The sequence below is a fragment of the Calliopsis andreniformis genome, chromosome 10 (genome assembly GCF_051401765.1).
Source record: "Calliopsis andreniformis isolate RMS-2024a chromosome 10, iyCalAndr_principal, whole genome shotgun sequence".
In the NCBI taxonomy this organism is placed as follows: Eukaryota; Metazoa; Arthropoda; class Insecta; order Hymenoptera; family Andrenidae; genus Calliopsis; species Calliopsis andreniformis.
The window spans coordinates 4,442,961-4,559,312 of record NC_135071.1 but is presented as its reverse complement, the minus strand read 5'-3'; the positions used below and the strand labels follow the sequence as shown (position 1 = coordinate 4,559,312).

Here is a 116,352-nt window from a genome sequence, read left to right as displayed (position 1 = left end):
CGCTGAACCTGTGCCTTAACAGTCGTTGGGAAAAATACAGTCTACTCAACTCCCGGCACGACACAGTCTAAAATGCCGTTGTTGTCAACTTGATGCGAGGTGTTATTAAAAACCTTTCCGATAACCATCCGACTACCGTTTTCAGACTGTGTTCCCCTTAACACAGAGAGCGATCCTCCATCCTCTATATTAACATTATTTCCGATTTCTGTACAATTACTATTAAATTTAGCTTTATCTTTATCAATAAATTTTCCACATGTGAGAAAAATTGCAGCCACCATTTGTTCATTTCTGTCTTCTGTAGATTTGTCTTTGTCCGTATCCTCTTTCTCTTTGGAGTCCGCAGCAGGCAAATGGTTGGCGCCCACGACAACCCCCTGCACACTCCTTGGAGAAAAAGCGTCAGTATGTCTGAGTTGTTGTGTCTGAGTAAGAGAAGTCTGACTGTCCTTGATAGAAACTGGAGGGTTGCGCGATAGTGCATCCGCGTTAAGATTAACTATCCCGGGTTTATAGATTATATTATAGTCATACTCGTTTGATTTGATTCTCCATCTAATTATACGAGAAATAGGGTCTTTCACGTTATGTAACCAGACTAACGGTCTATGATCTGTTATTAAGGTAAACTTTTGACCATACCAATATGGCTGGAAGTGCTCAACCGCATAAACTACTGCGAGTAACTCTTTTTCGATAGTAGAATACTTAATTTCAGCATCGTTAAGTGTCCTCGACGCATATGCCATAGGAAGGTCCTTTCCAATTTGACCTTAACTTAACACGGCTCCGAGGGCAAAATTAGAGGCGTCAGTTCTAACAAGGAAGGGCTGTTTAAAATTTGGAAATTGTAAAATGGTTTTGAACAAATAATATCATGTAAGTGTTTAAAAGCTGAGTAAGCATCATCATTCCAAACGAAAGGAATATTAGCTTTTAATAATCGTGTTAAAGGTTTGGCAATCTTTGCCATTTCAGGGATGAAGCGCCTATAATAGCCGACTAACCCTAAAAATTGTTTGACGTTTTTCCTAGTTTTCGGAATGGGGAATAATTTTACAGCTTCAACTTTGGCGGGATCAGGTTTAACTCCTTCGGCTGAGATAATGTGACCTAGGTAAGAGATTTCTCGTCGAAGAAATTGACACTTTTCAGGCTGTAACATTAACCCTGCATCTTTCAATCTAGGTAAAAGATTTTTTAGTTTCCGTGTATGTTCTTCCAAGGAATGACAATATCGTCCATGTAAACAAACAATTCAACCCCCTGTAAGCCTGAGAGAACTAAATCCATACACCTTTGGAAAGTTGCTGGGGCATTTATAAGACCGAAGGGCATTTTATTAAATTCAAAATGCCCATTAGGTGTAGAAAAAGCAGTCTTTGCCTTTGAATTTGAATGCACTGAAATTTGATGGAAACCAGAGACAAGATCAAGAGTAGTAAAATACTTTGCTGCACCAAGTTGATCGAGGATATCTATTATGTTAGGAAGCGGGTAAGCATCACTTATCGTCTTATCATTAAGTTTCTTATAGTCAATAACCATGCGCCATCTAGGTTTACCCATAGAATCCGACTTTTTAGGAACCACCCAAACTGGGGAATTATAAGGAGAGGTAGATGGTCTGATAACATTATTCTTCAACAATGATTCCACCTACTTTGTGATTTCCTCCTTGTGAATTAGGGGAAATCGATATTGTTTTGTGTTTATCGGAGCCTCATCTATGGTTATTATTGAGTGTTGTATTATATTTGTTGAACTTAATTGATCCGTTGGCAAATAAAACTGATAAGGAAACTCTTTCAAAATTTTCAGTATACTGGCTTGTTCGACGTCGTTAAGAATTTTCAAATCTAATGTTTTAATCAATTTGACAAATCTATTAGCACCAGCCCTAGATTGTTCTATGCCGGGATTTCCTGTTCGAGCTGAACGCGGTGCAGGAGGAAGCTCAGAAAAATCTTCCAACTCGACCAGAGGTACATTTAGGTTAACGTAATTGGGGGTAGTATTGATTGCGAATATTTTAGCAAACCCATTCTTTTGTGTCACTAACGCTTCCCCTACATAAATGGCTGTTTCTGCAGTGAACTGTCTTACATAACCATCTTTCTTCGCAATGTTTTTTATTGGGATAGTGATAAGAGTTTTTGTTCTAGGAGCCAATTTAAACGAAGTGGGTGAACAGAGGAGTACCCTTGTATTGCCAAACTGAAGACTATTTAATATTTTATCGTTAAAGGTTAAAATTGCTTGTTGCTTCTCTAAGAATGGAATTCCTAAAATTCCCATTTCTGAGATTGGAAAGTTCTCATTTTCTAACTGGAAGCGAACGTCGATATCTCGAATAGAGATAATTACTTTACCACAAGTATTAACATTTCCTGAATTAATACCAGTAAGTTGATATGTAACCTTAGGATTTACTTTCAAAGTAGAAATAACACTCTTTCGTTTGATTAGGTTTAACTGTGAACCAGTGTCAATAAGGAAGCTAGCGGTCCCTCTACAAAATGAACTGTGTTCTAAATCAAGAACTGGTAATTGACCTATACTTTTTACATTGAAATGGAACCTGTTTTGTTGAGTTGAGGGCGTGCAATCAAAGGTTCGCCCCGTGTTACATCCTTCCGCGGAGCTATCTGGGAGTTTAAATATTGAGGTTTTGTGATAGTGTTTGAAATTAATTGTGCTTGTGAAGGAAAATTAATATTCTGTTTTTTAAAACAACGCGATTCGTCATGGCCGGTTTTCCTACAGAATTTGCATCTGATCCAATTATAGTTCAATTTATTCAAATTCCCTCTCATTATTTTGGGGACAGTTATTACGAAAGTGTCCTTTTTGATTACACTTAAAGCATTGAATTTCTTCGGCGTTAGTTGTAAAAACTTTACCATCTCGAATTATAGGCCGAGTAGATAAAACTTGATTTGATTGTTCATCACCTAGTTCTCATCCTAGTTCGCACACAATTTTCGCGATTTCCTCAAAATCTTCCGCTCGTTCTTTAAGAAAATGTAGTCTCAAAGATTGGTCTCGTGAACCCTGTTTAAAATTAGTTACAGCTTCCTGATTTAATAAAGCTATTACACCTTTCCATTGTTCCAGATTAAATTTATCTTTGGCTGCTTGTATTCCTCGATTTAAAATTTCGCGAACCCGAGCTACATAAAAGGCCAACGTTTCCTGGATACCCTGTCGCAGTCCTCTCAATTCACCATGAATTTGATTAATATCGAATGCGGAATCATAGACCTCCTTGAGCAGATTTATGAGTCCATCAACAGTTTCCGGTTCTTCCCGATTTGATATCAACATGTCTGCTTGTCCTATTATCTTATTTCGAATTATGGTAAGAAGAATGACGCGATAAGAAGATTGAACTTGTAAATTAATTTTTTGACATATTTTAATAAATTTGAAAAGTGACGAGGAATTTCTATCAAATTGCGGAATGATATTCGATACTATACGTATAGGAAAATACGAAGATTCTGCAGTTTCTCTTGACGCCGGTTTATCAACCGCATCAGAACGAAGTAACTCTCCAGTTAAACTGACTACATCAACTCCACTTGAATTACTTGTTCGGGGTGATGAAACATTAAGCGAATTCAATTGTAACATGTTATTCGGAGTCTGTTCCTTTAGCTTATCTACTAATATATCCTTGACTTCAAAATTTTGAATTTGCGATAATAACGACTTACGACTACGCTTCGCTCGCTTATGCTTCATAGATCTGCGCAACATTTTGATATTTTCACGACTAACTGTAACTATGTTTCAAGACAAATAAAATATAATAAGAACAAATTCACTTTGTTAAAACTAAGAACAGTAACTCCGAACTATTAACTATTTATAATATTTAATTCGCCGAATCAGATGAGATGGAATTCTTGAAATCCAACACGCTCACTCTTTCATCCAACTCCTGGCTCCACGAAGATTGCTGAATCCAGAATCCACGAAGTCCATATAATACGATGTTTCGAGAGATGTTTCCAATCGTCCAATAGTCTTCACGAGCCGGCAAATTCGAAGACTGAGATTTCCTTTTCAGCCTTGCGTATCCCACCGCTGTCACCAATATTTGTTGCGTGGCCTTCAGGGATTTTTATTTGAACCCGGGGAGGATTCGTGCCCGTGGAGCGCTAAAGCACTCTGCTCGTAAAGAAATGAAACAATTTTAAACTCAAACTAAACTGTTATATTTGAACCAAGAGAAAACACGTCTTATCCGTTCAAAGGACTGGGGCGAAGAGAGCGTACCAAAATGGTTTCTTGCTAAATCTAATACATGTTTGTTAATTTTTGGTATCTTAGTAACAAGGAACCAATTACATAATTATGTCATAATTAAGTCATAATTAATAAACTCCAATTCGTTAAAACTATCGTCAGCATTTATCGATTTCTAGCTTTCGAGTCTTTTACATCTTGGCGCTGGATATAATTCCTTAGAGAAGGGGAAAAAGGTGATATTTGAATGTTTAAATAAGTGTTTCTAAGGAGATTTTGATTTATTCTTTACTCTGAAATATTCTGTAGACTAATGTTTATAACTGGTTTCAAGCATATGAACTTATTCCAACATCACCTTTGACGCCTTCTCTATTACATTCAATTTAAACGTCGCGCCTTGAAGTTAGTGTCACACGTTGTCACACAACACATAACACGAAACTACTAAAGAATATTATTCTATAAAGCGGAGATATCACAAGCTGAAATTCCTTACTCCACCGCAGACGACGCTGCAATCGAAAATCTTCGCATCTTACATCTCTGGCTCTACGGGCGTTATTCATGATGAAGCTCATGCATGTGGAAGTGTATCGTCCCTAAAGTGATGCTACGTTGTCCATCCAAGGCTTATGTCTTTCTTAACGATAATTTATTCAATAAAAAATAAACTTATTCTAATCCTAACGTTCATACAATGTTGATATCTATTTTAATTTGGTTAAATATTAATAAAATCATAAGAGAATACGAGGTTATATTATATGTGATTATATAAATGTGAGATTATATTGACCGTGATTATCATCTAATATATAATTATCAATCAATTATCTGAATAACGCAAGGGTTTATATAACTACGCTTATGTGATTATGCATTTATATTATTCGCGGTAAAGGATCCTCTCTAGAGGCGCAGTATGAGTGTTGTGTGTGTGTCTGCAATAGATCCTGTCTTGTATGCCCTGATCGCTGCCAAAGTTATAGGTGGCTATAACCTCGGAGCGGTCTCAAGTTTTCATGAAACATGTAATCTTTGCTTATTTGCCGAAGCATCTGTAAGCCCTTCGTTATCTTTTCTACATCAGTCGCTACCCTAGAAAAGAGACTCTTCGGGAGCGGTCTTAGAAATGTGTCCGATTAGGAATGGCTTCTAGCGCTTGTTGTTAGGTGATTCCCCTGCTTCGGGGTAGCACGAACTCTATATTAAAGGAGCATCAATTACTATTTGTTAGAACGGTCGCTACCTCTAAAGGAGCGGTCTCGTTCTCACTGGACGAGTATATCAGCTACCTCCAGGATCTTCGTCTATTCGAAACCTGATGCCAGGGAAAAGTGTCTCTTGCTCCATTCGCAGCTTCTTATATACCCGTCAGTCGGAGTTCGCGCATGCATAATGTCTTATTTCTAATTGCGGTCTTATTCTAATCGTAATGAAAATGTACGACGTATGTTATGTTTATATTAAAGTATAAATAAAACCTGTTAGAATCGCTGAATGCAGGGATCTAGCAGGGTCCGGATTAGGTTATTGAGAGAAGGTGAAGTCGAAGATGGTGTACGCAGTCAATTTTTCTTCACCTGTCCTTAAAAGGACAGACCTTTTATTTTAAAAATTGAGCTTGTGGAGTGAGAAGAGGGGGAGTCCGGGCTGGATTCCTGGTCGCTCCTGTGGTCCAAACGGGTCACCTCCGGGTCCTGGTCAGGCACGCTTGCGTCCAGAACAGGCAGAGATCAGCAAAGCCGAAGCAGTTAGTTTTCGACTATATCGAGCAGAACTGTGAACTCCCGACTCCAAGTCTTGACGACGAGCCTATGTGGAGGGGAGATCAGTACCTTGCCGTAACGCTAAGGTAGTGCAGTGGACTGTATTGCCAATGATTCTTTACACCGAAGAAATCGTCGGTCGGCGAGTGTACAGAGAGGAGGGATCCTCCTTTTCTCTGTTTAACCTACCTTCCAAGAAAGCTTGCCTCGTACAAACCTCGGCTTTCCGCTGAGATTCGCGAGCTTGAGGCACACTATAACTAGCCGTTGCTAGCCTTGGTGGCTGATAATGACCAGAGGTTCTACCACTCACCGTTCACCACAACGTGATCATCTTTTCGCCACAGGTGGGCTGCTGCTAAACGGGTGGCAGATCGCGGATAACGCAGAGGTGCCGCACTTATGTTAACCGTCGCTGTTGTATTGCCAATTATCAGGGCTCAACCACGCAGTGATCTATTTGCTCCTTTGACGAATAGCAAACTCAGGGAATCAGAGTGACCACCGATTCCAAGAGTACAGTTAATCGCCTACAGTAATTCGTCACTGCACACTCGATGCTCTATCGCACGTATCCCACGTGATAATCGCTTAGAGTAATTGCGTGAATTGCAGTGGACAGACACTCAGTTTAGAAGGCGTCGCGAATTCAAGAATCTGGTGCTCGAATTGCTTAAATTCTTTTGACTATTCTGTGATCGCTGAAACCCTTGCTACCTATCGAGCGATCGGTGCAAGATTGAGTCCTTCTCACGAGCTTGAGACGCTCCGTGAAAGCGCGGACCACCCGAAAATCCGCTAGATGGCGCTCCCTTATCATTGTCTGTCTGTGTCTAGTGTTCCGATTTTTCTCTCTCTCTCTTGCAGGCTTCGATATCTCCACTCGACATCGGGACTGATATTCGAACAGATGATCGCAATCGCTCACCTATTCGAACGTCAACTGTATTAGCTGAAAAACGAGTCATAATTCGAATGTACTGTATCTGTTCTTGACGCAACTGAATCTCGTACGGAAGGCGACCTTCGGTCGGTCACGTAGACTAACAGACGACGGTTTTCGCGGACAAGACAAAGGCTCGAATTATCACCGCTTTTCAAACAGAACTAGTTATAGGATATTGATATGTTTGGCTCAATATTACTTCTTTCATGAAAAACGTAAAACAATGTTACAATTGTTTAAGATACCAGCATACACAAAAATGCTGTAAAACTAACGTGAAGAGATTCTTTAGATGCTCTGACGTATTTCACGACAGGTATGAACAACCTTCTACTGTATGAACTGCGGAGAGAACCGCAGTTTTTTGGATAGATCTTACTTAAAATACCAATTAGAATTACTAACTAGCAAGGTAATGTCTTATAGGATCTTATCATTTAATGATGTGAGACAGATAGCGAGAAGAGAGCTGAAACTGAAACACGGACAATCCAATAATGTAGGCAGGTTTTATGACAAAGAATTCTTAATTATTAATGAAATAAGTAAAAAGTCAAAATTGCAAATTGAAAAGACTCACCCCTCCTTGACCTTCATAATAAATGACAAAGTCAAAGATCATGGTATGACAATCAAAATGAAAGTCATAATATGCAAACATCCAACAGCTTTCAACCAACTGAACTAAAAAATGACATGGGACATCATAAAGGAAAATCTCGAATAAATACACAGGAATACAAGAAACAATCAAATAGAACCTATCCATCAGAAAACTGCCGACCAAACGTGACTAGATCTCGTCCACGAAGCGACATTCAGAAGGAAAAATATAATAAAGCACAATAAAAAAGATTTCTCTGAACAGGAATTGCTGGAAGAATTAAAAGGAGAAAGCTTGTATAGGAAACCAACTGTACCGGAAAACAGTATTAAAAAAATTCAGAAGGAAGTTGGAGCGGTAAAACGTCAATTCATTACACTTCAAGATCAATTAGCAGAACTTTCAGAATAAGAAAAGAATTCAGCTTCAGGAGAAGATGGAATCGATTATATAGCTATTTCTAAAATGACACTTTATTTGAGAAATATGCTGGTACTCCCAAGAATACTAGTTGATGAGACCGGTTCCAACGCATTAGAAAATCAACAGAATTATACCCCTGGGGAAAAAAGGCACAAATGCACTGAGACCTATAGCTCTCTAATCGTGTATTGAAGAACAACAGAGAATGGTACATTATGCAACTAGTGCGCGAAGCGGGTTATTTTCAATGAGTGTGAAATTTGGCACCCAAGTCAAACGATTGCCGTATCAAGGTGCCGTGCTGGGGATGAAAGGCAAAAGAAAAATAGTATACCAGTCTCGTAAAACACTATGATAGCATAAACAGACGGGTCAAAGCCAGAGGGTACAAGCTCGAACGGAATTAGTATCGTATTAAAAATATCAGATACAGAAATTAAATACCTAAAAGTCATAGCAGATGGAAAGTTGACTATATTCTCTACAGAAGCAGTACCTCTAACACTGACGGTGGGTGGGTGGGTGGGTGGGGGCTATAGGGAAAATTAAAAATACCAGTTTTTGCCCCATTTCCCCTATTTAACACAATACGAAAATTCTGAAAAAATTCTATAACATGCATGATATGGTGATACATGTTGGAGAATGTTTTTAGATTTTTCTGTTGCGAATGCTGTTGCTCCTCTCCCGTTCGTTGGTGAGAGGTAGCGTGCTTTACCTCCGATGGCCGTCAGGTGGGAAGGAGATAGGATGATTGGGTCCTTGGCCAGGTTAAAGAGTTGGAACTCACCGTGTACTTGACTACTTTTTATTCAACACTAATTAGCTCTGGTACTGTCGCGTGTGGTTCGCTGGACAGGCTATACCAAAGTGCACCGCGTTCCTCAATCGTTTCCACGATCCGCGTTCCTTTTGGAGGCAAAACGGGGGTGGCCGAAGCCGTCACGTTTTGCCAATTCTTATGAATTCGCTTAGCTTGGCGCGGAGGTATTAAGACTCCGCGGTTTCTGCTGCTAAGCGCACGTGTCTTCACACGAGCTACAACATCTCTTCCCCCTTGGAAAACGGACGTTACGCGTACGAGTCGTAACGGGAGTACCAGAGCCTTATCTACATATGTTTTCCGCGTGTACAGTATTGGGTTACAATCGTTTCTTAATCTTTAGTCGCGCGACGCTGGTTGTGAAACATCTGCGAAAGGTGGGGTTACATATATCATTTCTCTATGTTTCACTTTCATCATTACGTATATGATGACGCTCGCGCTTACTAATACTACGATGGTTAAATTGCTGGGATACATTATGTGTAGTAAAGTTGTCTTATCGGAAGTGTTTAATTCTTCCGATTCGTTTTCTAATTTGCTTTGTAGGTGTGTGATGTCTCCTGTGTTTTGGAATATGTTGTGTAATTGTATTTGCGTGTAAGGCTCTTTGTTAGTTTTATATGAATTTGTTTGATTAGGTAGTGTTAGATTGTATATTGTTGCAGTGTCTAAGTTAAGGTGTGCGTTATATGTTGTTTTTTGGGTCTGTAGTGTTATTTCCTGAGTGTGTAGTTTACATTTACTTAGTATTGTTATTGTTCCTGACCGTTCGATTATTGTTCTAGTTGTTCTTTGATTACATTCTAGTTCTATTTTCTTCGGTTCATGCGTTACGTATATCCATTTTTCGGTGCGTGATGTTTTTATCCATATAGAATGGTTAGTCGCAAAATATTCTATTCTACAGTTTTTGGGCATTTCAATGGATGGTTCTAGCCATAGTTTGTATTCGCAGTCCATGTTGTCTGTAATTTTGTATACTGGGAAAGGGTTGCAAAGGTATTGGGACTCTATGTTTTTACAATCTCTTAAATCTTTCGTATTCGCTATTATATACTTATTTATGTTAGTGTTTACGATTATAAGTGGTGACTTGGTTACTAACGTCGTGTAGGTGTTGCCTTTTACGTGTGTGGGAATCGATTTTACTTCCATTATTTTAAAGGCTTGATTTGTAATGAGTGGAATGCTGATTATTGCGATGATTTTTGATCCTTCTACATACGCAGTTATCGTTGATACTTTTTCTAAAGCTAATATATTTTTTGTTTTTATTATTATCGGGAATGTCAGTCCGTCGGGTAAGTGCGGAGTCGCGTTTTGTAGGAGATTAACTAGTTGTTTTGCGGTCATAAACTTTGGGGCAAGATGTCCTCTTTTTAAGTTTGTGTGAAATTCAGTAACGTCATTAGTATCGTCTATTATGTCAGACATTAATGTGTTAAGTGTCGAAAAATGGTCAATTAATTCGGTTCTGAGTTTAACATGGTTTAGTGTCGACTGGAGGTGTTTTTGAAGGTAAGTGAATTGACTGGTTAATATGTTTTCATTACTTTGTAGTGTTTCTTCTAGATTGTGTAAGTGAGTAAGTGTAGTGTTTCTGATTTGTATTTGTTCTTTCATTGCGTTTCTAAGTGTGTGTTGTCCTTGGTTTAAGTTTGCTAAATGAAAGTTAATTTTTTCCGCGTCGTCGGCGTCCATTGTTCCAAAAAGGGTTTTCGCTAAGGTCTCTATGCCGTTTATTAATTCTCTGGTTTTGTCCTTTTCTTGCGATATTTCTACTACTTGTTTTATGTTGTTACTAACTTTTGTCATTCGTCTTTTTATAATACCTCAATGATTGTTGCACGTTGTTCTTACCTCTAGGATGTCTGTGTGGTATGTACAGATGCTATTTATTTGTTGGATATATCGTTCGATCTGTTCGTACCTGTTTTCTAACAGTTCGGTTCCCACTTGTATGACCACTTTCCATGTGTCGGTAACCATGTTTAGATCTCCTATGTGGTCATAGTAGATTCCCGGGGTACCTGTCTGTTTTTCGATTTTTATCGGTAGATCTTCACCAGTGGGCGCTGCTTCATTAAGTCCCCATGGTTGGAGGATCCTAAAATAATTTTTGCTGCGTTTGCAAAATGTACTCTATAAAAGGAGCTGTTCCTTCGCGGAGCGCTCATTCGTTAAGGTTTTGTTGAGATTGTTTGTAAAAAAAATAATAATAATAAAAAAAAATGTTTTGTGAAACAATGGAGTGTTGCTATGTTTGCGGGGTAAGTTATTAACTGTTCGCTTTTTTTTGTGTTGTATTTATTTTTATTTTTATATTATAGTGTCCTAGGGAAGATTTCTCAAATGGGGATCGCAACCGGTGGGCCTTATTGTGGCTCCGCGTGCGCCGGCGGATTGGCCGTGAGACGGTCGATAGCCTATGGCAGGAAGACCTGCCACCTGCGTGGGTGGTCCCCGACTTTCTTGGCCTTCGGCGGTTGTTTAGCGAAGGGCCATATGATGTAAGTATCGTGTTATTTTTGTTTTGTGTTTGTTTTATTTGTTTTTTTCTTGTTTATTCTTGATTGTTTTCTAACGTGTTGTGTGTTTCTTTTTTGTTTTAGGAGGAGGACAAATGGGAGTAGCCGCCCTCGACACATCCGACTATACATATTTTTTCTATATTTTTCCTCCTCCCCTTTTATTAAATAATGTGTAATTTCCCCGAGTTTTTTTTTTAAATAAAACCAATTTTTGTATATTTACTCTATATATTTAATTCCCTTCATTTACCTTCTCCTTATTTCCTTCCTTAGGTATAAGCTACTTATAAGTGTATATATTTTCTCTTCTTATTTTGTCATTAGATTTTTATTCATTTTATTATTATTTTTTTTTTATTTGTATATTTGTATTATATTTATTATTTCTATTTATTATATTTTTTTATATTAGACTTTGTATAATTTTTCTTTTGTTTTTTCTTTTCGTTTTTGATAATTTTATTTAATATTTTATTCGTTATCTTTATTCTATTTATAGATTCTAACTTGTAGTTAATTTTGTTATTATATATTTTTTACTTATATCCTATGATTTAATTTCTTATTTATTAATTTAAGTTTATTTTTTCGTATAGTATTCAGGTTTATTGATTTTATTTTATTATTTATTTTTTGTTCTATCATTAGTTATTTAGATTTTTGTTTGTTTGTTACTTTTCTTTTTAATTACTCATAGTATTTATATTTATGTAATTAGATTTATTAAAATACTTTTATTATGTTAATTAGTTTTATCTCTACTACATTATTTTACTCTCTCTTTCTTTTCCTTTATTCAAAATAATGCTTCATTCTGTTAGCATGTGTGTTAACTGTCTTTTTTCCTTTCTCTATTTCGTAGTTTATCTTTGACAATTTTTTTGTTACCGTGTACGGTCCTATCCACTGACTATCTAATTTCCTTGATCTTCCTCTCCTAACTGTTTCATCGTAGATTAATACTTTGTCTCCTACTTTGAATTCTATTTCTTTCGTTTTTTTATTGTATTGCTTTTTGCTTTTTTCTTTCGCTATTTGTAATTTATTTTTCGCTACCTGATTCGTCGCTCTTAACCTTTCACGAATTTCCTGAACGTAATCGTCATAATTGTATGTTGCGTTCAGTGTGTTTTTTAATGCTGTTGGTAGGTCTGCTTAATGTCCGTATACTAATTCGTGTGGAGTGTACCCTGTGGCTGTATGTGGTGTTGTATTGTACGTAAACATTGCAAATGGTATCCATTCGTCCCAATCTGTCTGGTCATTGTCTATGTAGTGTCGTAAGTATTCTGCTAATATTCTGTGCGATCTTTCTAATGTTCCGTTTGATTGTGGGTGATATGCTGTCGTTTGTATTTTTTTTATTTTTAATAACTTGCATATATTTTTAAATAAGTCACTAACAAAATTTGTTCCCTGATCCGTCAGTATTTTTTTGCGGTATTCCATGTTCGCAAATTATTTTGGTTACTAAAGCTTTTGCTACTGTTTTTGCTTCTTGGTTTGGTAAAGGGATGGCTTTACTAAATTCTGTTAGGCTGTCTTGGGATGTTAGTATATACTTGTTTCCCTGACTTGTTTCTGGTAATGGCTCTACTATGTCTAATGCTACTTTTTCGAAAGGTTTAGTTGGTGTATCTGATATTTTCATAGGTGCCCTATGTTTTTTTCCTATTTTATTCTTTTGACAGAAACTGCATTTTTTAATAAAATTTTCTATATCTTTATCCATTCCTTTTCATTTATAATTTTGTTGTATTCTTTGCTTTGTTCTTTGTCGTCCTTGATGTCCTCCCAAGGGTGCTATATGGTATTCGTATAAGATTTGTTGTTTCTCTTTTTCCGTCTCTACGACTATGGGTTTCTTTGCTTTGCTGGTAGTGTCTTCTTCCGCCTTGCAGCTGGGCGTCTTCACGCTCTTTATGTTTCTGCTGAGCGCATCCGCGTTCGTGCTAGTTTTCCCTGCTTTATGTATGATTTCATAGTCGTATTCTGCTAGTTGTATTTTCCAGCGTATTAATCTTGATCCAGGATCTGTTACTTTAAATAGCCACGTTAACGCCTTGTGATCCGTAACTACTTTAAAATGTGTTCCATACAAATATGGTCTAAAATGCTTTACGGCCCACACTATAGCTAATAATTCCTTTTCTGTGGGGCTGTAGTTTTTCTCTGCTTTGTTTAGGACCCTACTGGCATATGCTATAGGTTTATCCTTTTCTATTTCTCCTTGCGACAATATCGCGCCTATTGCTACGTCTGACGCGTCCGTTGTTACCACGAATTCTTTTGTGAAGTCCGGGTAAATTAAAACGGGGGTTGTCGTAAGTGCTTCCTTTAATTGTTTGAAAGCATATTGCTGTTCACTGGTCCAGTTATACTCTACCTTATTGTTAGTTAGAGCTGACAGTGGTTTAGCAATCTTTGAGTAGTGTGGTATAAACCTGCGGTAATATCCTGCTAATCCTAAAAATGATTGCAATTATTTCAGGTTTCTAGGTACAGGATATTCCTTTACAGCAGCTATTTTTTGTGAATCGGGTTTAATTTGCTTTGATGTAATTATGTGCCCTAAAAATATGACTTCTTTGCGCAAGAATGTGCATTTTTCCGGTTGGAGTTTTAGATTATAGGTTCTCAATCTTTGGAATTTTTTCCTCAAGCGTTGGTTATGTTCTTTTAGGCTGGCACCGTGTATGACTACGTCGTCGAGATACACAAAACAATCTACCCCTAATAGACCAATGAAAACTGCATTCATAATTCGCTGGAAGGTTGCGGGTGCATTTTGTAATCTAAAAGGCATGCGCCTCAATTGAAAATGTCCTCGCGGCGTGGAAAACGCTGTTTTCTCCTTGTCTTCCCCATCCATTTCTATTTGGTGGTAACCTGATGCCAGGTCAAGCGTGGTGAAGTATTGAGCTTTCCCTAATTGGTCTAATATCTCCGTGATATTTGGCAGTGGAAAAGAATCTCCTATCGTAGCTTCGTTTAGTTTCCTAAAATCTATTACTACCCTGTATCGGATGTTCCCTGATGCGTCTGCTTTTTTGGGGACTACCAGTAGTGGAGCATTCCATGGGCTTGTGCTTCGCTCTATTATACCTTCTCTTAACATTTCCTCTACTTGTTTATCTACTTCTCGTTTATGTGTTTCTGGTAATCTGTACGGCTTAATGTTGCACGGCAGGGTGTCTGTTTTTAACGGTATTTTATGTGTAATTGCTTTTGATGATGTTAATTTATCTCCGGGTAAATGAAAAATATCAAAATATTCTTTGCATATTTCTTCTATCGAGTTTCTCTCTTCTGAGTTTAAATGATCAAATTGCATCTGTGCGATGGTTCTGTTCACACGCTGTGTCAGGGGTTCTTTCACGGTCGCGGTTCGGATGCGCGTTTCGTTTTCGATGCAAGCGTCGACTTCCTGCGTCTCGGATAGCGTTACCCGTGGTAACCTTATCGTTCTCGGTTTTTCCGTTAGGTTTACTATTTTTGCTATAATTTTACCGTTTCTAGGTTTTACCAGACATTTTGCTAAAATAACTTCTTTTTCTAATTCTTGTTTTTCTATTATTCCTTCATCTATTTCGTTTGTCATTATTGCTACAATTGTTTGCGCTCTTGGTGGTAAGGTAACTTCGTTTCCCTTTGAAATAGTTTTCCAAAGTTCCCCGTTTATTATCACCTCGCCTTTATTATAATCTAGTGTTATTTTGTTTCGTTTCAAAAACTCTACTCCTATAATTCCATCGACTCCTATTAATAGGTTATCTTCTATAACGTATAGCGTATGTTTAATTAGTTCATCTCTAGCATGAAATGTTGCTTCTATATGGCCTATTGTTTTTATTTCGCTTCCCGAAAATTCTACTAATTGTATTTCAGTTTTCTCTATTTTACTATGCGGTTTTAATGCCCCTTGTGTTATAAGAGAAGCTTCTGCGCCGTTATCAATCATCATTGTTGCTGAATTTTTATATACTTCATCTATTTCTACTTTGATCTTATCTGAGGTGTATTTTGTAGGTGTTAGAGAATGTAGTTCTACTACTATGATTCGTGGGTCACGTTTTTGTGATTCGTCTCTTTTCCTAGCGACAGGTAGGGAGTATTCGTCAGATCTTCGTTGATTCGATCGCGCTGCCCTGCCTGCGTTTGAACTAGTCTAGCATTACTATATGTATTAATGTTAGTGCTAGTGCTAGGATTGTTCGAATTATTACTAGTCCCTATCGGTGTAATGTTTCATCTGTTATCGTAGGGTACTCTAGTATGTTCTGTTCGATTCTGTCCCTTCCAACATTCCTGTGTCGTGTGTCCTGCGCGTTTGCATGTGTAGCAGTACTTTCGACTAGTGTATGTGTTTGTGCGCGGCGGCGGCGGCGGGCGCCGGCCGACCGAACCGGGATGGTATTTATCATCTCTTTCGCACTGTATCGCTTGCAATATCGCGGCTTCTAGATTTCGTGGTCCTTTAGCTCTTACTAGAATTCGCAATTCCCTACGCAACCCTGCTTCGAAGACTACTTGCGCTACTTTATTCATGGCTTTAGCTACGCCCCTGACGACCGCTTGTCCGTCCTCTTCTTCGTCACCATTTCGGGAATTAGTTCGGTCAATAGTGTTACAATTCTATCTCCGTACGGTTGTACTGATTCCCCTATTTCCTGTTTTTGTTGTAATATGTTGAGTAAAACTGATGGTCCCGCTCGACCAGGTCTATATAGTGACGTAAGACAATCTTCGAGATCGTGGAAATTTTGAATGCCACGATGTGCTATTTCTTCTGATACACGACCGCGTGGTTTATTAGACATTATTCCTTGCAATAGGTGTTTTTCTGCCTGATATGTTTGCGGAATTATCTGCTTTGCAAATCGTACGCTACGAAGAAATCCATTTAAGTCGCTTTGGTCTGTACCGTCAAAGGTGAATATTTGTCCTAGTGCATTTGTAACGGCTTGACTAACGTTACCCCCTGGGTCAGTTATTTCGTCTTGTGCAGTGTGCGTCGGTGGGTAGTATGTCCCTGAACGTCTGTTTTCGCAGTAATTCGTATTGCCATTGAATCTTACTGAACTTCTACGATTTCTTTCTACGCTCCTTCTTAAGCTTTCTATTTCCTGATTTACGGAATTTGGACTAACTTGTAAGTTTTCGAATTCTGACGTTCTTGGGGTTCTAGTCGTCTATCTCGCGGTGTTAACTGCGCTGGTTGCGCGCTCATTCTAGTGAGCATTTCCTCTAGGGTTGCTACCCTATCGCGTAATGCAGGGTTTTCATTCGACTGTTCGTTTTCCTCTGCCATATCGGCCCAAGACACGTATTCTTGTCTTTCATTTGCTTGTGTTGCGTTATCGCTAGGACTTTGGTCAGTATTAGATTCGTTAATTGTACTATGTTCGGTTGTTTGGGGATGAGGCATGAGGTTTTCGTCTATGTCGAATGTCTAGTTGTCCCTTCTCGATTCGAGATTGGGACGAAACTCGAACGGTGTACCTGCAAGCGCGGAACGCGTGCGCTCTCTAATGTCGGTGACCGCTTCGCGCGCTACTGTATACGTATCTATCCTATCAAATGGCGTCATACGTCTTGGTTGCGGAGTTTGTACGCTATTGTCTCTATCGTCGTTATTCCTCTCGCCAAGATTTCGCTCGATTGTAGGATCTAATGAAGCCGCTCGCCGCATGTGGATATGACTCCCGGTGTGGGGTTATGGATTCAAAAGAGAAGATGAAAAAAAATATTTCTGGCACTTACAGTACGCAGATTAAGCTAATCATCGTTGGTGTTTGTACGCTCGGGACGTTTCGCTGCCTCTGCTCGGGCGACTTCGTCGCTGAAATCGTCGCTCGGTGTCCTCTGCCGGCAGGTGATAGGCGCGAAGAGGGTCTTCCTTCCTCGTTATTTCATGTCGGATAGGTCCGGCCTTCTTTTTCCCGGCTGGCTGCAGTTGCCTTCTGGATCTCCGTCGAATGAGAAGTCAATTGCTCGTCTCTAGTAGATCTCCACGTTGTTGGCTGGATCCCACTGCTGCCACCAATTTTGTTGCTCCTCTCCCGTTCGTTGGTGAGAGCTAGCGTGCTCTACCTCCGATCGCCGTCAGGTGGGAAGGAGATAGGGTGATTGGGTCCTTGGCCTGGTTAAAGAGTTGGAACTCACCGTGTACTTGACTACTTTTTATTCAACACTAATTAGCTCTGGTACTGTCGCGTGTGGTTCGCTGGACAGGCTATACCAAAGTGCACCATGTTCCTCAATCGTTTCCACGATCCGCGTTCCTTTTGGAGACAAAACGGGGGTGGCCGAAGCCGTCACGTTTTGCCGATTCTTGTGAATTCGCTTAGCTCGGCGTGGAGGTATTAAGACTCCGCGATTTCTGATGCTAAGCGCACGTGTCTTCACACGAACTACAACAATGCTAAGAATAAAAAATGAAAAACTGAAAAAAAATACTGAAAAATGCAGATTTTGTAGTGAAGTTTAAAAATCATCACCTTTTTATCTTTACAGTAACAACATAATGGTACGACTATTCTTCTCAATTTTTTTCAGATTTTTCGGCAGGGTGCGCCGTAGTTACAAAAATCAAAAACCGAATTTTTCGGGGTATTTCGGGCAAAATCGTGAAAAATGCATTTGATTTTTACATCATCTTTACACGGTAAGTATATTATGTGATTTTTAACATTTTACATTGTAAAGAATAATGGATAAGTATGAGAATTTTTTAAATGGCTCAATTAAACATACATCTGGGTGCCTTATATTCAGGAACAACAACCACTTTTTCAATGGTCGTCGTAGCGCAGTGAGTAAAGTGTCTGACTGGGGAACCACTGCATACGTTTTTAATACGTGTTCATGCCCCACAGATTTCTGATTTTTTTAAAAATTTTATTTACTCGTGGGAAATCTTCCAAAGACACCTCACTACCTTCGAGAGGTGATCGGGGTAGGGTGGAATTTTTACCCACTAAAACCCCCATGTTACTGAAAAGGGCTAAGCCTGTGGTCATCAACTTCTTAATAGCCCACCAATAGTTTGGGCCTTTTCAGTGGCGATGTTACCACTGCGATCCTTTAGAAAACGGGCCTTCATTTGTGTCCCCTAGCAAGAGGATCATCCTGTATTTTTTGTGAACAGGCGGGAGGTGATCATGTGCGGTACACCGTAAAGGTCTTTACAGGTACACAGATTAAAATATCAATCAAAGTATAAAATATCAAACAGCATCCGTAATAGTTTTTAAGCTCATTTCACGATAGAATATTTTAAAAGTGTTTGTAAGACATTTTTAAATGAGTATTATTTGCTATCATGTAGTTAATGATGAAAAAAAAATCAGAACTCTGTCGGACGTGAACACGTATTAAAAACGTATGCAGTGGTTCCCCAGTCAGACACTTTACTCACTGCGCCACGACGACCATTGAAAAAGTGGCTGTTGTTCCTGAATACGAGGCACCCAGATGTATGATTAATTGAGCCATTTAAAAAATTCTCATACTTATCCATTATTCTTTACAATGTAAAATGTTAAAAATCACATAATATACTTACCGTGTAAAGATGATGTAAAAATCAAATGCATTTTTCACGGTTTTGCCCGAAATACCCCGAAAAATTCTGTTTTTGATTTTTGTAACTACGGCGCACCCTGCCGAAAAATTTGAAAAAATTGAGAAGAATAGTCGTACCATTATGTTGTTACTGTAAAGATAAAAAGGTGATGATTTTTAAACTTCACTGCAAAATCTGCATTTTTCAGTATTTTTTTTCAGTTTTTCATTTTTAATTCTTAGCATTAGCAACAGAAAAATCTAAAAACATTCTCCAACATGTATCACCATATCATGCATGTTATAGAATTTTTTCAGAATTTTCGTATTGTGTTAAATAGGGGAAATGGGGCAATAACTGGTATTTATAATTTTCCCTATAGCTACCCCCCCCCCCCCCCCCCCCCCCCACCTATTGACGTAGGCGGTTGTAAGATTTGCACAGAATTTTTTTCTTTTGATACTCTATCAAATGCCACATTCCTGACAAAAATCAGTTCAAGGGCACTTTTGACCCCCTTATTCTGCTAGACCGTTTAATCTGTGGGGTTTGGTATCTACAGTCAAACTGCAGTGCCGACTTACAAATGCGAAGGTGTTTGGTGTGTATTCTGCTTATGAATAACGATTAGTTAAAGTACTAATTCTTGAAGTAGTTTTAACTGAGAATGGGACTGTAGTGTCTAGAAGCGTATGTGATTTGTCTCTGGCAGGGGTTGAAAAAGGCAATTGTTAACTGTTGATAGAGGAATTGAACTTCGTGAGGTTTTGTACTATGGCACAATTCGACTTTATTTTTCGTAAAGCTTCCATTGACTGAAAAGTCGGGGTTTATGTGGCGTGCGGTTAAGGAGTTAAAATCGCAACCTTAGACTTTATCTTAACAATGCTTTGTTATTGCTCATGTTAGGTACACGTTTACTCAATTGCGAAATCATGTAGCTCAATAAATTCGTACCGAGTTAACGAATTCCATGAGTTTCGGCATAACATGACCCCCCCCCCCCCCCCCCCCCCCCAGTTTTGCCACCCAGAAAGGTCGGTGATCGCCGAAACAACCGAGGATCGCAGCGCACTTAAGCGTAGCCCGACTTGCGATAGACATTGTGACAGTACCAGAGCTAACTAGTGTTTGAATAAAAAGTAGTAATTGGCTATGCAATAGCCAAAGCATTTATAGACGTTTTGTTATCGTAATCTATCGGTTAGTACCTCGAAGGAACGGTCTCAATATCCTGCAGGACACAGAAAGGCTCACAGTGCTTGTATAGATAGATTGAATAGATAGATAGGTGGAGATGACATGCTGCAGGTAGATTTAGAAGATTGTGGAGATGATCGAAAGTACCCAAAAATTTTCGAAGGAGAGCGTAGGCAATTTTTGGGGCGAATATCTCGGGGCTCTCTGGACGGGTAATCGTCGGCGCAGCAGGTTGCCTAGTTCAGTGTCCAAATAGACCGAACTGGCGTTGTCCCGTGAGCTGCGACGGATATCTTTAGAGAAATGAAAAGTAAGTTGTTGTTGGTATACAAAATCCAGGTTACAACTACGTAGAAGTACGGTACAAAGTTGTACTTGTATCAAAACAGACGGATACAGGTATTTGAAATTAATAAAATACAATGTAGGCAATCATTAATACGAATTGACTTAACAAAATTGAATAGAAATATTTTTAATAGCTATGTATATTGTCTTTTCCATTGAAAAATTTGTCTTTTACTTACTTTTAATCTCTAGCCATTAAACTGAATCTGGAAAGAGGCAGTGATGTAGCTACAGGGGCGTACATTAATAACACCAAGCGCGAGGACGTCTTCGGGATTTCTGGTCTGTCGGTGTCGAGCGGTACGTAAGTTTAGAGCCTCATAAGGGAAATTTATGATGTTGTGAAAAAATATCAATTTTGTTATAATGCGTTATATCGTACAGGAGTATCAGAGATGAATTCCTTTTGTTCTCCCGAATAAAATGATACTAAACGCTATGTAAATCGATTTATTTTTAACGTAGGTAGCTTAAAATTTTTCAAATTTTTTGCCCATATAGTTTCCTTAAATGGCTTGTGTCAGAGCTTGCGAGTTGCTGAACTTGTATTTGTCATTTTTTCGACAACGACGCCAAGCTAAATGCGAGCGATTAAAAGCCTGAGTATCGACACTATACAGTAATGTTGCGGACGAGAGCCGCTCTCGGGTCTGGTCGCGGCTCTCGTCCGCGACTGGTAGTCGATTCGGCTTCCTTTGCTCTCGGTCGCCGAGATAATTGGTACACGACCGGAGAAGCAAAAAAAAGGGTCTCGCTCGAGCTCGATGCCCGAAATCAATGACGTCAGAAAAGACAAGGATAGCATTAGGGATTTAATAGGAAAAATTGAAGTTCCTTATTTGCAAACAGATTTTCACGCAAGTAACACCAATCGATTCCTTGTGCTCTCCCGATAAAAATGATATCAAATACGACATGATTCCTATTATTTATAATAAAGATATTTAAATAATAAACGTTGGAACCCTGCAACGGTTACGGAGAATCGTCAAAGTTACTTTTCTATCAGTTCTTTACGAGCTAAAAATGACATAAACAGAATTTATGTATATTATATTTAATCGATGTCGAAAAGAAGATATTAAAAATAAAAAAATAAAAATTTCTAAACATTTAAAACGGAACTTATATACATACTTTTTGTATTACGCTTTCATTTTCTTAATAATTTCAGTCATTAAATAATTAAACACAAAAATATGAGGGAATACATAATAGGGAGTTAGCCCTACGACGAGAGCCGCGTTCGTCGAATCGACTACCACTCGCGAGCGAGAGTCGCGCTCGGGTCTAGTCGTGCCTTAGAATCGACTACCATTCACGGACGAGAGCAGTACTCGGGACTGGTCGTGCTTAAAATCGACTACCACTCACGGACGAGAGTCGCGCCCGGGTCTGTTTACGAGCATGACCTTTCGTTCTACAAACCAAGTTTTATGTATCTTTGTTAAAAATAATCGGAATCATGTCGTGTTTGACATCATTTTAATCGGGAGAGCACAAGGAATCGATTGGTGTTACTTGCGTGAAAATCCGTTTGCGAATAAGAAACTTCAATTTTTCCTATTTAAATCCCTAATGCTATCGTTGTTTTTTATGACGTCCTTGTTCTCGGGCGTCGAGCTCGAACGCGATGGTTCCAAGAATTGGTTTCTCGGCGGCACGTATCAAACGAGGTAGTGGGGATAAACCACGGCTCTCGTCCGTGTAGACGAAACGGCTCTCGTCCGCAACATTATTGTATATGTAGTCCATCTGTGGAACGCTTTCATTATCGAACTTTTGTTAATAAAAACCTTAGTAACATAATAATGAGACATTTGATTAAAATGAAACCAAACACGGTGTAATTTGGAATGTATTCAGTAAGTAAACGATTAGTTATATTATGTACTTGTTAAATAAATATATTAACCCCTTTTACAGTGGTGGGTCATGTAACATTTATACAATAAATATCGGTGCAACTACGCTGGAATTTGTTAAATAGCGGCAAATTAATTATAAATTTTTTCAAAATATTTAACCATTAGCGTACTCAAACTTAACCAACTTGTGAATTGGTATAACAACGAAATGTTTAAAGGCTGTTTTAGTACTTGGTGCAAACTTTGCGTTTTTAATGTTTTTGGAGGGGATTTCTCAAATTTTTGTAAAGATATCTATACAGGGTGCCCCAGCGAACACTGTACAGTGCGTTATTTCCTAAAGTATTAGAGATAAAAAAAATTGTTTATACAGAATTGCATGGTTCGATAGGGCCAATGTATTAACGAAGGCGAATTATTTATAACATTATTATTACATGAGATATGATGATCAAGTTTGGTTTTTTAAGTGGAACTATATATTTTTTTCCAGATTATTTTTACAGATCAGCCTAATTTATGTACTTTTTTAAATTAATTTTCGAGATATTGTGCTTACAATTTTAATGATTTTTGTCGGAAGAGGACCTTTCTGACCAGCAGATACTGCTGACGGTCTATTGTTCCCTACCGATGGCATGTGTTAGGCATTACCTCTTGAAACCGATACTAAAGTTCTCTTTCCACGAAAACCACTAAATGTAGGCGTAATATCTCGAAAATTAATTTAAAAAAGTATATAAATTAGATGTCGCTCGATTCGTCTTGAAACATACTATCAACTGACCTGTAAAAAAATTTACAGAGTGTCCCAAACCAAGTGTGGGAGCCGGAAATGGGAGATTCCTGGGGTGATTCTAAACAACATTTTCCTTTGCAAAAATGTCCTCCGAAGCTTTGTTAACGAGTTATTAACGAAAAAACCCCGACCAATCAGAGAGTGCGAATAGCGAGCGCTCGGCCGACCAGCGACAGGGCACAAGCTACGCGGGGCGTCTGCTACTCACCGTGCTCGAGGCTAGTACAAGAAACTCAAGATCTCTACGTTATTGTCTAATTTCTTCTAAACCATTGGGTGAAAAATTATGAAAAAAATCAGGGACACGCTGGCTATCGTGACACATATTGTGGAATTTTCTCAGATCTTTAAATTATTAGCCAACTCGTAAAAAATAAAAAAAAGGCAAAAAAAGAATGTTAGTGTTAATTTCTCCTAAACTATTGGATAAAAAATTGTGAAAAAGATCAGGGACACCTTAGCTACTGGGACAAATGTTGTGGAATTTTCTCAGATTTTTAAATTAATTAAGAAAGTTGTAGAACATAAGAAACGAGAGAGAAGAAGGTTGTCATTGAATTTTGATCGATGAAACTTACCCATTTCGGAGAAGAATTCACCTGTTGCTTGAACTCTGGTCCCTCGGGGTCAGTAGCCGAGCTCGTTGGGGGATGCTTCGAAGCTCAGGTAATCTTGTACACAAATTTACTTCCCGTTTACAGAATCCACGGTCATCAACACTTATCACTTCAGGATTGAAATCTCCACGGCAAGTAATGATTTTGGAACGAGATCGTTCCTACGTTTGAAATTCATGTGGCCCTGAAAAGGGCCGATTGCTTTTTATAATAAGTGTTCGAACTGGCCTCCTTGTACTTCCTGCAGAGCACCGAGGCGACGAATTAAACTTTCGTGTACCCGCACCAGCATAGTCGGTATTATCGATGCCACCGCCGCATGCAATTTTGATATAAGGTCTTCCTTTGATGTGACAGGATGACGGTACAGAGCGTTCTTTAGGTAGCCCCATAGAAAATAGTCCAACGGATTGATATCCGGTGACCGTGGGGGCCATGCGACAGGTCCGGCGCGTCCAATCCACCTGTCCTGAAAGGTTTCACTAAGATGGCCCGGGACTGTTGCATGATAGTGGGGTGTCGCTCCATCTTGTTGAAAATACATATTCCTCCGGACTTCTAGTGGAATATCCTCCAAGAGACCCGAAAGAACGTGTTGTAGGAACGCCAAATACGTGCCCCCATGGAGCCTATCAGGTAGAAGATAAGGTCCGATGATCCTGTCACTACAAATCCCGGCCTATACATTAATGGACCACCGGACCTGTGTGTTGCTTACGCTAGTCGCGTGTGGATTCACGTCGTTCCACACGTGGCTATTGTGGGCATTGAAGCACTCTTCTTTGGTGAAGAGTGCTTTGTCTGTCCCCAATATGCGTGTGTGGACCGACGGATCCCGGCGAATTGGCCCCAACAGCCACGTAGAATAGTCCATCCGTTGGACAAAATCTGTGGGGCGTAAATTGTGCACCCGTACATATTTGTACGTATTCGTACGTATTTGTGTCGTATAAAGTTGCCGCAAATGCCGGCCCATATGTCGATTGACCAGCGAACTTTTGCTGCCCGTGACCGAAGTGCTGAAGGATTTTCGGCGTTCCACACATGCATATTGTGGGCATTAAAGCATACTTCTCTAGTGGAAAGGGCTTCATCCGTCCACAATATGTACTTACAGAACGACGGATTCTTTCCCACTTCTCCCATCAACCACCTTGAATACTCAATCCGCCGATCATAACTTGCCGGGAGCAAATGTTGCACCCGTACATACTTGTTCCTCGCCGATCTGGGGCGACCCATTTCGCTGCCGCGCGGCATCGCGGACCCGGTGGTATAAAATCGGGATTTTTAATGGAACTAGTTCCATTAAAAATAAATTCAGTGATTGTGTCACTTGATCAGTGTTGGTGGTCGTGTAGTGAAGTGAATACATCTTCGATACAGCAATAACTCGGATACACTTGACGTCGCGACCCTTCATTTCGGGTGGTGGCGTATGCCTGCGATTAGCTGTGCACAGGGCGCTGACCTACCATACAACCATTTCGTCCGCAGATGTTCCGGCTCGGCACAGTGACCTAGTGGTACAAGGTTCTAAAAGGGAAGGAAAGGAATTACCGGAGGAAAGGAGTTTTATTCAATTTGTCGGTAATCAGTATTTTTTAAATTTAACGCAGGCTATGACTTCTTGTCGACGATATTTCTCCAACGGAGCGAGATATCGAAAAATGCCATTCTTCCTTTTCGACTCCTTTACCCATAACAAGTAAAAAAGCAAGAGAAACATTTTTCGATATCTCGCACCGTTTTCGAGAAAATCGACTCCGAAGTTCGTGATTTCTCACCACTGGTTTCTGACTCGCGTGTTCGCATACGGACGAGGGCGCATAGCGCGTAGCCTACGCTACTGCGGACGCTCCACCGGCATACTCGCGCTCTGATTGGTCAGGATTTTCTGTTAATATCTCGTTAACGAAGCCTCGAAGAACATTTTCGCTAAGGAAAAAGTTGTTTCAAATCACCCCCCGAATCACCCCTTTTAAGGAACTCCAAAATTTTTGGGACACCCTGTATATATCCTTGTTACGTCCTAACTAGACGGCGGTCGTCTCGAGCGGCAGAGATCAACCTTTGATTAAACTACCTTGTTTGAACTTTCTTTTACATGTAGTCGAAGGAGAGAGTGGAAACTGAACTGGTAGACCTTGGTTAGGTTTAACAATTATATATAAATTTAACAAGTACCAATTTACATACCACCTCCTTTATTTTGTGTACAATGTCAGTGATGTCACCTCGTTTGTGTAGCCGGTCGCTGGTTATTTCACGCACTTCTCTACTTCGTACTTCGCGGAGTTTCAACTCTGTACGCGATGTTCCGTTACTACGCGATACGCCCTCGCTGTTACAATGTTACAACTCTCGCGTCGGGGTGATGGTCAGAGATTCGCTATGATCCGGGACTGACTGACTAATTAACGGAAAGAATAACTACTTGACTGATTGACTCAACTCCTCTTTATAATATTCTTTTTGGGTCATTACTCGTAATACCCAAAAGGAAAACGCTTACGCGTTGTTTTGTTGAATCAGCTCGGCGGTGTCGGTTATAATCGCTTGCGTGACAATGTTATGATTTCTCGCTTATTGGCAGCGAAAAAGGGGACCAGGTGAAGGCCGGATATAACATCCTAAAGGACCTACAGGATGCTCCAGGATATGAGTAAGACTCGAAAAGGGGTGATTCCTGGGGTAATTCTAAGCAACTTTATCCTTAGCGAAAATTTCCTCCTGGCCTTCGTTAACGAGTTATTAACGAAAAACATCGACCAATTAGAAGGCGCTTATAGCGGACAGATGACCGTCCGGTGACAGGGTACAAGCTACGCGTAGCATTCACTACTTACTGTGCTCGAGTCTTGTACAAGAAATTCAAGATCTCTACGTTATTGCCCAATTTCTCTTAAACTATTTGAAAATTATGAAAAGAATCAGGAACACGTTAGCTATCGCGACACATATTATGGAAATTTTTAAGATTTTTAAAGTGATTACCCAAGTTGTAAAAAATAAAAAAGGAAGAAAAAGAATTTAAAAATACCGATTTAGTAAAGTAATGCCATAGTAAAAAAAAAAAAAAAGAAACAATATTTTTGCCAACTGAGTAAAGTAATGCCATAGTAAAAAAAATGAAAAGCGATGCACAGTCGAGCGTGGTATCTCAGCTAGTCTCTCCATTTGTCGTGCACTCGTTTGAGGGATTTTCGCCGTGTATTGAAGAACACGTTCCTCATTCGCATTACAACGCGTGGTTCTTGATCTTCCAGTCTTCGAACGGTCACACGAAAGTGGGTTGTTCCGCCGGAAATTCCCATGACCCGTGTTAACACTTTTCGCGTTGTGGGTTGTCGGTTTACAAATCCTTCATTGTACAACCGCACTGCTTCACAGATGTTACCTTTGCATTTACCAAATGTAAGCATCATATCATAATACTCTTCGTTGGAGAACATTGTTTATTAACGTTCGAGTTTGTAATTCAACGTAAGTTCCAAACACTAAGAAGATTAAATTCTGCAGCAATGTATTTCTTTTGTATACTCTAATATTTAACATACCAGCCTCGAAGTTCCATATTACAGATAATCCGTTTTTAGAGCATGAACTATTTCATAAATTGAGTTCTTTTCAGGGCTACTTACAACGAGAACAATTCTGTTCCTAAAATGAATAAAAAAAACAGTTCTTTTCAGGGCTACCACATACTTGAAACGAGAAAAACTCTATTATCAACACATAAAAAATATACATCAAATAGTGCTCTGAGAATTAGATATCTCCCGTTTCATTGAAGTCGGCGCGTGCTGATCCGATACGTTGCCTTGTTGCTAAGCGGTGTTCACCGTTTCCAACGCGCAGCCCGCCGTTCCGCGCATTATACTGGTTTTTACTCTTTTTAACTATATTCTACCAATCCGACCCTTCCCAAACTCACACATACAATAGGTATATATTATGTATTATTTTCTTTTGCTGTAGGTGTCACTACAGGGGTTGTCTGTAAAAAACGTCCCCAAAAATTAAATTATCTTTTTCTTCTACCTTGAATAATCGACCTAAAGTTTTGAGAAACATATATGATGTGAAGTTAATGCGTACCTATTTTTTCAAATTTGAATCATTCAAATATCTTGAATAGTTTTCGAGAAAAAACATGAAATAGTTTAGGGTTGTTACCCCCATATCTCTCTTAAAAAAACGGTTGGCGGTCTGAAATTTCACACAATGGTTTTCTAGATAAAGATCAACATTTAGTAAAAAAAAGAACCAAATTCGCTGCTGGGGCCGATTCCCTATGCTTATCCGGTCAGACCCTTTACGATGGTGCTAAGTTTCTTAGTTCATAGAATCTAAGGAGGGTACGAGCGAAGTGAAGATTCACTTGTCCTACGACATGCAGTCATCTCTTCTCGAAGAGCGCCTGGAAAATATCAGCTTGTTTCATTTGAAAAAGCATCCAACACGGATGCCTTTTAAGAGTTCAGATGTCTTCGTTCTGAACAATAACCTATTTTTCCTTAATCTGGACATTACTCCGGTGCGCCAGCGGCTAATACACGGGGTGACCAGATTCTTATGTTACCCTTGTCCACTACCGAGGGACAATAGGCACGTGTACAGTCGGCGGCGAGATACAACAATTTCAGTAAAACAGCAAGATATCGTTTCTATCGTTATCAGCTATTAGTTTCTGAAAGTGTGTTTTGATGTTTGCTAGCTTCAGGACCAACGCACGCACGCACGCACGCACGCACGCACGCACGCACACGTAAGTACTGCTTAAATTTTATCATTTGAATCAGGGTCTAATCTTATGCAGGCTAACCTTAATTTATTAGCGTGTGCAATTTCTGATTTTGTCGCATTAAGTGCTGTTTCAACAGTTACATTACTGAATTTGCATATAATTTTGTATGGATCAAGCCAAATACTATTAAATTTAGATAATTTCGGTTCTTTCAATAAATAAACATATTCGTCTACTTCACAATTCCGTGGATTAATATTTTTGTCATAATACAATTTACTACTTGTTTTTGCTTTGTTTCTATTTTTGGCAGCGACGGCTTGAGTGGTAATGATTTTAATAAACAAACCATCTAAGTATTTTATAAAAGTTTGTGGTATTTGTTCTTTTGCAAATTCAGTTGGAATAGCAGTCTTATTGCCGAATATCAGTTCATGTGGTGTGACACCAGTGGACCCATTTATTGATGTATTATAAGAAAAGATACAAAACCTAATCCAATTATCCTAATCTCAATTTTTGCAATAATGCTTTAAATAATCTATAAAAAGAGCCCTGTCCAAAAAACCCAAAGATTCCTAGTGGAAAGAAGTAGATATGATCCTTTGAATTTTAAATATTTTTCAAAAGTTTTTCATTATTCTACTAGTAAAGTTACTATCCGAATCAGAATATATTATCTTTGGACAACAAAATGTGTTAATAAATAGTTCCGCAAGGGTCTTTGCAACGGATATGGTCTCTGTAGTTGGTAAGGGTATAGCATCTGAATATTTTGTGAATTTATTTTGAAGTGTCAATAAATACGAGTATTTATTCCCTTTCTCTGTTATAGATAAAGGTCCCACTATGTTCATCTGTACCTTTTCAAAAGCTTTTTTAGGAGTATCTGTAATACGCATTAGTTACCTAATCTCCATTGAAAGCTTTTTATACCTCATTTTGTACCAGACAACTTGGATAAATGCGTACAAATTTTGCAATTTCAATACTCATTCTAGGCCAATAAAAATCTTGCCTACGTTGATGATATAACGTAACTATTTCTTGGTGACCTCATACCATGGAATCATGATTTTGTTTAATAATCTTATATCTCTCAGTTATTGGTGAAGTGATTACTTGACTCGTACAAATAGTAATTAAATACTTAGAATCAAAGACTTTTCTAAATATGGATTCTCTTTTATTTATTATTTATTTATTTGCTGCAAACCTTTTATGGTTTATATAACATAGAATGTAATAACACTGATATTGTACATTTACTTATGTTTTAATGTTGTAGTTCTTTAAAATACTATAAATAATTTTTAGCGCTGGAATATTTGGTTCGCTTAGAAATACATTTACGTTGTATGGTAGGTCCTGTTTTAATTAGTGTAGGGATTGTAGCATTGTTACGCGTTTGGGTTCGTATTCTGTACATTGTCATATAATGTGGTTTAAGTTTTGGAACTCTGATCCGCGATGACAAAAACTGTTTGGTATAATATTAACTCTTGCAAGAGACGCGTTTAAATTGTAGTGATCCGACCGGCTTCTATTGGTGAATACAACAAAGTCCCTAGACAATTTTTGTCCATAAAACCATGGCTTTGTTGTATTTTTATACTAATATCTAAAATAATTTGTACCTTTGAGTAATTCTTGATCTTTTGTTAATACGTTCGTTTCTGTTACTGCCTGATATTTGAGGTAGTAAGTTAAGTCTGAGGGTAATATTTTGAAGTTAACTGTATGTGCTGCACTTGTAGCTTCTTTAGCTAGTAAAACAACTTTTTCATTTCCATTTATACCAATGTGGGAGGGAATCCAAATAAATTTAATAAGCGAGTTGTTGTTGTTATTTTTTATGAAGTTGTTATATTGCGTTTTGATTTCTACAATTAATTGTTTGGTGTGTGAGTTAAGAGAAGGTTTCTGAAATGCTTCAACTACGCTTAATAAGTCAGTGAGAATGTAAAAGTTAATATTAATGAGGGAATTTATTAAATCTAGTGCTTAGTTTATCGCATAGCATTCTGCTGTAAAAATTCATGTGTGTTTAGGTAGCTAAATTTTTTCATTGTTTCTAATTGCGGGCAGTAGTATGCTGCGCTTACTGAATCTGCATCTCTAATTTTACTGCCGTCGATGTGAATTCTAACTGTGTTGGAAGGTGCCTGTGAAATAAAGTGATTTAGGATCATATTAGGGTTAGTTGAATTGCGGAGTATTTTACCTAAACTGAAGTTACACTCTGGTATACATATCAATGACTTATAATTGCAAGTATACAATGGATATTTCTCGCTTGAGCTAACTATGTCTATGATTTCGGTGCTAAAGATGAGACTTTGAAAAGATAGAGGTTTATTTGGTCTATTTCTAGCCACGAGCGTTTCAAGGTCTGTATTGCTGTTGAAGATCATTTGATTTAATGGCAGATCCCTCAACGAAGAGCATTTTAGTAAGTATTTTTTTAGCGAAAAAATACTTCTATCTCGGGAACTGGTTGTTTTGCTTTCACACATTAGTATACTGGTGGGTGTGCTTATTCTATATCCTAGTGCGATTCTAATTTTAGTTGTAGATTTTTAATTTCGGGTAATATATGTAGCAGTTGTATTCTATTGCAGACCTAATGAGATTGTTAAATGTTAGCAGTAATGTGTCGACTGCTGCTCCCCATGAGATTTCCGAGAGGAATTTCATGATGTTTAGTAGGACAAGACATTTTTTCTTAATGGAATTAACGTGGGAGTTATAGCGCATGTCATAGTCAAATCTAATGCCTAAGAACTTGACGGATTTATTCGACGTAATAGTAAGGTTTTCAATGTTGATTTCAATTTTACCTGATAAAATATATCTGTTGTTGAAATGAAGAAACACTGTTTTTTGAGGGGACAAGTTAAGGCCTATTTGTTCCAAATTATTTTTCACTGTTATGATCGATTTTTCAAATAACTATTTACTTTCGGTAATACAGGAAGAATTGCAGTAGATAGCTACGTTGTCGGCAAATTGAGAAATTTTGACTTTTTCGTTAATATTTTCCATAATTTTTGCTACATATAGTTTGTAGAGTACTGGCCCTAATACTCCTCCTTGAGGAAAGCCCCTCCACACTGTTCTTAGTATCTTTTCACCAGACCCTGTTACGGTGGATATAGATCTTTCGGATGCTAGATGTTTGATGAATTTTAGTATACTTAGAAAGCAGTCTGCTTCTACTAATTTTTGCAGAAGCAGATTGCATTGAATATTGTCGAAGGCGGATTGAACATCTAAAATGCCTCGAGAGTATCTTTATAAATTCACTGCAATTTCAATGCTGCTGGACGTGGTGGCCAGATTACACTGTCCAACACAATTTTTGTCTTTCAATATCCATTGGGTGATCTTTGTAGAGTATCCTGTCCTAAATACGAATCTGAAACGGAATTGGTCCATCACCCTCAGTTTTCGAAAAACACGAATTTTTGTAAAAACATGCGATTTCGGGCAAAAACATGGTATTACGGGAAAACTAAAATCATTAGAAAGATGCGACTTGGCTTAAATGATAAAGGAAAGATTGCTGAATATGACAGTATCGATTATCATAATATTTCATGTTTTTCTATAAGTGCAAATAGCCGTGAAAGTTTGAATACGAGGCAAATTACGTAGTTACTACGCAATATTTTTATATTTTTACGAAAAGTTTCGTCAGCTAACAAAAATATTGTATAGGCATCGCATTCTGTAGACTTTTCTGAAGAAGAAACCACCCAGTAGAAATATTAAAGTGGTTGTGAATTCGGGCAATTCGAGAAAATATGCTTCGACAACGTGTGCTCGGCCTTTTGCCGCCATGCAGCCCGGCCCTCGCTTGTCTCGACTCGACAGTGCCGTAGCTACGCCTAATTGATGCCGATAGTAAGTACCAAATACAACAATGTTTTCGTTGCATTTCTTCGCAGATTCGTGGTTATTAAACATGAAATCATTAAGAACTATGCACGATCGCTCTTAATTTCAAACAATTTCATTGTTCAGTATTCAATGCTTGTGTATGAAAGACTTGTTTTATAACATAACGTTATAATTGAATAAACAGGAGTCCCTATGAAGCAAATATGGATTATTTAAAAAAAAAATTGAAGGTAAGTATAACTAACTAAGGTTTAATGTAATTAAAGGAATAGAACCGTTCTCACACGGGCTTTCTCGAAGTTTAAACATCATTTGACGTTTTCCCTAACACTCGATACAATCAGTGGAGAAATGAACATATTTTAAGATGCTGGACCTCGCTCTTTTGTTTCTTTTGAGCAGAACTTAGTCTCCTTTGAAAAATTCTCGCGATCGGTTCTGTTCAGTTTGAAAGGTTTTATACTCTGTGTAAGAGTGTGTGACTATTTAAACGATATAAACTATATAACTATATATATAATTTAAACTATATAAATTCATTTAAACTTTAGTGTTAAATGTTAAGCATATAACATATTATAAGAACATACTTGTGTTAAGTGTGTATATAAACAGTAATATAGTATTTGTGTAGTGTTATTATACATAATGTCGCGTAATTGTGTAAATAAGCCTGATTCATTTTGTTACGAGATGGGCTTGACACCGGATTTGTCTGCTTTGTCTATAAAAAACATTTGCGTGTTGTGCTAATCCTTTGAATACTGGCTTTTTAGATACATTTCGTTAAATATATCTAACAGATAGAGTTTCATACTGTTTGGTAGAATTTTTAGTAAAAGGTAGTCGATACCGTCCACTCCCAATGCAGATTAATCGTTATTATTAATTAGGGAATAGTTAAATTCTATGAAGTTAAATGGGATATCAGAGTTCATTGTAAGAACACTCTGGGAACCATTCTGGGTTCGTAGCAGCCCATGGTGGCGCAATTTTATTTAAACATTCGTGAATTTTTTATAGTCTTTGATCGGTATTAGCCAGGATTCTATGCAGATAAATATATTAACATTTTGTAAAGTTTCTTGCAGTTCTTCCTTATGCTGGACAATACTCCTTGCGTTTCAGTACATGATGTGAAAAGATGATAGGTTGAGTATTCTGTTGGTGTGATGACCCATGTGTGGTGGTTGTGTAAGTAGTTAGATTAAATTAGGAGTTGGCGTAATCTTTTAATTTTTTGATGATTTTCGTTAGGCGGTTCTTGATGCTACGGTGTGCTAGGTTGGGGTAAATGTTCCTCAGCATGTTACTGATAGCTTTTGTGTCGTCTATGTATTTTTTGGTTATTAGAAGGTGATTTCCAACGGTATCACGCAAGAAGTTATTCAGTGGGTTGTAGTCCCTAATAAAAGTATTCTGGTGTTGAGAGGGAATTGCTTTTACTGGGGCAGTTTTTGTCTCGATATCAGTTTCAGCCTGTCTTCCTATCTATCTTCCTTTTTTCAGCTTCTTTCTTTCTTTTGTGTATTTGCTTTGGATTGGGCGTCCAAAATCCATTTTACTGCCGAAATCGTCTGAAGAAGAGTTAATATTGTTTTGCGTTTTTGTTGTGAATGTGTTGGATTCAGTGATTGAAATGAGTCTTTTATCATTTTTGTTGGGAGTAACTGTTTCAATGTGTTCGACTGTGTCATTTAGGACTGTACTTTCCTCGAGATGATCATTGATTAGCTTATTGTTAAGTGGTTCTTTAGAGATTGCCGTTTGCGTGGCAGTTTTATTGTTTGGACATTGTCTAGCTAGATGGTTGTCAATAGGTAACATTATCGTGTTCAATATGCATGTTGTCCAGTATTTTATTCACATCATTGGAATCTTTGTAGATGTGTTGTCGAAAGCTCAAGATGTGAGAGTACCCTGATTCGTTCATTCCTGCTCTTATGAACGTTAAGTGTGAGATACATTTTATGTGCAGGTTAGTTAGTTTGCCCTCAATTATATCGTGCGAAATTATAGTGTTATAGCTCGTGTTAGGCACACGTGCGCTCAGTCGCAAAATTGCGGAGCTGAATATCTTTGCGCCGATTTCGCGAATTCCAGGAGAGTCGGCAAAACGTGAGCCCCCCCCCCCCCCCCCCCCCCCCCCCACCTCTTTTTGCCCTCAAGAAAGAGCACCGATCGTCGAAACGATCGAGGAGTCCGTCTAGTAATATATACCGCGACAGTACCAAAGCTAACTAGCGTTTGAATAAAAGTAGTAAAGTTCACGGCGAGTTACAACTCCTTAACCTGGCCAACGACCCAAAATTTCTATCTCCTTCTCATCTGACGGCGATCAGAGGTAAAGCTAGCTCTCACGAACAGACGAGAGAGTGACAACAATAGAATACACGTTAGATCTAGAGACGCGGTAGCGTCTCGACGTCTAGTACATGAAGTATCACCCTGTATATCTATATATGTTGACTATCGCTGCCGTGTATCTTTATTCGAGAATCGGCTATTCCAACCTGACCTGAAACTTATTTCATTAATATCTCATTACACGGGCAATATTTTCTAAATTTAAAAGCATTTTTCTTATGTAAACCGCATCTGAGCTTTTCAATAAGACCAAATTCAATAAAATCGGTCAACCTATGACAGAGATATCGTAATATCATGTCATGGATCAGTCGAAAAATGCATGATTTTTCTTCTGATTCTTATTCGTCAGGCAAATTTTCGTCAACATAATACGTATACGTGTTACACGCACACATTCAGCTATAAGGAACTAACACATGTTTCGTTCGTGGATTCTAGGGATCATTCGGCAGGGCTCGGTGGCCGTTATTGGAAGGAGAACCTGTCAAGTGTCGAATGACACTTTAGACACAACGGCAAGGAGATTATCTGTAGTAGGGATGAGCGATTCCCTTCAAAATGATCGATAATTAAGAATCGATGCCTATAACGCATCGATACTTAAGAATCGGTTATTTTCATAAAGAATCGAAGAATCTATAAAAAAAATTACCAAGAATGTGATCGATAAAAAGGTTAAAAATAGAATCAATTAAATGTGATAAAGAATTTTTATTAAATTATTATATTAAAAAATATAATATATATTCTTTATAGTTACAATGGTAGTTGACTTAATTGAAAACATGCATCCTAGTTCCATTTTCCATTTGTAGATGCTGAAAATTAAAAAATTATAATTAGACAATTCATAAATGTACAAAATGTACGTTTAAACCATTAAAACATGAACACACGCTAACCATTAGACAAAAACTATTAACATGCTTATTTTCATGGAAACAGCAAGAAGTTATTCGCATTATAGTTGTCTGTATTAGATTTCAAACGTTTTAAATATAAAAGCAATTATTGGGTTTTGTTATAAAAACTGTGTTACCTTAGCAATATATATTTCAAGTATAATGCAACAATAAATCAAACAGCAAGCAAAGCAACGTAAGATCAATACTTAAACTGTTAATAAGAATATTGTTAACAAAAATGAAAGAATAAAATACAAAAGTTCAATCACAGAATTAAAGATAAAATTATTTAAATAAACAAATCGAAGTTAGAGCAAACACCAGTCTTCTCGAGGAAGTGAACTCAAGAACAATAATATGTTTAAGTAACTTCGATTGTCACGTTTGATTAAGCCTGCTTTCGAAAACAGGCGTTCTGAAGGAACGCTCGTAGCTATTATTGATAATTATTTCATGGCTATTTTACTAAAAAGTGGGAAAGATTTTTCAACATTTCTCCAGTATGTAAAAATATCTTCATGCCTCGAAATCCTGTTTAATTGTAAATATTGGTTTAATTCAATGTCTCTTATTATGGTACAGTCTGCACTTGTTGATCCTTGATCAGTATTTAATAAATCATGGAAATCCCAAATGCTACCGGTTTTATTGATGTCAGGCAGATTTGCAGGTACGTCTGTTGATTTAATGGTTTTAAGCATACCATTAATACGTTGCAAGGCTGTATAAACAGTTAATGGATCATTAAAATGAATTTTTTTAAATCGAGGATCTAAAATTGTTCCTACCGAAAGTATGGATGAGTGTTCAAAAGGTTTAAATCTATCGGATATTGTGCTTTTCAGTTTTGTGTAAAATTTTTTTCCTATATCTGTTTGCGGATTCACGCTATTGATTTTTTGCTCCGTGCAATGTACTATTAGCATGATGATGCTACACGTAGGATATTGATCTCCGCTTATTTTAGTAATAATCCTTCGTATGGGCTCCATTATTGGAAATATATCCTTCATAACTTTAATTTCTTTTCTGTTTAGAACATCAATAGGATTCTCACACTCGGACATAACCGTATAAATATACTCTTCCAGCTCTAAATATCTTTCGAGCATATCAACTTTTGTGGTCCATCGAGTAGGGTCGTCTTTGATAAGATTAAGTACAGTTCCTTCAGTTTTCCCCGCTAGTAACTGTACTTCTTTTAGTTTGTCCGATGCTCGAATACTTCGTTTTGTGATTATTGCTATGGATTTTACTTTATCTATAATGTTTGTTACTTCTGTAAACTTATGTAATGTGTCAGGAAGAAGGTGAGCAACAACATGTGCAATATAGACCAGGTGTGAATCTTTCCCAACTAATTCGATGTAGACCTTTTTAATACCTGCCTCGCCATCTGATATTATTGCCGTTATTTTGTCCTTGCTTAAATTAAATTCTTTCAATATTTCTTGCAAGTATTTTTTGAGATCATCAGCGGTATGACGCTCGTGAAGTGGAATACATCCTAAACAGCCACTTTTCATTTTTGAAAAATTCTTTAAGTAATGAATTGTTACTCCTAGGTAGCTCTGAGTTGAGCAATCAGTCCAGTTGTCACATGTTAGGCAATAAAAATCTACATTTTGGATATCTTTAATAAAGTTTTGTTTCATAATATTATATCGAGATTCGTGTTTTTTCGTTATCGTCTTTTTCGTAGGAGGCTTATAAAGGGGTGCCAGAACTTTAAGTAGCATTAAAAATCCTTCACGCTCTACCGTAGAAATGGGAAGTAAATCCTTGCATATAATAAATAAAATTATATTTGTAATTTTATCTGACATAGAACCTCTTTCTTTGAAAGAATTTATATGTGTGAATGCTTTTTGTATTCCATAAGTATCGATTGTACCAGTGCACTGTTTTTTGGACTTGATACTGGTATGCTACTCTCAGCTTCTTGTACTGGTCTTTTTGCTAATCTTTCATTTCTTTTGGTATTGCTGTTAGTGACACTTTTTGGAGACATTTGAAAAAATAAAAGATGTTAAATTTTCAAATGTTTTAACATATTCGTTGTGTTCCCGCATGCTTTGTATTCTTATTTATAATACATGCATCTCAATAAATTTTTATTTTTTATTTTCTCTATATGATTCCATATTTTGATAATCCAATTGTTTTGCGAAGTAAGTAACTGTGGATACCCAGAATTCAAAACGTTATGCTCACCTAATAAAATATATTGCAATGAAACACTTGTAAGGGCTGAACGTTACTTTGGGGAAACATAAATAATTGGTTTTTTTATATATATTCTAATAATACTGAATGAGCGGAATTCAAAAATGCAAGTTTTAAGTTTAGGAATCTAGTGACTAAAAAGTTATGAGTATTTAAAGGTGAGCGTTTTTAAGTTATTTCGCTAGTTATTTCGACTTCTACACGCAGCTCAACCAATGAGCGGAGCCGCTGGCTACGTTACGATTTCCTTTTTTTTATTTCCTTTCTAGTCCAGATCTAATCCAGATCTCCTTTTTCACCCTCATCCATTCAATTCACGCACTTTCATTAATCTTGAATTTTATTTTGCACACAAAAAACCCAATTATTTATGTTTCACCAAAGTAAAGTTTAACCAGAAAAACTTATAAAAGCTATAGTTGGTTTATACTCTGTACTTACTTTCTTAGTATATACACAATTTCAGACACTTTCTAATCTAACACGCACGATGCACACTGATGTCCACGATGCACGTGTTCTCTCTAGTTTTTTCTCTCCTCAACAACGCTCTTTTTTTCTCGATTCTCGTTTAGAAAATAATCGAACTGTTAAGAATCGGTCCTGAGAATAATCGACAAAGTAATTGATTCGTCAGAAAAAGAATCGAGTAGAATCACCCATCCCTAATCTGTAATAGACGGTTATAGAACGGAGAAGCATCTTCATTCGCACAAGTTTCTGAAAATTTGTGCCATGCTTGTGCGAAATATGTTGTAACAAATTGCAGCCAGAATTCTCATTTCATTGTTTTAACTGTTTTCAGTTTGTAATTAACTAGTTGATAAATTTGTTTTCTGTAATGGAACAGAAATTTCAAATATTAGTATAATAAATATTCGAAGAAAAATTACGATAGAAATGTATGGTTGTTACAACAAATATAATTATACAAGCACTACTATCAGTATAAATTGTGTGGTACACCTTGCACTGCCCAAGATGTTAAAAAAAATCATTTGAATTTTAAGACATAATAAAACATAATTTCACAGGATGGATAAATCTGACAGATCCTTGAAATAATTGTGGTATTTCAAATTCAAACAAAATGAAGAAAGTCAATATAACTGCTTCCAAACAAATTCTTATTGTAAAATTACTTTTGTTGGATTACAATAGTAGTGGAACAACGAAAGTGGAAAATTTGTACATCAAAGCAATACAAAGCAATAAATCTACTAAAAGAGATCACTGTTATAAACTTAAGGCAGCGATTTTCCACCATGGTAAAAGTATTGCCGATGGTCATTACACGAGTATGGTAAGGGGTAAGGGCACAACATGGGTATCCGTTGATGATTTACGAGTAGAACAGCAAGCTTGGCCATGAAATGCTAAACATGCATACATATTTTACTTCGAAAGGTGTTAATTGTTGTTGTTATTACTAAACTGCGGATGTTTGTACACGATAAATATGTCAAAAGCATTTTGTATATTTTACTGTATAAAGTATAATATTAAAAATTATCTGAGGTCATTCCCTATGCAAATTATCTTTGTAAAAAGAATTGAGATACTAACAAAAAACTTCAAAAAAGTAAACAAATTACGCCGAGTACATGAAAAGGTCGGTACTGTGTCACAAAAAGGTGTGAAATCGAAATGAGCTGCAAGTACATAAAGGTGCTTTCCAGCAATGTGCAAAGGCGACACGATGTAACGTAATGTAAGATTCGGTGGTTTCTAACTACGCTTAAGATGACACAACTATGCACAGCTAAAATGCTGTGTTCAACTTGGCGTGCCCAGGCAAGGTTAAGGTGTCGATGAATAAGAATTATATAGAAATTGCAAATTAATGAAAGTGTACGCCCAATGTGTTAAAACTTTATTTATGTTGATGAGTTAGTTGCACGTCTCTGAAAGGCAAGGTATTGATGTCAATAAATGACCTTAGAAATATTTTAAAATGCGACATAATGAAAATCTACTGATATTGTCAGAGTTCTAAATTCACAAATTATCTGAAAATCTGCGAGAGAAGGTATAGTATTGATGATCTGAGAATACCTTGCCATTCAATTTCATATAAAAACTTTTTTTGTATCTTTAATAGGTTACCAAATAATCGACTGTCCAGGATTTCGTGGGACATACTGTATATTCTTTGATTGAAGCTCTATCGATTCTGTCCATGACGATTGCCTGTTCTTTGGTTGGGAAAGTAAAGTTCTGTGTAACCGCTGCATATGCCGGTGATCCGTTTACTGTAGTTGGACTTAAAATGCTTGGTAATACTTTTAGTTAAGTGCTCCTGTACTCAGAAGCGGTCATATATAATATAATAAATAATCCGAAGACGGTGATAGTGATCCCGCAGACGACTTGAGTGCTACTGAGGTCGTTGAATTATCTGCAAGTAATAATAACGAATCGCCTATGCAACGGCATAAAGATCTCCCAAGATGCGATGACGTAGTGATGAGAAGACGCTATGATTTCTCTATAAAGTTTCGAGATATCGAGAGTTCCATCAGAACTTTCGATGGCGGCGACGCGTATCCCATCGAACGCTGGATAACAGACTTCGAAGATACGGCAGTACTTTTCGAATGGAATGAAATGCAAAAGTTAATATTCGCCAAACGATCTTTGGCAGGATTACCAAAGATGTATATTCAGAGTGATGGTGTTGTACAAAATTGGAAAATGTTGAAGACTATGCTGAAGGACGAATTCTTCACTAAAGTTGATAGTGCCCTATTACATCAAATGCTATCTGAAAGAAAAATGGAGAGGAACGAAAAATTGCAGGAATACTATCTCGTAATGAAGGAATTGGCAGCCAGAGGAACGATCGAGGACGAGGCATTGATACGACACGTGATTCAGGGAATCCCAGACGACGAAAGAAATAAAGCAATCCTCTACGAAACGAAGAGGTTACGCGATTTCAAAGAGCGCCTACGAGCTTACGAGGATATATGGGAAGCAAATCAAGGACAAGCTTTTAAGAATAACCGGGGAAAACCGACTGCAGGGAAAGGAACACCACCGACGAATGAAGTATCAAGAAAACCGGATTATCGAACTAAGCTTACACGATGTTATGATTGAGGTGAAACTGGGCACGCATCTAAAGACTGTAAGTCACGAGTATTAGGACCTAAGTGCTTTAAATATAATCGGTTTGGTCACACATCTACTGAGTGCAGCGCGAGTACCGGAGGTAAGCAACAAAACAATAGCAAATCCGAAGCAACCGTGAATAGTATTTCTGTCTCACTTGATCAAGGCATGTGTAAAGATGTTAGGATTTCAGATTTAAAGATTCGTACTTTCCTTGATACAGGTAGTCGTGTAAAAGATTTACCGCGAGTTAAAGTCGCCTGCATTGAACAACAACAGAATTTCGTTAATTGGTTTCGGTCAGGTCCAAATTTATCCCCTCGGGTATTTCCAAACGATAATTAATGTAGACTGTGAAGCATTTCCGGCGACAGCATATGTAGTTCCGAATGCCCCTACGATATCGAATATGATCATAGGACGACACGTTTTATTACAGGCTAACGTCACAATCACGCAAGGTGACGTGACGGTAGCAAAAAGTAAACAACCTGTCTTTTTAGTTGATATTAATGTATGCGATATCAGGTGTTTTCTTCGGTAGGATGGTTGTCGACGAACCGACCGATGTTCGTATCAACGCGTTATTTCGCGAAATTAATTTTGAAATAACTAGTTAACTCTATCACGAACGTTTGATAGAGGGGTCGAAAGAATAAGTCGCGAAACCTCTCGGTTGTACTTCCTCGAAGTCTCGAATCGTTTCTTACTCTTTCCGCGATGCTAAGTTCCCACGAATCGGTTGGGACTTTTTCGGAGATGTCTTAAATGACTCGTTAGTCTTTCTCCTGATCGGTTCGAAGCGTTTCTGTTTCTTCTTCGAATCGTTTCACTTGTTAGTTCGTATCGTTTCGTTCTTCGTTCGAATCGTTTCACTTGTTCGTTCGAATCGTTTCTGTTTCTTGTCTCCGGAGTTCGATTCCTCCTCAGCTCTTCTTCCCCCGATTCGCGCGTTCGGGGGTGTCAAAGTTTTTGGGCGTTGACGAAAGCTCGCAATCGATTTGTCTATCGACCTGAGGAAGGAGGATCCCCAGTCGCTCCGATAGGGGTGGAACGGCTCCTCCTGGTCACTCCGCGGCGGTGGTGGTGGAGGAACCTCTCCCTCAGGTCGAAGGTTCGCGAAGACTGGGGAGGAAGAACGAACCCCGGAATAACGCGGCTCGAACGGGCCCACGCGAGTGTTTTCCAGATGTTCTTATGGCTGTATTGTCCCGCGATTCGGCGTCAACCTTCCGATAATTCGAACGGACGATGAGTTGGCGTAACGGTACCGACTGCGGGGCAATACAGTCTTCGATGTTTATAACTCCGGAGGAACACGCTGCTCGACGAAAGCACGAAATTGTTTTATGAATTGCCAGATGTGGAACTTTCGGACGAACGACTCAATAGACAATTGTCTAAATGAATCTAGGATTCTCACATCTGGCAACAATAACAACGATTGCCTCGTCGAACGGAACAATGGTTTTCCGAAAGATTTTCCTGCGTCGAGCTGCCTTGAGCTCAAAGCAGGACGGCCTGATAACTTCGCCGTATCCGCCCTGCAAGTCGCTCGACAAAAGGACAAATTGTCCGGATGGGCGCCAGGCACTTTCGTGCCAATTACGACTCTTGCAGTGCAGGTACGGCGGCAATCCTTGGCTAGCTCGGCGGAAGAGGAAGGGTCGTGGTCCGGATACGCAGAGAAATCGAGCCTTCATTGCAAGGCAGAGACGAAACGCTTATTATCTTCCACAGATGTTTATTAGATTGTCGGCACCGTGCAGACGGCACGGTTACGGAAGATTACAGTTGGTTGGTACGGAAACAAACACGTGTCCTAACAATTTCAGCACACGCGGACTCGCCCGTTACAAAGTTGTGTCGACCGTAATGACACCGGAATAAGCGATACAATTCGACAAATCACACAATACCGCGATATCAGCGACGCCTTGGAGGAAACCCGAATCGCTCCTAGCACTAACGGCACTCCGTGTCTGGTAATTAGAGACCAAGGTAATTTAAGCAGCTTACCCTAATTCTTCGCAATCCAGTTCGTTCGTTGTTTCGGCAACGAGTGAGGACACTCGGCACGCGCGCATGCGACCCCCCCGATTCGCGACACGTCCCTCCCCCGCGCAAGCGCTACAACCCCTCTGCGTACTCACTCTGATTCAGGCGCGTATGCGAGGAGAGAGGCCCCGCTCCTCTCCGGCGACAATTCGTATTTGCTCGGCATCGTGGAGACTTCCCCAGGACTTCCTATGGCTCCTGCCGCCAGGACAACGATCTCCGGGCTCGCTTCCACCCTCGCCTTCCGCTTGAGCCTTTGTAGAAGGGCAGCACCGCGGGACCATCCCTCAGCTGGTTGGTAGATTTTCCTCAGGCTCTCTGGTCCACCGCGGAGGCGGCAAGTCCCTCAACTCCGAGGGTGTAGGGCCCTTGTACCATCCGGTGTAGATACGGCGCCTGAATCCGGAAACTGCACGGTCAGGGGACGGGGACGGCCTCAGGGTCCCTCAGGTCTCTTCTACGGCCCTGATACGTCGTGCGCGCTCGGCACGGAGGCACCCGAAATTAGCGACGATTCTCAATTCACGATATTTTCCCCCAGGAGACGTCTTTCGGCATGTGTTTCGCAAGGGGCCCGTACGGTCCTTCTTTTCATTAACTTTTCGTAATTCCATAAATGGAGACGGCGCCATGCGCAACGTCACAGCGATCAGTCTCCTTTAAATATAAGCGAACGAGTGAGCGAGGGTGTAAGAAGTGACGTCGAGAATTTAATTGCAAATTATAATCCGAAGAAAACTAAAACGACCAATGTTGAAATGAATATCGTGTTAGAAACAGAAGAACCGATTTATCAGCGCCCGCGAAGGTTGCCGTCGGTGGAGCGTGATATTGTTGAGAGACAAGTACGCGAGTGGCTGGAAGACAATATAGTAGAGGCTTGCTCATCTGAATACGCTAGCCCAGTGGTCGTTGTAGGCAAGAAAGATGGGTCCGCGCGTGTGTGTGTTGACTGTCGGAAATTGAATCGAGTAATGGTTAAAGGTAGGTACCCCGTCCCTTTAATAGAGGACCAGCTGGATAAGTTGCAAGATGCTAAAATATTTAGTACAATGGATTTAAAAAACGGATTCTTCCAGGTAAACGTTGCGAGTGATTCTCGTAAATATACGTCCTTCGTAACTCGTTGTGGAGAGTACCAATTTTTGAGGGTGCCATTCGGTCTATGTAATTCGTCGTCTGTCTTCCAGAGATTCGTGAATTGTATCTTTTCGGATGAAATTAAAGAAGGGATTCTAATTCCTTATTTAGATGATTTGATTATCGCGGCACCAGATGTTGAGGAAAATATAAAACGACTGAAAAGAACTTTACAAACAGCGATCGAGTACGGGCTTGGAATTAATGTTAAGAAGTGTCAATTTTTGCAAACACGTGTTACATTTTTGGGATACGTTATTGAAAATGGTAACTTATATCCGTCTCCTGATAAATCAAAAGCAATCTCGCTTTATTGGGAACCGAAATCATTAAAAGATATTCAAAGTTTCTTGTGCCTTATAGGCTATTTTCGTAACGCGGAACGCGTTCAATCTGCTAAAAGACATGCTTGCAAACAAACCTGTTTTAAAGATTTATCATCTTTCTCACGCGACCGAACTACACATAGACGCTAGCCAATATGGCTACGGGGCCGTCTTACTGCAGAGATCGCCCGAAGATCAAAAATTACATCCGATTTATTACCTAAGCCGTAAAATGAGCGAGGTAGAGCGCAAATATCCGAGTTATGAATTGGAAGCTCTTGTAATTGTGACCGCGTTGAGAAAATTTCGGGTGTATCTGTTAGGAATTGAATTTAATATAATAACTGATTGTGCAGCCTATCAACGAACTGTGGATAAAAAAGAACTGTCGCTGAGAATAGCACGATGGGTTTTGATGCTTGAAGACTATAAGTATACGATCGAGCATAGAGCAGGTAACAAAATGAAGCACGTCGATGCACTTAGTCGATACTCCTTTATGCTCATTATGACGGACGATATTATACTTAGGATTAGAAAAGCGCAACGTGAAAATAATGAACTCGCACCTATATTCAAAATACTGGAAAGTCAAGCATATGAAAATTATTTTGTAAAATCAGACCTACTGTATAAGTCGCGAAATGGTTTAGATCTTTTAGTTGTGCCGGAATCAATGCATAACGAAATCATAAAGATGATTCACCAAAAGGGTCATTTTGCTGCTATAGCCTCGGAGGAACAAATCAAACAAGAATACTTTATACCGGATTTGAAAGCGAAGGTAGAACGGTGTATCACGAATTGTGTTCCCTGTATTTTGGCCAGCAAAAAGAATGGTAAGCGAGAGGATTTTCTCCATTCTATCACGAAGGGAGACACACCTTTTCAGACGTATCATATTGACCATGTAGGTCCATTACCTTCCATGAATAAAAATCATAATCATATTTTAGCCGTTATTGATAGCTTTAGTAAGTTTGTCTGGCTATACGCCACGAAATCCACTACGTCTAAAGAAGTAATTAGTAAGTTAGAATTACAAAAGATTTATTTTGGCAATCTCATCCAGATTATAAGTGACAAAGGATCTGCATTTACGTCTCATGAATTTAAAAAATATTGCGAAGCCGAAGGCGTGAAACATATTTCTGTAACTACCGAGTTACCTAGCGCAAACGGTCAGATTCAGATACTAAATCGAACATTTTTGTCAAGTTTGAGCAAACTGACTGTAGATGAACGTGGTAAGTAGTACAAACATGTCGGTCGCTTAAGGCTAATAATAAATTCGTCCTATCATCCCAGTATAGGGACAACTCCCTTCGAATTGCTCGTCGGTACAAAATTGCGTAGCGGAACTGACTTTCGACTTAAGGAATTGTTGGAAGAAGAATTACGTGAACAATTTCAAAACGAACGAACCGAATTGTGTCAAATTGCGAGAAATCAGATTTTGGAGGTACAAAATGAGAATCGTCGTACATATAATTTACGCCGAAAAGAACCGACCAAGTATCATTTGGGCGACTTAATGGCTACTAAACGCACCCAGCAGCGTCCAGGGTTAAAATTAAAATCAAAGTTCTTTGGTCCATATAAAATAACTAACGTTAAACCAAACGACACTTATGACGTAGAACGTGTAGGAGTGCACGAGGGGCCTTTGACTACTTTAACCTGTGTCGAATATCTTAAACCAGGCTTCGAAATTAACTGCTCTTTTCGGCCGATTTTCGAAGGCGACGCCTCCTTTCTCCCTCGCATGTCACTTCTCTCCGCGGCGGCCCTAGTGCTCGGAAGGCCTCAAACGCGTGCCACAAGAATCGCGCGTCAAGGGATACCACTGACAAAACAAAAACGCATCAACAATAGTACCTCATGGGTGATGTGGAAATCTATTGATATAAGTGTCGTCGCCCAAATGCGCCACGCACGATTTTTGTGGCACGCGCCTGAGCCCTTTCGAGCACTAGGGCCGCCGCGGAGAGAAGTGACGTGCGATGGAGAAAGGAGGCGTCGCCTTCGAAAATCGGCCGAAAAGAGCAGTTAATTCCGAAGCCTGTCTTAAACCATGGGAATAGGAATAGTTATTTTGCTTAAAAAGCACGGCACTGAACAGTTCCCTGTCGCGAGCGAAAAACAAGCGACACGCGGTACGCGTCACGCGGCACGTTGCACGCGGTCGGGGCAGTTCGTCGCAGTTATTTGTGAAGCACGTTCTTGATTGTTCTTCTTCTTTTAATTTTCCTACATTATTTACCTTCGAAACACAATGTTTTTTTTTTATCTAAGGAATCTATTAAATGCTTCAATGACGTTATTGATGACTTAATAGTATTTATGTGTGACTTAATAGTATATAATTTTCTTGTGAAACAGTTTTAATTACTAAATGAAAACAAGGTATTTTCTTGTTTTAAAAATTACTGCTTCACCAATATTAAATTTGTGTCGTTTCAGCTGTTCAATGAAACATTTACTTCTACTTATTAAATTTTTACTAATTTAGGATGTGAATGTGTAATCTACTGAAATAAAATGAGATTATCCCTACGCATGAAAATATGATCTTTATTGTACAATATTATTGGAAAAATAGAAAAAATAAGAAGTTGAATGAAGTATTTTGGTACTACGTCAGTTGACAGTATTTGTCTTTCAGTCTGTCTATTATAATTTCCTATTTTCATTGAGGTCATTCTTTTTAAGGATCGCACTCGTTCGCGCTGTCTGATTCCAAAATAACCAGGTTCACCAACCTGTAACTTGATCTGAGACCTAGGTTCCGCTGCGTTTTCCTGAAGCGGGGCTTTTATCTGCTTATCGTATATCGACAGGCTAAACAAAGGACGGACACCTCTACACTTGGACTGCATTGAGGTATAATCTGAAGCTTGATCATGTTACAGGCTTACCGTATATTAGCAGATCATCCAATCGATACTAATCACAAGTGCAAACCATTCGCTGCGATCCTATAACGTTTTCACATCCAGCACCATTTTCCATCAAAGGAAAAGGTACCTTCACCTCAGAGTTTATTCTCAGAGAGTGGAGAGGCGTCTTGTCTTCGTCAGCAGTAAAATATTCAATATTATTACTGTATATGTTCATGTCCTCACAATACCATTGCTTCCGCTTTTTCATATATACAGAAAACGGATGCTACCTCTTTCTCATTGCTAATGCTACTATCCTTATCCATTACAGAATCTGTAACTGCCGATTTGTTGGTGCCAATAAATACCCTTTTCAGACGCTTCGAACAAGGATTTGTCAAATTAGTATTATTATTTGTCAATGTTTTTGTACCTGAACTCATTGTGTAAACCAATTCACCTGAATTCCGAGACAAAGCATTAGCATGTACATTTATTTTCCCAGATTAAACATTATATCATCATCATATTCATTTAAACGGATCCTTCATCTCATAAGTTTAGAAGTAGGATCATTTACATTATGCAGCCATACTAATGGTCTATGGTCGGTTATTAATGTAAACTTATGACCGTATAAATATTGTTGCGTGGATCGATGATGAAAACACATTTATCCAATACTTTTAACACTCGTATATTATGGATAAAAAAATAATACAGTAATAATAAGTATAATTATCTTTATGCATGGCCGTACGCTATTACCACGCAAGAAGAGAACAGAATAAAATAATTAACAACCTATGAAAAGAAAACTCTCCACATGCTGCCATATACAAGTTGGCCATAACACTCTTGCCAACAAATATGTAGGAATAGAATTGTTTGTATCTATTTATCAGGACGATTGAAAAATATACAAATAGGAACAAGCACGCGACAGAAAAGTACGGGAAATATGCGTATGCGATTAGCAAAAACCGGGTCAAGCGCCGCCGTTAAGCCGAAATCCGTCTCGTTATCCGTGAACTAAAAGCCGTTGACGTAACCGTAACGTCGTGATCTTTCGTATCGTTTTCTGTGCTCGTCCGTTGACTCGCGTAACTCTGACCCCGCGCACCGCGGGTGCGACCTTTTGTTTTCCGCCGATCGAATGTTCTCGCATACTCTCGGTGTCCTTTTCAAATTCGGTGCGTAACCGCTTGTTACGCGTCAATGATCATATCTACCGTCGCGGCGTATATAAAAACAACACATACATCTAGCGTACACACACATACACACAAACACACACTCGCACTCGCGTCAGCGCTCACATCCTACAAATATGACCGAAAATGTTTTACTGTGGACAAGCCAAGTCAAGTGTGCCGAAATATTTCGCGCCTCCGAGTTGATCTAAAATGTCTGTTATCAGTAATAGTTTTATCATTCAATTTTCGGTAATCAATTACCATTCACCAGCGTGATTTACCGCTAGCATCAGACAGGTGATTTATATAAGGAAATAGATGACTGTATTGTATTCTTTTCTAATAGAGCTTTTACCTGATTGTTTATTTTCGTTTTGTGCATAGGTGGGAAATGATATTGTTTTGCATTTATTGGTATTTCATCTACCGTTGTAATAATATGCTGCTTTACATTAGTGAACCCTAATTTATCAGATAGAAGGTAAAATTAATATAGGAACTCATTAATAACTTCTAAAAGACTGGTCTTTTCAGATTCTTTAAAGTTATCTAAATTGACAATTTTACATAATTGTGTGGAGTCTGTAGGCATTAAGTTTAGTGAGTGCTTTTTTAGAGTTCTTAAGACATACTGATCTAAGAAAAGAAAGATTTTCCTGAAAATCTTCTAATTCAACTGGGGAAATAGTAAGTTTAATATCATTGTTCAGGATTGGTCACGCACCGAGCGGCCAATCGAGTTGCGCGAACTCAAGTCGCGTAAAATAAATCTATACTGCGTTCACTGAGAGAACGCAGTCGTTTCACGCAGATGGCTTCCATTGCCCCGACTGACTTTTCCACTGAGATTGGTGAAGGATTCAAGAGCCTAAAAGGACACGCCTTGCTTCTTTCTACTCTGTATACCTAGTGTCCAAATGAAACAAACGTTTCTATCTATTAAGAAACAATATTTATTGAGATATCAATGTATAAGAATCCACAGCTTATTTGATTATAAAGAAACAGCAACGGTAGAACTGTTTCCTGGATTTCCTACAAAATGTTCGATGCGACCAGGTAGTTTATGACACGGGAAATCTAGGGTCGTTTATGGTATTGCAACGCAGTAAGAATTCTGACTAGTACCAGTACGTTTTCGGTCGACAGAGACGATATTCAAGAAGATTTTTATTTGCTAACAGAGCCGCATTAATACTTTCGGAGAAAACTAAAATCTAAAAGAATATCGTTTGCTTGCTCAAAATTTCTTTCACACCGTTTATGCGCTAACACTTGAAGAAGTGACTTTCTTTAGAAATGGTAGGACCTCCAAGGGCCCAACAAGGGGTTCATGGGTAGGGATGTGCTCGGGAGTGACAGAGCCAATAACTAATGAGCGTAGGCGTGAACTGCGCAAAGGGTACGAAAACTCGTCAACCGACAACTGCGTTCTCCCAGTGAACGAAGTATAGACAACACAGCGGCGTTAATCCCGCGGGAGGTACCGGTCGGGACATCTATGGACGTGTTACCTAATTAGTTGCGCGCCCATCCTTGTCTTGCCGGGAATGATGCTTTTTCACCGCAAAGTGCGACTCCTCGTTCTAACGAGTATATTCACGTGACCGCGGTCTCTTGCCACCGGTAGGAAAGATTGAGACCGATTCCCGAAAATCGGCTCTTTCTTCTAGGAAGATTCCTCGATCTAAGAGGATTCCCGCGTGTGCTCGCGTACAAGTTTCTTCTATCATTCCCTGAGCTTAGGTCGAATTTAAACATGGTATACGCCGCCAAAAGAAACGTAGAAATAAAAGTACTTCTATAAACTGTGCGATAGTGATCGTTAGCCGTAGTTAATGGAAACAGTGAATTTGGAATCAAAACTTATTGTACAGTTAGGTTAATGTCGCGTCGCGAATTGATGTAAATCTTTACGGTTGTAAGCCGTGTTCACGATTCGGAGATTACTCGCCTAATTAAATTTGAGTAATTAGTTAGACGACTGTAGATGTTTAGATGACTGTGAGACTACGACTATGAGACTCTTCGACAACCCTTGGATGCCCTTTTGACGACGACTCTTCGATAACGATTTTGAGACTACGACTTTGATTTTTTAGACATGACTCTGTTTGCTTCCGGAGTCCGATTCCTCCTCCGGTTTCATCCCCTCCGAGATACGTGTGTAGGGGTGTCAACTCGGTTTCGGGCATTGACCAGTCAAATCGATTGGCCATCGATCTGGGCAGCAGCATCCCCCTCAGTCACCTTGGAAGAGCGGACAGCACCCCCACTTCCTTGGTCCCGCGACGGTGGTGACGGAAGGCCCCGTGGCCCGCTGACGGTGGTGGAGGAAGCCTGTTTCCTCCTCGATCGAAGGCCATGGTTTAGGAGGAATAACGGGACTCCGGATTAGCAAGGCGAGTCCGCACGAGTGTCTCGCAGATGTTTTATGACTTGTTTTCCGCCGCTCGACGAACGCTCGAAATTGTTTTATACTAGTCGCCAGATGCGGGACCCTTAGCTATTGAAATCTAAAGACAGAATTTCGAGTGGACTCTGACTTTCGCATCTGGCAACAATAAAACAAACGATTGCTTCGTCGAGCGGAGAAAGGACCGTTACGATTGTCCCTATTCCTGTTCCTCGACGGAACAGTTAACACGTTCGTCGCCCGAAACGTTCGTCGGACGGTTGAGTTTCTTGCCGGGCCCAACTGAAAATCTTATAAACTTCAGCAAGAACAGCGTCACCCATATTTGGGTGACGGGGCCCCCACGGAAGCAGACCCGTCACCCAAATATGGGTGACGTGACGACAAAAGTGTTAAAATTTCTCGCGATCCCTTGAACGCACTCGAGCATCGTACAATCGTGAACTATCATCAACATTATTATTTATTGTAAATACTTTTACAAAATCATTTTCTTGCATTGCCAATACCTCACCTATATAAACTCCAGGATCCACTCCTAGTTTTCTAATGTAACCCATTTCTTTTTCCTTATTTTTTTCAGAGATAAAAGAGTGTAAAAGTGTAGAGTGCGAAAAGAAGATTCTTCATTTCCTAATTCGAAGGTATTTGGCAAATGAATGATCACTTCACCAAAAGTCCTTATTATTCCCTTACCAATGCCAGTAAGATTATAAACTCTATCTCGATTTATTATCACATCAGAAATTATTTGATTCTGCTTAATTAAATTAAGCTAAAATCCTATATCTATTAAGAAGCTAGCAGATATTTTAATGAAATAATTATGTTGTTATGAAATAACAGGGTGCGTTGTTACCTCCTTTACATCAAATTGGTAATAGACTCAGTGGATTGAGCACGTACTACAGCAGATTGACTCTACACTGCGCCCTTTTGCAAAGTCATTTTATAGTTTAAATTTTGATTATCAATTTTTTTCTGTATATATCTTTGTTTATCATTTTTTCCTTTGTTTTTTTCAACATTGAGTCTCAATATGACTCGATCTTTTACAGTAATTACAATTTACTCTATTGTGACTATTATTTCCGCTATTTCCAAACTGAAAAGTTTTACAAAATGCACATTTGTGACTTAGTTGACCATGTTCGTAATATTTCTGTGAACTTGTATTTGTTGTGTAAATATTCCTATCTGGAATAAACTGATTTTCTTGGTAATTTTGAGGTAACTTATTTCGTTCATTGCTTCTCCAATTTCAATGTTTGATTAATTGCAACTTCTAAACTATCATACTTTTACTTTAATAAAATTAGACTTACAATTCTATCTTGTAACTCTCTTATAAATCCTATTATTGCTGCTAGATTCAGCAAAAGTGTTTCACCCAATAATTGTTCAGAATTAAATTTTTCAATTGCAGCCTCTAATCCCAAATTTAAAATCTCATAAACCCTTTCTCTATAAATACTAACTTGTCTACCTTCCTTTTGATAAATATGTTTCAATTCATCATGTGCATAGTTTAAATCATAATATCGCACGAATGCTGACTTGAGTTTCCTAATTAATTTATCTAAAGTTTCAAGTTCTTGGCAATTTTTAATTAACTGATCTGCGTGTCCTTCAATTTTATTTCTAATCAATGCTAATAAATTTAATCGTTCTGAGGGTTTAACTCGTGAATTGGCCAATCTACTTTGTTTTATAAATTGAAATAAAGTAATAACGTTACCATCAAATCGGTGTAACTAAATCATTAGCTAATTTTAATGGTAAGTAAGAAATTTCTTTATTAATAGATGAGTTTGTAGGGAGTATATTCGTATTATTATCATTTTTATATTTCAAATTTACTATATTATTTAATCTTCCTTCGGACGAGACAGATAATAGATCCATGTTGGAACAATCTATTGAAGCTTCTACATCTACTTCTAATCTAAGTTTTCCTACAACTATATCTTCTACTTCAAAATCACCACTACCATTCAAACTGAGCTTACGCTGTTTCCTCAGTTTCCTTAGTTGACTTATTTTATGTGACATTTTACCTTCTTTTTCTATGTTTTCAGATACTTTCCTTAAAATTCTGAGATTCACCAATCGCCAGATGCCGCTTTCGAGCTCTTGTCTTCGATCTTTTTCCTTGCGTCCTTTTAGAACCTCTTCTTTTCGAACTCTTCCTCCTCCACTCCTCTTCATTATCATTCGTCTTCGAACTCCTCTTATGTCTTTCCCTGGTCTTCTACTTCTCAAGAACTTCCACCAAAAGTACGTTTCTTAGACAGCTCCAGACGTTGAATTTCTTTCCAGTTTCCTTTTCAGTACTCAGATGTTGAGTAGTACTCGTGATTTTAGGGATTAATTTAAGCACGACCACTAAAATCACTCGTCTCCGGTATTCACTCCTTGCTTCCAGGAAAACCTTGCGAACACCGGGAAAAGAGAGACAGTACTGGATCTTCAACTAAACGAATTATGAGCCGTCAAGTCCAAATTCTCAAAGGATCTTCTTCAAATATCTTATCGCTGTCATCAAATTGGTTGCATGCTATTTAGGGATTTTTGGGAATGGGCAATGTTCACGCCCGTGAAGTGCTGTAGCACTCTGCTCGCAGAAATAATTTAGACAATTTACGACTCAAACTTAAATGATTATATTTTGTAAAGCAAGTAGTGCGAAAATGCGTCTGATCAGACTGATTGACTAGATCCAAGTGTTTCAAAATAATGGCTTCTTCAAATCAAAACAATTACATCCTCTTGATTTTTACAAAGAACTTGGTTACTAAAAACTATTTAGAATATTATTTAATAATTAAAAAATCCCTATTCGTTATCACTGACGTCATCGGTTATCGATTTTTTATCTTACGAGTACATTACATCTTGGCAATGAGTCTATTTTCTTAGAGACAGGGTAAGAAGATGAAGTTTCTATGTTTAATAAAATGTTTTTTAAGCAAATATTGATTTATTAATTCATTATCTGAAACATACTATTTGAAAATCTTTTAAACTGAATTCAAATCTATAAATTGATACTAACTTCACTTTTATCTCGTTTCTCTATTACATTCATGATTTAGTTTAAATTTCACGTTGTTACGCAGCAATTTGCATTAATAATTGTACAGTGTTTTGCAGTGATGTGTTAACTCACAAATAGCTAGTTTTGAGAAATCAAGCATTTTTGTCTTTTCTAGTATAATTACAAGTATAATACAATTCATTTGCTACGATTCTCGTTCGTATGAATTATATTTTATAGACTGAAGATAGCTATAGAGATCGAAATATCGAAGTTCAATATAGAACGAAATTCACAGTTCCATTAATAGGAAATAATATTGTTAAGATGTATTTTGTCATTGTATTATTATGTAAATATAGCTTTAACGTAATGTTTATACGTTGATACATAACGTTTTAGAACACTCGATGTGGGTGGTGGAATAAGAGAAAGCTAGTTTTCGAGTGACAGAAAACACTTCTTTAGTGAAATTCTTGTGTTCATGGATCTTAACGAATTGACAATTTTGACTGATGAGTCACGTACTATCCTTGAAAACTTTATCTCCCACGACGCTCGATCATAGCTAGTTTACTCTTCAAGAGGGCTATACATTACCTTAAAAGTTACTCGCTCGACTCGGGCTCCTTCGCACGTTCTCTTTTTCCGCGTGGGAGTTTTCGTTGCATAAATGTTATGGCAGATGTCTTCTATCTCCAGCGACTCGGGATGGTATGCACAGTAGGGAGGATCATCACTGACAGGGGATGAGCTTTTTCGTGATTGGGCCCTTGGATCCAGAGAAGTGGATTTTTTGAGACAGATGATTTAGTATTAGAGGTTTCCTCGACTTACGAAAAACCTTGGAGAATTAGACAGATTTTCTCTCACTTACGTTTTTGTATGTCTTGCTGATTTAAGAATAGAATTCTAAGTTTTAACTTAAACTTCAATTCTTTATTTTGAATATTTTGCACTACTGACACAAGTAGAGTGGTTTAGCGCTCCACGGGCACCAATCCATTGTCTGATAAATTCGAGAAATTGAATATTCGCAAAACATTAAAATAATTATATACTGTGAGATTGTTTTTAGTTTAATACTTAAACCTTCAGATGGGGCTTGATGGCCTAGTAATGTGGAGTTTAAGTCCTATCTTCACGAAGAACCTCAAGCTACCATCATTGTACTCATTGCCGACTTGCATTGTAACCTCGATTCACGCTCGTTATTTAAATGTTTAAAGTTAAATATCAGGACTCTCGGTAGAGACTCGTGGCAAGTACATTCTCACCACGAGTGGTGGGGATGAAATGGCGAGACTTTGCATCGTTGACTTGAGGAATGGCTGTTCTCATAAAAAATGGAGTTTCTCGCTTTTGAGGAATTATTGTTACGTTTAGTTTTGAAATATTTATACCATTAGATTTATATTTATTTTTGTTTAAAAAGTGGTCATTCGAAGCATTGTCTCCTCCGCGAAAGCCTGTTAGCATACGTGACTGACCGAAGGTCGCCTTCTCTAGGAGATTTAACTGCGCCAACAGTAGACACTGTACATTCGAATTATGATTCGTTTCACAGCTAATACAGTTGACGTTCGAACAAGTCAGCGATTTCGATCAGCTGTTTGAATCTCAGGCTTGATGTTGAGTGGGGATATCGGAGCCTGAAAGAGAGAAAGAATGAACTCGTAAGACTAGAAGCAAACAGACAATGATAATAAGCGAGCGCCGCGTAGCGGATTTTCGGGTAGTCCTCGCTTTCGCGGAGCATCTCGAGCTAGTCAGTCACATTGTTAGTCTTGTACCGATCGCTCGATAGGTAGCAAGGGTTTCAGCGATCATAGAAGAGTCGAACGAGTTTAAGCAATTTGGGCAACAGATTCTTGAACTCGAGACACCTTCTAAGCTGAATGTCTGTCCACTGCGACTCGTGCAATTGCTCCAATCGGTTATCACGTGGGATACGTGCGGTAGAGCATCAAGTGTCCAGTGACGAACTATTGTAGGCGATTAACTGTACTCTTGGAATCAGTGGTTACTCTGATTCCCTGAGTTTGCTATTCGTCAGAGGAGCAACCATAGATCACTGCTTGGTTGAGTCCTGATAATCGGCAGTAAAACAGAGAGGATTAACGTAAGTGAAGCACGTCTGCGTTATCCGCGATCTGCCACCACATTTAGCAGCAGCCCACGTATGACAAATAGATGCACACATTGTGGTGAACGGTGAGTGGTAGAGCCTCTGGCCATTATCAGCCACCAAGGCTAGCAGCAGCTAGTTATAGTGTGTCTCAAGCTCGCGAATCTCAGCGGAAAGCCGAGATTCGTATGAGGCAAACCTTTCTGGAAGGTAGGTTAAACAGAGAAAAGGAGGATCCCTCCTCTCTGTGCACTCACCGACTGACAATTTCTTCAGTGTGAAGAATTATGCAACTTCGGGTATATGTAGAGCATGTGTAGGTATATATCACGCAATTTTTTTTGCTGCCCAAATTCACTCTAAGGGGTTGGAACTACCCTTCGAAAATTTGGCTATTTTTCGATTTTATTTTATAACTCGTGAACTACGCGAGATAGGAAAAAGTTTTTTAGACAAAAATTATTTCTTTCGATTATATCTACTAAATGGTAAAAGACGGATCAATTGTTTAAACGATTAGAAAAAAGTTATAAACAAAAATATTAATAACTTTCAATAAAATTAAAAATCAATAAAATAATTATGAAGAAGCATAATCCATGTCTTTTTCATACGTATATAACCTGTGTAGCATTGATGAATTCTTCCTCGACAAATTCTGGACACCCTTGTATAATTGTACAAAAGCCGCGCAAATTCTGGATACCATTGTATCTTATTAAACTGGATTATTGTATTATAGATGCGTGAAGTGCAGTATGCTTCTAAAATATATTAGAAAATGCTACATTACGCAGTAGAAAAACAAACTAGGCAGGAATAAAGGTAAAGAAAGATTCTGTTATATTTAGCTTATTGTTATTAAAACTTTTTATATTTAATATAATTAAACGTTCCTCTTATTTTCGCACTAAACAGATGAAATGATGGTATTGAATAAACGTTTTGAGGTAAGTATAGTTTAATTGCTTTGAAAACACTTATAAATACAATATGAACTCTTAAGTGCCGTACACGTGGGTAGGTTTCACTCTCGCATTCTATTCTTGAAAATATAATTGATTGTAGCAGTTCGGATAGATTCTATAATTCGAATAGATGCACGCAAAAAATTACAATATTAAACTACACATAAGAATTGCAGTAATATGGCAATTATTTCAATATTGAACTTTTATATTAATCAGATTCGGTGTGAATGAATTATTCTTCATGATGATGAAATTCTTCGAAGAAGTGTTTAAAGCATAGAAAATGGTTACACCACGCACATCGTATGATGGTACGATTACCGCATATGGAACAACGAGGTGGATATTTTAAATCTTGTTTCTATCTATGTCTTATGTACTATTTTTTTATACATGTTAGAGGAACTTGGCTGGCCCCGCAGCTTACATCTGATACATGACGTTGTTAGATGTTTTTGCGATAGTCGAGAAACAGAGTTTATCAATACTGCACAGGTTATATACGTATGAAAAAAACATGGATTATGGTTCTTCATAATTATTTGTACCACCGATTAAGTTCTTACGTGAAAAACTAATTTTATTGAAAGTTATTAATATTTTTGTTTATAACTTTTTTCTAATCGTTTAAACAATTGATCCGTCTTTTACCATTTAGTAGATATAATCGAAAGAAATAATTTTTGTCTAAAAAACTTTATCTCGCGTAGTTCACGAGTTATAAAATAAAATCGAAAAATAGCCAAATTTTCGAAGGGTAGTTTCAACCCCTTAGAGTGAATTTGGGCAGCAAAAAAAATTGCGTGATATATACCTACACATGCTCTACATATACCCGAAGTTGCATAATTTTTTGAATTTCCGGGTTCGGGATGTTTCCTTGTGAGTACACTTTCTTTGACACACCTGATCTGTACAACCTCAACCGGACACCGTTAGATCCCTGTATTCAGCGATTCTAACAATTTGTTTATATCATAGGTTATAGTAGAGAGTACATAAGTTGTAATAGAGATCGTTACTCAAATTAATAATCACATTAGAAGTTTCTGTAAAATATCCGGTACTTCAAAACGGAGGTAATCTTGTGATGTTGTATGTGAATTTTACATTTGGTATGTAAAAACAGGTAAGTGCAATAACAGACTTTTGTGACGTTGCGTATAACGCCGTACTCGGGTTTAGTGAATTTAGTGAAATTAGGAACAAGAAGGACCGTACGGCTCCCTTGCGAAACACGTGCCGAGAGACGCCTCCTGGAGGAAAATACCGTGACTTCGAATTGCTGCTAATTTTGGGTGACTCCGTGTTGAGCGTGCACAACTTTTCAGAGCCATAGAAGGAACCTGAGAGACCCCGAGGCCGTCTCCGTCCTGTCGTACAGTTTCCGGATTCAGGCGTAGTATCTGCGCCGGATCATACAGTGGCCCTTCACCCTCGGAAATGATGGACTCGCTGCCTCCGCGGGGGACCAGAGGATCCAAAAGAAATCTGCCGAATACGAGTCTAGAGATGGTCCCGCTGTGCTGCCCTTCTACAGAGGTTCAAGAGAAAGGCGAAGATGGAGGCGAGCCCGAAGGTCGTTACCCAGGCGGCAAGAACCATAGGAAGTTCTGGGGAAATCTCCACGATGCTGAAGAAACGCAGATCGTCATCGTAGAGGTGCGGTCTGTTTGGAGAGCCCCTCTCCTCGCATTCGTGTCTGGACCATAGTGACTACGCCGTGGAACTGTCGTGCTTGCGCGGGTAGGGACGTGCCGCGAATCAGGGGGTTCGCATGCACGTGTGCCGAGCGGCGTCACTCGTTGCCGACACGCTAACGAACTGGCAGCAAAGTAATCAGCATTCGCATTAGCGTAAGCTGCACGGATTACTTTGGTCTCAGTTATTGGGCACGGAGTGCCGTAGTGCTAGATACGGTTCGGGTTTCCTCCAGAGCAGTCTCGAGTGTCGTGTTGTGTAATTCGTTTCGATTGTTCTTGCGTAATTCCGCTGTCTTTACGGCCGACACAAACTTCGTAACAGGCGAGTCCATGCGTGGCGATTGTCGTAAGCGCGTGTCCGTTTTTGTTGCCGAAAATCTACACGATCTTCCGTTGCCGTGCTGTACTCACGGCGAATAATTATTATCGAATGAACACCAGTGGAAAACACACGTCGTGTCATTATTGCCTTGCCGGAAAGGCTAGATTCCTCCACGCCTCCGGCCCACGACTTTTCCTCTATCTCTGCAAGGGTCATGTATTTTTGGAATTTTCTCGTAATTGGCATTAAAGTGCCTGGTGCCGATCTGGACGACTGTCATCTTTATCGAGCGACTTGCAGGGCGAATACGTCGAGGTTTATCAGGCACACCTACGTCGAGCTCACGACAGCACGACTCGGAGAAAATCCTGATACTTTATAAAATGGTACAACTAAATTCTCATGTCGCAATCGTAGTATCAAAGCTAATGGCTTGTTTTTCAATTAAAATTATTTCCGTTGGTCGACTATTAGATAAGATTAATAATCAAGAGCAAGGGAGGAAGATAATAGAAAATGTTAAAGTAACATTGGATAATAGGAATGATGTTAGTTGACTTGAGAAGTGGCTATATTCTCATAAAAAAAGGAGTTTACGTTTTTGAGGAATTATTATTGCACTCAGTTTTGTAATTTTTATACTACTCAATTTTTTATTTACTTTTTTATATCATAAGCTATAGTTATAGTTATATAGTTGTAATTATTTTTATACCATGGTTGTTCCAATATTTTAACAGAAACAGAAATTATTAATTGTAAAATTTGTATACAAAGTATTCATTCGAAGAAACAAAATACAAGAAAAAATTATTCCCTATAATACTTTTAGATCTTTACATGTGTTAATCAATACAAATAAATGATTTCATGATTCTGTGAATACGCTTTCTATGAAATTAATTGACATATTTTGCGCAAGATCATTAATCAGATCAATAATCAAATAGAAGCTTCTTGTGTTTATAAGCATAACTAATAACTGTATAAGTTATTTTTTTATAAGTTATAGCTATAAACAAATAAAGTGATAATCAACATTTACAATATCATTCAAAGCTTCTTAGTGAAATAGAAATAGTACAACAACCGCCATACACTCCCACGTATACAGGGTGTCCCAAATAAGGTGGCGGAGCCGAAAAGGGGAGATCCCTGGGGTGATTCTAAACAACCTTTTCCTTTATAAAAATGATCTCTGAAGTTCTGTTAACGAGTTATTAACGAAAAACATCGACCAATCAGAAAGCGCGAATAGCGAGCGCTCGGCCGTTCAGTGACAGGGCACAAGCTGCGCGTAGTGTTTCCTACTCGCTGTGCTTGAATCTTGTACAAGAAACTCAAGATCTCTATGTTATTGCCCAATTTCTCTTAAACTATTAGATGAAAAATTATGAAAAAAATCAGGGACACGTCAGCTATTCCGATACATATCATGGAATTTTTTCAAATTTTTAAATTAATTATCCAAGTTGTAAAAATTAAAAAACGAGGAAAAAGAATATAAAAATACCGATTTACTAAAGTAATGATATAGTAAGATAATAAAAAACAATGTTTCCGTAGTTCCTACAGATTGTACATTATTTTACTGGGTATCAAAACATTGAAAATTGTACAAAAATACTTATTCCATAAGGAATGACCGAAAGTTGCACGTATTAGTTGATGCAATCGGTAAAAAGTACGGACACGTCAGTTTTCATTTTTTTAATTATGGCGCACCGAATAATAATTAATAATAATTATTATTATTGGTAAAACTTACCCATTCGGAGAAGAATTCACTTGCTACTTGTACACTTGTTCCACCGGGTCACTGCACCGATCCCGGTCGTTGAAGGATGATGCCCGGTAACGTACAGCACAAGGTCTGCTGATCGCAGATATACTACACCGCACGGAGCCACCTTGCATTTATGACACTTCGCGGACACTAACACTGATCACTTCACCAAACAAGCGCTTGACCTCTTAACGACCGACAACCGCAGAACACACCGAATTAAATACTAGAATTTTAATCTAGAACGAGATCGTTCCTACGTTTAAAAAATATGTGGCCCTGAAAAGGGCCGATTGATTATTAGAGCAAGTGCTCGAATTGGCCTCCTTCGGCCTCTTGTAGGGCGCGGAGGCGACGCACCATATTATTATGAACGTCTCCCACAGTTAGCCTATTGGCTAAGGTTCTAAAGAACTTTGCCGTTCGCGCCGGCTAGTTAGGATATCGTTCGCGGTACATCCGCTCCGCGGCCTCCGCATTGCCTTGGCACTCCGCAGCGAAAAAATAGAAGAAATTATATCCTTCAGCTGCGGAAAGCATGTTAGATACTGACGATTTTTTCCGAAGTTTTTTTCCTCGTGCCCTCGCATCCCTCCAACGCGACTTCTCAGGGGTGTAGCTTTGTTGGAATACTCGAATTTGATTTGTTAGTTGACACCAACGAGGTTGGATCTTCCTCGGTTACTTTTTTTTAGTGGAGGTGGTAGTCTTCTCTTTGGGTCGAAAAAGTCACAAGCAAATTCATGGGGAAAAGCAAAGGCATATCGGATTAGAGTAGGAGACGGCAACGAGTGTCTCGCATATGTGGCCGTTTATGATCACAGGTACTGGCTTGCAAGTTCAGCGAAGCCGAATGTCGCGAAGGTTGTGTCGTGCTTACCGTTCAAGTTCTTTCAATGCATTCGGACGGATGAAATATGGAACTGCTCGTCGTAAAAGTAGTAATTGTGGAAAGTTTCTGGACGTTAAACATTTGGTCAACGGATGTCTGCCGGAGACTAACTCGTCACAGCGCCGAGGGATAAGTACATCAATTGTATTCTAATCCCTTTAACTGTTTCAATGCCTGCATCCTGCGAACGGGCCTTGCTTTTTATAACGTTGCACATGTAGTGACCGTACATTTATTCTTGTATTGTTACTAAATAAACCCTCCAATTTGTTAGTGACCGCGAAGTGTTATAAATGCAAGGTGGCTCCGTGCGGTGTAGTATATCTGCGATCAGCAGACCTTGTGCTGTACGTTACCGGGCATCATCCTTCAACGACCGGGATCGGTGCAGTGACCCGGTGGAACAAGTGTACAAGTAGCAAGTGAATTATTCTCCGAATGGGTAAGTTTTACCGATAATAATTATTATTATTAATTATTATTCGGTGCGCCATAATTAAAAAAATGAAAACTTACGTGTCCGTACTTTTTACCGATTGCATCAATTAATACGTGCAACTTTCGGTCATTCCTTATGGAATAAGTATTTTTGTACAATTTTCAATGTTTTGATACCCAGTAAAATAATGTACAATCTGTAGGAACTACGGAAACATTGTTTTTTATTATCTTTCTATAGCATTACTTTAGTAAATCGGTATTTTTATATTCTTCTTCCTCGTTTTTTAATTTTTACAACTTGGATAATTAATTTAAAAATTTGAAAAAATTCCATAATATGTGTCGGAATAGCTGACGTGTCCCTGATTTTTTTCATAATTTTTCATCTAATAGTTTAAGAGATTGGGCAATAACATAGAGATCGTGAGTTTCTTGTACTAAATTCGAGCACAGCGAGTAGGAAACGCTACGCGTAGCTTGTGCCCTGTCACTGAACGGCCGAGCGCTCGGTATTTGCATTCTCTGATTAGTCGGTGTTTTTCATTAATAACTCGTTAACAAAGCTTCAGAGAGCATTTTTGCAAAGGAAAAGGTTGTTTAGAATCACCCCAGGGATCTCCCCTTTTCGGTTCCGCCACCTTATGTGGGACACCCTGTATATTGTTACGGACGGTTTGTGTACCGCGTGCGTCACGAGCTCACGATCATCGCTGAGACATAGTCGCAGTTACACGAAGTTTTGTTGTTGTTGTTTAAAGTCGTCCGATACAAGAGCCAGCCTGGATTTCCGTCCAGAACATAATCTCTTCCTGCTTACATTTATCTTTCTTTCCTCCATACGTATCTCATCTTATCTTATCTTAAACAAAAAAAACTCCTCCCATTCTTCCAGTCTTTCATACTCGTTTTCCTTCACACATACTATACTATTAACTTTAGAGAGAGAAAGATTCTGACCTTCGCTTTTGCGAATCCTCGCTTTGCATATCCTCTCTCACTCCATTCCTCTTTCGTACACTCTACCTTAATCTCTTACTTTTTCTGTCCTTCCTTCATTCATTCTCTTTCATTCTTTCTCTACTCCCCTCTAATTCCCTCATCCATCTTTCCTGCTCTCATCCTCTGCTAATATTTCCACTACTTTCTCTTGTACCCCTTTTCCACCAAATTCCTCTTCTCTGCACTCCGTGATTACATGTTCCCATGTCTCCTTTCTATACCCACACCTCCCACATAAGCTCCTTTCCTCTTCTCTCTCCCAGTTCCCTCCTTTTCTCATTCCGTTTCCTAACCTGAATCTTGCTACCCTTTGCCAAAATTTGTCCTTGACCCCTGTTTCCAAATATCTTGACAACGCCTTTGTCCTCACCATCTTATACCACTTGTTATACCTACTCTTACTTATGCTTTTCTCCTCCTCACTCTCTCTATTTCTTTCTCTCTTTCCTCTGTTTTTTCCCGTACGCGACCTCCCTTAAATTCTCTTCTGTCTCTCCCATTTCGATATCCCTTCTTTCTGTCCCTCCCTTTCTTCTATTTTCTTCAAACATTCTCTTGCCCATTTGTTTCCACCTCCTTCTCTTAGTTTTTCTTCAAACTTAGACACCGTTTTTGTACACGTTATCCTTAGTTTCCCTCTCTTTACTTCATCTCTAACCATACATCCTGGTGTCTCATTTTAAACCTAATACCCACTTGATGAATCTTTCCTAGCATCTCTCCACTTCTCCTCTCTCTTTCCATCCCCATATCTCTGCTCCGTGCCGAAGTGACGCCCACACCACCATATCAAAAAACCAAATCCTCCTTTCAAAGCTGCGTTTAAAGTATCTTTTCCCTATTCCCCATATTTCCTTCATTGCAATCTTTGCTTTTTTCACTCTTTCTTTCTCATGTGCTTCGAACCCTCCCTTCCTCTCACATATAAATCCTAAATATTTAAATCTTTCTACTTCGTCTATTTCTTTATTTCCCCACTTCCATATCCTTTTCTCATTCTTTCTCCTTCCAAATTTCATTATCTCTGTTTTCTCCACACTCAATTCCAACTTCTTTTCTTCCAAATACCTCCTCGACTCCTCCATCATTAATCTCAGACTCCCTTTCTCCTCCGCCAGCAACACTATATCATCTGCATACTGGAGAATATAAATTCTCTCGCTTCCTATTGCTACATCTCCCTTATGCATGCTCTTCAATCTGTCCTCGATGTCTGCTGTATATAAAGTAAATAATTTTACACTGAGCGGACATCCTTGCCTCACACCCCTCCCTGCTCAAAAAGTCCCTTCCTCCCATCTTTCTCTCCTCTAATTCTGCTTTCTGTTTCCACATATGTATACCTCCTTTATTTTCTCTATAATCCCTCTACTTACTCCTCTTTCTTCCATACTCTCCCATAGCTTAATCCTATTTACCGAATCGAACGCCGCCTTGATATCTACAAAGCATGCAAACAGCTTTCCTTTACTTTTACATACCTCCCTGTTGACTAAATAATTTAAAACAAAAATTTTCATTTACCCCTATCCCTTACCTAAACCTCGTCTGGTTCTCAGGTATTATTCTTCTTTCATCAATTTCTTTTTTTAACCTGCCCTCCAATACTTCTGCGTAAACCTTATACGCCGTATCCATTAGAGTCACTCCTCTAAAGTCTTCCACCCTTTTTCCATCTTCCTTCTTCAATATTGGTACTACTTCCTCCATACTCCATCCTTCCGGCCAATACTCTCCTCTCCATACCTCATTACATTATTACAGAATATACCTCATACCTCATTACAGAATTTCCTTAATTCTGTTTTTACCCCTCTTCCCCTATATTTCCACACCTCATTCTCTATCCCATCTTTTCCTACTGCTTTTCTATCTTTTAACTTCTTCACGACCTTTACCATCTCTTCCGCGCTTATTTTTTCTATGAATGCTTCTCTTATCCCCCTGACTCCTTCACACACCCTCTCTCTTATGCCATCCATGTAATCTTCTTTCTTGTATTTCTTTCTCTTTTTTTACCGAGCCATCCCTCTAAATTTGCAAGGCTTCCTGATCTTTCTCCTTTTACTTTCTCGGCGTTCTTCAACTTATCTACTCTCTTTCTATCTTCTACCTTTTTTAACTTCCCGGCGATTCCTTTTCTACCATCTTCCGCCTTTTTACTTTCCATTATTCTCACCCGATGTCGCTACCTAGACACATTACAACACCTATATGATCTAGTTCTTGGTTTGTTCGGTGTTTACTTCTTTACAGCTGTCAGAAGACTCTCTTTAATCAATCTTTTTTGACGTCTTCTTCAACCGTCTTCGTGTTCTTGGGTGCGAGCACAGCAGACAATATCTATAAACCTGGTACTCGCAGAAATATTATAAGTTACAGTTATAAGTTGTAGTTATGGTTATGGTTATGGTCATGGTGTCGTAATCATGGCCATGATATTATGGTGTCATGGTCATGATCATGGTCATGATCATGGTGTCATGTTAATGGTCATGAACATGGTGTCGTGGTCATGGTCATGGTGTTATCTGGATAGTCATGGTCATGGTTATAGTCATGGCCATGGTGTCATCGGCATAGTCATGGTCATGGTTATGGTCATCGCCGATTGCTTGTCGATCAGTCAAGTGAACAGTATCTCGGCTCCCCATCGCGATTCGTCCGCCTAGTACACTGCATCTATGGTTTCGAAGTTCCTCCCGTTCGGCAGGTGTTTTGCTATGTATACACAACCACGAACAGCACCGACAGTAATAGCTTTTGATCTTTACATTTAGTGTAGTTTTTAGATCCCTTAGAGTTAGTGTATATATCTTAGAATAAGTTTACGTAGTTCCAAAGACACTTCAAGTGACACACTCGCACGCGCACAGTCTAGCAGCAGGACCGAGAGCTGATGGCACCGCTTATTCCCCGGCAAGAGATACATTCCAGCAAAAGGATCTGAACATAGACTAGACTTTGGATTAGACATGGAGCAGATGTACATCACTGGCCTATTAAGGAGGATAAAGAAGAAATTTATAAAAATGCTGAACATATTAAGGTAATTCAATAGGAAATTCGTCGTCCAAACGATGAAGTCAAGAGAGCCGTTGATGAACCTACTAGAGGCGGAGAAGAAAGGGACAAGAGAGGTATACAAATTAATTAAGAAGGATATGTGCACCTAGACTCTATCCAGGAGGAAAACAAAAGAATTGGAAAGGAAAATAATGGGAGAAAGGGAACAGGGAACTAACAATGAAGCGAAGTATAACACAGGAAAAGATCCTGTTGAGTAAAATAGGATCGACAGAAAAGGAGAGGCTCATACAGGAGAAGGAAGCAAAAGGATTAGAACGATGAAGGAGTTTTAGGATAGATTTAAAGACATCCTGAATAAGGCAGCTAAGGTCAGGAAAGTCGACGAAGATATAGAAGAAGGGAAAGAGAACAAAAGAAGAAGGAGGAAAAGGAGAGGTCACGGAAAAAAAATGAAATCAGAAACGCCAAAGGTATCAAGGGAAACAGGGAAAACAAGAAGAAGGAACACACAAAGGAGAAGTCAGGAGCAAAAGAAGTCACTAGACAAAAGGAGGGAAAGCACCATTAAAAGGAATGGAATCGTTTATCCATGAAATCCTGGATGAAAAGGATCCAGGAATAATATCGTCAACAACAATATTAACACCAACATTACCGGCAACCACAACTACACCAACAATGGCGGCAACATCAACGCTAAAAGCAAGACCAGATACAAGTACGACGGAAAAGAAAAATACGGAAACAAGAACACTAATACAAGCACCAAAGAAAAAATCAAGAGAAGGTTTGAGGAATTATTTGGCTCGCCCTAAGAAGGAGAAGGACAGATAACGAATAGAGAGAGCAAATAAGAATGCACCAATGTAACCTTTCTTGAAGAAGACATGTGAAGGAAAAATAAATTATAAATCCTAATAGCAGTCATTGTATGTATATAAATAAGGCACAGCAATATATGATTAATGGAAACCACGTTTCCTGATAAATTTACCTTACAAATCCTTGCCCCTAAAAAAGAAAGAAATAAGACTTGAAGACACTAGGTTGATTGAATCAATGGGGTAACGTTGTAATACAGTACGTTGTAATACTTGAGTATAATACTTGATAATACACTAATACACTATTTTTCATTTCTTTCCTTTAGATAAAGATAGCGTATTATTCAAACAATATTAATATTAAGAATGACTAACATCTCTTCTTAAAAATCCTTTAGAAGATGGCAGACAATTACGAGGATGACCAGTGGCTAATTTCCTCGTTGGATGACCAACGTGGATGCTCATGCAGGTTAACGAAAACAAATTACTGGACAACGAGGGAAGTCTATGTAGTGAAGCGGACCCTAGAGCGATATACTCAGCATCAGAAGATGAATTAAACGATGATGATATTGATATGATCATCGAAGATAGCTCATTTTCATCTATAGATACGAGGAATGGAGTTGAGGAAAACAAACAAGAAAAGGAAACGGAAAAATAAACCAATGAGAATGGAAGGTGAAGATCAAACAGGTGAAAACCCTTCAAAACCACGGAATGGGAAAAATAAACAAATTCTATAGAAATTATTAGGAAAAAGCAAAGAACCCTCTACTGCTAAACAGGCAGACATTAGGGATTTATTAATAAAGAAAATTCAAAATAACGGGAACCTAGACAGGATTAAAGGAATAAAGGGTAAAGAAAGGGAGGGGATAAGGGAAGAAAAGGAAGGGACAGGAATCAAGGAAGGGACAGATAAAAAGATAAAAGAAGAGATAATAACGTACAACAAACAGAGCAATGAGGAACAAAATGAACAACAAGAACCGAGATCAGGAAACAAGAGACAAGGCAATGCGAAGTTCAAGGAGAACGAAGATAAGAAGAAAATAGGGAAATTCAGCAATGGAGAGAAGAAGGGAAAAGATGGTACTAGCTCAGACTAATAAAAGGATTTTGAATGGAGATGAAAAGGATCGGGAAGAGAAGACACGGAACGTGCATATAGGACTGGAAAGCAAAACTGACAAGAAGGACAACAGAGTCACTAAATCTTGTACAATCTCAGTAGAATATCCCGCGATCAAGCTAACGAGGAAAGAGATGGATCAATTACATATTCAAGTCATTAGAACCGGACTAAAGAATGAAGGAATCCTAGTAGATATAAAGGGAGAAAAGAGCAGAGATTTATTCAAACTGCTATTAGAGAAAGGCGGGAAGGAGCTGGGGAGAAGGTTAAAGATGGAAGACCCTGAAGCATTATACAGAAGAATGAGAATCTTAGCATCCGTAGGGCTCAGCTCGATAAAATGAGAGATACTGCCAAGGCTGTTAATGCACGACACCAAGTCACTGAGGGTGAATGACTGGCAGCTGGTTAAGGAAGGAGCTCCCATGAGCAGGGGTAAGGACCCCTGCTTTGAAGTGGAAATGAGGACTTTCAGATCTCTCCAACACAGGGAAATGAGATTGCCTACAGGAGGAGGAATTTCATATGTAACGTTTACATCACTGAAATAAGATCTGGACAGTAACCAGTTTCCCCAGCTCTTTCTCTCCTTGCCTCCCTTTTCCTTTCTCTCTTTTTTATTGTTCGTCTCTTCCCCCTAGATAAGGCACAATGAAAATGTACTTAAAATGTAATTAACTAAAGAAAAAAGAAGGAAGAAAATTTCTGCTATTGTTTTATTTGCGACATTGATGTCCGATCATCTTCCCATACCTAGTTTAAAACTAAAACTCATGTTATCGAATTATTAATGAAAATCTTATTACAAGTCACCGTCAAGAATATCTTTAACAATAATACTAATCAACTTACACCATAGTGAAGCTGCAACAGCAGCTTTTACAAGAGTGGTGGCAAGGGATAACCTTGATGTGGCCCTTATTCAGGAACTGTGGGTGGTTCATGGAGGGATTAAAAGTCTAGGCCTAGTGGGGAGTTTTCGCTTGTGCCGCCGTAGAGAGCGGACGGGCGTTACGTGAGCTCCCGATTTTTTGGTGTTTTTCAGCGGTTCTTTTGGGTTTACCCATAAGTATTTGTTATAGGCGTGTGCGTCTTTTCAAGACGCGTCTTTGGAGATATCAGGCGATAAAATTGGTGGATTATTGCGAGAGTTATTCGCAAAAAACAGTTTGTGAAGTTAAGCGCCACGTGGCAACACTTAAACTATTGGAATAAAAATTATGAAAAAACTCAGGGACACGTTAGCTATCACAACATATATTATGAAATTTTTTCAGATCTTTAAATTAATTATCCAAGTTGTAAAAATAAAAAATGAGAGAAAAGAATTGAAACATGCCGATTTAGTATTGTTGCAAAGCCGGATTATGATCATATTAATTCAGTACATAAATATTATTAATACCATTGTTCAAAATTTTTTTCACAGTTTTTAACTTGACACGCCATACTAAAAAAATAAAAAGCAATGTTTTCGTACTGCCTACGCATCGTACATTATTTTACTGTGTATCAAAACATTGAAAATTGTACAAAAATACTTATTTCATAAGGAATGAACGAAAATTGGGCGTATTAGTTGCTGTAATCGGTAAAAACTACAGAAACACCACTTACTATTTTTTAAGTATGATGGACCAAAGCGAAAAATGTTTAAATAAATTGAGGTTGATAATATGAGGTTAATAATATCCCTCATTCGAAAATAAAAGTAAAACTTACCCATTCGGAGAGAAATTCAACTGCTGTTTGAACACTTGCTCCATTGAGTCACTATGCCGATACCAGTCGCTGGGGGATGATGCCCGGTAACGCACCTCGATAATGAAGCCACCTTGTATTTATGACACTTCGCGGTCGCTAACACTGATCACTTCACCAAACGAAAACTTGTCCTTTTAACGACCGACAATCGCGGAATGCACCGAATTAAAAGCTCCACGGTCGTGGTTTATTTTGAAACGCTCTGCGGCGCGACTTCCGCAATGCCGTGACATTCCGTAAATAAAAATAAGATATTACACAGTTCGGCGGTGGAATTATGATCGAAACTGACGATTTTTTCCAAAGTCTCTTTCGTCGTGCCCTCGCATTCCTCCACCATGACTTCTCAGGGTGTAACTTCGTTGAAATACTCGAATTTGATTTGTTACTTGACACCAACGAGGTTGGGTCTTCCGCAGTTACTCTTTTTAGTAGAGGTGGTAGTCTCTCCTTCAGATCGAAAAAATTGCAAACAAATTCATGGGGGAAAGCAAAGGCACGTCGGATTAGAGTAGGAGACCGTGATGAGTGTCTCGCAGAATTGGCCGTTTATGATCACACGTATTGCCCTACAAGTTCGAAAGAGCCATCTGTACCCGAGACTGAAGGCCGCAAGGGTTGCATCGCGCTTACGGTTGATACCGCTTATAGTTTATAAGTTTATAACTTATATACTATAAGAGTATAAGTTTGAAGATAACAGAACTGTAACTTATCGAAATTAAACCTACGGTATAAATACACGATAAAGTTCCCAGTGAAAACTGCGTTTTGAGATTCCTACAAAGAATAAATAGTTAAATTAGTTAGAACAGAGCTGTGAATTCTAACGCAAGCAATTCTAGTTAATTTAGCATACATTATAATTCATAGAAAAAATAAATGTAAATGACTAGATTTAACAGAAATTAGAGCTCAATATTATAATACTCAGAATTAAAGGAACTTGTAAAGTAATGGTTGAAAAAAGAGAGGAAAACCTGAAGTCGTATGAATTCAGTTATGTATTTTAGAAATAGGCTGTGTCATGATTTTGGTGTGAATCAAATGACTGCATTCTTGTCCCAACCTCGATTTCAGTGATATAATGCGTAGTACCTTGTTAAACTCGATGTTGGACGTCGAATTCGCAATATTTCATCAAACGCGGTGATATTTCGCAAAATAACTCCATTCTTGTCCAAACATCGATTTCAGTTATACAATGCGTAGTATCTGGTTAAAGTCGACGTTCGACGTCAAATTCGCCATATTTCATCAAACGCGCTGATATTTCGCCAAATCAGTCGATTCTTGTCATAACATTGATTTCAGCTATATAATGCGTAGCATCTCGTTAATGTCGACGACCGGCGTGAAATTCGCACGTGAAACTGTGCATTATACCACTGATATCGATGTTTGTCCTAGCTTTGAGTCATATTAATGATATATCACGGCGTTTGACAAAATAGGGCGAATTTCATGACAACCATCGACTTTAACGTCCAACTACGCACTATATCACTGAAATCGATGTTTGTGCAAGTTTCCAGTCATATTAGTGAAATATCACTGTGTTTGATGAAATATGGCAAGTTTCACGTCAAGCGTAGACTTTAACGTTAATCTAGGCATTATACAACTAAAATCGGTCTTTCAACATGTACCGTGTTGTGTGACAACGTGTGACACTAACTTCAAGGCGCGAAGTTCAAATTGAATGTAATAGAGAAGGCGTCAAAAGTGAAGTTGGAATAAGTTTATATGCTTGAAACCAGTTATAAACATTACTCTACAGAATATTTCACAGTAAAGAATAAATCAATATCTCCTTAGAAACACTTATTTAAACATTCAAATCTCACCTTTTTCCCCTTCTCTAAGGAATTATCTCCAGCGCCAAGATGTAAAAGACTCGAAAGCTAGAAATCGATAAATGCTGACGATAGTTTTAACGAATTGGAGTTTATTAATTATAATATAATTATGTAATTGGTTCCTTGTTACTAAGATACCAAAAATTAACAAACCATTTTGGTACGCTCTCTTCGTCCCAGTCCTGTGAACTGATAAGACGTGTTTTCCCTTGGTTCAAATACAACAGTTTAGTTTGAGTTTAAATTTGTTTCATTTCTTTACGAGCAGAGTGCTTTAGCGCTCCACGGGCACGAATCCTTCCCGGGTCCAAATAAAAATCCCTGAAGGCTACGCAACAACCGAGTCTTACTGGTGAAATATCACCGCGTTGGATGTAATATGGCGAATTTCACGTCAAACGTAGACTTTAACGTCAAAACACGCACTATATCTCTCAAATCGATGTTGGGGAAAGTTTCGAGACTTATATGTGAAATATCGCCTCATTTGATGTAATATTGCTAATTGCATGTCAAACGTCGACTTTAGTGTTAAACTTCGCTTTACATACCTGAAATCGACGTTTGGCCTAGACTCGAGGCATATTAGCGAAATATCACGGAGCTCGATGAAATATTGCGAATTTCACGACAAACGTCGACTTTAACGTTAAACTGCGCATCATATACCTGAAATCGATGTTTGGCCTAGTTTCGAGGCATTTTAGTGAAATATCACGCAGCTCGATGATAGATTGCGAATTTCACGTCAAACGTCAACTTTAACGTTAAACTACGCATTACATATCTGAAACCGACGTTTGGTCTAGTGTCTAGGCATATTAGCGAAATATCACGAGTTCGATGAAATACTGCGAATTTCACGATAAACGTCGCCGTTAACTTGAACCTAAGCATTACATCACTGAAATCGATGTTTGGACTAGTATCGAGTCATATTGGTGAAATATCACCGCGTTTGATGAAATATTACGATTTTCGCGACAAACGGCGACTTTAATGCCAAACTACGCACTATAGCACTGATATCGGTGTTTGGTCTAGTTCTGATTCATGTTAGTGAAAAACCCCGATGGTCGATGAAATATTGCGAATTTTACGTTAAACGTCGGCTTTAATGTTAAACTGTGCATTATATCACTTGCTGTTCCAGACAACGCCCTTCCGCGTAACATAATTGCGTCAGCAGAGAACGCTGTAGAACGGCACGCGTTCCGGTAAGCACATTCCGCTAATCCACATCGACATATCAAATTTGTTGCTAACAGAACCATATATGGTAATGTGCGACCTTTCGGAAAACGTTGGTGGAGTTGGAAATCGAGGTGGTCGAGGAAAACCACGGCGGTGAACTGTTCGAAGCGATCACTGTAACCTCCCGAACTGTTCAGTACCTGTGCGCAATAAACGGTGTTTTGTTGAAACCATCCGATGTATTTCAATCCTTTAACCGCTCGCGAACCCTAAGGCTATATCCTGTCCCTTGTCCTGCGAAGTCACCACGCGGGGCGCAACAATTTTTGTGGCGGCGGAGGTCGTTGTCCAGGATCTCCCAAGGACCGCTACGTCGGAGGACCATGGCGTCGAGGACCGACGCTAGGAAGGCATCACGTCGAATAGGTGACACCAGGCAAACGGGGCAACCGTCGTTACTGAGGTAGCATTAGACGAATGTAGGACGAAATCCGTGGAGACGCTCGCCGTCATCTAGTCGACGAACCGAGAGCCAGGTAATTCCGACTCGAGAGCGAACGGGTGAACTAGCAGAAGACAATAAAAAAACTGAACACCAAACCATCTGTGAGGTCATCGGATCCGAGGATCGCAGCGGCAAGGACTGAAGGACCTAGGAGGCAAATGGACGCTGCTATCAGAGAAATGAACGTACGAGAGGACAACGCATCCCGCGACGCGCTATCGCGATAAGCGAAGAGGCAACGACCTTGCTGAGATCTACATCCTACTCCCCGTCATTACAGCTGATTCACGTACGAGAGGAAGTCCGACCGAGCCGACGAAATGTGCGTGCGAGCAGCTCTGGGAGTAAACAAGCTAACGATTGTAATGATTGTAATTGTCTGACCGTATAGATACACGACACTGCGTAAACCAGAACCTTCAATCGTTGCGACGGCCTATGTATGTCTATAGAGGACGAACGCGTGCATAGGTACATACTTCCAAATCTAAAGAGTCTATCTAGATCACTAGAATCATTTTTTGAGAAAAAAGGAGCCGGTGTCGTCTATAGAAGGACCGAGGCCGTCTCGACACCGATTACAAGCGCCAGCGCTCGATTCGAGTTTCGACACCGCTTCCGACAATAGTGTAACTGGTAGACCCGAAGTCGCGTTTATAACGCCCACCCTAGAGTATCCTGCCCACGTAGCAGATTTTAGTCTAATTGACACAGAGGAAACAGAATCACAAAACATGTCTACGCCAGGTACTAGCAACACCGGAAGAGAAACGGGAGTATTGCCTTTGGCAACCGCGTTAGGGCTAGTCGATAAGTTCGAAGGGAAGTCTGCGACGAACTCTCCGAATTGTTGAACACGTAAGAAAGCGCCGCAAATTTAATTTCGCGACACGAGCAATAAATCTTCTCGAGTACAGTTATTGGAACCAAATTGAAAGGTAGGCCGCGAGAGAAATAGAGTACAAATCCGTACTAGTGCCTTATTCATGGAAATTCGTACCAGAGGTGCGGCAGAAGCAGTTTCATGCATGCCGTCAGAGAGATCGAGAAAGTGTTAGAGCATTTGCCTCGAGAGTCGAAGAGTTAGTAGCCGAGGTATCGCAATTCTCTATCGAGCCAGAAAACAGTAGTGAAGTAAACGCCGTCTTAGTAAATTCGGTACGTCGACGGGTATTAGATGTTTTTAGTCTTGGGCTGAGTACGAGATTAGGGACGATAATAAGGTCTCGGAAATATGACTCCCTTAACGCAACTATCGCCGCGGCCATAGAAGAAGAAAGAGCCATAGGTTTCAATGCCCCAAAAGGGTTCAAGAGGTTCGATAATCATTTTTCCGGTAGCTACGCCAGCACCGGTGAGAGAATAAATACGCTACGTTGCGAAAGGTACAATAGAACAGGACAGCATGCCGCGCCAGAGCTTCCCCACACCCCATACACAAGTCAAAAGAGAATCACAGTGAGCTTCCATTTGCCATTATTGCAGAAAGACAGGGCACGTAATTAGGGAATGCAGAGCGAGGAAACGCGCCAATGATCGCAGCCTCTCGAGAGGTTCTCGAAAATTCTCGGGCAGTAGGCGCGAACCCGCAACCCGAGTCGACACAGTCAGGAGCCGAGAAACAACTAGCATAGGTCAGGAAACCAAGCGCGCGTACGGTGACCGTGAGATAGGCAACGAACGAAGGACGAGCAGCGAGCCGACGGTAGGGTCATACCGCGTAAGCACTGATACTTCTGTGAGGAACATTTTAGAGATTAAAGCGCCAGAGATAGTAAACGGAAAGGCGAACATGGTGGACATAGCAGCCGATATCACACTGATGAAGATAAGAAAAGTACTGAGCGAGGTGCGCGCGGAAAACGAAACGGTAGCCCTGCGGGGTATAGTTGACATGGAAACCAAAACACTGCGCCTAATACAATTAAACGTACAGATCGGAGATAAAATTATAACGCACCCTTGTCGACTAGTACGGGACGATTTCCCCATCGAGACAGATGGAATTTTAGGACATGACTTCATGACCAAACATAAAGCTTGTATCAAAGTAAACCAATGCTTAGAATTACACGGAACCGAAGTTCCCCTCCGAAGCAACGATAATGCAGTATTAAAACCGTGATCAGAAACAGTTATCTTAGCGAAAACCCGAGACATAGGAGAAGGAGTTGTTTCCAAACGTCTCATTAAACCAGGAGTATTCATAGGAAACGTGCTAACAATAGGCAGGGGCGGCAGGTGCCTAATACCCGTCTTAAACACCACCCCAGAAGAAACCCCAGTAGACATACCTACGGCAGAACTAGAAAAAGAGATTACAAACAACGTAGAATCAACAGTCGACACTGACACGCAGACGCATAACAATTTACACAATGTGCGATTTCTGCAAGGCAGGGAGAGAATGCAAACTTTATGCGTTAATATTAGTGTAGACCACCTAAATGCAGAAGAAAAACCCGGCTTGTTAGAATTATGCGAAAGGTACAACGATATCTTCCACCTAGAAGGAGATAGACTAAGACTCACAACCATAGCAGAACACTCTATTCCTTCAGTTCAGGGAACGAAACCAATCAATGTAAAACCGTATAGACTACCGCAAACCCCAAAAGGAAGAAGTGAACAAGCAAGTAAAAGAAATGATCGATCAAGGAATAGTCAGACCTAGCACTAGCCAGTGGAACGCTCCGTGACTAATAGTTCCTAAAAAGGCAGACGCGTCAGGAAAAGTTAAATTTCGAGTAGTAGTAGATTTCCGCAAACTAAACGAAGTAACAGAATGTAACTCACACCCACTACCAAACATAACAGACGTACTTGACCAGCTAGGCGGCGCCAAATACTTTTCGACCCTGGATTTAAAATCCGGTTTCCACCAAATTCCCATGAAAGAACAGGATCGCGGAAAAACAGCGTTCTCGACACCCCACGGACACTTTGAATTTAATCGGATGCTATTCGGACTCAAGAACGCGCCTGCAACGTTCCAAAGACTAATGAACACGGTATTATCAGGACTACAAGTACTAAAATGTTTTGTATACCTAGGCGATATAGTAGTTCGAACGTCTAGCCTTAATATTCGACCGCATTCGCGAAAGTGAACTAAAATTACAACCAGACAAATGCGAATTCTAACGAAAGGATACAGTATATTTGGGACATTTAATAAGGGAAGACGGAATAAAGCCAGACCCTTCGAAACTAGACGTCGTCAAAAATTTCCCTACCCCCAAAAAAGTCGAAGACGTATAATCATTTCTAGGCCTAGCAGGATATTATAGGAGATTCATAGAGCATTTTGCAAAGATTGCAGAACCTCTCACCCAATTACTCAAGAAAGATCAAGAATTTAGATGGAAGGCACAGGAACAAGAAGCTTTTGACATTTTAAAAGAAAAACTAATTACAGCACCCCTACTACAGTATCCAGATTTCTCGAAACCATTTGTTCTGACAAGCGACCCTTCAGGGAAAGCAGTAGGCGCGATCTTACCTCAAGGAAACCCTGGTCAAGATCTACCAATAGCATACGCGAGTAGAGTCTTAAACAAAGCGGGAATAAATTATAGTACCATTGAAAAGGAATTACTAGCTATAGTATGGGCAACACAACACTTCCGACCGTATTTATATGGTACCAAGTTTACTATAATAACCGATCACAAGCCATTCACTCGGCTCTTTAGCGTGAAGGGGCCAGGCTCGAGGCTAATGAGATGGAGATTGAAATTAGCCGAATACGATTATATCATAGAATATAAAAGCGGTAAGACGAATAGGACCGCAGAGCCGCTCAGCAGAATGTTCGCGATAAAAACGGGACGGGGCAGACTCAGGAAAGAAACGACAGACAATCGTGACGAAAGTGAAACCATAGACGACGCCGATAACACAATCGACAAGGACGGGCCCTTACAAAAAGACGACATAGAAACTGAAAATCTAATATATACAGAGGAAGAAAAGAAACGTATCCAATATGAATACCACGACACTCCCTTCGGCGGACATTTAGGAGTCAAACGAACATTAGAACTCATTAAACTAAAACATCTTTGGCCCGGAATGAAGAAGGACATAGAAAACTGTATCTCGAAATGCGAAAAATGCCAGAAGAACAAAGTAACCCATATCATAAAAACCCCTATAGTTATCACCGATACCTCCACGGAACCATTTGAGAAATGCGCCCTGGACATAGTAGGCCCACTGCCTGAGATAAACAGACGAAACTAATACATACTAACCTTCCAGGACCTACTAACCAAATTCATTAAAGCAACATTCAAACAAGGCGACCTAGTACTACTACGCGACGAGACGCTAAGACGTGGACAATCAAAGAAACTAACCCCTTCGTAGATAGGACTATACAAAATACAAAAACCACACGGCAATAGTAACTATACAATCTCAAAAGGGCGACGATCACTAAAAGTACACGCGAACCGTTTAAAGCACTTTATAGAATGGGGAAAAGATAGGAGAGACATACACACAAAACAATTTCAAATGAAGAAAAATGAAAACTGTTTATTGAGACGGCCAGGGGATATCCCAAGGAACGGGCTCTAGTCCAAACAACCGCCGGAGATCCCAGGCGTCACTGTTTCCCAACCACTCCTCTTCTTCCTCACGATACCGCCGCCGACAGGCCCGAATCTGGTGTATGGATACACGATATTGAAGGGACATGTAACCCTCCATCGGTGAATACAAGTTCTCCTAAGGAAAGAAAACCTTTAACTATCACACACAATAATACAACACACTAAACACTCAGAAACAACAGTACAATACGTACATAATATTCCGTGACCTTTTTGCGAGAACACTCGATTAACTCAAACAGATTAAGCCTACGGAGCATACGAGCTGCCATTTTAACTAAAATAGGGATTCAGACACCACTCTCAACCGTCCAGAGACCGAAGAAACGCCCAGAACGAAATCGAGACCAGTATACCCCCAACATCTTGCTCTGCCTAAGATTACATAGACAAAGTAGCTTTCGTATGGAGAAACTAATCAAATAATAGCATAGCATACCTCAAACGCAACATGAAACTCTGCAAAGAAAGCTACGAACGAAACAAACACATAGTATGTATTTTTCAGATTAATCGTTCTATGTATACAAATACAATCAAATCGAGGGTCAGCCATCGGAAAAAACTTTACGATACAGGAATTCTAACACCGCTCAGGCATATATTTTGAAACATTAGACGACTTAGAAACCTATCAGGACTCATGGAAACTTGTACCACGCCTAAACATTACCCATACCTACCGACGCGAAGAAACACTTCAAGAAGCGCTTTACGACGTCATAGAATAATGTAAAACCCCAAACACGCTCAACTGCCAAAATTTTTGTAAAACCTTTACTAACAATATCCAGACTAAATTAGACGAAACCGCCAAACTACTCACACATATCCAGCACATCATAGACACATACGCTAAGCGCCGCCGCGGACTATTCGACGGAATCGGTTACATAGGCGAATCCCTTTTCGGCTTCATGGATTTGAAAGACAGAAAAAAGATCCACAACCAATTACAAGCACTAAAAACCCAAAGTAACACATTAAAAACTTCGATCAAAGAACAAATACAAATTATAAAAACTAACACAGACCTACTGAACGAAACGAGACATAACGTACACCAAAACGAAATGACATTACTAAACGCAACAAGACAAATCCAATACCTAGTACAACAATACGCCAATTCCCAATTTTCGAGAGACAATAGACGAAAAACTCATGATAATCACAAACGTTGCCGAAACACTACTACAAGACACACACAATTTATTAGGTTTTATCTTAGACATACAAAAACGCATCCTAAACCTGCAAATATTAACGCCATCAGACATTGTCGCATACCTCACGTCAGCAATACCACAAGGACTGAACTTCCCGATCGCTATTAACTTGAATAACATGCACCTCCTTTACAAATTTATAACACTCTCAGCATTCGCGAACATAAAAACCATCCACATAGTATTAGAAATACCACTATTAAACACAAAGAAATTTAAACTAAGCAAAGTACACTACGTACCAAGCAAAATAAACGAATCACTGTACGCCTTCATCGAACCACGAAATACATACGTAACTCTCGACACCTCAGTACAAGAATGCATACGACTCGACGAAAACGACCTAAACGCATGTAAGATAATAAACGACTTATACATCTGCGCATCCATCCACACCATATTTAAAGCGATACCATACAGACCCTGCGAAATTCAATTATATACACAACGAACAAAACATCCCAAAAATTGTAACGCACACGTCACAACACTAAATTACACAATGATAATAGAATTACAACACCCGGGAACATGGATCTACGTTGCACCGAAACCAACCCAATTAGCGATAACCTGTAACGACGAAAGTACAAAAATATATAGCATTAAAGATTCTGGTATAATAACAATAAAAAATAAATGTACGATCACAGCCGCAGAATTCAGAATAGAAATAGGCAAACAATACGGTACCGAGCAGATACGAGACTACTTACCTAATTACAATTTGACTATAGCTCACATAAAACCACCACAAAACATTTTCGACCCCCAAGATGTCACTCCCAAACTCAAAAAAATAGTCAAACATCCGGAAGAATTAAACAAACTAGACCAGAAACTAACCGAACTAGAGAAAAACCTAGAGAAAACCACCATTACGGCTTAATCACATCTTCAGCAACCGGAATGGTAATAATCGGACTATGCATTTTTACACTCTACACAAACATAACCTGCCGAAAAATAAAAAGAAACACATAATGTAATTCCGATACTGCAAACAGCGAAAAAACCGAACAAAATACGGAACAAAAGTTTAGAACATTTAGTAGGGAACAAACACCCTCGACCAATTCTATGGAATACCCCATATATTATTGTAACTATAATCAACTATATACAGTATGTCTCACGAAATCCTGGACAGTCGATTATTTGGTAACTTATTAAAGATAGGAAAAAAGTTTTTATATGAAATTGAATGGCAAGAGGGGACTGATTTATTGGCCGTAACAATTTTTTTTTATCATTATTGTTTACAGAGATATGAAAGTTAAGTTTGGTTTTTTTAATGGGATTATCTATTTTTTGTTTCATCAATAGATAGTATGTTTCAAGACGAATTCAGCAAACATTAAAGTATGTACCATTTTTCAAATAGTTTCTAAGATATTACCACCTGACCAGCGACAGGGCACAAGCTACGCAGAGCGTCTGCTACTCACCGTGCTCGAGGCTTATACAAGAAACTCAAGATCTTTACGTTATTGTCCAATTTCTTCTAAACTATTGGGTGAAAAAGTATGAAAAAAAATCAGAGACACGCTGGCTATCGCGACATATATTGTGGAATTTTCTCAGGTTTTTAAATTATTAGCCAACTCATAAAAAATAAAAAAAAGCAAAAAAGGAATGTTAGTGTTAATTTTTCCTAAACAATTGGATAAAAAATTGTGAGAAAAATCAGGGACACCTTAGCTACCGGGACAAATGTTGTGGAATTTTCTCAGATTTCTAAATTAATTAACAAAGTTGTAGAACATAAGAAATGAGAGAGAAGAAGGTTGTCATTGAATTTTGATCGATGAAACTTACGAAGAATTCACCTGCTGCTTGAACTCTGGTCCCTCGGGGTCAATAGCCAAGCATGTTGGGGGATGCTTCGAAGCGCAGGTAATCTTGTACACAAATTCACTTCGCGTTTACAGAATCCACAGTCAGCAACACTTATCACTTCAGGATTAAAATCTCCACGGCAAGTAACGATTTTGACGGATTGATATCTGGTGACCGTGGGGGCTATATGACAGGTCCGGTGCGTCCAATCCACCTTTCCTGAAAGGTTTCACTAAGATGGACCCGGACTGTTGAGTGATAGTGGGGTGGCGCTCCATCTTGTTGAAAATACATATTCTTCCGGTCCTCTAGTGGAATATCCTCCAAGAGACCCGATAGAACGTGTTGTAGGAACGCCAAATACGCGCCCCCATCGAGCCTATCAGGTAAAAGATAAGGCCCGATGATCCTACCACCACAAATCTCGGCCCATGCATTAATGGACCACCGGACCTGTGTGTTGCTTACGCTAGTCGCGTGTAGATTCACGTCGTTCCACACGTGGCTATTGTGGGCATTGAAGCACTCTTCTTCGGTGAAGAGTGCTTCGTCGGTCCACAATATGCGTGTGTGGAACGACGGATTCCGGCGAATTGGCCCCAACAGCCACGTAGAATAGTCCATTCGTTGGACAAAATCTGTGGGGCGTAAATTGTGCACCCGTACGTATTTGTACGGGTGCAACTTCTGATCTTTTAACATCCAGTGTACCGTCGATCTGCTCACACTGAAACAAAGTAAAAGGTCACCTTCAATTAGCACCATGAAATGTTATTTCTTTATTTATTTATTCTAATTGTTAATTTCTTAATTATACTTACTCAAATTGTGGGCTGAGATCACGTATACTGACGGTGGCATCTTCTTCAATGGCCTCTACGATTTCCTCCGTACAGCGCGATCGCGTCCTTCTGGTATGCTCTCGGGTTGCCGGAGGCAAAGCACTGCCGGTATGATAAAATCGATTCGCCATACGGAGGAAAAAGTCTGCACTTCGAGGCTATGTCACGCAAGCGGTTGGGACCTTTCGCCTTTAATTACTTCGATCTCTACATCGTGCGACCCGAGTCTTGCTTTTTATCACACTGAACATGTAGTGACCTTCTGATGTTCGTGTAAGCAGTCAGACAACTTTTTTCGTTGTTACATTTATTCTCATACTTTTACCAGATAAACCCTCCAAGTTTGTATACAACAGATGTTATGTATACAGCAGATACCTCGGAAAACTTATGGGTTTTGCTCTCCGGGGGGGGGGGGGGGGGGGGGGGGGGGGATGTTGTACCAGACAACGCCCATCCGCGTAACATAATTGCGTCACCCGAGAACGATCTAGAAAGGAACGCGTTCCGCTAAGCACGTTCCGCTAATCCAGCATCGACATCTCAACGTTGTTGCTAACAGAACCATATATGGTAACGTGTGACCTCAACAAAAACGCCGAACAGAAATCGAGAGAGTTGTCAATCGAGGAGTTCGAGGAAAACCACTACCCAGAACTGCTCGAAGCAAGCACTGTAACCTCCCGAACTGTTCAGTACGTCTGCACAATAAACGGAGCTTTGCTGAAACTGATATTTGCTGAAATTCTAATCCTTTAAACGCTCGCGAACCCTAAGGCAATGTCCCGTCCCATGTCCTGCGAAGTCACCAGACGAGGCACAACAACAATCGTAATAATCGTAATAATCGTAATAATCGTAATACTAATCATAATAGTATTAATAATCATAATAATAGTCTGAATAATCGTAATAATCGTAAATAATAATCATAATAATCATGATAATCATAATAATAATCGTAACAACCGTAACAATCATACTAATCCTAATAATCATAATAATATTCATAATAAACACAATAGTAATTATAATAGTCATAATAACCACAATAATAATCATAACAATCATAATAACAATAGTAATAATCATAGCAACCATAATAATCGTAATAATCACAATAATAATCATAATAATAATGACAATTATCAAATTAATCATAATAACAATAGTAATCATAGTAATCGTAATAATCATAATAATCATAACAATACTCGTAATAAGAACTATAATAATCATAATAATAATCATAATAATCAAAATAATCATTATACTCATAAGAATAATCATAGTAGTTACAATAACCATAATAACCATAATAATCATAATAATAATCATAGTAATCGTAATAATAATCATATCCATAAGCATAATAATCATAATAATCACAGTAATAATTAGAATAACCATAATAATCATATCCATAAGCATAATAATCATAATAATCACAGTAATAATTAGAATAACCATAATAATCATGGAAATAAACATAATAATCATGGAAATAATCATAATAATCATTCTAATAGGCATAATGGTCATAATAATCATAATAACAATAATAATTTTAATGGTGATCATAATAATCATAATAATCATACTAACCATAATAATCATAATAATCATAGTAATCGTACTAACCATAATAATCATAATAATCAGAATAACCATAATAAACATAATAAGCATAACCATCATATAATAATCACAATAACCATAACAATTATAATAATAATCAGAATAACCATAATAATAATCACGATAATCATAATAAACCTGATAATCATAATAACCACAATAATAACCATTATAACCATAATAAACGTAATAATAATAGTAATCGTAATAATGACCATAATAATCATAGAAATAACATTAACCATAACAATCATAATAATAATGATAATAATCATAATGACCATGATAATAATCACAATGATAATCGCAATAATCATAATAATCCTAAGAGTCATAATAACAATCATATCAATAATCATAATGACCATAGTTATCATAATAATCATAATAATCATAATAGCCATAATAAACGTAATAATACTAATAATAATCATAACAATAATAATAATAATGATAATAATCATAATAACCGTGATAATAACCGCAATTATAATTGCAATAATCATAATAATCATAATAATCGTAATAATAAACAGAATAATCATGGAAATAATCATAATAATCATTATAATAGCCATAATAACCATAATAATCTTAATGATGATCATAATAATCATAATAATCATACTAACAACCATAATAATCATAATAATCATAATAATATCCAAAATAATCATTACAATTGTAATAATCATAATAACCATAACAATCATAATAATAATAATAGTCATAACAATCATAATAATAATGATAATAATAATAATAACCGTGATAATAATCACAATAATAATCGCAATAATATTATTAATCATAACCATCTTAATAATAATCATGGTAATCATATTATTATAGGTACCGATACAGCGGATGGCAGAATTATGATTGTATTTATTTTTCGGACAACCTAGGCTTCCATTTGCGACGTTGCTCAACCAGATCGGACGACTAGGTCCGCAGAAGTCGACGTCAGATGCATAAAACTCAGCGTGAAATAGCAGCTCCTTGACCGTATCAGAGGTTCAGATTCAACGGAAAGTGAGGACGTTGATTGGCTATCGCGAGTGATAGACGTTACTGTGAAAGGTTCCTTATTTATCAAGGTGAAATGATGTAGAAACAGTTATATGTGGCACAAACTTGTGAGCGATATTACTGATATATATTTTCGCGATAACTAAGATACTTAAAAGAATTTTTTGAAGTGTTATTTGTACCAGTGCAAGCTAGGTTAGTCTCTGACGATAAAAGTTGGACCACAGCCGACTCTAGTACCAGCCGTGCTGAACAACGTGGCCACACCGTTCGTGTGACAATCGGGTGTCTTAATTTCAAATGTAGAGTTTTGTACTTAATTATGATACTTCATAATTAACGTCATTTTGTTGTATACAGTTATACTAATATACAGTACTTTTATTAATTATGTATAAGCAATACATAAATATTATAACTGTAGTAAGGAGAAGTAAAACGGAAGTATACTAATCTTTAAAAATGCGATATATATTTTGTGGACTCTTGAAAGTGTTTGGTGTTGTGATGCATTATATTTGAAATATTTACAGAGATTTGAAGAAAATATAAGTGTGAAACAAGATAAAACTATCTTTGAATCAAATTGAAGGATTTAAAAATTGATAAAGGTATGTATAAGTTAATAGAGAGACGTGGAATAGACAAAATTATTGGTACGGAGCCAAATAGGTTAAGTGAACAGGTGAAACAGGCTAAAGAGGTTAGCATAATTAGATATTGAAAGGAACAATTATGCAGTTAATTATAAAATCATGTTAGAGGATAGTATTGTAATTGTGGAAGATTTCCTCACCACCCTAGGGGTATTTACCATGGCGCGTTACCCTTTTTTTATTATAATGGGTGGTTCGCCAATAGTCATATCATCCCACTTTCTAAAATAAAACTAATTTTAAATAAAACATAACAAAAACATAATTTTTGTATTCATCAAAATATAAAGTATTACATTTTGAAATAATAATACCAGATAATCTTCAAGAATATTAATAAGAAAACATAACAAAACGTAATCTTGAAATACTACCAGTAAAACCTTAAATCTTGTGAAATAGTACATACTAAGCAAATAAATAAAACTCTATTAATGTATTAAAACATTAATATTGAAAAGAATAAGTTGAATATATATACATCAAAATTGACGTTTGAAGAAAAGTGAAATTAAAAGAACATCGTTGAAAATCTAGTTCCTATTAAAAGTTTTTAATTTACGATTTTTAGAAGAGATGTCTGCACGCGTTTCCAACTGACTATTATTTACAGTTTTTACATGATCGTTTAATAAAATACTTGAAAAAATTGATAATAATTTAAACAAAATACTGTGGTAAGTTTGTCCACAAACGCATGTATCTGAAAATGCTAATTAATGTATATCTGCTTGAATACTAATATATGTTAATTTACATAAAATATATTTATGATTTTCAGATTGTATGAATTGAGATACTAAATTACCATCATTTATTATGGCCTCCATTAGTGCATACATATGAATAAATGTGCTTATCACTTCTTCAGTGGGAAGAGAAAGGCCCCCTCTTTGTAAGTGATCAAAATATATATCGCCTATAGTTTTACCTTTATTCTCCACAATTAATAATCGACATATATTGCAATTTAATTTTTTAGCAGCAGATTGGGGTGCATACTCGGATATGTAAATTTTAATGGAATCATCAACAACACAATCGGACAAATATGCAGAATCAAAGATTCCCAAAAAACCAATTACATCAATGGAAAGATCATGAAGATCGTTACTGTTATCATTCGAAATTTATTTTTGATTTCAGTAAAAGAAAACGAACTTGCCGATTTTGTAAATATATGTTTCAATCTAATATTTTCTTCTGGATGAATTGCTTCAGTATATGATATATGATAATTACAAGCAGATATAAGTCTATAATTTCCAAACCGTTTCTCTAATTTTTCGGTTGTAAATTTTCCAGCTAGAAGTTATGATATATCAAAATTTTGAAAACAGTACTCTATAAGTTGTAAAAGAACTGTAGTACTTTGTTGCAGAGCTTTGAAAGTATCTAATATTAAGTGGCCATTTGTCTCTAAGTTTTGCCAAGAATTTAACCATATTAGAAATTTCTTTAAAAATTCACATGTAAAATCATTGACATTCAAAATCGGTTTACAAAATTCGTTTCTTTTCCTGTTGCCTTTCACACTACTTGTATTATTCACGATGTTCCACCAATTGCGAAATATTTCTAAAAACTGAGCGGTACCGGTATAATTGAAATCCTTCATAGCTGCTATTGTAGATTGATGGAATACGTTATCAACGAGAAAAACCTTTCGTCGGTCAAAATTATTTGGATATAGTGAGTTATAGTTTAATTTATAAGCTTTCTTAGCAATTAAATATTTTTCGAAATCGTAAACCGTACGTAAATCATTAAACTTCGCTAATCTTAGTTCGTTTATATAAATGTCGGGAAAAACGAAAGTTTTATCTACATTTTTAAATTTAACCAATTATTTCTTATATTTTTCATTATATGATCAAAGTCGTAAGAATGATAAATGATTTTATTAGACTGTGAAGGATTAGGAAAACTTACACCCTTATTGGATAATTTAAAAATACTTCTTAATAGATTGTATGCAGTCGATGATTGACTACATAACGAGAAGGCCATAATAATGGTGCACGAGCTATGTCTATCATTTTTATTTTTTATTTGCCTTATTTGATCTGCTACTTTTTCAATATTTTTGGTGTAAGCGAATTCAATCGATTCTGCAATAATATATGGCTTATTGAGTTCTTCTAGAGACTTCTCAAGATGTTTTTCAATAAGACATATATCAGTGTTAGAATCTGCATCATGTAATACTTTATATCTGTTTAATAAATTCTCAAGCTGAGACCACCTAGACAATTTCTTGTCAATAGGTAGTACCCACTTTAAATCATTAAATGACACTTCATTATCTTTTTGAAAGACTTGTAATTTCATGTCGTCAGTAATCACAATCTGTGCAGTTAGTACCAAAAATTCAGAATCATCATTACATACAAGCATGCAAAAATAAATTTTTGAATTTCTTATTTTAATAGTCCAACAGTTTGAAATTACAAGCTTTTCTTTATAATTATTTATTAAATCCGAGAAATTACTAATTAAATCTGAATTAGTAAATTCTTGGAGTAAATATTCATTCCTTTGAAATATTTCTTGTTCACGCTCTACAGGATCTTTTCTTGGTGGTAGCATACATTTTATTAAGTAAGAAGGTAAATTGGGGAAAATGGATGGTACTGCATCCGCTATAAGCCTTAGACATCTCAACAAAACATTCTCCAGTACACCATTGGGCGATAGAATACCCTGGTACCTTTGGATATCAGTTTCTGCAAAATGCAGTCTACAGACGGCAGAATATTTTGTTGGTGTCCAATTTTGATTTCAAACGAACAACAAATTGAAAATTAGTTTGTAATTTATACGATAGAACCTAATAGATAATAAGAAATAAACTTACATCAAAGGCTAATAAGGAAATAATTAGTAAAGTTAGATAAGGTATATAAAATAATATTTATTTCAATCAATAAAATAAATCATTAATCTTATAATAAAATTAAATTAATCATTAATCATTAAACGCCTTCTGTGTACTAGCAAGATTTCCACCCATTTTGGTAAAGATCAAAGTAAGAAAAGAACTTTATGAAATAAAAAAAAAGGATAATGCTAGAAATAGTAAAATTAAAAATTTAGCCAGACTAACAAGGAACGATAATAAATTAAGATGTCACAAACCTCGTTATAACGAAGAAGCATACACAGATGAATAAGTCAATATGAAATTAATAGAAAGTTACGTATCTAGCCTTACACAAGGGACAGGAAAATATGAACAAGACCTAGAAAAAGAAATCAAATTAACTAAGGAGAATACAATCAAAGAATGGCAAAATATATGGGAGGAATCTAACACAGGAATCTGAACTAAAAGGCTGATTAGAGATATTGAGAAATGGGTCACAAGAAAGCACGGGAATGTAAATTTTTATACCACACAAATACTTACAGGTCATGGTTGCTTCAACCAATATAGGAAAAAGAAATAGGTGAAAACCAAACGGATCTCTGCTGGTACAGCTGTCAAACACAAGATGATGCGCAACCCACTCTCCTTTACTGTAAGAAATGGAAAGATCAAAGGTAAAAATTAGCGCAGAATCTAGAAATTAATATACAATGCGAGCCTAATGAGACAATTGATGCAATTATCCCAGACTAAAATAAAAGGAACGCTTTCCAATGTTTCTGTCCAGAAGTACTGAATAAAAAACAGGCCGATGAAAGAGTAATACAAAAGACTGAAAGAGAAAACACTACAATATGATAATCTATTGTACTCTAGGAATAAGCTACATACCCATCCTTGGATAACAAGTTACAAGTAAAACCCATTAGGAAGATAAATATAATATAATTTAACAAAATCGTGGACACCAAAAACTAATGTAAATATTCTGTGTATATAATTATGTAAATAAAAAATGCCACCATAACCTACCCTCCCCCACTTCCTCGCCCTACTCCTTTAAGTATTAAGTTAATTCGTATATTAGTTATAAGTACACAAACGTCCTTAGCTCTTAAGCATGCAATATAGTAGTGCAATTTTGCATGCGGCCTAAATTTTGGTCACTTCACTTACCTACTAATAAGCGCAAGGCTCCAATCGGATTATACTAAAATCAAAAACACTCTCCGAATTACACTAAATGTAATGACAACGCAATGTTTTTACGAGCCATATGGCCCTAAAACTAATATTATATAACGAAATGTATGTTTTTACTCATTTTATAACATTATACTTTTATATATTCTGGCTATAATAAAATGTTTTTAAAAAAAAAAAAAAAAAAAAGAATTAAAGTGTCGAGATGCTGAACCGCTGCGAAATATTTTAGCGCGAGCTCTAGACTCGTTCAGGTGCATTTTTTTTTAAACATTTATTTTGAATTCTTGACTATGTAACAATGATCAATATTTATTTATAAGTGTTCTGAAAATATTCAAACAATATCTTACCTCATATGGACGGAAGAATTATTTTGGAGCAGGTATGTTTTGTCATTCTGGCTTCTATATCATCGGTTCATTTGAATGCTTGTGAAAACATTCAAATGAATGCTTGAGAAAACGCACTCATTATTATTGAGGGCCCAGCATATGTTAGACGTGAATTTGTTGATTGCATGGGTGGTTGAGTGCTTGTTTTTGAATCCAAATTGAGTATCCGGAATTATATTGTTTCCTTCTGCGAAGGAAGAGAAAGCTCTATGGATTACTTTTTCGAAAAATTTGCTGATATTTGGTAGAAGGGAGATCGGTCTGTAATTTTGAGGGCTTGTACCTTCTTTTCCTTTCTTTTCTTTTTGATTGATATTGTTTTAGCTGTTTACCAGGATGAGGGGAAGTATGAGTTGTTCAGAGGATTATTAAATAGTATTGTGTATAGGTGAATAATTTTTCCTGTCATATTCGTAATGACTGTGTTAGGGATACCATCAAAATCTGAGGACTTTTTGTTATTGGTGGTTTTGAGTATCGAAGATAGAATAAGTGGGTTTATGAAATAATTAGTGAATTCTTCTGATTGGGGATTGAATGACGGGTCGGAGAATTAAGTAAGGGTAACACGGGTAGCTTTGTCATTATCTATTTTGTTTTTGATTAATTCTGTTTTTTGAGTGATTATTTTGGTTAATTATATTGAGCCTAGATTTGTGTTTTGGTTGTGAGTAAGTTCATAGTGGGTTCCTCGGGTGTTGAGTTTATCTATGGGATCTTTTATAACTAGTAGGTTCTTGTCGTTATTGTGTTGATCGAGGTTTCTTGGATCTAGGTTGGCTTTATTCAGGAGGGGGATGTTGTTTTTATTTATTAGTAAGGTATCTATAGGGATTATACCTTTCCCTCTGAAGACTCTATTTGTTTGTTGGAGGCCATTATTGTTAGTGCGGATGGATTTAATCTTTTCTTCCGAGTAATTATTGTATAACTTTTTATATTCCTCTGAGATTGATGTTTTGGTTTTATTTAGGAGTTCAGTGTAGTAGGTCATGGTTGGTGTGTTATTTATGCCGTTGATAGATTTCAGTTTATAAATTTGTGTGATTAGAAAATTTTTATGTTTTCGTAGTTCAGTGAGTTTTTTACTGGTCAATTAGTCTGTTGAGTTGAAGGCTTTAATGGTAGGTACCGTACCCCGCTCGCGCAGAAAGAAGAGGGGCGCGTCGGGCGGCGGGGCGGCGGTTAAGTGCCGCCCCAGCCACAGGTGGGGCTGGTCCCCCCTGACCTGCCCGCGCGTCCCTCGGCCGGGCGGTACCGTTATCCGCCCGGCAACAACAGGCGGTCCCCGCGCTAAGTCTTGGCTGCGAGCTCGGTCACTAAGCCCGCCAGCCATGCGCGGGGCCGCCAGGGCCTGAGGTCACCGGGTTGGGGACCCGGCCCAGAAAGGGCGTCAAAAGGCCCAGAAGGGGCGTCGTCGAGAGTGTGGCCCTCTCGGCGGCGCCAATCCCGAACAGGGAACAATATGTGGTCGCGGGTGCTGGGCGCGTAGCGCGAGGCGTCCGCGGCCACGTGGGGAGGTGACACTCCCCACCGAAGAAGGCACTCCGCCGCGCTGGTAGCGGCGGAGGTAGCACGGGGGGCTCCGGTAGTGTTCGAAAGAGTTCCCGGAGTCCCCCTCATGCGCTGAAGATGGCCACCGTGGAGTTTTAGTGGGTGCAAGCCCTACACTACCCCGGGATTCCCCAACCCGGGGTGTGCGTTAGGCATTTCTCCACGTTAAAAAAAAAAAAAAAAAAAAAAAAAAAAAAAAAAGTGGTTGAGTGCCTATTGGAGTTTGTTTAGTCCTTCATTTATTTCGTTGTTAGATAGATTTCTGTTGTGGGGTAAGTCGAAGTCCTTGATTATTTTTGTAGCTGTTGTTTTAAATTTATGCCAATTTACTAAGCTTGTGTAGTTATCAATTATGACTGAAATTTTTAGGGCGTTGTGGTCACTGTTGAAGGGTAAGGTTTTTAGTTCTTGGTCAGGTTGTGGAGTTGAATTCTGTTGTCTATGAGGCAGAGATCTATGTAAGAGTTGCTTTTAGGGTAAGAAGGGAAGTGTGAGTTGAAGAGCGAGGTTTTGAATTTGGTGTCGTTGGTATCTAGCCAATTATTTAGAACTACACCACGCGGGTTATTGTTACTATTTTTCCAGTTAGAATGACGAGCATTTAGATCCCCTGCTACTATATAATAAATATTGGGTGAGTCTAAATCCAGTTCTGAAAATAGCGCGTGGGTTTCAGGTATAAATTCGTTTTTATGATTACCGGCTACGTAGGCAGTTATTATGTATAGTTTGTCAGTTTGGTTAATTTTGATTTCAATTATTATTGATCCAGAATTTGGTTACTTGATGATTTTTTGGGGTATATTCTTTTGTGACTGATAGTATTTTTAACTAGGATTGCTGTTCCTCCTCCTTGTTTTGAGTTGGGCCTATCCGTTCTGTGTATGGTGTAGTCGGCGTATATCGGGTTGTGTTTAGTGTTTAATTTGGTTTCTCCCAATAATACGAGGTCGAGCTCCTGTCCCTGCAGCAATTGTAGGAGACTGTTACGCTTTTGGTTGGTGATAAGGGAGTTTATGTTTAAGGATATAATTGAAAGTTTCCTCTTTTTATTGTGTGAGTTTGTTGTTGATTTATTTAGAAGAGTTGGTTTATCTTCTAAGCGTTGGATTCTATTATTTTGGCCAATGTGCAGATTTGGTTATTGATATCATTTAGAATTATATGAATATTTTGGATTGATAGGGTTGGGTCCAGATGTGGAGTGGGCGTATGAATGATGGTTGTGTTATGGTTGGCTATTGGGTGTATGTGGTGAGATGTGTTCTTTGTGTTCTGTGTATTATTTGAGTTGTTATGTGTGATTTGGCTATATGAAATATTAGGGTTAACTTGCTATGCTATTTTATTAATTTTTTAGTCTCTATTTAGTTTTTGGTACAGTTGCGTTTTTCTGTTTTCTTTTTGTTTGCTTAGATGGATGGGGCATCCTCTGTAGGACGCTGGATGGCCACTATTTCCACAAAGGACCCAGTGAAGCTTATCTTTGTTTTCGATTAGTTGTACAGTGTTGGAGCTGTCGATAAGGCATTGTTCGGGCTCGTGTTTTTCTGTGCATTTTACGCATCTATAAGGTAGGTTGCAGTTGTTGAACGAGTGGCCAAAGGCCTGACAGTTCCAGCATTGAACAGTCTTGTTAGTTTTTAGTTTCTCTCAGCGGATTGTTTGGTGTACTATTTTGCTAATGCGGTTAAGATTATTTGCGTTGCTGTTAGGTGATAGATGTACAACAAACATTGGTAGTGTGGTATTTGTCGCTGTTGACTTTTTTGTGAGAAATCAATTTACTTTTGTGAATTCTAGGTTTTCGGTGTTGGTGTTGATTAGTTCTTTCAGAAGGTGATCCTCGTCGAAATTCCCTACTAAATTTTTAATTAAGTAGAGCTGGGGTTTTTCGTATTTGGGAGTGTAGGTGAAGAAGTTTATATTTTTTTGTTTTAGGAGATTAATGATTAGCTTAAAGTCAGCAGGATTGTCAATGTAAAGTATATGTTGGTCTTTAGTGTTTGTTTTTGAGTGGAAGTCACCATTTAGCTTGTATGGCAGGGTTTTGAGGATTGTGTCAATAGTGACCTGAGCATTTTGGCCTACAATTATTATGGGGGGAGGTCTGCTACCGCTTGACGCTATAGGTCCTTGCTTGGATGGTTGGTGGCCTGGCGCTGGTCTAATGGCGTTGCTTTCGTCGTTTATGGTGGGGGGTGTGTTCGGCTGCGTTGGTCGATGACCTGGCTGCTCCGCGGCTACCAGCCTGTCGTCGGTTTGCCTTCTTTTCTTCTTCGGTTGGGCGAGGGTGAACGGTGCTTATAGGTGATCCGTTGTTGGGTTTTCCCCGGCGTGGGTAATGCGTTCCGTTAGGATATCGGTGTCTTCTTTTTCCTGGGTGTGCGTTCCTGTTCTTGGTTCCAGTTTTTTTGTTAATTGGTTTTGCAGGCTGTTTATTATTTTAGTTTGATGTTTGTTTCGTTGGACAAGTTTCTCGTTCTGTGTTTTTAGTCCTTTGATGGTGTCTTTGAGAGACTGTAGCATGGCGTAGACGCCATTGGTAGGCTCCGCATCCATTGAAGTAGAAGTGAGCGAATCCCTGGATGAAATGTTAGATTTGGACATTGCAGTTGTTTCTTCTTTTTTCTGTATTTTTGTTTGGATGGTGGGAGTTAATGAGTTTTTTCTTTTGGCCGTCGTTGGCAGTTTGTTCATTAATTTGTCCATTTCTTTTTGGTTCAGCTTGCCTGATTTTTCCTCTTTAATAATCTTTTTAATTATCTCGTTTGGGATTGATACCGATGGTTCCTCCTTCCTTAGCTGGTGGGTTGAGTCGTTCATCTTGTTCGGCGCGGTTCGGTTTGTTGCGGGGTGAGACCCGCATGGTATTGACAGGGAGATGATTTTTTGACTTGTTTGCTAGACTGTTTTGCTTTAGTGAGTATTTAATAGTCTGGCCTTGTTAGTATTCAGATGATTAGTAATCACACACTATGATCCTGCTTGGTAGTTCGTAATGATTCGTTATTCGGTCGGAGCACTGCACCATTTAACACTTTCGGCGGGTCGTGTGAACTTCGATAAATATACCTGAGGGTCCGATGTTGCCTGGACGGTGGCTAGTAAGCGACTGACACTTTACTTCTATGCCACTGACGCTGTTGGTCCGATGGCCACTTTTATAGAATGTAACGCGCTTGCATTGTTCAATTAACTGATTTTAGTGAACTTTTTTAATTTTTACTCCGTTCTATTGTATATCAATTCATTGAAAATCCTATAAAACGTTTATTTGAAAAATCTTATACGAAAATTCTGCATAGAAATAAATCTGACAGACAGAAAACTACGAAAAAACCGGCTTTTAATATTTCTCGACATGCCGCATCAAAACTAAAAATCTGAAAAAAATTCACAATATTGTTATCAATAATACCTATTTACTGTAAAAATACGGCTGTGGTTTCGGATCTGCTTCAATACGAAATCGCATTTTTTTTATAATTCTTGGGTTTTTTATTTTTCACAGGTAGAATTTTTAATCTAAATATCTCAAATAATTCTAGAATATGTGTATCAGCAACTAGCATGTCACTGACTTTTTTTAGAATTTTTGATAAAATACAATTGGCGTAATTGGCTAAAAACGTGAATTTCGATTTTTCCCCATTACTACCCCCCCCCCCCCCCCCCCCCCCCCCCCCCCGGATGAGATACAGGGTTGAAACTTGGCATAAATCGTTTTTTTGCATAGCCTATCGAATAGCTCATCGCAAGTCGCATTTGGTTTGGGGGCACTTTTGACCTCCTTATTCGGCAATATCATTTATATTTATACTCTTATCCTAAGTTACCTAAGCTAGATTTCTTGTGTATACAGGGAGTGAAAACGATGTTCCCTTATATCTATTCTGAAATCAGATTGCTCTAATATACTTATGTAACAGCACCTAATTATTTAATAATTATATATTTTACGTGTAAGTCCAACGTTTACCGTCAGAGACCAACCTAGCTTGCACTAGTACAAATAACACTTCAAAAAATTCTTTTAAGTATTTTAATTATCGCGAAAATATATATCAGTAATATCGCTCACAAGTTTGTGCCACATATAACTGTTTCTATATCATTTCACCTTGATAAATAAGGAACGTTTCACAGTAACGTCTATCACTCGCGACAGCCAATCTACGTCCCCACCTTCCGTTGAATCTGAACCTCTGATACGGTCGAAGAGCTGCTATTTCATTCTGAGTTCTATGCTTCAGAAGTTGATTTCTGCGGACCTAGTCGTCCGATCTGGTTTGTAGTGTTTTCTACTTCTGTCTTTTGTATTAGTCTTTCATGGGTCTGTTTTTTATTAAGTTCTTCTGGACCGAAACTTTGGAAGGCGTTCCATTTATTTTGGTTCTTATTTAATTTCACGGTTTACTATTGTTTATGTTGTAGTTAATTTAGTTGCATTGCTTCTGAACTCTTTTAATCTCTTTAGATTACATTGGCTAGTAAGGACTCCTATTGTACTAAAATTGTTGTAATGCAATATATCACGTTTATTGTTTCACAATCTCTCTATGTTTAATTAAGCGTAAATTAGTATTTACATTTTAATTGAGTTAATATTTATTTCCTCTTTCAGCTTTGGGTACGTTTCTGTTAAATTATATTATGATTATCTTCCTGAGGTTTTTACTTTTATTTTGTTATCCACAGATGGTATGTATCATATTCTTAGAGTACTGAATTGATTTTACTGCTTTATTTGTTACTTTGTTTATATGTGCTCTAAAGTTACCCCTTTTGTCGGGTTTTATCCCTAGACAGTTAAGGTTTTTTTCTAGTTTTAGGACTTTGCTTTCTAAAGTGACTTCAGAATTGCTAGAAAATCTTTTGCTATTTAACGACATCATCTGTGTTTTGTTAATCGCTAGTTCTAAACCTGAATCATCTAACCAATGCTTTATTGTATTAGTAGCATAGATTATGTTATCTTTAAGTCAGTTGTCAGTTCTTTCTTTTACCAGTAGGGTCAGGTCATCGCTAAAACCAATGTGTATGCAGTTCTGTGTAAGTTGTAAATTTAAAACTTCGTCGCAAATTAAATTCCAGATGATTGGCCCTGAAACGGAGCCTTGAGGAACTCTAATTTCTACTCTTTTTTCTAGACTGAAATCTTTTCCATGGTAAATAATATTTCTATTTTCAGAATATGAATCTATTACGTTTCTCTGCGTTCTTTTATAATCTTTCTGATCTTTTCCCATCTAAGGGTATTGAAAGCATTTTGAATGCCTAGTGTAATTATAACTGCATGTTTGTTTTTTATTTTACTTTATTATCTCTATCGATGTATTCTTGTTTTTATTTTCGTAGGTACTTGGTTCGTTATCTAGGTTGGATCCTGCTACGTTGGAGTGTTCAGTCTATTGGATTCAGCTTAAAGTCTCCTACTATATTATAGTTATTCTAATACTGAAGTTTCTACATTCTTATTTATCATCTATCATTGAATAATTAATTTAATATTTTATGTAATATTTAATATTTATTTAAACGCTGTACACCGTATTACTTAACACAAATAAGGTTTATCTTATACTATAAATTTATAATTCTAAGTTTCATGCTTATTCTGTCGTTTCCTAGGTTATTCTATCCTCATATCTACCATTTTGTATCTATTTCTTTATTTATGTTTTGGACAGTGAGCGCAGTTTAGTTTTATACATAAGTTTCTTGTGAAAGTTTGTGTTTTGTTTAAATTTAATTTATCTTCTTTTTCAGAATAAGTACAACCATAACTAGTTTCTCAAGATTCTGCGATTATAGCTGTCTTACATATCTTAATTGTTCTTAATTCTTTAGTCTAAGTTGTATCTTAGACAGTTCTTGACGTATTACTTTGTTAACTTATCTAGTCTCTTTGTCACTTTGTATCAGGTGTGTCGGTAGAGGCTGGCGCCAAGTACATACGTACCACGAGTTGTGGGGATAACTGGCGAGAGCTCGCCGAGACTATCTATACACGAAGGTCTGGAGAGCAGATGTTGGAACTTTTGAGGTTTTTAAAAGCATGTTAGAAGATGTTTTCGTCATGGAAGTTAATTTATTATAATTCTATGAACCTTCATCTACATATTGATGCAAATATTAATGAAATTAGTGTATGCATTATCGAAAAAATAGCATATTAAGTGGCTGGTGTGCCCCAAAATGGGTGGTAATATCCTAGAAATATGTCTGTAAGAACTATATCACTAGTTCTGTTAGAGCGAGAAAGATAGACTTATGTAAATTTGCGGGAACGAGAAAGATGCCAAATGCGATTCTCCTAATCCTAAATCAATTTAAAAGTGTGTCGACATTGTTCGATTGAAGTGATTGGTAACTTATAAGGAGTTTTAGGAGAAATTCGCGCCAGGTATGAATAAATAATGTGAATAATATCGTGAAACTTCTTAGTAATAAATGTATTTTTATTGGATAAATAAAAATGTTTATGAACTAGCGGTGTTATTTTTAGTAATCGTGTGCTGATTGCCGGTTTTTTGAAATTGCTGCGATTATTATTATAAATCGTGTAAATTTTATGATTATATGATTTTCGTTTTACAGTTTGTTGAGATAGAGGTTATGTTTTATTATCTCTATGACTGTGTACTTTAAATGAAAGTAATAAAAGAGTTTATATATTTTGAGTTTAATTTATTAATTAAGTTTATTTTATGGTTTCAGTTATTTAGGCATAAGCATTATTTCTGCGGTTATCGATTTTTATATTTATAGATAGTTGAAGTAGAAATTTTTGTAAATCAAGCACCAATTAATAAACAAATTAGAACCATTTTGTGCTTAAAAGTATGTAAGTGATATACAGTTACTAATTATTACAATTCTTTTAATGAAATAGAAATATCGTATGCACAGTCCGAATTGGAATAACAGTCTCAACTATCACGGTTACATTAGCCATAATAAGTACAAAGGACACGAAACGAAAATCATAAGTACACATATTTTAGTAGAAAATATAGTATCGTAAAAGGGACGAAACTAAAAACACAAAAAGTATCGCATCAATAAATATATTAATTGTAGAAAGTAATTATTACCTTTGCAGCTACAATTACAATAACAGCCACAACTGTCAGGGTTGCAACAGCCGCAACTACCAGGATTACAACAGCCGTAAATAGATATAGAAAATGAAAATCGTAAGTAAACATGTATATTGTTAATTACCGTATACAGTAATAAGTTACAGTTATAGTTATAAGCATAAGAAGCTTCTAATTTGATATTCATTTTACTGTTATATGACTATAATTTACATATCACATGTTTATTCATGACATCTCTTTTCAGGATTTATTTCTGTCTTTTGTGATTTTGATTCTAATGGTTGCGGCTGTGGTTGTTAATCCTCCTTTTTCTCTCAAGATCACAACACGGCAGAAGATATGGGATTGCTTTCTTAATTATTGTTTCATTAACAGTTGCAGAACTATTCAACGGCGTTTATCCTTCCGCACCCAACAATTTGTGCTTGTTACATGCAGGGTAGTTTTGTATAATTGTAAAATATCAATCCATTCCGTTTTAAGAAAGTTCATAAAAGAGTTATGCATTGCAAAGTCTTCCCAAGACTCATATCATCCGCTGTAATACATCCATAACTATCTTCTATACATTCTTATGTTACACATTCATAATCGTCTTTGTGTCTTTTATCGTATAATACAAGTTATAGATACAAAACGCAACGAAAAAAAAAAAAAAGAAATATGTAATAATCATCAAAGTTTATGAACTTGGATAAAAGATTCTCAACAGCTACAACAAGTAGACGCTAATAAAGATAATCGTATTTAACCATATAAGTTAGAACTATATGAGTTACAGTTAGAACAAAAAAAATAAAGAAAATAAATAATCAAATCGTAAGATTCTCGTGCTTATTTCAACTATAACTTATAACTTGCAACGATGTAAGCGGTGGTTATAAAAAAAGAAACTAATGATCGGTGTTTTCTACGCAAACCACCCTATTAAAATTCTTTTAACTAACGATATAGAAATACCGCCAACGCAATAACCACGGTCATACAATAGCTGCCACAACTCCTCAAAATGACGATAATGATATTCATACAGACACTCGGACTCGCACACGTTACAGCGTGATCCTTTAGCTAGGAGACTCAGAGCCTGTGCTGCCAGACTGAGGACGCAAATCTTGAGAATTACCCCTTCCACTATATATACTAACGCACGGGCCGCGTATCCGTGAGCTCGGCGCTTCGGACAGTTTGGGGCAGCTTCGGGAGGTCGAGAGAGAAGGTGGACCGTGATGCGCAGTCTCTCATTCTTTGAAATGTTTAAATCCCAATCGCTAGCAAGCGGCAAGCGGCAAGCGGCACGCACATTGCGCGAGCTTTCCGATTGCCTGGATATTTTCAGTTTCCAACTTAGAAAAGTATTCTAATGAAAAAAAAAATTCGAAAATTTTTTTCTATAAAAAAACTTATTTGAAGACCCCCTGATTACGTTTTAATTAATAAAAAAAGAGCTTTTTTTAAAAACCGCATATGTTTATTAACCCGATTGCATTCAAACGACTGAATGAATTTCAATGAAACTTTATATCTAAATTTTATATTCACATCTCAAGATCTTATTAGATTTAGAGCAAAATCGATGCATGGATTATGATACTTACCTCTTATAATTATATTTATATTACACATACATATTTTACTATTAGGTGGGAAGATAAAGATTTTCATTTGTAAAGTTAACGTAACGCGATTTAGTCTGGAAAACACTGCTTGTTTAGAGCTAGGTTGGTTAGAGCTAGGACCGGGAAAAGAAATACTTTGAGTTGGATTAGAGCTAGGGCCACGAAAGAATTCGAATTCGGTCGCGCGAGAATGTTTCCATTAAGACCTTTTGGAACCGAACCGGAAATATATAAATAAATAAATATATATATATATAGGCTCTAGTAACTACTGTCAAAAGTTACGGGGACGTAACACAACTCAAAGTATCTCTTTTCCCGGTCCTAGCTCTAACCAACTCCAAATATCTCTTTTATCGGTCCTAGCTCTGACCAACTCCAAATATCTTTTTTCCCGGTCCTAGCTCTAAGCAGCTCGAAAGATCTCTTTTCCTGGCCCTAGCTCTAACCAACCCGAAACATCTCTTTTCCCGGTCCTAGCTCTAACCAACTCCAAATATCTCTTTTCCCGGTCCTAGCCCTAACCAGCTCGAAACATCCTTTTTCCTGGCCCTAGCTCTAACCAACTCGAAACATATCTTTCACTGGCCCTAGCTCTAACCCAATTCAAACTCCCTTTTTGCTACCTACCCTCGGCCTGCCACCATAATTTTCAAGCATATAAAAATTTTTATCTCGAAAACGAGACGAGAGCGACAATAATTTCATTTAGAAAAATTACTCCACGTCTGAAGATACATGATATAAAAAAGATTCAAAGAAATCGGTGAGGAGGCTCTTATTTTAAGTAATTACCAATATAAATATTTTACATTGAAGGTTGTGACAACGTGTACGTTACTGGTCAAGAGTGGACTCTTACTCTAATACATTTGACGAATTTTCAGTATCAGAGTATTTATTTTGTGATAATCTTGAATTTTGAAGTGCAATTAATTCTGAACTAGAAAGGGTTAATTCGATAAGAGCAGTGTTTTCCAGACTAAATCGCATTACGTTAACTTTACAAATGAAAATCTTTATCTTCCCACCTAATAGTAAAAAATGTATGTGTAATATAAATATAATTATAAGAGGTAAGTATCATAATCCATGCATCGATTTTGCTCTAAATCTAATATCTTGAGATGTTAATATAAAATTTAGATATAAAGTATCATTGAAATTCATTCAGTCGTTTGAATGCAATTGGGTTAATAAACATATGCGGTTTTTTAAAAAAAGCTCTTTTTTTTATTAGTTAAAACGTAATCAGGGGGTCTTAAAATGAGTTTTTCTGCAGAAAAAATTTTCGAAATTTTTTTTCATTAGAATACTTTTCTAAGTTGGAAACTGAAAATATCCAGGCAATCGGAAAGCTCGCGCAAGGTGCGTGCCGCTTGCCGCTTGCTAGCGATTGGGATTTAAACATTTGAAAGAATGAGAGAGTGCGCATCACGATCCACCTTCTCTCTCGACCTCTCGAAGCTGCCCGAAGTTGTCCGAAGCTGTTCGAAGCTGCCCGAAGTTGTCCGAAGCTGTTCGAAGCTGCCCGAAGTGCCGAGCTCACGGATACGCGGCCCGTGCGTTAGTATGCGTAGTGGAGTGGGTAATTCTCAAGATTTGCGTCCTCAGTCTGGCAGCACAGCTCAAAGCAGTGTTGCCATGAAAACATCGCAGCCGGACTTCATTGTGACGCAAGAGGTTCACCATGATTCTTACGAACTTTCCTGTTGCGGTGTTTTCGTGGCGACACAGCTTTTAAATCTTCTAACGAGTGGTTAGAAATAAGCCATAAGCTCTCTATAAGTACAGGTGTAGTTACGTAGCAGGTGCAGTTTGAGTTGTCTGTATGAAGTTTGTCTACGTAAGATGAGGCTATCGGACAGGACCGAGCTTTCATTTATTCTTGTAGGATACCTATGTATTGTAAGGTTTTGTTTAATAATTGTTGAATGAACAAGTTATATGAATATATATGCTTAATAATTATTACTTACTTTTACTGTTTGTCCCTTTTCTTGTATCGCCATTCTCTTTTCAGGTTTATAACGTTGTAAAGGGCGCGGGATTGCTCCCGTAATACCTGGAGTTTCACCCAGCGACGGTTTCCTTCCCTAATGCTCCATCCCGCTAGTCGTCCGAGGGGTCGTTCTGTAATTGATGAATTTATTAATAAAATACTTTTTATGTTTTTTTTTTATGTTCTTATATTTTCAGTTAAAAGATATTTGCTTACTATTTCCTTGTTGCGGCGTCACGTGTAGTAGTTGTGACCCCGACCCGGATGGTTGGGGTTCTTCCGGTTGGAGCTGTTGCTGGGATTGCGCCTGAAGTTCTGGTTGTGCCTCGGATCGTGGTTGTGCCTGTAGTCGTTGTTGTTATTAGATTTGCGGTAGTTGTTGCGACTGTGGTTGTGATTGTGATTGGGAGGATAGCTGTGGTTCTTGCCGCCGATCTTGCTGTAATTGCTAGTGTTGTGTTTCTGGTTGTTGGGGTATTTCTATTTGATTAGGAAAATTGTAATAAGTTTCTAAATGTTAGTTAGTATTTAATGTTTTTTTATATTTGTTCTTAATAATAATAATAATAAAACTTACCATTATCGGTAAATTCGTTAACAACGAGCAAAAGCATTTCTTCCTGAAGGAATTAAAAGGGATTGAATTAGAATAATAGAATGTTTGTGTTTATTAATTTTTATTTAAAAATAGAAATTTTATGTGGACTAAAAAAGGGAATTTGAGGAAGATCGAGAACAGTTACAATAGTTTGTTTTGATTTCAGAACACGAAAATTAGAAATTTCGGATTTGGAATTCGGAATTCGGTATTCGGAATTGGTAATTCCGAATTCAGAATTCAGAATTGTAAAAAGACGTTTGAAATCGGTGCGTCTTATATGTTTATGCCTTTGCCTGCGTGATGTTTGATAGCGATCGTATTAAGATGTGTATTTAGTAATGCGTATTCATATGTTACGTAGTATATCATCCCGTATATGTATTATTATTTAATGATATGGTACGGTGCTACGATAAATAATTTTATCCTGTACCGTTACTGCATATAATAAAGGACATAATTATGTATTGTTGTATCGCATTATTTCATTGTGTAATACGTAAAATAATCACCTTTATAATTTTTGTGAATTTGAACTATTTGTAGTACTACTATTATCCTGGTACTATTACTATTCTTGATCTTTTATAAAAAAAATGTAGAAATAGTTTATAACTACTTACATTCTTGTCGACATCCATTTCTTGGTATGTTTAGTCTGAAAATTAAAGAATAAAAAATTAATATAACGCTGATAAGATAATATTATGCTATATAAACGAAACAAGTATGTTTAATTATTTGATTAAAATTTTGTTTGAAAAGGATTATATTATAAAAACAATGACACGTTTCTTTTTTCTTCGAGCGTATTGCGTTTATATTGACTGACTGACTGCCTGAGTGGCGCGATTCTTTTTTGTTAAAGCTGAAAGATTTTGGTTGGGAGGGGAAAGAGAATTCTCTGCACGTCTCACACACCATCAGTATCCTATGGTAGATCTGTTGCTTGTATATCGTTCGTGTATATGGAGGTTTACGGCGTGTGGGGGTTCTCTTTTCCCTCTTGGTCAAAAATCTTTAGAATATCTCTATCTATATTTAATGTATTCAATGGGTGGAGCGTTACTATTGCCATCTTTTGTAAAATTTGTTTGAATGTCCCTTCGATATTGCAATGTCGATTGATCGATTCGATGAAGCAACGTTTCACGTTTTAGGGTTTACTATTGTCAATCTATGAATGGGTCGATGGTTAATGTTTTATACAGTTTTTTAATGTTTTATTACGGATAAATGATTTTGTATTATTATATGAAAGCGTTGCTTTTAGCGTGCTTTTGTCATATCAATCGTTAAACGTCGATAAATGTCGATAAATACTATTCTGTGACGGATTTAATTTTTGTTACAGATAGTTTTATTGATGAACAGGTTGAGGGCGCATTATGTACTAAATATCGATTACACATAGGTGACACATACATACAGTATGTCCCACGAAATCCTGGACAGTTGATTATTTGGTAATCTATTAAAGATACGAAAAAAGTTTTTATATGAAATTGAATGGCAAGAGGGAGCTGATTTATTGGCCGTAACAATTTTTTTTATGATTATTATTTACAGAGATATGAAAGTTAAGTTTGCTTTTTTAAATGGGATTATATATTTTTTGTTTGATGAGTAAATAGTACGTTCCAAGACGAATTCAGCAAACATTAATGTATACGCCCTTTTTTCAAATAGTTTTTAAGATATTACGAAAAAAAGTTTACTGATTTTCGGTACAAGAAAATCTGCGAGACCAGGAAGCACAGTAGGAAGTCTTGACTTTCGACCACACTTAAAATGCTACGGATTAAACCGTACCGTGCCTCTTGAAACTGATACGAAGAGACTGTGGTAGGAACGACAGTCCTAAATTCTACACAATAGCTTTGAATTAAAATTCAAATTTTAATATTAAATTCTGATAGTACATAATATCTTGCCATCATAAGTATTTTCCATTCAAATGCATTGCCAATTTGTTAATTACTTCGAAGTACGAGCAACGCTTTAGCTTTATCCATTAGCTTTATTTCTTTACTAAAACATGGGCGATATTTTTCTGCATGCCGTAAAGGTAAAGGGTTGTGAAAAAAACTATTGTGTAGAATTTAGGCCTGCCGTTCCTACCCCAGTCTCTTCGTATCGGTTTCAAGAGGCACGGGTTAACCCGTAGCATTGTAAGTGTGGTCGAGAATCGAGACCTCCTACTGTGCTTCCTGGTCTCGCAGATTTTCTTGTACCGAAAATCAGTAAACTTTTTTTCGTAACATCTTAAAAACTATTTGAAAAAAGGGCGTATACATTAATGTTTGCTGAATTCGTCTTGGAACGTACTATTTACTCATCAAACAAAAAATATATAATCCCATTTAAAAAAGCAAACTTAACTTTCATATCTCTGTAAATAATAATCATAAAAAAAAATTGTTACGGCCAATAAATCAGCCCCCTCTTGCCATTCAATTTCATATAAAAACTTTTTTCGTATCTTTAATAGATTACCAAATAATCAACTGTCCAGGATTTCGTGGGACATACTGTATACATATACACGCACACGAACACACGCACACAGTGGAAACGACGTGATCTTCACATTTCTTTTGTTTCTTATATATAGGGATTATACGTATTATTGGATATATTGCGTTGCGACGAAGAGGTGGTTTTTTATTACATTTGTACTGATTTAAGGCAAGTAAATTCATAGTAATGTTTGTCATTACTTTGTATTTATGTGTAAGTATGCTTCGTTAATTCGTAGAAGTGATAAGACGAAATGTATTCTTAATGTTTACAATTTATACTGTGTGTCTCTATCGCATGTTCAGGGGTGTACGCAACCTCGTACGTAGCACAAAGATGCATGAGTAAAAGTGTCTAAAAGAAATCCGGTAAAGCTCTAAAAAAAAAAATATCGATAAGACGTTCCTGAGATGTTTGATCATCACAAATCAGTATGTTTTTAGGACGTCTTAAAAAGCATTTTCATAAAACGCTTAAGTTAGATTATGCCTACGAGATGTTTTTCGTTAATGCCTTTTATTCCGTTCTCTTTTGCTTTTATTTTGAAATGCATGTGCCTTTTTATATTATTTAAAAATATTTCTTTAGTTTTAGGACTTGACTTTTTTTTCATTCTTAGAAATGTTATTAAGGAGAAAAAGTGAAACGATTGAGTTTGGTAAACCTTTTGTTTTTTTTTTTATACTTACTACGTAATTTTATAATATACATATATAGTATAGGCTATTTATTACAAATCTTTCTTTTTATTTCAGGATTTCTTGAGTTATTTAAAATAAGTAGAGTACACTCGTTTAGTTGCTTTGCGGCAATAATAATAATTATTATTATTATTCCTATCATTATTATGATTATTATGGTCATTCTTATGTTTATTATGATACTATGAGTATTATTATGATTATTATGATTATTATGACTATTATTATGATTATTATGATTATTATGAATGCTATGATTATTATGACTACTATGATTATTATGATTATTGTGATTATTATGATTATTATGATTAATATGATTATTATGATTATTATGATGATTATGATGATTATGATTATTATGATTACTATGATTAATATGACTACCATTATGATTAGTATGTTTATTATGATTATTGTTATGATTATTATGATTATTACGATTATTATGATCATTATGGTAATTGTTATGACCATTATGATTATTAGGATTACTGTGATTATTATTATGATTATTATTATAATTATTATTATGATTATTAATATGATTATTATGATTATTATGAATATTATAATAGTATATATATGGGGGTTCTGGACTGGCTGTCGAGGGGGCTGACGTCGTGGAGGGGGGGGGGGGGGGGGGGTCACACCTGCTGACGTCATGACTGCTGACGTCACGCATTGATATAGGCTGAGATCAATGCAAAACTGTTTTACGGACGGAAAATTAATCGATAAGTATGGAATCTGTTTTATCGACGGAAACTTGATCCATAAACGTGTAGATCAGTTTTACCGACCAAAAATCAATCGATAAGCATGCGAATCTGTTTTATCAACGGAAAATTGATCGATAAAAATGCCATTCTGTTTTATCAACGAACTGAATTGGTCGATAAAATGCAAATGGTTATTGGATGGATGACATTGACGTCATTTTATTTAAAGGTGTCAGCATTGTTTTTATGTTGTAAGATCTAGTCTAGGATTGGGTTGTCATTTTTTTTTTTTTAACGTCGTGAAATGCCTAACGCACATCCCGGGGGGGGGGGGGGGGGGGGGGGGGAGTCCCGGGATAGTGTGGGGCTTGCACCCACCAAAACTTCACGGTGGCCATCATCGGCGCATAAGGGGGGACTCCGGGAACTTTTGCGAATACTTCCGGAGCCCCCCGCGCCACCACCGCTGCTAACACCGCGACGGAGTGCTTTCTGGGTGGGGAGCTTGATGGGGAGCCCAGCGCCCACGACCCCACCTTTTCCCTTATTGTGATTGTCGACGCCGAGGGGGCCACACCCTCGACGACGCCCATTCTGGGCCTTTTGAACGGAGGTCATCGGGTCCCCAGCCCGATGACCTCAGGCCCTGGCGGGCCCGCGCACGACTGGCAGGCTCAATTGACCGAGCTCGCAGCCGACATTAGCGCGGGGACGGCCGGTTTCTGCTGGGCGGATTATGTTTCCGCCCGCCCGAGGGACGGGCGATCAGTTCAGGGGGAACCAGCTCCACCTGTACCAGCCCGTCTGGGGCGGCACGAATTCGCAGCTCCGCTACCCGCGGCGCCACTCTTCTTTCTGCGCCGGCGGGGTCTGCGACCTCACACCCGCGCTCGTCCGCCTCCTTCCGGGACGTTACTTCCTCACAGAAGGAGGCGAACGCCTGTCAGGCACCGAGATCGCCAGCGATCGCGGCCACCACGGCCGGGAGGGAGAGGTCGCTACCCATCTCCCTCCGGTGGCCCCGCCTTTGAACCGCAAAGGCGGGGCACTCCTCCAGTGTGTGTTGTGCGGAGTCCAGCTCCGCGCCGCACTGGTTGCAACTGGTCGTCCGCTCAGCGCCTATCTTCTCCAGGTACTCCCCGAAGCAACCGTGCCCAGAGAGCACCTGGGTCATACGGTAGGTGAGCCCGCCATGCTCACGGTCCAGCCAGCTGTCAAAGCTGGGCAGGACCGCCCCTACCGCCCGCTGACGGTCGGCGCCGCTCCGCAGGAGCTGACGCCGCCATATTTCGCGGGCGGGTCTTTGGGTCTGACGTCTCATGTCCGGCGGGTCGTCCCCAGCCAAACGGAGGGCTTGCAGACACCGATAAACATCAGCGCTTGCCTTCGTCTGGATGTCGAAGGCGACGACACCTGCCAGGATTGCCGCCGTTTCGTGGGCTAGGGTGCGGTAACCACAGTCGATCTGGTTGGCCATAAGCCTCCGCACGCGGCGCAACATGCTCCGCGCGCTCTGGCTGACCACCGGGTCGCGGGCCCAAACGGGACACCCGTAGAGGGCCATGGCCCGCACCACTCCCACATACAGGCGGCGTACCTTCTGACTGGGTTCACCGAGGTTGGGCAAAAGTGGACCAAGCATGGTCGACACGGTCACAACCCGTGGGACGAGGCGGTCGAAATGTCCTCCAAAGCGCCAGCGGCTATCGATGTCCAGGCCGAGGTATTTGAACCTTCCCTCGACCTGGATGCGGACATCCAGACCCGACCCTGGGGGGCACGCCGCGACAGAGGTAGCGCGTGAAACTAGACTACCTCCGTCTTTTGCGGCGAGATCCGAAGCCCCAAGGCTCGGATCCTGGCGATGACCAGGGCCACGGCCATCTCGGCCAGACGGACAGTCCTCGTCCAATCCCTCCCCACCGCTACGAGGAGCGTGTCGTCGGTGTAACAGACAACGCTCGCCCCGGCTGGGAGGGGCCCGCGCAGCACGGAGTCGTACCTCAGGTCCCAAAGGAGTGGTCCTAATACGGAACCCTGAGGCACGCCCCGGCTGAGCACCCTCCGCTGGGTGCTATCCCGGCCAGGGAATTTCGATTCGATTTCCCTGTCCCGCAGGTAATCCGACTTCACGGCCTGTAGGTAGGGCGGCACCCCGTGTTTTCGAAGCGCCACCCTTATGGCCCCCCAGGGCAGGGAGTTGAATGCGTTGGCGATATCAAGGCTAATCGCCAACGCAACCCCACCCCGGGAGACAACCGTGTCCGTGAGGGATCTGACGCGATCGATCGCGTCTAGCATCGATCTTCCTCCACGGAAGCCGAACTGACAGTCGGCTATGCCGGGACCGTCGCGCGACACTGCCTCCTCGAGTCGGCGGACAAGCACGCGCTCGAACAACTTGCCGACTTCGTCGAGGAGGCATATGGGCCGGTTCGCGGAGGGCGAATCCGAGGGCTTGCTTTGCTTCGGGACGAGGACCATCCGTCCTCGCTTCCAAGAAGCATGACCCGCCCCGACTGCAGGCAGCCATTAAGCGAGCGCACGTAGCGGATTTTCGGGGAGCGTCTCGCGCTCGCAAGTCGAAGTCAGTCTTGCACCGATCGCTCGCATCGTAGCAAGGTACAGCAATTATAGAATAGTCTGCTGAGTTAGGAAATTTGTCTTGCACCGATCGCTCGCATCGTAGCAAGGTACAGCAATTATAGAATAGTCTGCTGAGTTAGGAAATTTGGGCACCAAGTTCTTTAGCTCGTGACGCCTTCTACGCTCTATTTATCGTACTGCAGCTCGCACTATTGCTCCATTCGAGAATCACGTAATACATGTGCGAAGGAGCAGCGATGGTTTAGTAGTGATATTTTAAAAGACGAGTAACTCTTGGAATCGGTGGTTACCTCGATTCCCTGAGTTTGCTATTCGTCGGAGGAGCAATCAGGACCACTTCTTGGTTGAGCCACGATATTTGGCATCAAACAGAGAGGGTAAACGTAAGTGTGTCACCTCTGCGTTGCCCGTGTTCTATCACCCGTTTGCTAGCAGCCCGCGTGCGACGAATAGATGCGCACGCCGTGGTGAACGGTGAGTGATAAAACCTCTGGCCTTTATCAGCCACCAAGCCTAGCCAGTGCTAGTGCCGTGTGTCGAACGCTCGCGCTTACAACCTCGGCTTACAACCGTGATTCGCACGAGGTAAGCCTTCTTGGAAGGCAAGTTAAACAGAGAAAAGGATACCTCCTCTCTGTACACTCGTCTGCCGACGCTTTCTTCAGAGCGAAGAAACGTCAGTAATACAGTCGACTGCACTACCTTAACGTTACGTCAACGTACTGCTCTCCCCTCCACAAGGCTCGTTATCGAAACCTGGAGTCGGGAAGACACGGTATAGCGTGAAAGCAATACGCTCGCTTACCTGTGCGGTTCCAACGCTCTTTTCTGTTTTCAGACGCCAGCGTCGCTGACCGGCGTCCGAGTGAGGAGAAGGGCTGCCCCCCCCCCTCCCCCTCTCCCCAAAGGGTATAGACGGCAGACCAGAACCACAAAGGAGGCCCCATCCCAGAGACTTGCAAATTACAAAATAAACGTCGTAATTAAGTTCTTTTCAGGGCCAACTAAAAATTGATTAATCGTACACTTTTTTTTGACACCCTCCTCTCAACCACCCAATCCGGACCCCGTTAAATCCCTGAATTCAGCAATTCTAACAAATTATATCATTATTGGTCTACAAATCAATCATCAGTCGAATCATGTTGAACAATAATCAATTTATATCGACCTATGATTGAAGCGTAACGAACAGCAATTGAACCACGTTGAATTATGATCAATCCATACCAAACCATAATGGACCTACAATTGAACAATGATCGATCTACATCAAACCATCATTGCACCACATCGAACCACAATTGAACCATGATTGTACGACATCGAACCTCAACTGAACCATGATTGTACCACATCGAACTACATCGAACCATGATTGAACTATATATCAAATAGCAATTAAACCACATCATGCAATAATTTATTGTGATTAATGTTATACTTCAAATTGTTATTAAATAACAATCGAATTATATCGAACAGCAATTAAATTATTACATTAAAGTAATTAAATCATTATTACTATTACCTTAAAGAAAATGTGGGAGGGAAAGAAGAACAAACATATGCTTTGATAAAATGAATACATATATTATGCAATTTCTCTTAAACATTTAAAATTAATAATTGAATAGTTAAAAATACATGTTTTTGCGCTTATTCTATTAGTTCATTTTGCGTACAATATTTGTTAATGGATTGTATTCGATTACTCAATCAGATAGAATAAGACAATAAGCTGTAGTATTTGCAGGAATATTTTTACCATAATCAAATTCTGTACGCACATCCACAGTACTGTTCTTGATTGAATCATTTTGATGCGAACAATCAATCACCACGAGAGGACCATGTTGTAGAAACTCATCAATCGTTAGAAACGCTTGTCTATTGCTACATCCGTAATATGCCTTAGAAAAACGTGTATACATGTTATACAAAAGAGCATATTTATTTCTGTTGAAATCAGTGTTTAGATCGTCAAATGGATAAAATTCTGAATTGAGATAAATTTTCACGTTGGATAGCTTACAGTTATCAAACTCTGTAGCATTTTCACTCATTATATCTTTTTTACCACTGTGCAAAGCAAAAATTACATATCACGGCTTTTCCAATTGTGTAGCCGTTTTAACAGACCAAGAATGCTTATTCGTGTTTTGTAACAGAGGATACTCATACAGATCCCACGAACGAAAAGACATGCACACACATACACAGTCTATCATTCTTCTTCTCCCCAATCGATATAATGACATTCCATTTTAAATAATCTTCTTAGCTCACAAACGTCTGCATCTTGCCCCTCAATCCACAACAAATGTAAAATTAAATCTCTCGCCATCTCCATCGATAACTACTGATAGCTCTTCGATAATTTAAATTGATGTATCCTGTAATTTGGGGATATAGCTCCTTCTGTAAGATTAAAAAATAAAAAAGTTGTTAAAACATCCCATCATGCAAGTTCTCTCAATATTTGAAAAAGACGTGAATGTTTATACATACCAAGTATGTAAAATGTACAAATTTATTGGCACTAATCATTTTGTTTCTTCTTTTTCTCCACAAACACTATAAATGGTAAAAACAATAAATTACTGTTACGTAAAAATAAAAATATTTCATTTGTATAATACACTATATTAGAATAAGGAGTTTTATGCATATCGATACTTACACTTCTATTTCTTTCTTCGATGAAGTCTCTTGGGGAAACAATCTCTGTAACCAACTACACTTTATGTTCATATGTCACCTCTGAATGAACTGATAACGATGTTCTCGCTGAATAACCTATGTCTTACACGATTTAACATAAAAAAATACTGACACATTTAAATCAAATGACAGCGATGTCATCCATCTAATAACCATTTGCATTTTATCAAACAATTCTTTTCGTTGATAAAACAGATTGGTATTTTTATCGATCAATTTTTCGTCGATAAAACAGATTCGCATGTTCATCCATCGATTTTCCGTCGGTAAAACAGATTTACATTTTTATTGATAAATTCTCCGTCGGTAAAACAGTTTTGTATTAACTTCAACCTATATCAATGCGAGACGTCAACAGGTAAGACGCCATCAGTCGTAACTTCATCAGGTGCGACCCCCTCCCGACGTCAGCGGCCCCGACAGCCTGTCCAGAATCCCCATATATATACTACTTATTACTATGATTATTATGATTATTTGTCGTCAGTACGATTATTGTGGTTATTATTGTGATTATTGTAATTATTATGGTTCTTAGTGTGATTATGATGAATATTATGATCATCACTAAGATTATTGTGGCTGTTATGTTTATCATGGTTATTATGGCTATTATAATGGTGATTAAGATCATTTCCATGATTATTCTGTTTATTATTACGACTATTATGATTATTATAGTTAGTATAATTATTACTATGATTATTACGATTATTATGGCTATTATGATTATTATGGTTATTATGGCTATTATAATGGTTATTATGATTACTTCCAAGTTTAGTATGGTTATTATGATGATTACTATGATTATTATGGTTGTTAGTCTGATTATTATGATCACCATTCAGATTATTATGGCTATTATGATTTTTGTGGCTATTATGGCTATTATAATGATTCTTATGACTATTTCCAAGCTTATTATGGTTATTATTATGATCATTATGATTGTTATGGATATAATAATAATTATTAAGGTTATTTCCATGATTATTCTGTATATTATTACGACTGTTATGATTATTATAGTTAGTATACTTATAGCTATGATTATTATGATTATTGTGATTATTGCTATGATGGTTGTGATTATAATTATTATTACTATGATTATTGTAGTTATTATGATGATTACTATGATTATTATGGTTGTTAGTATGATTATTATGTTCAACATTCAGATTATTACGGGTTTTATGATTTTTATGGTTACTATAACTATTATAATAGTTATTATGGTTATCTACAAGTTTTTGTGGTTATTATTATGACTGTTATGATTATTATGACTATTACGATTATTGTGGCTATTATGGCTACTATAATGCTTATTATGATTATTTCCAAGCTTATTATGCTTATTATTATGATTATTACGATGATTATGGATCTTGGTATAATTATGATGAATATTTTGATCATCATTAATATTATTGTGGCTATTATGTTTATTGTGGTTCTTATGGCTATAATAATTATTATTAAGGTTATTTCCTTGACTATTCTGTTTATTATTTCGACTGTTATGATTATTAGAGCTAGTATAATTATTACTATGATTATTTGATTATTGTGATTATTGCTATGATTATTGTGATTATAATGATTATTATTATGATTATTGTAGTTATTATGATGATTAGTATGATTATTATGGATGTTACTATGATTATGATGATCACCATTCAGATTATTATGGCTATTATGATTTTTATGGTTATCAAGGCTATTACAATGATTATTATGATTATTTACAAGTTCATTATGGTTATTATTATGACTATTATGATTATTATGGCTATTACTACTATTATGGTTGTTATGGCTAGTATAATGTTTATTATGTTTATTTCCAAGCCTATTATGGTTATTATTATGATTACTATGATTATTACGGATCTTGGTATAATTATGATGGATATTATGATCATCATTAAGGTTATTACGGCTACTATGATTATTAGGGTTATTATGACTATAATAATGATTATTAAATATATCTCCATGATCATTCTGTTGATTATTACGACTGTTATGATTATTATAGTTAGTATAATTATTACTATGATTATTATGATTATTGTAGTTATTATGATGATCACTATGATTATTATGATTTCTAGTATGATTATTATGATCAAAATTCAAATTATTATGGCTATTTGAATTTTTTTGGTTAATAATGCTATTATAACGATTATTATGGATATTTCCTAGTTTATTATGGTTCTTATTATGACTATCATGATTATTCTAGTTATTATGTTTATTATGGTTATTATGGCTAGTATAATGGTTATTATGATTATTTCCATGCTTATTATGGTTATTATTATAATTACTATGATTATTATGGTTATTATGATTATTATGGTTACGATGGCTAGTATAACGGTTATTATGATTATTTCAAAGCTTATTATGTTTATTATTATGGTTACTATGATTATTATGGATCTTGGTATAATTATGATGAATATTATGATCATCATTAAGATCATTATGGTTATTACGATTATTATGATTATTATGTCTATAATAATGATTATTAAGATTATTTCCATGATTATTCTGTTTATTATTACGGCTCTTATGATTGTTGTAGTTATTATGATGATACTATGATTATTAGGCTTGCTAATATGATTATTATGATCACCATTCAGATTATTATGGCTATTATGATTTTTATGGTTATTATGGCTTTTAGAATGATTTATATGATTATTTCCAAGTTCATTAAGGATATTATTATGACTATTATGACTATTATGGCTATTATCACTATTATGGCTGTTATGGCTAGTATAATGTTTATTATGATACTTTCCAAGCCTATTATGGTTATTATTATGATTATTATGATTACTACGGATCTTGGTATAATTATGATGGATATTATGATCATCATTAAGATTATTATGGTTATTATGATTATTAGGATAATTATGGCTATAATAATGATTATTAAGATTATTTCCATGATTATTCTGTTTATTATTACGACTGTTATGATTACTATAGTTAGTATAATTATTACTATGATTATTATGATTATTGTAGTTATTATGATGATTACTATGATTATTACGGTTGTTAGTTTGATTATTATGATCACCATTCAGATTATTACGGCTACTATGATTATTAGGATAATTGTGGCTATAATAATGATTATTAAGATTATTTCCATTATTATTCTGTTTATTATTACGACTGATATGATTATTATAGGTAGTGTAATTATTACTATGATTATTATGCTTATTGTAGTTATTATGATGATCACTATGATTATTATGGTCCCTAGTATGATTATTATGATCAACATTCAGATTGCTATGGTTATTATGATTTTTATGGTTATTATTGCTATTATAATCATAATTAGGATTGTTTCCAAGTTTATTATGGTTATTATTATGACTATTATGATAATTATAGTTATTATGATTATTGTGATTATTATGGCTAGTATAATGGTTATTATGATTATTTCCATGCTTATTATGGTTATTATTATAATTTTTATGATTATTATGGTTATTATGATTATTATGGTTACGATGGCTAGTATAACGGTTATTATGATTATTTCCAAGCTTATTATGGTTATTATTATAATTATTATGATTATTATGGTTATTATGATTATTATGGTTACGATGGCTAGTATAACGGTTATTATGATTATTTCAAAGCTTATTATGTTTATTATTATGGTTACTATGGTTATTATGGATCCTGGTATAATTATGATGAGTATTATGATCATCATTAAGATCATTATGGTTATTACGATTATTATGACTATTATATCTATAATAATGATTATTAAGATTATTTCCATGATTATTCTGTTTATTATTACGACTCTTATGATTGTTGTAGTTATTATGATGACTACTATGGTTATTAGGCTTGTTAGTATGATTATTATGATCACCATTCAGATTATTATGGCTATTGTGATTTTTATGATTATTATGGCTATTATAATGATTATTATCATTATTTCCAAGCTTATTATGGTTATCATTATGACTATTATGATTATTATAGTTATTATGATTATTATGGTTATAATGGCTAGTATAATGGTTAGTATGACTATTTCCAAGCTTATTATGGTTATTATTATAATTATTGTGATTATTATGGTTATTATGATTATTATGGTTACTATGGCTAGTATGACGGTTATTATGATTATTTCAAAGCTTAT

General features: G+C 37.9%; 3 protein-coding genes and 2 long non-coding RNA genes across 6 annotated transcripts; 2 read left to right on the top strand and 3 right to left on the bottom strand.

Moving 5' to 3' along the window:
• Positions 1-716: 716 nt before the first annotated feature.
• On the top strand, positions 717-73,182 carry LOC143184339 (uncharacterized). Of its 2 annotated transcripts, XR_013002761.1 has the most exons (10): positions 717-882; positions 982-1,120; positions 1,192-1,500; positions 1,590-1,735; positions 1,825-1,988; positions 2,169-2,185; positions 2,252-2,407; positions 2,473-2,549; positions 3,121-3,364; positions 73,095-73,182. It is a non-coding gene; the product is annotated as an uncharacterized LOC143184339 (long non-coding RNA). The 2 variants fall into 2 exon arrangements; XR_013002762.1 differs by lacking the exons at positions 3,121-3,364; positions 73,095-73,182 and having other exon boundaries at positions 2,473-2,578.
• Positions 2,965-3,765, bottom strand: LOC143184787 (uncharacterized). The gene has a single exon (XM_076387250.1). The coding sequence runs from the start codon at positions 3,763-3,765 to the stop codon at positions 2,965-2,967; it is 801 nt and encodes a 266-aa protein (XP_076243365.1).
• Positions 11,174-11,573, top strand: LOC143185011 (uncharacterized). Its single transcript, XR_013002856.1, has 2 exons — positions 11,174-11,338; positions 11,441-11,573. It is a non-coding gene; the product is annotated as an uncharacterized LOC143185011 (long non-coding RNA).
• Positions 35,555-37,960, bottom strand: LOC143184782 (zinc finger BED domain-containing protein 4-like). Its single transcript, XM_076387245.1, is given in 7 exon segments — positions 35,555-35,599; positions 35,651-35,752; positions 35,821-35,891; positions 36,006-37,523; positions 37,589-37,683; positions 37,783-37,900; positions 37,948-37,960. Coding segments are annotated over 7 exon segments (1,962 nt in total).
• Positions 64,034-65,493, bottom strand: LOC143184778 (uncharacterized). The gene is made up of 7 exons (XM_076387240.1): positions 65,392-65,493; positions 65,102-65,332; positions 64,861-65,069; positions 64,805-64,815; positions 64,700-64,764; positions 64,589-64,646; positions 64,034-64,539 (listed from the first exon to the last, which is right to left on the bottom strand). The coding sequence occupies exons 1-7, from the start codon at positions 65,491-65,493 to the stop codon at positions 64,034-64,036; spliced, it is 1,182 nt and encodes a 393-aa protein (XP_076243355.1).
• Positions 73,183-116,352: the final 43,170 nt, after the last annotated feature.

Coding starts and splice junctions, on each gene's coding strand:
- LOC143184787 (XM_076387250.1), bottom strand. CDS start 3,765: ATGTTGCGCAGATCTATGAAGCATAAGCGAGCGAAGCGTAGTCGTAAG.
- LOC143184778 (XM_076387240.1), bottom strand. CDS start 65,493: ATGGAAAGTAAAAAGGCGGAAGATGGTAGAAAAGGAATCGCCGGGAAG. Junction 64,647..64,699: donor AGAGTATGGAAGAAAGAGGA/GTAAGTAGAGGG, acceptor ATGTGGAAACAG/AAAGCAGAATTAGAGGAGAG. Junction 64,540..64,588: donor CTTTTTGAGCAGGGAGGGGT/GTGAGGCAAGGA, acceptor CTTTATATACAG/CAGACATCGAGGACAGATTG.